This window comes from Dendropsophus ebraccatus, chromosome 2 (assembly GCF_027789765.1).
Source record: "Dendropsophus ebraccatus isolate aDenEbr1 chromosome 2, aDenEbr1.pat, whole genome shotgun sequence".
NCBI lineage: Eukaryota > Metazoa > Chordata > Amphibia > Anura > Hylidae > Dendropsophus > Dendropsophus ebraccatus.
Window position 1 is genome coordinate 139,385,277 of NC_091455.1, and position 124,580 is coordinate 139,509,856.

At 44.1% G+C, this 124,580-nt stretch overlaps 1 protein-coding gene across 1 annotated transcript; it reads left to right on the plus strand.

Annotated features, from left to right (window-relative positions):
* The first annotated feature begins 936 nt into the window (after positions 1-936).
* VOPP1 (VOPP1 WW domain binding protein) lies at positions 937-104,674 on the plus strand. The gene is made up of 5 exons (XM_069958397.1): positions 937-1,416; positions 59,006-59,064; positions 98,694-98,771; positions 100,171-100,307; positions 104,086-104,674. The coding sequence occupies exons 1-5, from the start codon at positions 1,366-1,368 to the stop codon at positions 104,256-104,258; spliced, it is 498 nt and encodes a 165-aa protein (XP_069814498.1). The 5' UTR covers positions 937-1,365; the 3' UTR covers positions 104,259-104,674.
* Positions 104,675-124,580: the final 19,906 nt, after the last annotated feature.

Consider the following 124,580-nt stretch of genomic DNA (forward strand, 5'->3'; position numbering starts at 1 on the left):
ACATAATACTGCTAGCTATCACAGTGTATCTTTTTAGCAAGGCTGTTTACAATACACTACCCTGCTTCCTTGCCACTCGCAGGCACAGTGCGGAACGGCTACTATATATCTTCTATGGGCTGCCCTGACGATCGAGTGATCCGGCTCTTACCAGCTTGCTGCTGGCGCCAGCAGTGAGCGTGGGAACGAGGAGCCAGCGAGCGCTAACAGGGGCTTTACTCTGCACAGTGTAGTAGTACTATACTGCCTTATACTTCTGACAGGATAAGTTGTTCCTTTGGATACCAAGTAGGGACAGTTACATTTAATTTTTCTGTAGCGACTACCGTATTTACTGTTTAGGCCCCCCGAAAACTCCTGTTACCTACAATGAAAGTGACTTTTATATGAAGAGCTTCCTTTCTCTGTTAGTTATCTGCTGTCATTTTTCATGCAACCATTTTACATGTAACCAGTTACAAATCCTGGGCACACAGTTGCCCTTTAGCATATAAAAAATCTTTAATTCTGTTACATCCCAAGAAACAGCTATCACTGTATACATTTGTCACAATAAGAAGATGAATGTAGAGGATGAGTTCTTACTCTGCACAACTTAGTATGATATAGGTAAACTTATTTGCATTATGTTAGCTAAGTGAGTTATACCAGACAGAGTTAAATGACAAATGGAGCAGTGCTACATCTGTAATAAGTGTGCTTTGTATAGACATCTAGCAGATGACAGCTAGCAGAGCCCCCTCCTCATTGTACAGCACAGCCTGTACTGTCACTAGATGCTTCCCAGGCCACTGACACAGCACTGGGGACAATAATAATGTAATATGAAAGATCTCATTACTGCTGTCATAAAGAAGGAGGGAAGGAGGGAGGGAGATGTAAAGGGCCAGGCACCCCCCCCCTCCTCCTCCTAATCCCCTCCTCACTGTGTGATCTCAGTGTTCCCTCTCCATCCATTACCATGAAGGATCAAGCTTAGGATTCCACCCTGCCTTGTTTCCCTGCTGCTATTTCTTCTTTCATTTTCCCATCCCCTCCCTCATTGTTTTCTGTGTTTGCTTTCCCACATGCCCAGCCTTCTGGCCCCCTCCTGAAGCAGCCACCCAGAGCTCTGTCATCTGCTGAGGATGAGCTTGTAGCCAGCACTGGAGTCCCAGGATCAGCCTCCTCTACCCTGCTTCTTCTGAGGAGCCAGGATCCGCTATGTGAGTTCCCAGCAGATGGAGGAGACTCTAAACTGAAGGCTGGAGCAGTGATTTGGGGGGACCCTACATCTGTCATTACTCTCTGTGGAGAGCTGGCCATTGATGCTGGGCGAAGAAAGGCAGTTCACTGGGTTGATGTCTTAAAGGAAGTGTTTGAGACATGAAGAGTTTGCAGTGTGCTGGTTTCTTCTTGCTGTCACTGCTGCTGGAGGTAAGCACAAGTCACAGACAGGACTGCTGGGGGTTGTCCTGGATTATATGTGCCATCCACTCACCATATAGCAACATGATTGAGGCATCCTGATGTAAAATTGTAGATGATCTACATCTGGGTCTATAGCCCACACAGCCGCCCTCCTTTGTTGGACAAACTGCCCTTTTAGCTTTTATATATGGTTGTTCACATCCTCAGGTAAAGCCCCCTGTAACACCCTCTTGCTTTGTCTATACCTGGTGGGGAGAGGGAGTGTTGGGGAGCCTTCCATAGAAATGCTTGTACCAGATGGATGAACTTGCATAATTGATTGTGTATTGAAGTAAGGGTATACAAAATGAGGGGACAAAATCTCTCTTGGCACTAGTTCATGCCAGCACACCCCCACCCTGGCACTTGTCTGCCCAAGGGAAAGAAGGATGTAGCCAGCCTAGGTTGGGTTCCTTTCTCTTATGGGCCACATTTACCTTTGTGCTGATAGGATTGAACTTTCCATTCTACTTGGTAATTGCCAAGTATTAACAGCTGCAGAACATCTTACATCCTCTGGAATAAATTGCTGACCACTTTAAGTGTTCTTACAAGAGGATCTGCAGCAGCTGGAGTCTACATTAGTAGTTTTAATGATAAAGATTCACCTACACAATAAGTGTTGCCAGTTGTCGAGAATTAAGTATAAGGCCATCACAACGTCCTCTTGTCTCTTCCCAGCTATAAAACATTCTTTGTTTCATTCATTATTTACAGCAGAGAAAACAGAAGACTGTACTGGGCATAGTCAGATATGTAAGGCCTTTTCTACTGTACTCTAGCTGCATTTGTGCCTCCATTGTTCTCCCAGAGAGCTGTGATTTCTGCTGGCGGCTTTTAAGAGAAAAGACAATCTTATGTTTATTCTTTTTTCCTCCATCTATTAGCTTTCTCACCCACGCGTTTCACTACCATTAAAGCTACAGCTCATTTGCTTACAAGCCAGTTATGATTATTGGCATGTGAAGCGTGTGGATACATTGTTGTCACTGTTTGTACAGCATAACTTTAAATGTTTTGTTCTTCTTCCCCTGGAAAGCATAAGCGATTTGTTGAGGCTACGGGCTATTAATAAATCCTGTTGTTGTTGTGATCAATATTCTGCTGTTGTACATGTAAATGAGGTCAAAAAGTGAAATTCAAACGGAGCAGCTGTGTATTCGGTACAGCTACAGCAAGTAACCTTATAGACATGCACAATAGCTTGGACAAGTACAAAATGTGCTTGACATTAGACTTAGGGATATCTGAGAATGTGGACTACAAGTTTCTGCAAAGAGGTCCTACCAGGATGACACTTATAATGTCAGCTACAATTGATCAAAGTCTTCTTGAAAAGGCCACTTCAAAAGTAAAATTTTTGTCTGCAAAAGCCCCCCCCCTCCCCCCACACACGCACACGCACACGCACACATACACTATGACCTTATAAATAAACTGCAAAGAAAGAAACTCTGAGCAGTGGCTGAATTTAGGACTTCTTGCTAGATAGGTTTTCATATATATTTCTTGTCAAACAAACTCGGCTACAGGGCTTTTTTAATCGAATAAAATGAAAGATAGCATAAAAAGCTATATAATGTATTTCTACAAGAAGCTGTAAGTTTGTCTTAATTAAAGGGAAATAACACTTTATAAGTATAGACCAGTTTCAGTACAACTGTGGTATATTACATACAAATGTTTAACTGGAAGTTTTAATTTCAATGGGATGCAAAACTATACAAAATGTGGATAGCAAACACCTCCAATTCACCATAAACACTAAGAGGGACATTTATGAAGAGCGGCATGCGAGCACGCTAGTCTTAAATAAAACCCCACCCCCTTTTCCTGGCCAGCCTTACTAAGAGGCATTCAAGTTAATGCCAATTTCCTTCTATATAGTTTCCTTAGATCTGACAGCTTTGCTTCTTTTTAGGTTCTTTCTATTAGACAGATCTGTTACTATAGCTTATCTACAGCACCTACAGGTCTGAGGAGTCTCAGGTAGCCTGAGACACACCTCCTATCTCATCATTGGTTCTGGCTGCTGCCACCATCCTCACCCCTTCCACTCTGCTTTCTGATTGGCTGGTTTGTATGAACTCATATCTTTTACAAGGTCACCCAGAAGTGCATAGAGAGCAGATTTCCAGTACAGTAAGGGGAAAATTATTCTAAAGTACAGATTACTAAGCCACCAGTGAAGAAAAGATTATCCGGTAGCTGTAATACATGTACTGCGAGTAATACGACTTAGGAAGAGGGAACCTGGCAGTTTTATTCTGTCCATCGCTGCCATATTAGGGCTCCTGTACACAGCTGTGTTTTATAGATTGTACATGATTGGACTAGCTTTGAACATCTCCTGTTCAGATACGATCATATAGAGTCTTTTTTAGCGTTTATAATAATATTGAGTGGTAATGGTTCTTCAATATTGTATTAAAAAAGTGAGATCCAGCAAGTGGAGATAGGTGCAAAAACCTTTATTTTTAAAACTATCAGCGTGTGCAGGAAAAACATAAAGGTGGTGCACAGTATTAGAGCATGGCTTTTTTGTGAACAAAGGACATTACTTGTGGTAAGCTGGCCTTTCTTTTTCATTGACTGTCATTCACTCCTGTGTGTGTTCCCATACAGGTTGTGTACACCTCCCTTGTACAAAGGCCCTAAAGGCCCTATTCCACGGAACGAATGTCGTTCGTATTCGGCCGATATCGGCCGCTACGAACGATAATCGTCCCGTGGAATAGAGTGCAACGATCAGCCGACATCGTTCATGTCGGCTGATCGTTGCAGTCGCTTGTTTTTCAACATGTTGAAAAACAAGCGACTGATATAGCAACGATCTGCTGCCGTCGCTCCGTTGAATAGGAGCATCAGCAGGAGACGCTGCTATATCCTATGGGCTGCCCGGACGATCAGCGATCACCCGGGCAGCCCCCCCCGCAGCTCCCCGCCGCCCCTCCCGCACTCACCCGCTCGCTGCAGCCGCGCTGAATAGCGGTGGCAGCGAGCGGGGAAGGAGGAGCAAACGAGCGCTGAGAGCGCTCGTTTGCTCCTCTTAACGACCGGTGGAATAGGGGCATTAGGGCCCTATTCCACCGGACGATTATCGTTCAGATTATCGTTAAATCGTTTGAATCTAAACGATAATCGTTCGGTGGAAATGCAGTTAACGATTAACGGCCGAACAAGAAATCGTTGATCGTTTTATAAGACCTGGACCTATTTTTATCGTTGCTCGTCCGCAAAACGTTCGCAAATCGTTCGCATTGAATAAGACATCGTTTGGTCGTTCGCAATAGATACGAACGCAATAGCGAATAAATAGCGAAGAAAAAACGATCGCAATTACGATCATAAGTAACGATTATCGTTCCATGGAAATGAGTGAACGTTTTCAGCTCTTTCGCAATAGCGGTCGTTTGAGGTCGTTTGAGATCGTTAATCGTGCAAACGATAATCGTCCGGTGGAATAGGGCCCATAGGCTGGGTTCACACACAGCAGTAAGGTGCCACCCAGTCGCCTTGTTACAAGACTGTGTATGGATTTCTGCAAAATGCCACAATTTAGCAATGTGATTAGGTCATTTTCCAAAATGTCAGAAAATGTATGTGGCTGAAACCACACCTTCATTTGTTCACAAATGGCCGCGCTATGTTGCCGATAATCCTTGCACGGCCACAGGTGAATGAATACATGTTTTTTTGCGGTATGCGTTGACTGGCATGTAGGAATGCAGCTATACTGACAGCATGGTGTTATAATGTGTATCACCTGTAAAGACCAAACATCACATGGCTGCAGCATGGTAAGCCATGCTGTGTAGCAAGTAAATCCAGCCTTTGGCCATTTTCCCAGGCATTGTTTTTGTATTTGCATCAGTATTTGTAAGATGCATTTTTTGGTAAAAAAAAAAAGATTGCTCTGGGACTGATAGTACTTCCTTTCCACATAACATGTAAATAATTTTTTTCTGGAGTACTTTTTATATATTTTTTTTTAAAGACCCCTTTCCATAGATAGCCAAAGTGTCACAGTGTACCTAAAAGATTTGACATTGTTGCCAATTGTTCCTGCTATCTGTGTTGTAGTTTAGAGTATGTGTAGGTAAGTTAAACTCTTTGTCATGAGGCTGACATGGTGCAGATGGCCTCCAGACAGAATCAGTAAGTACCATCGCTGTCACTTGGTAATTACATGTTTCCTTGCATTCACCAGCAGATTATACTGCATGGTGATAAGTCCTTGGTGCCCTCATTGTGCTGTTTGGACCTGCTGAGGTATAGCAGACATGGGATCACTGCATAATCCCACATCATTCATCTGCATAAATACTAATATATTCAGACACGATTTACATAAAAATACATTGACATGTATAATGAAAAAAGAAAAAATAATAAGAAATACACCTTTATCAATAACCAAGCTTACCATTTAACTGATATGCTATATGTTAGTAGTCTCCTTGCCTGTCAATCATCCCTGCAGAGTGTGCTGACAGGCAGGGAGCTGTGACTAGTCTCCACCCAGATCACTAGCTAAGGCCCCTCACAGGCTTCACGTGCAGCAAAAAAACCCTCCTTTTTCCCTGATGTAAAGCTACCACTGCAGCTGCACACTGGGGGGAGATTTATGAAAGGGTGTAAATATACACCTGGTGTAAACTGACCACAGCAACCAATCACAGCTCCTCTTATATTTTACCAGAGCTGAAAGCTGAGCTGTGATTGGTTGCTGTGGGCAGTTTACACCAGGTGTATATTTACACCCTTTCATAGGTTTCCCTCATGATCTTTAGGGTGTAGCTGGGAACCATAACAGCACAAACATTCCGTTTAAAGAGGTTTTCTAACTTCTGGCTGCTCTATAGAGAATGAATAGAGCCATGGGTCACATGCCACACGCTAAAGATTGGCAGGGGGTACAGAGGTCAGAGCTCGTTTGCACCTCGTTCCCCGCTCACTTCCGGCACTATTACACGCGTCGGCAGTGAATGGCTGAGTACAGGAAGGGCCACGGGGAGCTGCAGGGGTGGGGGGGAGCTGCCTAGATGATCACTAGATAGCAGCAGGCTATATTAGTTGTTTGTCTTTCAACAATGACTGCAAAGATCAGCTGACATTGTACATGTTCATGTTCGGCTGATCGTTGTCTTCTATTACACAAGACAATTATCTGTCTGTAACGATAATCGTTTCATGTAATAGGGCCTTTAGCTTTAAGTTGGAAAACCCCTTTAAGGAATAAGCCATGACAACATCATGTGACAGAAAGTTTCATAGTCTCACTGCTCTTACAGTAAAGAATCTGCATCTGTGTTGATGGTGAAACCTTCGTTCCTTTAGATGTAGCGGATGCCCCCTTGTCATAGTTACAGGCCTAGGTGTAAAAAGATCACTACAAATATCTCTGTACTGTGTATTTATATATTTGTACATTGTAATCAGATCGCCCCTAATACGTATTTTTTCTAGACGAAATAGTCCCAAGCTTGAAAGGTAACTATAATGTTTCTAGGGCGACAAGATACGCTGTGAAAAAACCTGCCACACTGCTCCCGCCATGATACCGATGAAGGCACATGCCAGGTACGTATTTCTTCCAGCAGTGCTTTTGATTGCTGCAGGAAGAAATCCGCACCTGACATGTGCCTGTATCAGGATCACGGCGGGAGTGATGTGTCAGTTTTTTTTCGCAGCGTATCCTGCCCCCGTGAAACATTATAGTTTTTTTTTAATTTTAAAGTCTTCAACCTCCCATTTAGACTAGCCAGTAAATCTGGTGTCTTTTCGAGGGGGGGTATGGTGGAATTGGTCAGGTCTGGTATGACAATATGCAGACTGCTCTGATCATTGATTAACCCCTTAGCGACCCATGACGTATCTGATACGTCATGGTGCCGCTCGGGGTGTTCAGAGCGGGGTCCCGCCGGGACCGCGCTCTGAACGGCGCTGATCCCGGCTGACACGTGCCGGGGACCCGCGCCGGCTAATTAAGCCTCTAAGTGCAGCTGTCAAACCAGCTGCACTTAGAGGCACTGCGCCGCACGTCCCTGGTGTCTAGTGGGACGGATCTCCCCCCCGCGATGTGATCGCGGCGGGGAGATCCGTTCTTCTGCCCGTGCCGGGCCTCAGCGTCGGAATGACGCTGATCCCGGCTCGGCAATAGATTGCTATAGCCTGCAGCAGGCCATAGTAATCTATGACCGATCTAATCGATCTTTGCTGTGTATATACTCTATGAGAGATCAGTGCTGTCTATATACAAGTCCCCCAGGGGGGCTTCTAGTTACAGTAAAAAAAAAAGTAAAAAAGTGTTTTTATTAATAAAAAATCCCCTCCCCTAGTAAAAGTCCAAATCACCCCCCTTTTCCCATTTTATAAATATAAATTAATAAATAAATAAATAAACATATTTAGTATCGCCGCGCGGGTAATCGCCCGAACTATTAATTAATCACATTCCTGATCTCGCACGGTAAATGGCGTCAGCGCAAAAAAATTCCAAAGTGCAAAATTGCGCATTTTTGGTCGCATCAAATCCAGAAAAAATGTAATAAAAATCGATCAAAAAGTCGTATATGCGCAATCAAGGTACCGATAGAAAGAACACATCATGGCGCAAAAACTGACACCTCACACAGCCCCATAGACCAAAGGATAAAAGCGCTATAAGCCTGGGAATGGAGCGATTTTAAGGAACATATATTTGTTGACAATGGTTTGAACTTTTTACAGGCCATCCGATACAATATAAGTTATACATGTTATATATCATAGTAATCGTAACGACTTGAGGAACATGCATAACAAGTCAGTTTTACCATAGGACGGACGGCGTAAATGCAAAACTCCCCGAAATCAAAACATTCGTTTTTTTTTCAATTTGACAGCGCAAATGATTTTTTTCCGGTTTCGCAGCATATGTTATGGAAAAATAATGCCTGTCATTGCAAAGTACAATTGGTTTCGCAAAAAATAAGCGCTCATATACGTCTCTAGGTGAAAAAATGCAAGCGCTATGGACTTTTAAACTTAAAATGGAATAAGCAAAAGCGCAAAAACGAAAATAGGCTTTGACCTTAAGGGGTTAAAAGTGGAAGTTTGTTTATGTTTTAAGCCTGTTAAAAACCATATATTTCTACATGTAGAGAAATGCATGTGGCCAAAACCACGCTCCCCAAGATTGGGCGTCTTCAGGTTTAGTGCCTAGGACAATAGCAGCTGTTAATACGGCCCTGCCCATGCGGCTACAACGTGATCCGGCTGGCGAATGGCCCGCCGGATCTATGGACTGTTGTATTTATGGTGTCAGCCATTTATAATATTGGATTTCCTCCCACGAGGATACAGTTAATGTAAAAAAATCGAATTGTGAGGTCTTTGGGAATTTTTGGGGTATTGGAGGGTGGGCCTTGGCTCAGGTTCCTTAAGTGTATCCTCTCTATAGCGGACTTAATGAAGTTAAACAGGTTCCATTGTAGTGAAGTTTAACAAGATTTATTCAGGTATATTCTTACAGAAAGAAACATCACTGGTGACAATAAAGAAATGCTTCCTAGCACCCACACAGTCTGACTGCTTCTTACAGGGTGGATAAGTTACAGGTACCTGAGTTTCACAAGTCCCATTCTGTAATTCATCTGATTCCCACTGGGCTGAATTCTCTACCCTTGTGGCAAATCCAGCTCTTGTACTGTGATCTCTGGCTGCTGTTTTCACATATATCTGTCCTTCTCTATCACTGTTTCTACCTCACACACAAAAGGACTTTTTACTTCACAACACAACACAGCTCTTACTGTTAACTTTCCTACTGCTGGACAACTAGCAATGACAGACAAAGGTAATTAATTAACCATTGAAAGTGACAGACAAGCTTACCCGGGGCCACATGTCCATCTACATAGCTAGATTAAAAAGTGAGAGAGGGATGAAACAACTGCTTCCTTTCCCCTATACTACTCAGGAGTCTGTCACTGTTCTGTTGTTTCCCCGCCCCTTGGCCTGGTGCTCACTGATTGGTGTGATGTTAGTGGTGGGCGGGGTCAGAGATAAGGTGTTACCGCTTGCCTAGCAACAGAAGAGACCAAGTTCATGTGACTTTGGTCTCAGAAGGAGGTGGAAAACATAGAAGCCAAGAGCATGTGGACCAGGAGGTGAGGATTTTCAGCATCTTCAGGGTGTCAGGATATGCTGAAGACAAACAGACCAATGTAATGTAATAGAAACCCATTACAAACAAGCTTAGATTATGGGTGGGGATTAAAAAGGGTTACTAAGTGGAGTACCCCTTTAAATACCAATTTTTCTTTTTTTTAAGCATGTTTTATTTGTGGCAAAAGTATATATTTTGAACATACAGAATATTCCTTAGTACAAGTAAGATAACAATAGCTATATCGCACACAGGCAAACAAGAAGCATGCTCTTGTTAAAGTAAAGGATTTCTAACAATGACATTTTAAAAATAAATAAAGGAGGTCATACTACATTGTATCATATAGTATTATTAAATGAAAGGAAACTAGTAAATAGTAGGGAACTAGGAAAATAGTAGAAGACCAGAGCCCAACAGTGCAATAATTACGTAGAAAACAAACAAACAATTTTTCTTATCAATCAATTTTCTATGGCAAAAATGTGTCCATTTACATGCATTTCATTTTCTTAAAAGATGGAATTCCAAACATGCAGATATCCTTGGCTTTTCCTTTGTTAACTTATCCCCATTTTACCTCTGACTCCACTTTACATTTTGATGAAGTGTTTTATAAGGTCCAATAAGCTTAAATTCCAATGTGTCCCTGGGATCCATTATGTTTAACATTCATTCTTTCTTTGATGGAAATCAAGAAGAGGTTGTCAAATACCCAATAATGATATATTTTCAAATACTTACAGTCCTTGAAGCACTGTAAAGTACCCCATGGATTATAGAGATTTTCATAAGAGTCATTCTGCCCACAAGACAACCTAGGTGGATGGTTTTTGGCCTTATATGTTAAGACAAGTATCTGCATGTGGTAAAAACAACGACAACTTTGAATTATACATTCATATAGTTACTAAACAATGACACTATACTGTTACTGTAGAAAACCCAGTGTACCAAGGTCAGTGTTACCAATAATACAACTATGTAAGGGACGAATAATATCATCACATCATGACCACATACAGTATAACCACAGCATAGTGACTAAATAATTTCACCATACTGTTACTCTGTAAAAGGCTGTATAAAGGCTTATATTCCCCTATACAGTGGCAATATAGTAGCCAAACCTAGTCACACAGAGGTGTTGTGCAAATTGTGTCAGTGATTAAAGTACAAGGCCCTATTAGATTGCCTTGGGAGACCCCTCAGCTCTGCGCAGCCCCCCTGCTCTTTCCCGCTCGCTGTCGGCATGTGTAATAGCACCAGCAGGCAGTGGGGAACGAGGTGCAAGTGAGCGCTGACCTGACAGGTTGGTACTCGCTTGCTTCTCCAGATCGGCCTGTGTAATAGGGCCTATAGTTATATCCATTGACTCACAGGTGACACCTTCTTATAGTCATTTACTAAATAACTATAAGAAATCACTGCTTTACTTTCTCCCTATGCAGCCTAGACTGCTATAATGACTTCTTCCAGCCAAGGCTCATCAATGTGTAATCTGCTAAACATAATGAGCTTCTCAACTTCATAGGCCCCCTTTGTGTCCCACTAGGTAACATTGCCTCCTTTGTGCTCTACTAGGTAATAATGTCCAATTTGAGCCCCCTACTAATATGGCTTTTGTGCCCTCACCAGTGATCTGCCTAAGGGCCCTATTCCACCGGACGATTATCGTTCAGATTATTGTTAAATCGTTCGAATCTAAACAATAATCGTTCGGTTGAAATGCAGTTAACGATTAACGACCGAACGAGAAATCGTTGATCGCTTTATAAGACCTGGACCTATTTTTATCGTTGCTCGTTCGCAAAACGTTCGCAAATCGTTCGCATTGAATAAGACATTGTTCGGTCATTCGCAATAGATACGAACGCAATAGCGAATAAATAGCGAAGAAAAACTATCGCAATTACGATCATAAGTAACGATTATCGTTCCATGGAAATGAGTGAATGTTTTCAGGTCTTTCTCAATAGCGGTCGTTTGAGATCGTTAATCGTTAACGATTATGCAAACGATAATCGTCCGGTGGAATAAGTCTGGCTGGGGAGGTTTACTGTAGGGCTGACATGTCAGAGAAAGTGGGAGCAACAGGATCCAGGTGCTGTTGGAACAGCAGCAGTGTGGGATAAGGGCAGGTGAGTATGGTTTATATTTTTTAAAGCGCCTTTAGTTTTAAATTATTTTGCTGTGTTGGAGTAACTCTTTAACAAAATCTAAAAGAATATAGCTACCCTTTTTCCTACAGGATAGGGACTCCCTGCAACTTTAGAAACAAGGGACCTGAGATACTCGTCAGGGAGTTTAGCGTTTAGCTATCTCCTTGGTCCCCATATAGAATATATAGCGTGGCAAATTCCATGCGCACCCCGCTGCTCTATTCTTACAGGAGACTTGAGGTATTCAGATTGTAAAAATTTTCCTTCCAATTACTAATGGGCATCTTTCTCTTTTCCAAATAGGCTGATCACTGGCTGTGTTTTGTCTCTTGGCAGGAATCCACTTGGACATCAATAAGATGCTTTGCACTTCTCACTTTTTTTTTTTTTTTCATTGTAAATATGCAAGTCATGTTTATTAAGAGATGACAACCATTGCTCTGTCTGAGCACAGCAGTATTATGTAGCTATTGCATTGCCCTTGTACAAATGGTAAGAGTAGAAATATTCATGAACTGCTGCTGGTCCATATTTCTGGAATTCCTGGTAATATTGTTCTCTGAAATCTAAAGCGTAAAAAATAGCTGTAAGAATGCCGTTGTCTTATGTTACTGGCTTTTTAAAAATATTTTATACAGTATTAAGCAATATGTATTTTTAAATTAATTTGCTAAATCTCTGCTCCGCATCATGAGGCTTTCATGTACTGTATAGTGCAGGAAGTAGTTGTTTCTGTTCACAATATAGCAGTGGCAACCCGTAAATGCAGCACTCTTTAAAGGAGTTGTCCAGCGAAAATCTTTTTCTTTAAAATCAAATCAGAAAGTTATATAGATTTGTAATTTACTTCTATTAAAAAATCTCAAGTCTTCCCATACTTATTAGCTCCTGTTTGTCCTGCAGAAAGTGTTGTTTTATTTTCAGACTCTCACAGTGCTCTCTGCTGTCATCTCTGGCTAAAACAGGAACTCTGTGAATGCCCATAGAAAACCTCTCCTGCTCTGGACAGTTCCTGTCTCGGCCAGAGATGTCAGCAGAGAGCACTGTCTCAGACTGAAAATAAAACAACATTTCCTGCATGACATTTAGTAGCTAATACGTATGGGAAGACTTGAGATTTTTAATAGAAGTAAATTACAAATCTATATAACTTTCTGACACCAGTTGATTTGAAAGAAAAAGATTTTCGCTGGACAACCCCTTTAAGGGTTCTTAAACCTTTTTTGGGAGGGGATTGAGGCCTGAGTTCTGCTTATATTAAATAGGGTTAACAATAGGGGATGGCATGAAAATCAAGTCTGTAAAGAACAACCATACATTTTACTGGCTGTCCACCAGTGTTTGCTGTCCATGAATAAACAATCTTAAGATCCTTGCTGTACAAAACCTGAACACAGGTTCAACAAGTGCTGCAAATGCCTTTTCCTTTTCCCCTCCTATTATGCGACAAAATGGTTTCTATGTCTTAGTCAGTTGTGTCCTGAGCATTGCTTGGATGCTACTTTGACATTTCAATTATTTGATCGGAGAGCAGAGTTGCATGAGAAATTCCATTGACGCAATGGGACAGGCAGAATTTCAAGCGGAATCTGAGGCGTGGGTTCCATTAGAAATTTCCGCCTATTTTGCTCTGTGTGCATGGACCCTTATCCCTGACAATGTTCTTAGTAATTCATACATTTATATTCACTGTTATTTAATAAATTTCTCTTTATTGCGCTCTGATATTAGAAGACTTTTAAATTAATGAAATATTTCTGTATATGATGTGACATATGGGATTTTCTCTAGCCATATGGTGCTAGCTGTTATATTGCCATGTTTTAATTCCATTGTGGATACATAAGTGAGAAAAATATTCTCCTTGTGAAGATAGTTTTAGCTTTCTCACATATCCAGTGTATAGATAGCTAGTTTAGAAGCATATCAAAGCTACAAGGACATCACTGTTGAAGAGAATGTGTCATCAGTCCATAACCTATTGTTTCAATCAAGTTTTAATGTCAAAATATATATATTTTTTTTTTCTAATTTTCCATATTAGGCCCCCTTCACACTGCCATTTTTTAAGATGAATAAACACTGATCAGGTAGCCTTTCAGGAGGTTTTAGGAAACCATCAGTGACCAAAAACAGAGGAACAAAAAATAAAACAAAGGGGCTGACAGGTTTGGGAGTCATTGGCATACATTTAAAGAGCCAGGAGCGGCACCTGATGGCATGTACATCAGAGTGGGGACTTGTCGTATGTCTTTTTTCTTTTGTACCATAGCTAATGCAGTCTTCCACTTTATCTATAGGCATTTATGGATGGCTTATGTACTTTACTTGTTTACTGAACACCATTGATTATCTTGTCATCTGCCAGCCCATGTCCCAGCTTAGTTGACACCCCTTGTTTTCAGTTACAATTCATCTTGTCTTTTTTGTGACTTTTAAAGTGACTTAGTAAGTTTATTGTTGTAGTGGTTTGGCTTGTTTATTTAGTAGGTGTTGCATTTTGTGCCGAAAGCCCCATTTGGCTAATATGTCCCAATATATTTCCCACCTTACAAAGCTCCACCAATTTCTTCCTGTTTGGTGATACTTTGTATGCTATATCTATCTATTTTATTATTAGTAGTAGTATTTTTAATAGTCCTAAAATCTTGCAGTTTACTTTCTAGTCTCTAGGTCTAAAGCCCCTATTACACAGGGTGACGGAGCTGTCAGCGCTCATTTGCTCCTCGCTCCCCGCTCGCTGCTGGCACTATTACATGCGTCATCAGTGAGCGTGTGAGTGCAGGGGGGCCGCGGGGGGCTGCCCGGGTGATCGCTAGATCGTCCAGGCAGCCCATATCAGACAGCAGCGGACGATAATCATTTTGCGTAATAGGGCCTTTAAGCTACGCTGAGACTTCATGATCGGTATCATTACATAGCAGTTCCCTCCTTATCAACCCAGACAGGAGCACAGTGAGGGGTGACACCAGTGGAAAGATAACAGGTACACACAATAGCTGTTGCTCAAAACTTAGCATCCCCCTTCTTGTAGAATCAACTGACCTTTTTCATTCTAAATAGGAGAAGCCCAGTCTATTGTTGTTCTACATACAATACCTCTAAATACTGATAAAATGGCTCAGGCGAGATGACAGCCCCCATAACAATGTAAAAAATGAAAAAAAAAAAAAAAAAAATAGATTTAGAAAATAGAAACAGATTAGAAAAAAAAGTTGTTTCAGTACCTGGTTCTGATGAGTAAAAAAAAAAACTAAGTCCTTAATGATTTTGGCTTGGGTGGTCAACTATATCCCAAATCCAATATCTATGTTTTCAGTTTTTTTGTTGGAACTCGATGATGATCCTTTGATGATTAACCCTTTCTGTTTTGTAATACTGAAACTCAGCAGTTAAGAATGACATTTATTTTGATGCATACATAAACTGGTCATATACACAATAGACAATGGTTGTCAGATGCCACCAATGTTGATAGAGTTCACCAAAAACCTACTGTATGTATGACAGCCTGATTATCCCCTGCAGCGTTGTGTACACAAGTCAGCCCAGGCTTTGTCCTTCTTCCTCCTCCTGTGCTGCTCCTCTCTTCCTGGAGGCTGATGGAAATGTTCATTGGTCGATGTCTGTGTCCAGGGGACCAGGAGAATGCTCTCCTCTCCATACACTGCATGAAACTTCCAATACAAAGTTATAGATGTCTGCTTACAAAACCAGCCACAAATGTCCCCAGAAACCACACAGTGCTCACATCCTGGACAGGACTTCTCAGACATGCATTGCTCCTACTGGCATGTCAGAAACTGTAACTGAGGTCAGCTGGGACATTAGTTACATCAAAGGGAACAAGACCATTTGGTTGTGGATGTTCTTTCAATCACTGGATAAATAGAAAAAGATTTACGATAGTGATACTATATTCTTTGGTGGTATAGACCAATCACTTCAAGAAGTTATGTACATGTCACTATTTCACTATTGAAGCTGTAATAGAGGCTATAATCTGCAGAGTTATTTTCAAGATTATAGCATATATATATATATATATATATATATATATATAATTCCCCCCCCCCCCCTGTTTTAAAATTGCAGTCTTATTGGTCCAGCCTTTATTTGCATTTTTAGTTTTTGAAATTCTAAAAAGCCTTAAGAACCAAAAGTCTCAAAAGAACATAGCCAATATGAAAACAGAGGGAGCTTTAGCTTTGAAAGTCCTAGCCCTCTGTAGTGCAAAATGATTTCAAGAAACGTTACCTAGCAGCCGATATAAAAAGTAGGTCATAATGATACTGCCGTGTTGGTGTGCCTTGTGTTTATATTAACATCGAAAATGATCATGAGAAACATAGCAGCCCAAACATAAAAAATGTCCTGAGCCCCTTCTCCTTCTGTTCTTAAGCAGATCCCATATGTGTAATTTTGCGTTAAATAGAATGAAATAGAAAGAAAAGGCCTTAGACCTCTAAGCTGTGGTTGTAGGTATATTGTCAACGATTGATGTGATCAGTAAAAATGTTTAATATAACAGTAACAAGATGGATCTACGGTTAAAATTAATTGTGAATTAGTGCTGATACAATAAAATCATCACATACATTAAGACAATAAAAATCAAGGTACAAATAAACCATTCAAGGGCCCTTGAGGTAACAAAATGATGATAACGGTAACTGTGGAAAATCGCTCTAAAAGCATGGATCAAAAGTTAATTTTGGGTGAATTGGTGTTAATCAATATGGTCAGTTCAGTATTGTCCGTGTTGCACAAAGAATCTAGTGCTTTTAGGAGAGCGGCATTCACACCTCGCTTATCAGATACGGCGGACTAGAAGTGTCAGCCAGTCTTTAAACACAAAAATTTCTGTTGCAATGTACATTAGTTGCTGGTTCTACCAGGGGAGATAAAAACACAATGCGGTTTGTGCCAGCCGGCACTTCTCACCACTCCTGACGTCCTCTCCGGGGCTGATGTTTCTAAGTGTAACTTGTCTCCTCTGTCCAGCTGCTCGTCCTCGCGGTCCTCTCGTTCTTCGCACGTCCGTCCGGCCTCGTTGTCATCTAGGTATAGTAGAGGTAACAGCGCTGGGTCTTAGAGCCGATATGCATAAGTATGAGCAGTAGTGCTCGTATTCCGCAATGATTTGAGTAAATGTGATACTTCAGATAGCTGCTTTTAATCCAAGATCTGTCCTGGGGTCCGTTTGGCAGGTGATGCAGTTATTGTCCTAAAAAACAATTAAGGATGAAGAGGGCGGGGAGGAGGGACAGAGAGGTTGTGCCGAATGCATAGTCATTCTAGGCCACGCCAGTTTGACACAGGGCTGCAAGTTTAAAAGTTGTTTTTTTAGGACAATAACTGCATCACCTGCTAAACGGACCCCAGGACAGATCTTGGATTAAAAGCAGCTATCTGAAGTATCACATTTACTCAAAGCATTGCGGAATACGAGCGCTACTGCTACGGGGCCCCGGCATAATACTTATGCATATCTGCACTAAGACCCAGTGCTGTTACCTTTACTATACCTAGTCGACAACGAGGCCGCACGGAGGCGCAAAGAATGAGAGGACCACGAGGACGAGCAGCCGGACAGAGGAGACGAGTGACACTTAGGAACATCAGCCCCGGAGAGGACGTCAGGAGTGGTGAGAAGTGCCGGCTGGCACAAACCGCATTGTGTTTTTATCTCCCCTAGTAGAACCAGCAACTAATGTACATTGCAATAGAAATTTTTGTGTTTAAAGACTGGCTGACACTTCTAGTCCGCCATATCTGATAAGCGAGGTGTGCATGCCGCTCTCCTAAAAGCACTAGATTCTTTGTGCAACACGGACAATACTGAACTGACCATATTGATTAACACCAATTCATCCAAAATGAACTTTTGATCCATGCTTTTAGAGCGATTTTCCACGGTTACCGTTATCATCATTTTTTACCCCAAGGGCCCTTGAATGGTTTATTTGTGCGTTGATTTTTATTGTCTTAATGTATGTGATGATTTTATTGTATCAGCACTAATTCACAATTAATTTTAACCGTAGATCCATCTTGTTACTGTTATATTAAACATTTTTACTGATCACATCAATCGTTGACAATATACCTACAACCACAGCTTAGAGGTCTAAGGCCATTTCATTCAATTTGATGTCTAATGAATTTTGGTATTCACTGCCTATTTTGACCTCAGCCTTAGAGGTTTTAGTGAGCTGCACCCACCCTGTGTCTGTTGTAATTTTGCATTGCCATCTATATGTATAGTGGGGTTTGAATGTAGCAGAACCTATTCCTTTCTTTATTGGGCGCCAACCTATTATTGTGCAGCACTTTATACACATGCAGCACTTGTCATCACTCAGACCGATCCCTGTCCCAATTAGGGTTCACCATTTATTATCCAAACTCACCTGTCTGTATGTTTTGGAGGAAATTGGAGTACCCTGAGGAAACCCAAGCAAGCACAGGGAGGAACTAAGATATTTTCAATAATGCACAGTTTATGGGCAAGTAAATTTAACCTCTTCTTTTCTATGTTTGCCTCACATTTCACAATACCTCCAAAACATTTCATAATCAATATTTGGAGGGGCTTTACATGAACATAGTGCTTATTATTGCTTGCTGGATAGATGCCACATTCGCTGAAGCTTAGCTAGAGCTACAATATTGCTAAGCATTTCTTGGCTCACTGCTTTTAGCTTCTTTACATAAAATATGCCAATGTATGGCGCCCTAGCTGTTCTTCCCTAAAAGCAAATGAAATGAAATAAACATTTATGTAGATGAGGTTTTCTGGTTTTAGGTAAATAATCCTTCATTGTTGTATAGTGGAAAGTTAAGCAACTTTATACTATATTTTCCGTCATTTTCATGATCTTTACTTGCTGTGAGTAAATGGGAATGTTTCTATTTGTTGGAATACTTACAGACTTCTAGAAGATGAGAGTTTTCTTACAGGTGTCCTGACACTCCTTTGTTTGCTTCGTATCATTCAGAATGATTTAGTTGACCTTAACCCCTTAACGACATCGGGCGTAAATTTACGCCCCCGCGCCTTGGTACTTAGCACAAATGGGCGTAAATTTACGCCCGATGTTTCCCCGATCGCTGTGTGTTCACACACCGCGATCGGGGAAGATGGCCTGCTATAATGTATAGCAGGCCATCTCTGCTCGTCAGCACGGGGGGTGGTTAACCCCCCCCCCCCCCGTGCCGACGATCGCTGCTATATGCTGATCAATACAGATCAGCATATAGTAGCTGAATACAGCTTTCCGGGTCATCGGTGACCCGGAAAGCAATGGCAATTGGTGCTGTCCGAGATAGCACCAATCGCCATTCGTGTGCTCCGGGAAGATGGCGCCGATGCCACCCCCACGATCGCCGTGATAGGCCGGCCAGTACCGGCCGGCCCATCACGGCGATCTTACTGTAAAAAACTGTTTTGCTTTGGGTTAAAAAGATTTTTTTTTTTCTCCAATTTTATTTATTTATTTTTTTTTTTGCGCCCTAACGCCGATGGGTGCTGATCAGCATCGCATATATGTGCGCCGCTGATCAGCAACTCCTCCTTTTTGGCGTAGGGGCGTTTTTTCCCCCCTATATCCTACCGTACATAAGTGCGGCATTTATCAGCAGCTCCTTTCTTGGCGTAGGGATATTTACTGTAAAAAAAAACATGTAAAAAACACTACACTTCACCACACTACATGGAATAAAGTTTTACACTACACATTTACATACCCCATATACCAATCCCCGTAAAAAGATTGCCCCCAGGGTGTTTTCGGCTTCGGACGCATACGTTATTGCCTCCGACACCAAAACAGCCAGTGAGGATAAATGGGGGGGATCCTTCTTTCCTCTATTCATCCTCATCATCCAGTGACGTGTCTGGGGGTAGCGTAGCGTACGCTGCCCCCCAAACACGTCTTTTCCGCCAGTTCCGTCCCAATAAGAGATGATGGTATGGCGTGAAATTCTACAAACTCTGTGAGAGTACCTCAGGGTACTCTTACAGATTTAGGGTACGTGCGCACTGCGGAATGGCGAAGGATAACCCTTTCAGCATTCCGCAGCTGGCACCCGCCGGCGGACTGATGTGGGCGCGTTGGTCATAGACTTAATTTTATGCACGGGCGGATTCCGTTGTCCGTCCAAAGAATGAACATGTTTATTCTTTGGACGGAGGGCGGAATCCGCCTGTGCATAGAATGGAGTGTGACACGAGCGGAGACGCGCGCCTGCATCAGTCTGCCGGCGGGTGCCAGCTGCGGAATGCACAAAGGGTTATCCTTCTCCATTCCGCAGTGTGCACGTACCCTTAGAGTGTGTGATGGAAGGGACACCCGAATCCAGCCCCCAGATGCCCCCCCCCAATCCTCGGAGTTAGTGGGAAGATCATTCGGGAACTGATCTTCCCACTGCTGGATAAAGGTTACCACCTGTACGGGGATAACTTTTATACCAGCACCCCCCTCTTCTGGTCCCTCGCTGCCCGAGCTACTGTAGCTTGCGTCACGATCCGAAAATATCAGAAGCAGTAACAGAGCCCTAATATTTAGCAGCCATGGAGCGGACCCAGCGCTTCTGGATATGAGGGACCCCGTATCGCACCAGGGCAACATTTTCCAGGTGACGTCCCGCACAGTGGAGAAAGGGAGACTTCAGAAGAAGTGCAGAGTGTGGCGTAACAGGGGGATCAGGAAGGACACCATTTTCCAGTGTGACGCCTGTCCTGATCACCCCGGCCTCTGCATACTGGATCGCTTCAAGGCGTACCACACGTCATCGGAGTTCTACATTGTCTAAATTCTGTCCCTTATTCCTATTTCAGGGGTCATGCTGATCCAGGGATTATTCTGATCGCCATTATGGAGTCAGGAAGGAATTTTTCCCCTGTGATGAGGCTACTGTCGTCAGCCTTACGAGGGTTTTTTGCCTTCCTCTGGATCAACACAGGTTGAATTTGATGGACACCTGTCATTTTCAACCTTATAAACTAATAATTGGCCTAATACCCCCAAATAAATTAGAATTGTCCCTTTTCCCCAGCTAAATAGGTATGGCCGCCATTCCCATTAGAGGAGGCCATGATGCAATTACAAAGCCTCTGTGCGGCCAGGACAGTAGAAATCCCCCACAAGTGACCCCATTCTGGAAACTACACCCCATAAGGAATCTAACGAGGGGGGCAGCGGGGATATGGCCCCCTGGTGACGGGCACATTTGTGCCGTGAAATTGAAAAAAAAATTATTTTTTATTTTCACGGCACATGTTCTACACATGTGCCCATCATCAGTGGGGTCCATATGCTCACTGCACCCCTTGTTAGATTCCTTATGGGGTGTAGTTGTGGGGGGTTTCTACTGTCCTGGCAGCACAGGAGCTTTGCAATTGCGACATGGCCTCCATCCTTCTTTCCAGCCTCTAAATGGTGCTCTGTCCCTTTGGTGGCTTGCCCTGTGCCCATATATCACATTATGTCCACATGTGGGGTATTTTCGTACTCAGGGAAAATTACCCTACACGTTTTGCGTTCATTTTCTTTTTTAACCCCTTGTGGAAATGGAAAAAATCAAGGCTAGACCAACATTTAGTGTAAAAAATGTTTAATTTTTACACTAAATCATTGATCTTGTCTTGATTTTTTCATTTTCACAAGGGGTTAAAAGATAAGAAAAACTAAAAATGTGTAGAGCAATTTTCCCTGAGTACGGAAATACCCCACATGTGGACATAAAGTGCCATGCGGGTGCAGGGTAAGCCTCCAAAGGGAAGGAACGCCATTTGGCTTTTGGAGGCTGCATTTGACTGGAATGGATTTCGAGGGCCTTGTTGCATTTAAAAGGCCCCTGTGTTGCCAAGACAGTTTAACCCCCCCCACAAGTGAGCCCATTATGGAAATTACACTCCTCAGGGAATGTAACAAGGGGTGTAGTGAGCATATGGACCCCACTGGTGACGGGCACAAATGTGGAACAATGTGGCGTGAAAATGAAATATTACATTTTTTACACTATAATGTTGGTCTAGCCTTAAATTTTTCATTTTCACAAGAGGTTAAAAGAGAAAAAAAGCCACAAAATGTGTAGAGCAATTTCCCCCGAGTCCGTAAATACCCCACATGTGGACATAAAGCGCCATGTGGGTGCAGGGCAAGCCTCCGAAGGGAAGGAGCGCCATTTGGATTTTGGAGGTTGGATTTGGCCAGAATGGATGATGAACGCCATGTCGCATTTTTAGAGCCCCTGTGCTGCCAAAACACTGGAAACCCCCCACAAGTGACCCCATTATGAAAACTACACCCCTCAAGGAATCTAACAAGGGGTGCAGTGAGGATATGGACCCCTGGATGAAGGGCACATATGTGCTGTGAAAGTGAAAAAATGAAAATGTTCACTTTCACGTCACATTTTTCTACATTTGTGCCCATCACCAGTGGGGTCCATATCCTCACTGCACCCCTTGTTAGATTCCTTGAGGGGTGAAGTTTTCATAATGGGGTCACTTGTGGGGGGTTTCCAGTGTTTTGGCAGCACGAGGGCTCTGTAAATGCGACATGGCCCTTGAAATCCATTCCAGTGAAATCCAGCTTCCAAAAGCCAATTGGCGCTCTTTCCCTTTGGAGGCTTGCCCTGCACCCAAATTGCGCTTTATGTCCACATGTTGGGTATTTCTGTACTCAGGAGAAACTGCGCTACATATTTTGTGAAAATGAAAAATTGAAGGCTAGAACAACGTTTTAGTGTAAAAAATAATTTTTTCACGCCATATTGTTAGGAAAATCTGTGAAGCACCTGTGAGGTCAAGATGCTCACCGCACCCCTTGTTATATTCCTTGAGGGGTCTAGTTTTCTAAATGGTGTGCCTTTAGGGGTGTTTTTAACATTTTGGCACCCCAGAACCTCTGCCAAGCTGAAGTGGTACAGTCAGAAATTACCAAATATAACAGAGCCATTGAAATTCACTAGGCGCTCCTTTATATCTGAGGCTTGTGGTTCCGTCAAACAATGCATTAGGGCCACATATGGGGTATTTCTATAAACTGCAGAAATGGGGCAATCCATATTGGGGTGCATTTCTCTGCTAATAGGTTGATCATTATGAAAGATATTGGATTACAATAAAATTTTTGCACAGAAATTTAAAATTTTCTAATTTCTTACACACTTAGCTTTTATTTCTGTGACTCTCCTAAAGGGTTAAAAAACTTTATGGATGTGCTTTTGCAGAGTTTGGGGGGTGCAGTTTCTGAAATGGGGTGCTTTGTGGGGCTTTCTAACATACAAGCCCCTCAAATACACTTTGAACCTGAACAGGTCCCTAAAAATATCTGATTTTGAAATTTTACTGAAAATTTGGAAATTTGCTGCTTATGTTTTAAGCTTTCTATTGTCTAAAAAAAATGAAAGATCGTTTAACCCCTAGACGACCCTGGACGTAGGGTTACGTCATGGAAGTCTGTCCCCAGACGACCCATGACGTAACCTTACGTCCTGGGTGTTTTTCCCGCTATGAAGCGCGCTCCGGAGAGGAGCGCGCTTCATAGCAGGTGGGGGCCAGCTGCAATCAGCAGCCGGGACCTCACCGGTAATGACACGCTGCAGCGATCGCGCTGCCGCGTGTCATTAACCCCTTAAACGCCGCGATCGCGTCGCGACCGCGGCGTTTAAGTGTAAGTGACAGGGGGAGTCCCCTGTCACTTACCGATCGGGACCCCCGCAGTGTGACTGCGGGGGTCCCGATAGTTGAAACGGACTGCCGGAGGTCTCTTACCTGCCTCCGTGCGGTCCGATCGGCGATCTGCTACACTGAGCCTGCACAGGCAGGCTCAATGAGCAGATCGCCGATAACACTGATCAATGCTATGCCTATGGCATAGCATTCATCAGTGTAGAAATCAAAGTACTGTATGTAGAAGTCCCCCAAAGGGACTTCAAAAGTGTAAAAAAAAAAAAGTTCAAAACACTAACACACTACCCCAAAACCCCTCCCCCAATAAAAGTCTAAATCACCCCCCTTTCCCATTATATAAATAAAACATATCAAAATGAATAAATAGATAAACATATATTATACCGTAGCGTGCGTAATTGTCCGATCTATTAAAATATAACAAGCGTCATTGCGACCGGTAAACGGCGTACACGAAAAGAGGGGAAAAAGTGCGCAGATTACCGATTTTATGTTACATTATATATTAAAAAAAATCAATAAAAAGTGATCAAAACGTCTGATCTTCACAAATATGGTATTAGTAAAAACTAGAGATCATGGCGGAAAAAATGACACCCCATACAGCCCTGTAGGTGAAAAAATAAAACCGTTATAAACGTCACAATAGGCCCATTTTATTAATATTTAATTGCCAAAAAAAAGGATTTCATAAAAAAAAATATATATATAACATTAGAGAATCTGTGTAACCTGCATATGGTTGTGTTCGGACTGACCTATAGAATAATAGTGTCATGTCGCTGTTACCATATAGTGCATTACGTAGACACAGGAACCCCCCAAACGTTACCATATCGCATTCTTTCTTACGATTTCACCTATTTATATCTTCATAAATAATATATTTGGAATTCCATCATACATGTTATGGTAAAATGAATGACGCCATTACAAAGTACAACTATTCCTGTAAAAAACAAGCACTTACATGGCTTGTAGATAGAAAACTGAGAGTGCTCTTAGAAGGGGAGGAGGGAAAAACGAAAGCACTAAGATCAAAATTTGCGCGGTCCACTGGGTCATTTTGGGCCTGGTCCTCAAAGGGTTAATAAATGCCGCCAACATAAAGTAGACATGTTGCTAGTGCTATTTAATATATAATTTATGTGGTATAACCATTTTCTGTATAAGCAAAAAAGTTTCAAAGTTGGAAAAATGCATTTTTTCACAATTTTTCACATTATTTGGTTTTTTTTCATAAAGATTCGTTATAATTATTGACTCCAATTTACCAGAAATCTAAAGTACAATATGTCACGAGAAAACTCAGAATCAGCCGGATAGGTAAAAGCATCCCGAAGTTATTAATGAATAAAGTGACACTGGTGATATTCATAAAATTTGTCTCTGTCATTAAGGCCATTTCAGGCTCTGTCTTTAAGGGATTAATGTTACATTTGAGATAGAGGCCCTGATGTTTTAGCTCCCAGAGTACTGAACACTGATGAGAAGTTTAACGAGGCAGTTGCAATAATATTATCTTGTAAGACATCAACAGGGGTTATAATCACAAGCAGTTTCTATGTTTAAATTAATGTTATACATACCGCCAAACTGTGGCCAATGCTCCCTCCATGCCAATATTTGGTCTTTTCTCTTAAAAAAATAAAAGAGAGAGTGAGAGAAAACACAGGAACTCCTAGTCCTTTGCACGCTCATGCATGGAAAGACACTATAATCTCACTGTGTGGTTACAGTGGTTTTGGTGTTGTGTGACAGGAGAGCTGACCATACAATGCAACACCCCCAGTATTCTCTGATACTGAACATGGATGTGCAGCAGCTGTACACATGCGCAATAAAGACTTGTCCCGCTCTATGCACACCCAGGAATGGCTGTCAATCAATACTAAGCCATGTCTGTGAGCACACAAAGTAATGTGAATTCCTGTGTTCACTTTTTTTTTAAAGATAAAAGAGCAAATATAGGCTCAGAGAGAGAGAATGGACTGCAGTTTGACAGATAAGGAGACTTCTAGTTAGGGCTGGGCGGTATACCGCAAAAGTTGCGGTATTTTTGTATTTCTATGTCCCCGCGCCCGTCCTGTCAGAGCGCCCCCCCCGCACACACATGAGTGTCTCGGCACGAGCGCTGCATGTCATGTGCAGGGGCGCCGGTATCGGAGCGGGAGCTGGAGGAGCAGCAGGACCCAGGTGTCAATGCCGCCTGCCCCGCCCCCGTCTAGTCCAAGCGACTCTCCCTGTCCCGTGCGCGCACCTGTCCGCCCTCTCCACCCATCTGGTCCCCATCCTGCCGCACCTGTCCCATTCATGCGCCCACCACCCGTCTGGTCCGGCGTCCCTGCACACTAAGGGGAGTACACTACAGCCGCCCCCACGTGCTGCTGCTCCTCCAGCTCTGACATGCCGGCCTCGCTGCACACACAGGACAACGTGTGCATCACTCGCCGGCCGGGTCATAGCTGGAGGTGTAGGAGCAGCACTTGTGAGCAGCTGACCTGTAGTCCCCTCAGTTACAGTACAGGACTGTAATATAGAAGGAATGAATGGGCTGCAGCAGGCAGGAGAAGTTATTGCTGTGTGTGGTATCCTGCCTGCTGCAGCACATCCATTCCTCCTATGTTACAGCCCTGTACTGTTACTGAGGGGACTACAGTCATACACCCCTGTCCGCCCCCCCTGTACAGTCATACACCCCTGTCCGCCCCCCCCTGTATAGTCATACACCCCTGTCCGCCCCCCCCGTATAGTCATACATCCCTGTCCGCCCCCCCCCTGTACAGTCATACACCCCTGTCCGCCCCCCCCCTGTACAGTCATACACTCCTGTCTGCCCCCCCCCTGTACAGTCATACACCCCTGTCTGCCCCCCCTGTACAGTCATACACCCCTCTCCGCCCCCCCTGTACAGTCATACACCCCTGTCCGCCCCCCCCCTGTATAGTCATATGCCCCTTTCCGCCCCCCCTGTACAGTCATACATCCCTGTCCGCCCCCCCTGTACAGTCATACACCCCTGTCCGCCCCCCCTGTACAGTCATACACCCCTGTCCGCCCCCCTGTATAGTCATACACCCCTGTCCGCCCCTCCCCCCTGTAGTCATACAGCCCTGTCCGCCCCCCCTGTTCAGTCATACATCCCTGTCCGCCACCCCCCCGTATAGTCATACACCCCTGTCCGCCCCCCCCGTATAGTCATACATCCCTGTCTGCCCCCCCTGTACAGTCATAAACCCCTGTCTGCCCCCCCTGTATAGTCATACACCCCTGTCCGCCCCCCCGTACAGTCATTCACCCTTGTCCGCCCCCCGTATAGTCATACACCCCTGTCCGCCCCCCCTGTTCAGTCATTCACCCCTGTCCGCCCCCCATATAGTCATACACCCCTGTCCGCCCCCCCGTATAGTCATACACCCCTGTATAGTAACACACCCCTGTCTGCCCCCCGTATAGTCATACATCCCTGTATAGAAACACACCCCTGTCTGCCCCCCCATATAGTCATACATCCCTGTCTGCCCCCCTGTATAGTCATACACCCCTATCTGCCCCTACCCCTATGTGCCCCCTGTATAGTCATACACCCCTATCCGCCCATACCCCTATGTGCCCCCTGTATAGTCATACACCCCTATGTGCCCCCTGTATAGTCATACACCCCTATCCCTGTGTGCCCCCTGTATAGTCATACACCCCTATCCCTATGTACGCCCATGTATAGTCCTATACCCCCATCCCTATGTACCTCACTATGTACCTCCTGTATAGTAATACACCCCGATCCACCCCCCATATAGTCATACACTTCTATCCCTATGTACCTCCTGTATAGTAATACATCCTAATCCATCCCCCCCATATAGTCATATACACCTATCCACCCCCCCATATAGTTATACACATGTATTCCTATATGACCCCCTGTGTATACACATCCTGTAGAGCAGTGATTTTCAACCAGTGTGCCGTGGCACACTAGTGTGCCGTGACACATGGTCGGGTGTGCCGCGGGGAAAGTTCCCCAAACTATGGTGCCCCTGTAAAACAGGAGAAAACAATGGGAGAGAAACCTGGGGATGGGGGAGAAACAGGGGAGAGAAACATGGGGAAGAGAAGTTTGGTGGAGAGAAGCAGGGGGGAGAGAAGTATGGTGGAGAGAAGCACAGGAGAGAAGCATAGGGGAGAAGTATGGTGGAGAGAAGCAGGGGGGAGAAGCACAGGGGGGAGAAGTATGGTGGAGAGAAGCACAGGAGAGAAACACAGGGGGGAGAAGAAAACAGGCCTAGGTTTCACACTGAGTGAGTATAAATACATTTAGAATCTATATTATTAACTATATGTATAATATGTACTGTTTTAGTGTCATTTTGTGCCATTTTGATTGGTGGTGTGCCCTGGGATTTTTTAAGTATAAAAAGTGTGCCGCGGCTCAAAAAGGTTGAAAATCACTGCTGTAGAGGCTGTATACCTGTATATTCACATCCAGGTCTCTGCTGAGACCCCCTAATAATGACAAATAGTAATAATGATAATAGACTAACCATGGGTTGCTGCTCACTTCTTTTTTACTTTTTGTAATCAAAATATCGCCAGTTTGGCATGGCAAGTGGGTGTGGTTTGAAAAAAGGGGTGTGTCATAATTATTGTTGAATTATCGTTACCGCCGCTACATGTGCGATAAACCACGATATTGATTTAGGCCAATATCGCCCAGCCCTGCTTCTAGTGGCCATATGCATAACATAGATGTAAACATAGAAAACATAAAGAAAATAAAGAGTAAATTGCAAAACTGCAAACGAGTCCTACAAATATACCTATATAAGTTGAAATTAGAATACCCCTTTGAAGTGTCCCTGTCACGTGAAAAAAAATTGAAAAGGTTGTATGGCATGAGACATATCAAAAATTGTGGTTGTGGACCCTGACAGTATCCAATAGAATTCAGGAGAAGCACACAGTTGTACCCTTCACTCCCTGGCTTTCTGTGGTCTCCATCTCAGTGCACAAGATGAGTTCCATTATAACTCTGTGGGGCTCGTCTCTTGCAGTCAGATGGAAAAGGTAGCCAGCAAGGAAGTGAGTAGTATATCCTATCGGTAAACATCTGGCATAGATTTATGGCACAATCTATGTCAATTTCTATTAAATATAAATTATGGTAAATCTGACAATAGGGAAAAAGAGGAAAGTTTTATGATAAATGTGGCTAGTTAAAAAATTGCACACAACCTTTCTACACCAGAACTCTGATGTAAGGGCTTGATCAATTTCCATCTTTTTTTATGTCTAGTTTTTATGTCTATGGACACTGGATGAAATTAACATTAAAATATTATCTAGAGATTGATAATGTATCGTCAATCTGATCTCCAACTGTTGGGATCCCCATTATCACAAAAATGGAGGTCAGGTTTCCGCTGTGAATGTACATGCACAGCAGTTGCTCGATTCATTGTAAATGGGAAATGCCAAAAACATGAAGGCAAAGTGTTGGTGCACACAATATGTTTAGTACAAGGGGTGTATGCGTGTAGTCCGGGTCTGGTGGATATCCAGAGAAAAAGCCACTAAAAATCCCTTATATAATTGTGTCAATAGAAAAAATGAATATGACCACCAATAATTGCAATGGGTTAGTGCACTTGGCTTCCCATGGCTTTTAATGAATCATTAAAGGCAAATATTGTAAGTAGATATGCATATTGCCTGTAGTTTGAGCTAATTGATTTGGTTCTTTATGTTTCCTTGATGTTACATTATTGCAGAAAAATGCAGATAGGATATGAAGGAAACCCTGAGTACACATATCAGAATAAAGTTTAGAATACAAGATTTTTACACATTTCTTTCCTGCTATGTTATTCCATTTCTGTCAATTTTAGCTTGAAATTCATTTTTTTTAACTAATCGATTTTTTGTGCCCACTGAGTCACAGTAACAAAGTACACAAGGAGTATTATTTGCTTCAATAGGAGCTCCATTCACCACAACTTTGCTTCATCATGTTAAAGAGAACTGTGGGGACATTTTGTTTCCTTTTTTTAACCTCTATAACAACCAAATGCGTTCATTTGTGTTTACTACTTCTACAAGTTAGCGTTTCCATATATAACAAAAGGCTGTGCTCTATCCCCATGTGTATACACTGTGTATAGACTCCTGTGTGTATCACTTTAACATGACCCACGGATAGATCGGCGCCGATGAAGGTAAGCTGGTGCTGCGGTTCAATTTTTTTTAACTACGGCCCGGTTTCCAGCGTTCGACGTCATTCTATCCACGGGTACCAGGCCGGGGCTAAAGCACTAGAGGTGGGCCGGGCTGCCCCCAGTGGGAGGAATCCCCTGCCCGTCTATGACATGGCAACGGAGCTGTGTCATAGAAGGGTGAGGGATTCCTCCCATCGGGGCGGCCTGGCCTGCTTCCAGTGCTTCAGCCCCGGCCTGGTACCCATGGATAGAATGGCTCCATACACGGGAACAGGGCCGCGGTTCAAAAATGGACCGCAGCACCGACTTCCCTGCGCCGATATATCCGTGGGTCATGTTAAAGCGAATGTACCTAATGGTGCATTCGCTTTAAACTTGTTATTATGTGGTTAGAGATGTGTGAGCTCACTATAAGGCTATGTTCACGCAACATAAATTTTTAATAAATAATGGCCATTGTAAAACTGTCCACTATTTATTGAAAATTCAAATAAATATTGTACCTTATGTCCTCTGTCTTACACTGTACACTCAACCCAAAGAGAGAATAGTCTAGAGTAGAGATAAGTGAAGCTCCAGCACGCTCTGGCTCATCTAAATCCCAGTTTGTGGCATTTAATTACTAGTTGCTGCAGATGTTGGATGCACCCCTAAGGCTGCCTGGAAAACATGGACAAAGCCATAGGCTGTATTTAGTTTTTCTCTGACTCCCTAGGGTTGCATCCAACTTCTGCAGTCACTGGTAATCATATGCAGCCCACTCAGGTTCAGATATGCTCATCTCTAGTCTGGAACTGACTATATTTCAATGCTGACTCTAGCTGAGCTAACGCTACATAAATGAGCCCATGGCTAGGCCAAATTTAGACCTGCTCATCAGAATTCCAGGCACATCTTTTTACATCTTCATAGTCTTGTTTTCCTGCTGACAGGTTCATTTTGAGTGTAAAAAGAAGTCACAAAAAAATCTACTCAAGGCATTGTATCTATTGTATCTGACTGTGCCCAGAATCCTTACGTGGATATGCTGTACATTATGTAATGTTGGTGCTGTACATATTACATATTTGCTGTTACACATTGTTGATTATTATACTGGCTGTTGGTTGGTTATGTTGATGGAGAATCCCTGCCTTGCTTGCTACACTCCTTCTGTACGTAGGGAGGGTGGCACTGGTTCAGCAGTACTCTCTCAACAAGGAAAGGAGCTAAAGTACTTAAAGGGGTAGCGCGGTGGTAAAGAATTATTCACAGAATAACACACATTACAAAGTTATACAACTTTGTAAAGTATGTTATGTCTGTGAATGGCCCCCTTCCCCGTGTCCCACCACCCCCACCCGTGTACCCGGAAGTGTGGTGCGCTATACATACCTGTCACGTGCCGACTCGTCTCCGATGTCAGTCAGTCAGTGATGTCGTCTTCGGACGGCCGGGCCAATCCCTCCGACCGTCCTGAGTGCCGGACGCCCTCTGCCGCGTCATCGGCTGCTCAGCCGCGATTGGCTGAGCATAACTGTGCTCAGTCAATTGCGGCTGAGCAGCCGATGACGCGGCCGCGTCATCAGCTGCTCAGCCGTGATTGGCTGAGCCAAACTGTGCTCAGCCAATCGCGGCTGAGCATCTGATGACGCTGAAGAGGGCGGCCGGCACTCGGGTACACGGGCGGGGGTGGTGGGACACGGGGAAGGGGGCCATTCACAGACATAACATACATTACAAAGTTGTATAACTTTGTAATGTGTGTTATTCTGTGAATAATTCTTTACCGTCAGAGCAGAGCAAAATAATTTTAAGATATGTTATTGCCCAACAAAAGTTATGAAAATTACTAATAGACACTTATTATGAGGAAATGCACCTATAGTGCATTTTCTCTCCACTCACTACAGCATGGCATGTTTAGATCTCTGTAAAACTGCTGACACCTGCCGTGGGACAGACTGGAGCAGCAGGAGTCGGCAGTTTGTGACTTGACATCATCAACTTTACAGAGACTTGAACGTGCCATGCTGTAGTGAGTGGAGAGAAAATGCACTACAGGTGCGTTTCCCATAATAAGTGTAATTTTCATAACTTTTTTTTGGGCAATAACATATCTTACAATGATTTTGCCCGGACTTCCCCTTCAAAGTGAATGTACCACTGGTACATCACTTTTTTGTTTTTTACATGAATAGTCTGGCGATTGCGAGGGGATGCCAGTGGTCGGTACTTTATTTAAACCACTGCCCGTTTCCCGCGCAGGGTGCCGGTCTTTTACCGAGCACAGCCAGGCAGGAAGCACTGGAGGCGGGCCGAACAGACATGCCAGCGGCAGGATTTTAACAACGTATCCTGCCGCCACCAAGGAATGATAGTTACACTTTAAGGTTATGTTCACACAAAACCTTTTTTTGCCGTTTCAAGACTTTTTTTTTTGGAAGGCTGTCATTTTGACACTAAATGTGACCTTTTTAGGCAAATGACAGTCGTAATTTGCATAAAACGGTTGTGTCTTGGCACCTAAATGACTGTCATCCAAAAAAATAAAAGTTTGCAAAGTGGCGGGAAAAAAAAGAAGACGTTGTGTGAACATATTCTTCTGACAACTTCTGACATTGTTAGATAGGTGTTACATAGATAGGACAAGGAGACACCTGGTACTTTTCATAAATCCACCTGTGCCTCCAGGATGGAGAGAAATGCTTTTATTCCCTGGTGCAAGTCAAAGAGCCTTTTCCAGGCCCCTGAATAGCTGCAAGCTGTAATGCCTCTTCTCTCGCCCTCCCTCCTTGATTGACACCTAAAAGCTGTGTCCCAAACAGAGTCAGGTATTGGAGGGGGAGATAGGGTATGTTCACACTAACCACCCGCCAAAATGTCAATTTTTTGGGTGGACGGCAGATTGAGCGTCAAAATATCATTAAGTCTATAGGACGCCGGAATTTCAAGCAAAGTCCCCTGCGCAGCCTCCTCTTGCAATTTCGGGGCGTGTTCCGTCATGGAAACATACCCTAAGGAGATGTTAGTGCTTATTCCCACGTTCCATGAAACACACGCAGCTGCTTCATTACAGTGCCTTGAATATTTAAACACTTTCCCCACTCCCGGCATGACAATGATACATCATACTGTGTAGGTAAAGACTCCACAACACGTCCGTGCTGTCCCTTTTTTTTTATGGAACTTGGGAATAAGCCCTTACAGCCCGATGCACTTCAGGAGCTCAGAAAAGCCTCTTTGACAAACAATGTCAGGAGCGTGGATGTGAATTTCAGCTGAAAGATTCCCTTTAAATATTGTCACCCCCTTTCCAAGCTTCATATCTTACCGTTTATAGGATTTCTTGGTGATCTCTCTTTTCCCAAAAATGCATGGTACTGTTGATGGACAGTGCCATAGGGGCAGGGCTTAACACCTTTGGTGCCCCATGTCTCCACCTACACCAGTGTCATAGGCCCTGCCCCTCTGCAATGTCATTGTGGTCTAGACCCTGCCCCCTCTGCTGCCATTGGAATAGATCGACCTAGAGATGTTGATGACGTCATGAAGGGGGGGGGCATACAGCACTGATATGGGCGGAGATAAGGGGCACCATGGTTATTAAGCTGTGCCCAAATGGCACTGTCCACCAACAATAACATGCATTTTTGAGGGGAAAGACCACCAAGAAATACCTTATACGGTAAGATATGAAATGTCCATAATATAAGCTTAAGAATGGTGCTGAGAACTTCATACGTGGAAAGAGGGTGACAATATCACTTGTGTGCAACATTAATGGGTAATAAATGCAGGAAACATGCTGAAGAGAACCGCTGTGTGTCCTGTTGGCTTATGCTTAGGAGAGAGGAGACAGTACTGACATGTGCCCAAAGATACCTCCACTATAGAAAAGAGAGGGCCGGAATAGGTCAGAGCTGCTATCAGATTATAAACGGTATAGACAGAGACATAAGGAGTATGATCTGGTAGGTTTGAAGAGTTTTTGTAGCTTACACGGTTATTCCAGGGTGGTCATATTTGCTTGGCCAATCCCATGCAACCTCAATTCTAATGGCTCTTGGTCCTCTTCTGTTAGTGATTAGCTGAGCCACTATTTTCTGCAGGGTTGTCTAGGGGAATTAATACTAATACCATGCAGGTATAAACAGATTTTGCACAGAAATATTCTTTCAACTCACAGGCTGAAAAAATGTATGTTAAGATTGTCTTTACTCAGAGTTTATGTATGATAATGGCTTTATATGATTTTATAGGGTCACACCACCGGCCACAACAGCTCATGATTTATAGCTGCCTGTCACTTATATATCCTGCATCCTATTACATGTAATAATAGGTTATAGTATGGGATGTGGTAGTGACACATCTCCACGAGCTGAACTCATTACAGTAAGGTTAAGAACACTGAGTTAATATTATGTGTTACTATGGATTTAATTGACTTCTCTTCCCTGGATGTTCATTTCACCAGCAGGGATATAATTGCAGACCTCATCTTCTGCCTTTCTGGATTATTCATCTGGTTTTTAGCACTGATGTTTCCGTTGTCTTTTTACTTTTGCCACTTATTATCTTCTTTCTGTATAACTATTTTATAGTACCTTTTTCTATTAATGCTTGCTATTTTTACTTTATTCACTACTTAAAGTGACACTGTCACCCCCTTTGTTCATTTTGACATCTCTACACAGGTGTAAAGGGTAAATTTAGTGTTTTTCATACCTTATTTCATATCATATGTCATGGTGCTTGTTCAAGTAAAAAGTGTCCTTTTATCAACTGCAGATTGTATTAAGTGGGCGTGGCCTCGCGGCATTAGCGCCACATAACCCCGCCCACAACGGCACAGTTGGCCCCGCCCCCTCGCCGGCCATTGGAACAGGCTGGCCGAAAGGTCTAGACCCCACCCCCTTTACGTTGGACAACCAATGGGCGTCAAGGGGGCGGGGCCAACCGGGCCATTGTGGGCGGGGTTAAGTGGCGCTAATGCCGCGAGGCCACGCCCACTTAATACAATCTGCAGTTGATAAAAGGACACTTTTTACTTGAACAAGCACCACGACGTATGATATGAAATAAGGTATGAAAAACACTAAATTTACCCTTTACACCTGTGTAGAGATGTCAGAATGCACAAAGGGGGTGACAGTGTCACTTTAAATCATTGTATTAAAGCTAATATTCTGTCTCAACCTGGAGTTACATAGAACCGAGATCCTATCCCTGTGTGTATCCGTCACACAAAAATACATATATAAAAGTATTTAGGGATGGTTCTCAAGGTACCTGAAATATACTATTGGTGTATATAGGATATAAAGGATGCTATCTAGAGATGAGCGAACCTCGAGCATGCTCGAGTCGATCTGAACCCAAACTTTCGGCATTTGATTAGCGGTGGCTGCTGAACTTGGATAAAGCCCTAAGGCTATGTGGAAAACATGGATATAGTCATTGGCTGTATCCATGTTTTCCAGACAACCTTAGAGCTTTATCCAAGTTCAGCAGCCCCCGCTAATCAAATACCGAACATTCGGGTTCAGATCGGCTCGAACCCAAACCCGGTTCGCTCATCTCTAATGCTATCAAGTATTAATCAAAATTTTATTCAAATAAAACATAGGGATCACATGTGTAGTCGTACATAAAAGGTATATACAGTGGTGCCTTGGATTAGGAGCATAATTCGTTCTAGGACCGTCAAGAAATCATTGAAATGCAAAAAATTAGTTCCACACCTCAAAATAATATTTTTTTTATTCTGAATAACATGTAAAACAAATGAAACAAACATTTAGGAACAGCTGAATATGTTATGTTGTAAGTTACTGTACAGTATAGCAATCAGCATGTGGTGTATAATGTATAGTAACTGCATAAACCAGAAAAAGCAGCAGCAGTTTTAGATAGAGGATGGAGCTGCAGATCCTCATAATGGAGCAGCGTAGTACAACAGGCTTAAATAGATAAGCAGGGCTTCTATCAGAGGTCTGTGTGGTCACATGACGGCAGTGAAAATGTTTTTTTTTTAAATCAAATGGTGTCAGAAAGTTATATAGATTTGTAAATTACATCTATTCATAAAGCTGAAGTCTTCCGGTACTAATCATTTGTTGTATTACCTGCAGGAAGTGGTGTATTTACGTCACTCTCACATGGTGCGCTCTGTTGGTGACAGGAACTGTCCAGAGCAGTAGCAAATCCCCACTGAAAATCTCTCCTCCTTTAGACAGTTCCTGACGTGGACAGGGGTGGCAGCAGAGAGCACGGTGTCAGAATGAAGGAAAAAAGGACCCCTTTAACCCCTTAGTGACCGACGCACGTATTTTAACGGCGGCCACTAATGGGCTTTATTCCGATGCGTACGCCTTTTAACGGCGGACGCATCGGTATAAATTACCGCTCTGGTGGCGGCAGCAGTGCGGGGGATCAGCGGTCAGTGTGACCCTCCCCCCTGTAACTGCCCGGAGCGGAGTATGACAGCGGCATCTAATGGGTCCCGGCCGGCGCCGCGGGTATACTCACGCGATCGCGACGTCCCGTGGCGAAGTCCGGTCCCCCGATGTTGTCATGGTGATCCCGGGGTCCTAATGAAGGCCCCCGGGCTCACCATGCATATGTCATCCTGCTGACAGGGGTGGCTGAGGCTATTGCCTGTCAGCCGGATGGTCCCATTATACAATACACTGTACTGCAGAAGCAGTACAGTGTATTGTATAATGTAATCTAAGTGTTACACTAGTGTACAGTAATGTACACTAGTGTAAAAGTACACCAATCACAATCACCCCCCAGCCCCTCCCCTCCCCCGTAATAAAAATGCATTACATTCCCCTTCACTATAAAACATTACATAAAAGTGATCAAAAACACAAATCCTATACATATTTGGTATTGTTATGTCCGTAACGACCCAATCTATAAAACAATATCAATAATTTTGTCGCACGACACACGCTGTAAAAAAATAAATAAAAAAACAGTACCAGAATAGCTGTATTTTATCAATCTGCTTTAGAAAATACGTCATAAAAGAGATCAAAAAGTAATATACATATAATACTTGGTTCAATCAATAGAAACTACAGATCTTCCCGCAAAAAATAAGCCCAAAACCAGCTCTGTCGCGCAAAAGATAAGAACCTGCGTTACAGATTTTGGGGTGCATTTTCTCTCCCATTCCTTGTAAAGTTGAGAAATTTCAAACTTAGCAAACATATTATTGGAAAAATTCTAGTTTTCCATTTTTACTGTCAAATTTTGAATACTTTCCTCAAATACCTGTGGGGTCAAAATGCTCACTGCACCCCGAGATGACTTCTTTGAGGGATGCACTTTCCAAAGTGGGGTGACTTATGGGGGGGTTTCTCTTCTGCAGACACTACAGGGTCACTGCAAACGCACCTGGCGCTCAGAAACTTCTTCAGCAAAATGAGCACTGAAAATGCTAATTGGCGCTCCTTCCCTTCTGAGCCCTGCTGTGTGCCCATACAGTTGTTTATGCCCACATTTGGGGTACCTTTCTACTCGGGATGAACCTGCGTTACAGATTTTGGGGTGAACTTTCTCTCCTGTTCCTTGTAAAATTGAGAAATATCTAACTAAACGAACATATTATTGGAAAAATTCTAGTTTTTCATTTTTACTTTCTACTTTTGAATATTTTCCTGTAATACCTGTGATGTCAAAATGGTCACCACACACCAAGATGTATTCTTTGAGGGGTGCACTTTCCAAAATGGGGTAACTTTTGGGGGTTTCCCTTCACTGGCACTACAGGGGTACTGCAAATGCACCTGGCGCCTGAAAACTTGTACAGCAAAATCTGCAATGAAAATGCTAATTGGCGCTCCTTCCCCTCTGAGCCCCGCTGTGTGCCCATACAGTGGTTTACGCCCCCATATGGGGTACCATTGTACTCAGGAGAACCTTCATTACAAGTTTTGGGGTGCTTTTTCTCTCCTGTTGCTTGTGAAAATTAGATACTTTAATCTGAACAAACATATTATTTGAAAATTTCTATTTTTCATTTTTTTTCCAGCCTAATTGTGAATACTTTCCTCCAGCCCCTGTAGGGTTAAAATGCTCATTATACCCCTAGATTATTTCTTTAAGGTGTCTAGTTTCCAAAATGGGGTCACTTATGGGGGTTTCCACTATACAAGCCTCCTCAACTTAAAAAAAGAACTGGTCCCTAAAAAAATCAGTTTTGGAAATTTCATGAAAACGTGATAATTTGCTGATACATTTCTATGCCCCGTAACACCCTAACAAGGTAAAATATGTTTCCGAAATGAAGCCAGAATAAAGAGGACATATTGGTAATGTGACCTAGTAACTAATTTATGTCATACGACTTTCTTTTTTTAGAAGTAGAGAATTTCAAAGTTTGTAAAGTGCAAATTTTTAATCTTTTTCATGATATTTTTGTTTTTCACAAAAAACACACAAGATAGTGACCAAATTTTGCCACTAACACAAAGTGCCATATGTGACGAAAAAACAATCTCAGAATCGCTAGCATACGTTAAAGCATCACTGAGCTATAAGAGCATAAAGTGAGACAGGTCAGATTTTGAAAAATGAGCCTGGTAATTAAGGTCCAAATAAGCTTGGTCCCTAAGGGGTTAAAGTGGTTTTCTGTGTATATGTAAACAAAGGTCAGACAGGATATGCGAGATCATGTGAGATATGAAATCAGTGTTTTGGAATTAACATCACTGGAAATGTTGGTAAGGACTATTGATATTGAACTTCTAATTTATGTATTTGGTGGAATTTGACTAAAATCTCACATTATTAGATACATTGATTTGAATGCCTCCATCAATACTATATAAGTTATGCTCATTAAATGTGGTTTTGCTCATGGTACATGGTGGTCTGGTGGCCGTGGTTGCATGGTGTGGAGATTTTATGACCACACTCTTGTCATGTAAATAAAGTCACATGAGTAATTGTTATTTTTTGTTATGGCTTTTCCCTATTGATATCTGACATCCTTATATAAATCCCCACAAGTATCCCCACAATTTAGCATTTAATATTTAAACCTTCTCATTCTGATAAAGAACAGACACAGACTTCTTAAAGCATTGGCTTGGGTTCTGCAAGGCACCACCACTCCATGTACAGTGAATTGGCATATTCTTTGTGCTTTAGCTTTCTGCATGTTGTCTTGACAGTGATGTATTCTCCAAGCACCTACGCTGAGGCTTCATTTGGATGTAGTCTTCCATTCAGTCTCCATGGGCCTTTCCTGGCGTTAGTACAGCTGTGTTGTGACAAGAACTCGTCATTTCCACAGAGAGAGATGGCATCACTTTACCCATGTGATTACTTCAGTCCCAGGAATGGAGAATCATCATGCTGGGCCTGTTCTTTTCTAGAAGCTTTGACACTTGACAGAGAGAGGGTTTTCATTTTATTGTCAATTCTTTTAGCTGTTGTTTTGGATTGATGTAACTTTTAAAATGCTTTTTTATAACAGATGAGTACCGAACTATGGCTGGCATCATGACTGTGTGTTTCTAAAGGATCCATGTCACATGTGACAGATCTATTTGAATGCAGCTGTTACCCTAGAACCTATATTTATGCACTAGTATTGTGTCTGCCCCTTCTATAACCAGGGAAAGATTTGGTTCGTAGAGAAATTCTATGTGCACCTTCGGGCAGGAAAGGCCCAGGGGGTGTGGCAAGCCAGGGAGGAGGTGTGGCCTACTCACACGCCTTATTTATCATGATTTATGCCTACTTGCAGGTGTGAATAATGATTCATATCTACACCTACATCTACAAGTATGCCGCTCTTGATAAATCCCCACCCCCATCGGTCTATTATTTTTGCCTATTATTCCTTGGTGAATGGTGATGCATGACAAAATTGCAGTCCATGCTAGGACCTGTCACTATTTTTTGCAGCACAAATCACAGCCTCATAGTACCAATGGGCATGTGAACTGGGTCATTCAAAGGAATGGGTCTGTAGAAATTACACACCTGTGAATGTGTCTTTAATGATATCAAGACAGAACACTGTGGCTAATTCAGCAAAAGTGATTACAGTGGCCTCCTTTTAGTGCTTACTGGTGCTCAAAGCTAGGTTTACCTGTTAATTATAGTTGATCATTGGTCTACCCTTTGATACAGGAAATAATGGCAGTTAAAGGCTGCCAAACCGCCCATGCCGTTTTGTCCTACTGGGTAGTTCCAGTCAGGTTTGAGCAGAAAATTATTTGAGAGATACTCTTCTTAACATCTGCATACTTTATTATGAGGCTCATTTATAGGGCTGTTCTGACTTGCAGTGTACCAGGGCTGTGAAATAAAAAAAACTAGTGCATGCTCACCTATCTCAATCCAGGGCCAATGCTCCAATCACTCTAGTTCCTCTCTTTAACTCCTTGCCTGCTCAGCCTGTTTTGGCCTTAATGCCCGGGGCCTATTTTTTCAAATATGACCTGTCTCTATGTAGTGATAACTCTGCGGTGCTTTTAACTATCGCGGTTATTCTGAGATTGTTTTTTCGTGACATATTTCTCTTTATGTTTGTGGTATATTTTGGTTGATACACTAAATTTTTTGTAAAAAAAACACATTTGCGCAAAAAATTTAAAAATTTACATTTCTTTATATTCAAAACTCTCTTTTCCTAAGAAAGATAGTCATGCCACATGAACTAATTATTACTGCAACATCTACAACATGTCTACTTTATGGTGACGTCATTTGGTGAACGTTCTTTTACTTGTTAGCATGTTAGAGGGCTTCAAAATTTTGCAGCGAATTTTTAAATTTTCATGAAAATTTCAGCTCTGATTTTATTAGCGACCAGTTCCGTTCTGAAATGGATTTGTGGGCCCTTATGTTAGCTATCCCCATAAATCCCTCCACTGTAAAAACTGCACCGCTCAAAGTATTCAAAGTAACATTTCATAATTTTATTAACCCTTTAGGTGTTTTGCAGAAATTTATTTGTGTGTGTGTACTTTCACTTTTACAGGTCCATCTATAATACATTACAGCACATGATCAGTGCTGTAATGTATTATAGAATGAATGAGCTGTCAGAACCTGACAGCTAATTCATTTGATCAGGTCCCTGTGCAGGGGCCTGATCACTCTCATCTATAGCAGCCCAGACGCAGGAAGCAGCGGCTGGGTTGCTATGGTAACCCCCGGAGCCGCGTGAACACTTGCTTGGCTCGGGGGGGTGAAGGGGGGGGCAGAGGGAGCGAATCTCCCTCCGGCTGCTCCATAGACACTGCGGACGCCAGGACCGCTGTGTCTATGGGGTTAACTGCCCGGAGGGGAGCGCGGCTCCCCTCCGGGCAAAAGCAGTGGGAGGGGGCTGTGTGACACAGCCTCCTCCCACTGCCCGATCGTTGTTAGGGACAGAGGGGGGAGGCAGGGAGAGAATGACGTTCTGGAAACGTCATTTTGCAGCAAGGGGTTAACACTCATAACCCTCCCCTCAGCTCTCCCTGTTCTGTTAATGATGCTCTAGACACAATGTAGCCTCACTGATTGTCTGCACCAGGTTTGGATCAGGGAGAGCAATCAAGTTAGGGAAATATGGTGGACACCAGGAGGTACAGCCGGTCACTTGCCAGATGGTTAAGCGTGACACCACTTCTGTGGTGGTTGGCCGAGATATAGCTTTGCCGGTTGATGTTATTTTGTGACATCAGTGCCACTGGCACACAGGTATGCTTTTATTTTAATGGGCAGAGTATACCTTTTCCCCCTGTGGTCAGTAACCTGCCGGGCTGTTGCTGGGTCCCTTGGGCGATTAACACGGTTGTCCGGAGTGGAGTATTGACCCACCCAGACTATTGGCTCTTCCACCCACAGAAAGGAGAGATGACCCAAGGAAGGTGTATTTGCTGCGTCGGTGCTTAGTAAGGAACCACAGAGTCTCTTTAGCATAAATATAATCTTGTTTACTGTGAATATACTTGATATAGGCAGTAGATAATACAGCTTTGCCTCGACACAATACTTTACACTTGATAAGTTACTTAACACTTCAAAGTTCAGATCTGCACTGAGAAAAGTGATACAGCTGTGCTGACTGAGTTGCATGATGAGAAGTAGAAAAGAGGATCAGAAGAGTAGAGAGGAGGATGTCGAGAGAGTTTCAACCCAATGTAGTACTGTGCTCTGCCGGAACTTCAGAGGTAGAAATAGAAGAATACTTGAGAGTAGAGAGAATACTTGGACTCTTTGGTCTTTGCACCACCTATTGCCCACCAGTGTCAGGTGACCCGTCCTAGAGGGTGACACAAGCCCCAGACTGTCAGGAAGTCCTGGGGTCCAGGAAGATGGCAGTCCCTTCTCTCGACCCGCAACCCCTGTCCCTACCTGCTTGCCCCCTAGACTAAACCCTAGGGCAGCAACTGGGCAACAGTCCCTAGCCTAACTAGGGATACGGGGAGGTAACAGAACACACAGACAGGTATATACAAACAGGTCAGGCAGTCCGAGTCGGCAGCAGGAGGTCACGTCAAAATCCAAATCAGCAAACAAAGGGTAAACAGAGTCCGGTCCAAGGTCAAGCACAAGAGGTAACGGAGTACAGAGGATGAGGCAGGGGCGAAGTCCAAGTCCGAATGTCAAATAACAAGCAGAACAATAAGATATGCTGGTGTAGCTGGAGACCAAACATACACTGGCAATTACAGGGAGTAATTCACCAGCTTAAATGCTACCAGAGCTCCCGCCCCAGCCTCTGATAGGAGCAAGGAGTCTGACAGCAGCATGAGACACCAATAGCAGCCAGGGAGCCCTCCCCTGTACTCAGACAGGAGCAAGCCTCAGGAGAATGCAACACCTGAAGGCTTAACCCCACGAACACCAGAGAGGAGTCAGAAGAAGCATGAAGCCGGGTGTTGGCTCCCTGGCAGCATAGTATGAAGTGTGTGAATCAGGTCAAAGGGATAGGGCGTCGGCTGGTTCTTCCAGCCGAATTCACACACAGGGAACGAACTCTAACACAGACCTTGTTACCTGGGATGAGCAGAGTGGTCAGAGTTCTGTGATGACACCCTCGCTGCATAATAGAGTGCATAGGCTTCTAGCAACTTTGCCTTATCCGGACCAGTTCCCTTACTTTTTATGGATACTGTCCTGCACTGTGTTCCCCTGGTCCACGGTGTGGGTTGGGGTGATCCCTGACCTGTCGTCTCTAGTAGTAGCTTAACACTGCATAGTGTCTAGAAGAGGTTACAAACACACTTGGCGGGTCTGCAGCGAGTCTCCATGCTGCGTTTTTGCAGCGAGACTCGCTGCAGATCCCGGCCCTATACTTTTAATGGCAGACAAACATGCAGCAGGGATGTACATTTGTCTGCAGCCCAACCCATTACTCCCCCGGCCGCCGGAGCTGATACTTCACCTGATCCCGGCTCCGGCGGTTCCCGATGTCTTCAGCAAGCCGGAGCGGGGACCAGGTGAAGTATATGCTCCAGCCAGCCGCCCGCAGCCCCGGCCGCCCGATCGCACGCCCCCCCCCCGCAGCACCGATCGCACGCCCCCCCCCCCCCGCAGCACGATCGCTCGCCCCCCCGCAGCACCGATCGCTCGCACGCCCCCCTGCAGCCCCAGCCGCCCGATCGCCCCCCCCCGATGGGGGCTGCAGGTGGGCGATCGGTGCTGCGGGGGGGCGTGCGATCGGTGCTGCGGGGGGGGGCGATCGGGCGGCCGGGGCTGCGGGCGGCTGGCTGGAGCATATACTTCACCTGGTCCCCGCTCCGGCTTGCTGAAGACATCGGGAACCGCCGGAGCCGGGATCAGGTGAAGTATCAGCTCCCGCGGCCGGGGGGTTAATGGGGTGGGCTGCAAACAAACTCGCAGCAGGGATGTACATCCCTGATGCGTGTTTGTCTGCCATTAAAAGCATAGGGCCGGGATCTGCAGCGAGTCTCGCTGCAAAAACGCAGCATGGAGACTCGCTGCAGACCCGCCAAGTGTGTTTGTAACCTAAAGAGAAATGGGATCTAGATACATGTGCTGTCCATGTAGACCACAACTGAGACTGGGGACCTGGTAGGAACAAGGGCCCAACTTGACTACTGTAGGGAGCATTCTAGCTTGCGTCCTTCCCCTACAGAATCCAAAGGGAAAAAAGACCTTACACTTCCTCCACCCATGTGACTTCCTACCTACAGCATGTGTAAACTGTGCTGTGAGTGGATGAGGAGTGCGTGTTTAACAGTAAAGAGAGAGATGATAGGTGAAGAGAAGAAAGAAATCTCATTGGTGTGCAGATTCATGTGTCACATAAACAAGAACAATAACCCTTTAGGTACTACAGCTGAGCAATATCTGAGTATACATAGTTATCACAATGAAATCTTGTGGCAAAACTCTGGTACTGCTACATTACCACTTACACATAAAAGTACAGGCTTTTGCGAAGGGTGTAACCAATAGCAACACCCGTGGTGGGACACCACAGAGATACAGGTGATGCTGCAGATGAGAGCAAAGTGGAGTGCCTGTCCTGGACCCAGAGATGTGAGTACTTCTAGTTTGTTATTTAACATCCCTGTCATACTGCATTCAGGTTTATAAGTAAATTGAAATACCCCTTTAACATTTTGCTCAAGATTCTTTTGAACTGTAATACTAAATGTAATTAAGTTATATAAGGATTATTAGGCTGGATTTCATATCAGGCTCAGAAGGTCTGGGGTAAACCAGCTGGCAAGGACATCTGCTCCTCTGGGTTAGGGCTGGTTTATTGCTTGTGTAATGGCAGATATTGTAGCAGTTGGTACAATACTAATGTTCATGGGATACATGTCTGTGACGATTAATGGGTGATTATTGCTGGGATGTGGGTGTGTATTCATGAGAAGGTTATAAATTGCTAAGCATTTTGGGGAGATTTACTAAGACCAGCTTCTAAAATGGACCCTAACCGGCTGCAGTGCACCGCCTCTGAAATGAATACTGTGCCTCTGGAGGTCTCACCCTCCTAGGCCTGAGCGGCACAAACTGAAAAAAATTCACAAAAAATTTCAGCAGTCTTCATCTAGTGAGCAGAATAATAGATCCCTTCTTTTGTGCCCATAGGCTTCTGAGAAGGTTTCAGCCCAAGGCCTGTGAAGGAAACCGAAAAGCAAAGAAGCTCTTGTGAAGTTTCTTCGTCCATACTCAGTATTCACAGGTAGCATGTAATCCCTTTATCAGACTGGAAGGTACACTGTAACGCCTGGAGTGGTGGATCCACTGGACCGTCACTAGCGATGGCACTGACCTCACCAGGGAGCGGAGTCTAAGGGGCCGCTGGTTTTCACCAGAGCCCGCCGCAAGGCAGGATGGACTTGCTGCGGCAGGCGACCCCCAGGTCGCTACCCCTGGCTTGGTTGCTAGTGACGGCAGGCGAGGCGTGGCAGGAGCAGTAGGCAGGAGATGGTGCTGGCAGAGGCCTGTAGGCGTAACCGCGGGTGACAGGCGGAACACAGGAGCAATAGTGTAACAGAGGAGCAGGAACCAGGAACAAGGACTAGGGACCAGGTAGCGGACAGGAATCAGGAACAAGGACTAGGGACCAGGTAGCGGACAGGAATCCGGAACAACAGGGAGCTGGGCCAAACGCTATGGGAAGCATGTAGAGGCTCCAACACCTGGAAGGGGGCAGGGCTGGAACTTATAGAGGAGTGAATGACATACAGGCCAATTAGGAGCGCACTGCTCCTTTAAATCTGAGACAGCCGGCGCGCGCGCGCCGGCCGGCAGAACGACGGACAGGAGCGCGGTGAGGTGAGGCGCCCCCCGGGGCCGAAGCAACAGCAGCGTCGGGTCCCTGCCTATGGACACCAGCTGCTGCAGATGCGGGAGAGAGGGTGCGGCGGCGGTCCGGAGCACGGGACGCCGCCGTGGCCCTAACATACACTAAGAGTCCTATGCTGGCACGATAGATACCCATTGTTGTGCCGCCACAGTGAGCTACTGAGACTGTAATTGTAGTTCTCAATCTCAATGGCATTCTGCAATTGGTTACAGTAAGTAGAAAAATAAATTGCGCCATAATTTTTCATCTTGCTATAATCTTTGTATATTTGCTCGCATTATCTGTTTGCTGAGAGTGTATGCCTACACCATAGTGGCTGTTCTCCAGCACCAGATACTCCGTACTCATTGCCAGTCCTGTTTCTGTCATTGCAGATTCTGCAATTGCTATCAGCAACACCTGTGTGGGATACGAGCACTGCTTGTCATCACACGGGAAGGTGCATATTATTATGGAAATATAGACACACAGAGAACATTTAGACGTATGAAGGTAATACATTTATTGAAATGTACATTGAGATTTATATTACAGTGCTCATGGTTCAGTCAGCATTATGGGGCTAACAGATTCACTTCCCGGGTGCGTTCACACATACAGGATCCGTAGCAGATCTGCTGCAGATTTGAAGTTGCTGATTGAAAGCAAATCTGCAGCTTCCAATCTGGGCCATCAAATCTGCTGTGGATCCTGTATGTGTGAACGCACCTTAAAGGAAATTTGTTAGGATGTTTGATTTGGTCAATACTTGAATTTCCTATGAAATTCTGTAATACTCTTTCTTAGAAATCTGCATTGTGCTACAACTGTAGATCCCACAAGAGTATAGCAGTTGCTATAGGCTGTTACTGTTCTCCATTTCAGTGTGATATGCAACTACACAGTCTAAGACTATCCAGTCATTGCTGACATTTGACATACCTTTTCTGCTGTTTCTTGGGAAGGTGTTGCTTTGTGTAGTTGGTGAAGTTAGATTTTCCTCCCATAGAGGCATCACGCAATCCTAGTTACTGCTGCATCAGCTCATCTGTGACTGGGCAATTAGGGTAGAATTCCCTAGAGGAAGATCATTACACTCCTGTCTGTATTATCTAACTTTCTGTTGGTCGGAATATGCGGCAGGTGTGTGCCAGGCTCCTTTCTTAACTATAATTATCTTACTTGTAATACATGTACTGTATATCATCTCCTGCAGCCATGGTGCTTTTAGGTGTATTAGCATTAATACTGTGACACAGTTGACACTAAATGCAAAAGAAAAAGAAAAATTCCTTATGGTATGTTTTGTAATGTGCAAAGTGAGCCCTAATAATTCATTTTATGGAACATTATCACGTTATCTATGTCATGGTTACCTAGATATAGACCCACATACCTTACATTTTACTTACTGCATTTCTGTTTTATTTAGAGAATTTAGTGCATTTACATCACTCAAGAGGTTGCCTCATTGGATCATACACGGCTGGGCCCCTGTTAATGTTCTTGACCTTGGTATTTTCAAGTTGACCAACTGGACTTCACATATGGCTCTTTTGGTTGGATCATGGGTGGGGGTATCAGACTTTTTGGCATAACTAGAGTTTTCAGTCCCTTGTTTAAAGGGACCCATTGTGCCAACTGTATTAGACATTATTAACACTATAATGATTACATGACCCTAAAAAAATTTCTTTTTTTGCTAGGATGCAGGAAAGTGGCACTAACCCCCCAAAAATCAGCATCAACTGTAAATAGAACAATTGCAATTTTTGAATATAGGAAAGAATGTGTCCCTCATTTATGATTGGGCTCAGGAGTGCTACCACAAGCATGTTCTGATGGGTTCTTGATTCTCAGTAAAGTGCACCTCCACTATTTTTTGATAAATTAGTATTGTGCAGCACTGGGCACTACAGTCATTTCTCTAATCTAAATCAGTTTTGAAGTCAGTGCCATAGTATGCTTCCTATCGCTCATTCTGCCTGCTTGCCATGACATATAGATACACCTTATGAGATGGGGCTTGCTGCTGCATCTCATAGCTCCCATCACAATAGACTTACATTCTGCTGGGTCTCTCACTGGAGAAGGGAGCCATGAAGACACAGCCAGAGGCGCGGCTCAAACTTTATGAATCAGTAGAATAGGCTTCAGTAACATAATTGGGCACCAAATTCAAAACTACATTAGAAAAATGACAATCATGCACAGTGCTGACAATGGAGGTACACTTTAAGTAATTCCTGCTGGAACCACTTTTGTGACACTGGCCTGAGTTTAAGCATATCCCACCTTGACAGTTAATTTTCTGCTGAATTCTAACATGGCATGTTCAGTGTTTTTGTGTATTTCCATGCACCATCCAATCCCATAGGAAAACCATATGCTGGTGAGAGATCTCACTTGGTAGTGAAGAGGGGATTAGTATCCATTCTTACCATTTTCAGTTTTATTATGTGCAGTACTGTATGTTATTGTATGTATAGTACCTTTGCATATATTTGGTAATATTCGCTAACCGAATCTTAACGGATTTTAATAAAACAGCCAAACTATAGTAGCTAAAGTACTAGGACTATTACAGAAGGAAGAATTTGTTAAGGCATGTTCTTGTAAAAGTGTCAAAAATTGGAAAATCACAATTTAAAAAAATGTTAATTAGCCAGTCAATCATCCAATCTAATGAAACCCAATTTGTATAACACAGTAGGAGTGGTGGAGTGAGAGCACTGATTTTGTAAGGCGCACATTCAGTTCAGTAAAGCGCACACTTGGTTTACTAATGAAACCAAACTTGTATAACACAGTAGGAGTGGATTTGTGAGCACTGATTTTGTAAGGCTCACATTCAGTTCAGTAATGAAACCCAATTTGTATAACACAGTAGGAGTGGTGGAGTGAGAGCACTTATTTTGTAAGGCACACATTCAGTTCAGTAAAGCGCACACTCAGTTTGCTAATGAAACCAAACTTGTATAACACAGTAGGAGTGGATTTGTGAGCACTGATTTTGTAAGGCGCACATTCAGTTCAGTAATGAAACCCAACTTGTAGGTAGGAGGAGTGCGCCCACGCTCCATTCACTGATCCCTGTAAATTGTTATAGCATAATAGTAGTTTACAGTGCCCAGTGAGTGAATATTATGGATTGCATCTTTATTGGTCCCAGTGAATTTCTATAGGCACCCAGTTACTTAATAAACTGGACACTTGGTTATCAGCTACAACAAACAATCACCCACAATCAGCCCTCCTATCCTACCCTATCCTTTCCTCTCTGTCCTTATATTGCTCTGTTAGTCCTTCTCTGATCTGCTCTATTTGCCTGCTGCGATCTTGCTCTCTCCTCCCTACATAGCCGACTGGCCATCTCCGGAAATGAACCACCTTATATAGAGGGTGAAGGGGAGATGCTTTCATTACATCTGTGCTGATTGGACAGGTGGTACGGAGTATGGTTCATCCCTTTATCCCACCCAGTGACATTCCAAAAAGCATGTGTGGCCACCATTTATTTATTTTTTTCCAATTTCCTTAACGAATTGGCAGGAATAAGCTTTGCAGAACAAAGCAAATTGATGGTTCGATCCGCAGCAAATTTTGATTTGTTGGATTCGCTTAGCTCATCTCTAATTATGTACTGTACTTCGTGAAAATCATGATACTGCGAGATTATTAGGTCAAAAAGCAGAATACATGAAGTCAAGATCTGGCTCACACAGTTGGTGCACTTAGTAGTCACATGTGGCATGCCAATCTGATCTTCTCAGAAGGAGCCCTGTTCAGGTCTACAGTGCATGTCAATAAAATTGGCTTAACACTGGAATGATTTTTTTCCTCTCATGATTCCATTGGTATCTACCTCCAGGGAGAGGCTTTTCAGAATCTGATAGCTCTGGTGTGTATTCAGTCAACTAAGGAAGGGAAGTAAGTTAATAGCTGACCAAACCATCCTATTGTCTGTTGAGAATACGTATGGGAATAGACATCTGCTTTCTGTTCTGTACTGTTATACAAATGTATTTTGTTCACACTGCTTTAAATAGATGCAAGCATCACTTATAGGAAAATGTTTCTGCTTTGTAAATGGTTCCTGATTATAATGCATTACATATAGTGGGTTTCGAAGGCATATGATGCGTTGGAGGTTTCCTAACTAGATTAGTCATACTGAAGTTTTTTTGTTGTTTTTTTTTTACTTTTTATTCCTTGTTCTTTAGCTGCACTGGAGAAAACTTATCATCACCCAGTTGCTTAATTATTTTCAAGGCATTAAAATTGGATTAAATAGATTTCAGTGTCTTTGATCTTCTTTAGTTTTAACAGCCACAGGGCCGTGTGCTATAACACTGGCTAATAAGCACTAGGTTGTCATATAGCTCCAGAGATCTAATTTTGGGGACCACTGTTTTTAAAGAAGATAGTGTATTACATACAATGAGCTTATTCATACAGATGGCTCTGTAATTGCATTATTTACACTCATAGTCCCCGTACCCCCATGGTCATAATCAGGGCCGGGACAAGGAGTTTTGGTGCCCTAGGCAGAGAAGGCAAATGGCGCCCCCCCCCCCCCCCACACACATTAGAATTGGTTCTCCTCGCACAGTATAATGCCCTGAATGTACCCCCACACTGTATTAAGAGCCCCAATACATACAGTAGTTACCTTATAACACTATTTCCACCATACAGTGATTACATATTACATGAAAACTGCACTGAACAGAACAGAAAGATATCCCCAATGATACCATTCCATAATACCGCCACACCATGACCCCTATCACTACAACCCTATAACTGTGCAGTTACATCCAGTGACTCACATGGGCCGTCTTCTCCGATCTGTCACATTTTCTTTTTCCCTCCATCCAGCCTGGGCCACCTAGAAGTCGTCTTCTGGCTGTGAATCTTCTCTCCAGAATCTGTCAGAGAAACATTTTAGGCTCCAACACATACAGTAGTTAGCCCCCTCTGTACCCCTATATAGTAGTTACACTCCTCTGTGCCCCCATAGTTTTAAGGTGTCCCTGTGCCCCAGTATTGTAGTAAAGCCCCTCTGTGCAGCCCCAATATAGTATAGACTGCTGTGTGCTGCCCCCAGAAATATATAGACCCCCTGAGTGCTCCCCCATAAATATATAGATCTCCTGTGTGCTCCCCCAGAAGTATATAGACCCCCTGTGTGCTCCCCAGAAGTATATAGAACCCCTGTGTGCTCTCCCAGAAGTATATAGACCCCGTGTGCTCCCCCAGTTATATATATAAATCCCCTGTGTGCTGCCCCCAGTTATACATAGACCCCCTGTGTGCTGCCCCCAGTTATACATAGACCCCCTGTGTGCTCCTCCAGTTATATATAGACCCCTGTGTGCTCTTCCAGTTATATATAGACCCCTGTGTGCTCTTCCAGTTATATATAGACCCCTGTGTGCTCTTCCAGTTATATATAGACCCCTGTGTGCTCCCTAACCCTTCCCATATAACAGTAATTCTCCAAAACAGACAAAAAAAAAACCCACTTATACTCACCTGGGCCATGCGTCTTCTCTTCACTGCACTCTTGTGGCAGAGTTACCTGCGGTCACAAGAGGCCGCTCTCCCCATCGCATAACAGTGCACCAACACACCCCTGACCCTGCAGAGCATCACATAACAGTCCACCCACACACCCCTGACCCTGCAGAACATCTCATATCTATGCACCCACACACCCCTGACCTGCAGAACATCTCATATATATGCACCCACACACCCCTGACCTGCAGAACATCTCACATCTATGCACCCACACACCCCTGACCTGCAGAACATCCCACATCTATGCCCCCACACACCCCTGACCTGCAGAACATCTCACATCTATGCCCCCACACACCCCTGACCTGCAGAACATCTCATATCTATGCACCCACACACCCCTGACCCTGCAGAACATCTCATATCTATGCACCCACACACCCCTACAGAACATCTCATATCTATGCACCCCCCCCCCCCCTGCAGAACATCTCATATTTATGCACCCACACACCCCTGCAGAACATCTCATATTTATGCACCCACACACCCCTGCAGAACATCTCATATCTATGCACACACACCCCCTGCAGAACATCTAATATCTATGCACACACACACACACACACCTGCAGAACATCTCATATCTATGCACCCACACACCCCTGACCTGCAGAACATCTCACATCTATGCACCCACACACCCCTGACCTGCAGAACATCTCACATCTATGCACCCACACACCCCTGACCTGCAGAACATCTCATATCTATGCACCCACACACCCCTGACCTGCAGAACATCTCATATCTATGCACCCACACACCCCTGACCTGCAGAACATCTCATATCTCGCACCCACACACCCCTACAGAACATCTCATATTTATGCACCCACACACCCCTGCAGAACATCTCATATTTATGCACCCACACACCCCTGCAGAACATCTCATATCTATGCACACACACACTCCTGCAGAACATCTCATATCTATGCACACACACCCCCCCCTACCCCTCCTCCTGCTGACCAGTGCCCTCAGTGTGGCTTACCTCCTGCTGATCTTATACACTGCCCTCACTGCCTCATAAACAGCCTAGGAAACTAGCTGCCTCATAGAGCCTAGCAAAGGAAGATAGCTCCTCCCACACTGGTCACATGGGCATGATGTCATCAAAGGTCCTTTACACCTCCTGGACACTCTATTCCTGCTGCTGTATGTAACAGTTACAGTGCAGGGCGGGCCGGCAGACAGGCAGGGGGGCGAGCGGGGGGTAGGATGGATGGGTAAATAAATTACTTACCCATCCAGATGGCGCCCCCTGACGTTTGGCGCCCTAGGCCATCGCCTACCCCTGCCTACTCTTTGTCCCGGCCCTGGTCATAATCTATGTGTTAATAGGGGTATCTTATATTGATTGGTGACATCTACATAACCAACTTCTTAAAGGAGAAGTCAGGCGAATAAAAGTATTGTAATGCCCTCCAAAAGGTATACAAATCACCAATATACTTTTACTATGGGAAATGCTCATAGTGCTTTTTTCCCTGCACCTACTATTGCGTCAAGGCTTCACTTCCTGGATAAAATGGTGATGTCACGACCCGACTCCCAGAGCTGTGCGGGTTGTGGCTGCTGGAGAGGATGATGGCAGAGGGATGCTTAGTGTCCCTCCAGTGCCCTGTGTCCCTCAGTTGTCCCCCTGCCATCATCCTCTCCAGCAGCCACAGCCCGAACAGCTCTGGGAGTCAGGCTATGACTTGGCAATGAGATCACCATCAACCAGCTGATTTAGGACTTCAAATAGTGTGGTTAACAGTGACCATGGGATCTAAATAATCCTACACACAACATGATTTCATGGCTGCCAGGGGTCTCACAAAGGTCCCTAGGTGTGTATTAGGGACAAGGCCTAATAGGATGTCATTTGTCACAGTACATTGCAGTATAAAGTTATTGCAGTGTATTATATATCCAGTCAAGCAATTGCATGGGGTGAGATATAACTGCAAAAGGAGTCATACACATAAGCCCCCTCTCCTCTTTTCATAAACTTTTATTCGCTGTATAAGCGCCTCTATATCAAAATAGACATGAAAAGTTTTTTCAAAGTAAATAATGAGTTTAGGAGAGAGCCCTTGTTTGTAGAGAGTTTGATATTCTCTTATTGACCTCCAGTTAACATCTGTATGAAGCCTTTTGTCTGGCACAGGCTATGTTCCCACACACTAATTTAAACAGTTTTTTCATAAATGGCTGTTCAAAAGTGATAAACACAGACCACAAACCTGAGGCAACATAGCCTCAAAGGGGTTATACAAGATTAGAAGAAAAGGCCTGACTATTCTCATTGGGCTACGTTTAGTTTTGCAGCTGAGCCCTATTCTATAGGAAGAAGAACAACACTGTGGCTGTGTTCCCAAAAGAAGCACTCTTTTTTTTCTAATTTATTAGAACGATTTCAGGTTGTATTAAATTTTCCCTACTGAAATATAGTGCTTTATAATAATATGCAGCCTGTCTCAGATTCTCATTTAGCTGTCAATGATTTTTGTGAACTGTGACAAGTATTTTTTCAAGGATTCTCTATCACTGAAATCATAAATTGCAACATTATGACATTGTTGTTGAAATTGATATTTGACATGTCACTTAGCTAGTAAAGAGATGGAAAAAGAGGAGTACGTTATTAAAAAAATACCAATTTTAAAATCAAATTATCTAAAATATTCTACGCTAAACAGTAAATTAAAAGTCTGTTTGTAAAAGTTAAAATATTGCTTGTATTTCTTTCATTCAAAATGAAAGAACAAAAATTACATAATAAAAAAACACCAGTCTAGTGTACTCTAGTACATCAATCCAGGCACGTTTAGGGTTGCCCATTTAGCAGCCCCAGAGCGTGACACCACATAGATTACAGTTACAACTTACACCTGCTAATTTGGCATTTGGGCGGACCATGCCCCCTAGCACAAACCCCACCCCCTATCTACCAAAGTTTTGCCCACTTGGTGAACATGGCACAAAATTTTGTGTTTACATAACAGTTTCATAAATTCCCCCATAGTGTTTTTAAACCATTGGCCCTGAATGGTTTAGATTATATAGTTTAGATTGTACTGTAGGTTTCAGGCTCTTTGTGAGTATGCTACCTTTTGTGAATGCATCTGAGGAGTAGATTCTGTAAAATCTCGGCTCTCGTAATGTAATGAAGTGTCAAAAAGGAGTGGTGGTTTGGCATTTGTACTGTACTTTGGCCTCACTCACACCTCACCACTACCTCCTTCTTCCTCTTCCCCATAAATATTTTCTGGTGGCCATGTGCCAGTTCGTGCATGCTCCTCTTATCTCCCAGGCCACGCACTTCCCGTCAACACTGCTCAAACGCCATAAACCACAAAAACGGTACACACATGTCCATGTTGAGGAGGTGCGCATGGTCCTTGCCAGCAGTGATGATGGCGAGAGCAAGCAGGAGGCTGTCCAACAGAAAATATTCATGGAGAAGAGGGAGAATGCCAAACCAGAACCTAGATTGAACAGAATCTACTCCTCAGATGCATTCACAAAAGGTACTATGCTCACAAGGAACCTGACACCTACAGTACGCTGTCAGCACCTCGAGTCAGGTCGGGTTGCTGATAGATTCCCTCTAAAGTCTATAGAAAATGTCATTCCCCCCTTTTTATTTTACAATTTACAGTGTGTGCACAGATGGCTGTTTTTATATAGATTTTAATACAGTACATTATTAGTTTCAAAATAAGTCAGTATTTTTTTTATACCTATTGTACTGTCGTATTTTTATTTTATTGTGTCAACACAGCCTAAGATTGCCTCAACAATTTTAAAAAGTTGCAAACAATTAGAGAAATGTGCCTATAAGAATAGCCATAAATATAAAGGTTTTTTATGCTGTTGCAAATGTTTTTCACTTGGAGGCAAACAATTGCACAAAAAAATGTAAGACTTTTTGACATAAAAACCACAGTGCCACATGATAGCCATAAAAAACCCCTGAACCACAATTCGAGGTAGACTTTAAAGGAGAAGTCCGTCAAAATTTTTTAATTTAAGTATTGTATTGCCCTCCCCCCCCCCAAAGTTATACAAATCACCAACATACACTTATTATGGGAATTGCACATAAAGTGCTTTTTTCCCTGCACTTACTACTACATCAAGGCTTCACTTCCTGGATAACATGGTGATGTCACGACTAGGCTTGATTGAACAGCGGAAAAATCTAGGTTCGATCGAACTCGAACGTAGCCAGACCTTCCGCATTTGATTCCTGATGCCTTCCCGGTCCGTGCGGAAGGAGGAGACATCCTGGGGACCGCCTGGAATTTCTGGATTTAGCCTAGGTAATAGGCTGCATCCCGGAATTCCAGGTGGTCCCAGGGCTGTCTCCTCCTTCCGCAACAATCGGGAAGGCATCAGCAATTAAATGTGGATCGTTTGATCGAACATAGCTTTTTCCGTTGTTCAATCAAGCCTAGTCATGACCCAACTCTCAGAGCTGTGCAGGCTGTGGCTGCTGGAGAGGATGATGGCAGAGGGATGCTCAGTGTCCCTCCAGTGCCCTGTGTCCCTCAGTGTCCCCCTTCCATCATCCTCTCCAGTAGCCACAGCCTGCACAGTTTTGGGAGTCGGTTCGTGACATCACCATGTTATCCAGGAAGTGAAGCCTTGATGCAGTAGTAAGTGCAGGGGAAAAAAACACGTTATGAGCATTTCCCGTAATAAGTATATATTGGTGATTTGTATAACTTTTTTAAAGCAATACAATACTTTAATAAACATTTTTGCCAGAATTCTCCTTTAATGGGAATATGTCACTAGGTTTATGCAGCCTTACATGAGGGCAGCATTAACTAGTGACAGAAATGCTCTCCGCGCACACATTACATTGAGACACTGAGGCAGGCGGAATTGCAAACGGTTGGAGTTCCGCTCAGATTTTCCACCTGTTTTACTCAGTGTGAACAGGCCCTTACAAAGTAAAACAAATGCAAAATAGGACAGTAAAATAAGTATTTTATGATCATTATAAATAATCTGCTTATAAAACATAAATGGGTATTTTTTCCACCTGTTAGGTTTCTGTTTCCTAAACAATCTGGCTCTTGCTAAGCTGATAAAATACTTTCACGTAGGACACCTTTTATTGGCAGCTGTGTATCACTACAGCTGCTACGTCAAAGCTTGACACTGTAGGAATGAAACATGTTAAAAAGGCTGATGTTCTTTCACTTCTGTGCAGGAAAATTATGTTTTAAAGGGTACTCTAGTGAAAAAATGCTCTAAAATCAAATGGTGTCAAAAAATTGTACAGATATGTAAATTACTTATATTTAAAAATCTCAAGCCTTCAAGTACTTCCCAGCTGCTGTATGTCCTGCAGGAAGAGGTGAATTCTTTTCAGTCTGTGAAGGTGCTCTCTGCTGACAACTCTGTCCATGACAGGAACTGTTCAAAGCAGGAGAGGATAATATACATATTTTACATGAAACTAAATGCTGGTTGTGAACTGCATATCAGGGAGTCTGAGAATTAATAACATAAAATTGTAGATTGAGGCTATGTTCCCACATGACATTATCATTAATAGGAAGGCTTACTCCAACTAGGTAGCCATCAGCCCTGCTCCTTCTGCTACAGCTTCTACTGAGTCCCAATACTAGCTCTGCCTACAGAAGCAAGGCCAACATCAATGTGGAATTCCAGCCAGCCCATAGGAGGGCCACCTGCCCGCACCCACCTGGTGACACCACCTATGATCATGTTCAGTGGAAGGAACAGGAAACAGATATTGAACGTGCAAGTAAACACATCACAAGCAGAGTGGTCATGTGACTGAGCCTAAGAACATAAGAGAGGCTAGAAGTAAATAATGAAAGTGTATATAGAACATATAACACCCACAGAAGTCTATGCAATGCTCCAAGACAGCCCCCTAAACCAACCCATGTACCACCTGCAAAGGGTTTTTTGTTGCTTCTACTTGATTATCTTGATAGCCAAATCCAAAGCTTTCGCTCTCCGGTCATGATGGGAATTGTGGTTTTGCAACAGCTGGAAGGCCACAGTTTGGAGACGCATGGCTTAGTGGATGGATTTGGTGCATACTAAGTAATAGTAGATCAAATGTCAAGATGCGTTTAATCTCTGTATACATGGGAGTTTATATACAACTTTATATACAGTTTTTATTAAACTTTATTATACAATGGTGGGGATTTATAAATACCACGCCTGCCGTACAATAGGGGAAAGGTACAGATTCTGCGCTTTTCCTTGACGCATGCCCTGCTCTTCTGATGGATGAGCTGTGGACATGCGGCAAGGTAGGGAGGAGGCGTAAATCATGTAATTTATGGAAAAAACTACACCTGCTCTGGAGCAGGTATAGCTTCGTACACCTGCCATGCGGCAGCTACAGATCCGGGGATCATGGAGGTGATGCTGTGGGGTGTGGTTTCAGATGCATGCGTTCACTTGCTTGTAGGACTGTGGCCCTAGTGTACAATAATCATATGTCCAGTCTGTTAAATGCATAGATTATTTTCTGGCCTGGCACAAGGTTCTCCACTTCTGAGAGCAGCACTATGTAGATTTGCAGCCTCTGTTACAAATGTTTCTTCATTCACTGACAACAAACTAATTAAAGATTCCCTTTAAATTAGTTGCCTTACTGCATACTATGTATGACATAGGATTTATGAATAGATTTGTATGGCAGAAAAATCTGTCACAAAACACATACACACACAAAAATGGCACAACAAGCTTTATATATAAACCCATTTATTTCTTAAATGGGTTGCCCCACAAATAAAATTTAAAATAACTTGTGACCTGGCATATGCCTAATCTGGCATGGTAGTACCAGAACAGAAATGTTGGCTTTTTCATGCAACCATGCCAGAGGAAAACCATGCTGGATCATCCGATGGATCAATGTTGTGTCCTTTTTTTAAATAACTAATCTTGAGCCTTCCAGAACTTATTAGCTGCTGTATGTTGGTGCTCTCTACTGCCACCTCTGTCAGTGACAGGAACTTTTCTCTGGAGTATCCCTTTAACTAAGTCTAAGATTATGATAAAATCCTTTTTTTCATATTCTAGGCAACACAACAACAATAATATGAGATTGTAAGGAAGAATGGTAACACTTCTGCTCATTACAGGGCTGAAAACCAAAGGAAATATATTCCAGTGTCCACCATTAACTTAGTATCAGCCGCTCACAGAGCAGCCCAGCTGTATGACCAGCTCCATAGTAACATCTTGGAAATGGAGATCAATCTGAGTCACAACAGGAGAATAAGATACCCACATACACGACCACACGTATTGTCTGTACCTAGAAATAACACTTTCTCTACAGCTGAACTCTGTTCTGTCTCATTGTATCACCCGCTGCATAGGGTCTAATTAGCATCATATAGCGTGGGAGTCGCTTGTTAAAAGACCTAATACATTCCAGGCTCAGAGAGCGGCCCAAGCTGATACCAGGGACTAGGACAATCACTCTAATTTAGCTAATAAAGCTGAAAGCAGACATAAAAGACAGCGATGATCTCTTAAGAAAGTGTCCAGCATAAAACTCATGACCCATGAAACAAATGTATATTTTTACAGTTATTATATAGCAAAAAGCTTAGGAAATACTGTTTTTCTTTCTTGCTGCCTCTTTGAATTACTCAAGACTCAAAGCGCCAAACTGGCTGAGATCTAAAGGTGCCTATACACCTTTAATACCTGACGGCCTTCAGACAGACATGAACATTTACATGGCAGTGTTCCCTAAACTTCTAATACCATGAAAATGTACATTCATCCTCGGCACCCCAAGCACTAGAGGGCAATATCATGAAGTCAGATTTTAATAACCTGCTGATAGTTTCCCTTTAAGTCATATTCAACCATGAGCATATTAAAAAAGTTAAACTTCTGTACTGTACAGTTTAAGATAACATTATATTCATTAATTTCATCCACTCTGTTTTTCAGTGCACTGAAGCCAAAAAACACTGCTGGTACTTTGAAGGATTATATCCTACATATTACATGTAAGTATTACTGTGTTTCTGCAGTTATACCACTATTATGTTTGACTAACAATTACAAGAGATGTATCATCTAGATTATTTTACAAACAAAAAACAATTACTAAAACATAATCCTTCTATCATTATTTTTCATTCTATTTTTGCTACTTGACTATAAAATGGCCATCCTGTCTAGGTACCTGCCCTACTCTGTTAGCAGCAGTCACAGAGACCATTTGGAATTGGTGCCTGGAGGTGACTCCAGTTTGACTTCCATAGGAGAATTTGCAGGGCATGCTCTGTGACCTGTGTAGAGGTGATTGTACAGGAAGAGGGGAGCTGTGACAATCATTACAGTCCATAGTGGATCCTGTGTTTTTTCACCCAGTTCTAAATTTGGAGATTTGAGCTTATATTGTAATCCTGCCTGTAAGGGTAGTGAGATGACCGTGGAGTAGTGATCTCTACAAAACAAGAAGTGTCATCTTATTAGGAGGCTCAGTGTGAAATCTGTAACATTTCATTTTGAATATAGATAATTAAATGAAAAATGAGAAAAGCTCAAATTTTGAGTATCAATAACTGTTGACATTTCTTCTCCAAACCATACTATTACTGTTACATCATAAGGCTATGTTCACGCAACATATTTTTTGTGAAAAGAACGGCTGCTGTCAGCAATTTAAACAACGCCCGTACTCGTCATAAAACAATGTGTTGCATTGATATCAATCCAGACAGCGGCCATTGTTCGCACAATGTATTGAACAATGCCAGTTGTTCGTTGCAGCCACAGAAATAATTGACTTGTGAATTATTTCTGTACGTAGTGCATTGAAATCAATGCAATTTTCAGTGCGACAACAGCCATTGTTAGTGCATAGTGTGAACATAGCCTAAAGGCCCTATTACATGGAGCGATTATTGGCCAATGATCAGCCAACTCCGTGGGCTGCCTGGACGATCTAGCGATCAACCAGGCAACCCCCCCCCCCCCCCCCCGCACCTCTCCTGCTGCCGCGTGTACGAGCGCTGATAGCACTTGTTTGCTCCTCTAGTTGCCCCGTGTACTAAGGGCTTAAGGGTATACAAAAGCTTCCATTTGCATTCACTAATTTAATCTTGAAAGGAAAGAACTGCATTTTGTTAACTCTGTCTTTCAAAGCTGGTAGGAGCTTACAAATGCCAGATGTCAGGGTTTACAACGTGGCAGCCCTAAAGAGACATGTACAGTATGTGACTGAACTCAGATAACTAGCAGATTTTCTAAGCTACAATTGAAGAAACAGTAAAACCTAGTTGGGTTTTCAGAGGGACAACACACCACAGAGCTATATACAGTCATGGCCAAAAGTTTTGAGAATGATACAAATATTAATTTTTACAAAGTCTACTGCTTCAGTTTTAAAATGGCAATTTGCATATACTCCAGAATGTTATAAAGAGTGATTAGCTTAACAGCAATTACTTGCAAAGTCAATATTTGCCTAGAAACGGAACTTTATCCCCAAAACACATTTCAACATCATTGCAGCCCTGCCTTAAAATGACTAGCTAAAATTGTTTTAGTGATTGCTCTATTAACACAGGTGTGGGTGTTGATGAGGACAGGGCTGGAGATCAAAGTGTCATGATTAAAGAAGGATGACACCACTCGACACTTTAAGAGGAGGCTGGTGCTTGGCATCATTGTTTCTCTTCAGTTAACCATGGTTATCTCTAAAGAAACACGTGCAGTCATCATTGTACTGCACAAAAATGGCCTAACAGGGAAGAGTATCGCAGCTAGAAAGATTGCACCTTAGTCAACAATCTATCGCATCATCAAGAACTTCAAGGAGAGAGGTTCCATTGTTGTCATAAAGGCTCCAGGGTGCCCAAGAAAGACCAGCAAGCGCCAGGACAGTCTCTTAAAAGTGTTTTAGCTGCAGGATCAGGCTACCAGCAGTGCAGAGCTTGCTCAGGAATTGCAGCAGGCAGGTGTGAGTGCATCTGCACGCACTGTGAGGCGGAGACTCTTGGAGCAAGGCCTGGTCTCAAGGAGGGCAGCAAAGAAGCCACTTCTCTCCAGAAAAAAACATCAGGGACAGACTGATATTCTGCAAAAGGTACAGGGAGTGGACTGCTGAGGACTGGGGTAAAGTCATTTTCTCTGATGAATCCCCTTTCCGATTGTTTGGGACATCTGGAAAACAGCTTATACAGAGAAGACTAGGTGAGCACTACCACCAGTCTTGACTCATGCCAGCTGTAAAGCATCCTGAAACCATTCATGTGTGGGGTTACTTCTCAGCTAAGGGAATCGGCTCTCCTACAGTCTTGCCTAAAAACACAGCCATGAATAAAGAATGGGACCAGAATGTCCTCCAAGAACAACTTCTCCCAACCGTCCAAGAGCAGTTTGGTGATCAACAATGCCTTTTCCAGCATGATGGAGCACCTTGCCATAAAGCAAAGGTGATTACTAAATGGCTCAGGGAACAAAACATAGAGATTTGGGGTCCATGGCCTGGAAACTCCCCAGATCTTAATCCCATTGAGAACTTGTGGTCAATCATCAAGAGAAGGGTGGACAAACAAAAACCAATAAATTCTGACAAAATTCAAGCATTGATTGTGCAAGAATGGACTGCTATCAGTCAGGATTTGGTCCAGGAGTTGATTGAGAGCATGCCAGGGAGAATTGCAGAGGACCTGAAGAAGAAGGGTCAACACTGCAAATATTGCCTTGCTGCATTACCTCATTCTAATTGTCAATATAAGCTTTTGTTACTCATAATATGATTGCAATTATATTTCTGTATGTGATAAAAACATGTGAAAAACACACATAAAAACCAGAGGGGAACAGCTCATGTGAAAATATAATATTTGTATTATTCTCAAAACTTTTGGCCATGACTGTAGGCAAAACATGTATTTTCTAAAACAGATAGGCCAGTAGTGATGACAGGTCTTCTTTAATGAGCAATATAAACTAAAGGGAATACATTTTCTACTCCTGCTATTAACCGTTAACCATTAACGCTATTAAGCGTTTTCGTTTTTTCCTCCTTGTGCATCAAAGGCCATAGCACTTGCATTTTTCCACCTAGAAACCCACATGAGCCCTTATTTTTTGCGTCACTAATTGTACTTTGCAATGACAGGCTGGATTTTTGCATAAAGTACACTGCGAAACCAGAAAAAAATTATTTAGGGGAAATGTGTTTTTACGCCATTTGCCCTGGGGTAAATTGACTTGTTATGCACGTTCCTCAAGTCGTTACGATTAAAACGATATATAACATGTATAACTTATACCTACAGGATGGCCTGTAAAAAATTCAAACCATTGTCAACAAATATACGTCAATTAAAACCGCTTCATTCCCAGGCTTATAGCGCTTTTATCCTTTGGTCTATGGGGCTGTGTCAGGTGTCATTCTTTGCGCCATGATGTGTTCTTTCTATCGGTACCTTGATTGCACATATACGACTTTTTGATCGCTTTTTATTACAATTTTTCTGGATTTGATGCGACCAAAAATGCGCAATTTTGAACTTTGGGATTTTTTTGCGCTTACGCCGTTCACCGTACGAGATCAGGAATGTGATTAATTAATAGTTCGGGCGATAACGCACGCGGCGATAGCAAACATGTTTGTTTATTTATTTATTTGTTTACTTTTATTTATAACCTGGGAAAAGGGGGGTGATTCAGACTTTTATTAGGGGAGGGGGCTTTTTATTGACAACAACACTATATATATTTTTTTTTTACACATATAGTAGAAGCCCCCCTAGGGGACTTCTAGTATATACACTTTGATCTCTCATTGAGATCTCTGCAGCATAGATATGCTGCAGAGATCCATGAGATCGGCACTCGTTTGCTTTCGGCTGCTGCAGCCGGAAGTAAACGAGTGCGGAGCCGGGGACGGCGCCATCTTGGAGCGATAACATCCCGGAGGAGCGATCTCCGCCACTAGACACCAGGGAGACGCTGGATCCGGTAATCAGATGCAGCTGTCATGTTTGACAGCTGCATCTGATTACTGTATTAGCGGGCACGGCGATCGGACTGTGCCCGCTAATACCTACGGTCCCGGGCTACAAGCGGCACCCGGGACCGCCGCGGTTCAGAGCGGGGTCGCCGTGCGGCCCCGCTCTGAACGCCCTTACCGGCAATAGGGCGTACCTATACGCCCTTTGTCGTTAAGGGGTTAAAGGAGAAGTCCGGCAAAAATTTGTATTGTATTGCCCTCCAAAAGTTATACAAATTACCAATAAACACTTATTATGAGAAATGCTTATAAAGTGCTTTTTCCCTGCACTTACTACTGCATCAAGGCTTCACTTCCTGGATAACATGGTGATGTCACTTCCTGGATAACATGGTAATGTCACTTCCTGGATAAAATGGTGATGTCACGACCCGACTCCCAGAGCTGTGCGGGCTGTGGCTGCTGGTGAGGATGATGGCAGGGGGATGCTCGGTGTCCTGGGTCCCTCAGTGTCCCTCTGCTATCATCCTCTCCAGCAGCCACAGCCCGCACAGCTCTGGGAGTCGGGTTGTGACATCACCATGTTATCCAGGAAGCCTTGATGCAGTAGTAAGTGCAGGGAAAAAAGCACTTTATAAGCATTTCCCGTAATAAGTGGATATTGGTGATTTGTATAACTTTTGGAGGGCAATACCATACTTTAATAAAAAATGTTGCTGTACTTCTCCTTTAATTGGAAGAATGGTGTCTGAAAGTGTCATCATAAAAAAAGCTTTTGACATGTCATAGAGACATGTCAAAAGTTTTGATCGGCCAGGTCTGAGTGTTCACATCGGTACCAATCATGAGAACAAGCCGCTAAGTGCGGCCCCCCTCAGGGCTCTGTGTCATGTGATGAGTCAGGACCCTTATGTAAGTCTATGAAGTCTTTACTGACACAGAGCTGAGAGTGGACATGCTGCTGCATAGTCCTTTCCCCGCTCGTTCTCCCAATCGGTATGGGTCTGAACACTCCGACCGGACATATTAAAACTTTTGACATGTCTCTATGACATGTCAAAAGTTTTTTATCATCACAGGTACACTTCAAGAAACAGGCACAGACACATACTACTTACCAGATTTACACGTTTTCAAGTATCTACAAATCTGAACCTATTGTGAATCATAAGCTCAAAATATTGATAGGCTTGTCAATAAAGGACAATTTTTGACCTTTTATAGGGGAATTGGGAAATGGGACACCACCATTTGCTCTCTATGAAGACCTCAGAAAGGAAACTGTGCAGGGTGGCGGGGTCAGCGCTGAGGCGCAGGGGGGCATGGCTGTAGGGGCTATCAGCCCCAGGGGCTCAGAGGAGGGGCGGCTAGTTGGGGGGAGGGCAGGAGGGGCCTCCGCAGCGAGGTGAGCATAAGATAAGAAGCTCTCACCCTGCTGCCTGGAATCGGGCGGCAGGCGTGGTAGGACCAGGCAGACGGGGAGGGAGACAGGCAGCAGGATGGGACGGAGGGAGGGGGGACATTACAAGTACTGGGCAGCACAGGGAGGGAGCAGGGGCGTAACTAGGATTCATAGGGCTCCATAGCAAAAAAGTGTATGGGGCCCCCAACATATTACCTGTCCCAGCGATATGGAGCTGTCCCCCCGCCTTCGGCAGCTCTGAGGTGCTGTGCCCTGAGGTGGGGGGGTGAGGGGTAGCAGGCCGCTCGGAGTCCCTGCTGGTTGGGACAACTCTGAGACACCTGCGGGGTGCAAACTGCTTTAAGACAGTGTGTGTGTGAGGGAAGGGTTTAGGGGGTGGGGAGGTGGGTTGACCTTCATTATACTGACTACTATACATGATGCTGGAAAAGCTGGGTGACCTCCATTATACAGGATGCTGGGAAAGCTGAGTGACCCCATTATACAGAATGCTAGGGAGGCTGAGTGATCCCATTATATAGGATGCCAGGGAAGCTGAGTGACCCCATTATACAGGATGCTGGGAAAGCTGAGTGACCCCATTATAGAGAATGCCGGGGAAGTTGAGTGACCCCCATTATACAGGATGCCAGGGAGGCTGAGTGACCCCCATTATACAGGATTCTAGGGAAGCGGTTTGACCCCTATTACACAGGATGCCAGGAAAGCTGAGTGACCCCATTATACAGGATGCTGAGAAAGCTGAGTGACCCCATTATACAAGATGCCAGGGAAGCTAAGTGACCCCATTATACAGGATGCCAGGGAAGCTGAGAGACCCCATTATACAGGATTCCAGGGAAGCTGAGAGACCCCATTATACAGGATGCCAGGGGGGCTGTGTAACCCTATTATACAGGATGCTAGGAAAACTGGGTGACCCCATAATACAGGATGCCAGGGAAGCTGGCTGACCCCATTATACAGGATGCCAGGGATGCTGGTGACTTCCAGCTGGCAGTGATAGTTACCATCCTTCCTGCTGTGTCTCTGCCATGAGCGAATATCCCACCCGCAGTGGGCACTGGGGGCGGGGCTTGTTGCGCTGGGGGCGGAACCTACCCGGGACTGTTGCCACTTGTGGACAGGGGGACACTGGTGCAAGACGCTCTAAGTCTGTGTCAGGAGGAGGTGCAGAGGTGCTTGAGAGGATATTGCAGATGCTCTCTTCTGCGTCTCTGACAGGGTGCTTTACTGTCAGGGGCAGAGCTACCATGAAGACAGGGGAGACAGGCCAGACGGGGCCCGGGCCCCCTGCAGCCGAGGCCCCATAGCAACTGCCTTTCCTGCCTTCATAGTAGCTACGCCACTGGGAGGGAGGGAGAAGGCACTGATTCATCTACATCGACGTCTATTCTAATTCTTTACTTCTACATGTGCCCCCTGCTGGACTCTGACGGAACATACACTTGAGACGTGACTTTTTTTTAGAGGAACTGATCTACTAAATTGAGGGAAATAGCACTCTATGTGCATTTCCCGTAATTAGTGTAAATTTGTCTAACTTTCCTTATGTAATAACATATTTAAAAATTCATTTTGCCCAGAGTACCCTTTTAAAGGGTACCTGTCGTTTTAAAAAACTTTTGACATGTCATAGAGACATCATAGAGACATATCAAAAGTTGATGTTCTGCAGCAGCTGATGTGTATTATGAGGTTCTGCAGCAGTTGAGGTGTGTTATGATGTTTTGCAGCAGATAAGGTGTGTTATGAGGTTCTGCAGCAGCTGATGTGTATTATGAGATTCTGCAGAAGCTGAGGTGTATTATGATGTTCTGCAGCAGCTGAGGTGTATAATATGAAGTTCTGCAGCAGCTAAGGTGCATGATGAGGTTCTGCAGCAGCTGAGGTGTATGATAAGGTTCTGCAGCAGCTGAGGTGTATTATGAAGGTAAGCTGTGCTACACAGACATCATAACACACCCCATCTACTGCAGAACCTCATCATACACCTCAGCTGCTGCAGAACCTCATAATACACTTTATCTGCTGTTGCCCTGCTTCTGTCTACACCTGGGACCCTGCTTGTCACAATGAGCAGGCTGACAGGCAGGAAAGAGCAGTGTGTGTGTGTGTGTGTGTGTGTGTGTGTGTGTTACAGCTGTTAGCTTCAGCAGGCCCCCTGCTAATACTGCCAATACTGCCCTGATTGTCCCCTACATATTACACATATATACAGGGAATGAAACACATGGACACAGGATAAAAGTATATCTGTTTTTTATAAAATTTTTCTAATGCTTCAAAATTCAGTAAGAATGAGATGAGAGCACGGTGATATTGTCTGTGTGATAAAGGGTGGAGGGCGCTTTACCAGATGTGCCAGCTGCTAGTCGTCTTCTGTATCGGGGTCTCTTCACCTGATGAGTCTTCAGGAGGGTCCCAGATGTTATAGAGAATATTGGGAAACTGCAAGGAAATCAGAGAGAGAGAAGGAAGTGTACATTTGATTGATAATGTGTTTTCCCTTAGTCCATCAGCGGCACAATTGGGGTTAATTGCCCCTGTGAGCTTAGGCAGGACAAAAAGAATTTTTAATAGTAAAATAGAAATAGTTTAATAACATAATGGATCTGGCCCCTCCCCTTGGAGTATAAGAGGAAGCCAGCCCCCCACTACTGTGAGTTAAATACAAAAGCAAATATAATACATAATTAGGGTGGGAGTGTTGTGCCGCTGATGGACTAAGGGAAAACACATTATCAATCAAATGTACACTTCCCTTACGTCCACAGCGGCACAATTGGGGATCTAGCAAGTACATTAATCCCCAGGGTTGGGACCTCTAAAGGCCTGACTAACTACCGTAGACGAAAAGTCACTGGTGGAAGAAGAAGATCCTTTTATCCGATAGTGTCGAAAAAAGGTACTCGGTGTAGACCAGGATGCTGACTGGCATATCTGTTCTAGTGGTATGAGGGCTCTCTCGGCCCATGAAGTAGCCATTGCTCGAGTAGAGTGGGCCTTAGTGAATCCTGGTGGGTCCTTGTCATTTAACTGATAACAATAGTTAATGCATTCCGTGATCCACCTGGAGATTGATGGTTTGGATGCCTTTAAACCTTTGCTCTGACCCGAAAATGATATAAATAAATTTTCTGACCTTCTGAAATCTTTGGTTCTGGTAAGATAAATCCTTAGACATTTCACTACGTCTAGGTGTTCAAGTTCCGGGTCTTCAGTTGTAAGTTCTGGAGAAAGGACCGGGATGACTACAAGCTGATTGAGGTTAGAGAAGGTGGGACATTTAGGAGAAAATGTCGGAAGAAATCTTAAGAGGACTTTGTCACTTAGAAAAATAGTGTATGGTTCAACTGAAGAAAGGGCTTGTAGTTCACCCACCCGTTTTGCCGAGGTAATGGCTAGAAGGAAGATTGTCTTTAAAGTTAGAAGCTTCAGAGGGATCTCAGAGAGTGGTTCGAATGGCTGCTTAGCCAGAGTCTTCAGGACTAGAGATAGATCCCAGGGGTCTGCAGGCCTGCATATCCTTGGACGAAGTCTTGCGACTGCCTTTATGAAGTCCTTAATTTCAGGGATCTGAAAAAGTCTCTGATGGAGAAATGCCGACAATGCGGCGAGTTGGACTTTAAGGGTGCTAGGTGAAAGGCCTTTATCAAATCCTTCCTGTATGAATTCAAGGATCTGTGGTACTGATGGAGTATTCGGGTCTACCCTGTGAGAGGAGCACCATGTCTGGAAGATCTTTCTGATCCGGATATAGGATCTATTAGTGGCTTCACTTCTTGAATGGGAAAGCGTATTCATGACCCTGGTAGAGAAACCTTTGGCTCTCAATAGGGACTGGTTAAGTTCCAAGCCGTCAGGTGAAGGGACCCCAGGTTCTGACAGAGCTGCGTGCCCTGAGACACCAGGTTCTGCCGAGGTGGCAACTTCCAGTATCTCCCCTGACTCATTGACATGAGCAGGGAGAACCATGATCTCTTCGGCCAGAACGGAATTATCGCTATTACCGAAGCATTGTCCTGCTTGATCTTGAGTAGGACCTTCGGGATCATGGGTACTGGCGGAAAAATGTATGCTAGGCTGAAGTCCCATCTGATGGACATCGAATCCACTGTTTCCGGGTCGTCTTCCTGATAAAGAGAGCAAAATCTCGGAAGCTTCGCGTTCTGGCGTGTTGCCATAAGATCTATTTCCGGTTTTCCCCACCTGGTGACAATCTGATCGAATATCGTCGGGTTTAGAGACCACTCCCCTGGAATTATCAGATTCCGGCTCAGTTGATCTGCCAAGATGTTCCGAGAGCCCTTGATATGGATGGCTGTGAGGTTGGAAAGGTTTACTTCTGCCCATCGCAGAATCTTCCCCACTTCGTCGAGGAGGGGTCTGGACCGGGTGCCACCTTGTTTCCTCAGGTAATATACAGAAGCAATGTTGTCTGTTCTTACCTTGACCGCTTGACCCTGAAGCAGAGGCGAAAAGTGTTTTAGTGCCTTGAATATGGCCCTTAACTCCAGCTCGTTGGAAGAGAGGGTTCTTTCTTACAATGACCATTTCCCCTGGACCGTCTGCTGAGCTAGATGAGCTCCCCACCCGGTCCCGGAGGCGTCTGTGGTGAGGACTATCCAGTCTGGCTCTTCTATCTCTGTTCCATCCTTTATCTTTGCCCACCAGCGTAGAGACTGTCTTATAGATAGGGGAAGTCTTACCCTCCTGTCCAGGTCCGATGATGACCTGTTCCAACGCCGGAGTACCTCTGTCTGAAGGGCTCTCATATGAAATAATGCTCAAGGCACGGCCTCTGTTGTGGACGTTAAGAGTCCTAGGTATTTCATCAGGGTCCTCAGAGAGACCTGGCGAGGAACTCTCAGAAAGCGGTATCCTTCTAAAATCCTGGTCTTCCTCTCTGGAGAGAGGAATAATTTCATGTCCTGGGTGTTTATTACAAACCCCAGGTAAGTTTTCTGGGTAGAGGGAGTCAAGTCTGATTTCTCCCAATTCACCAGCCAGCCTAGGTCGGAAAGAAGGTCCAAAGTCTGAGAGACATTCTGACTGAGTAGATCCCTGGATTTGGCTATTAATAGCCAGTCGTCTAAGTATGGGACGACCGTTATGCCCTGCAATCTTAGCACCGCTACCACCGAAGCCACCACCTTCGTAAATACGAACGGTGCTGATGATATCCCGAAGGGGAGAACTTTGAATTGGAGATGCAGTATGTGTCCTCCTACATGAACTGCTATGCGTAGGAATCTCCTGTGATGCTGGAAGATTGGTATGTGAAAATATGCGTCCTTTAAATCTAGGGAGGCTAGGAAGTCTCCTCTGCTCAATACCGTCTTCACTGATCTTATGGTTTCCATCCGAAACCTGTTTTTTGGAATATAACGATTGAGAAATCGGAGGTCTATGATGAGTCGGTTCTTGCCTGAAGGCTTCGGGACCAGGAATACTGGGGAGTATACCCCCTGGCCTCTTTCCTCCATTGGTACTGGTTCCAGTGCAGAGATCTTTATGAGATCTAAGATGGAGGTCTCTAGTATCTTTTGCCTTTCTGGAGAAAGCCGCGATGAAATCACGAACCTTTCTGGTGGCAGAGGCTCTAAGGATAGGGCATATCCTCTTTTTATTATATTTAGAACCCAGGAATCCCTGGTGCATCTCTCCCAGGCTGGAAGGAACTGGAAGAGGCGACCTCCGACAGGAAGGCTGGCGTCAGAAGTCTCCCTTATTCTTAGGGGAAGATCTGGAGGGACCTCATCTTTTGGAACCTCCATATCCTCTACCTCTTCCCCTGTATCGGTACCGTCTGTCTCTGGGAGGAGACCTGTCCCGATACCTACGAAAGGAGCTTTTCTTATTGCTAGGCAAAGACTTGCCCTTGCGGTCCGAAAGCTCCTCCATGAGGGAATCTAGCTCTGAGCCAAAGAGTTTGCCCGGAGTGTACTGAAGATTACTGTGTAGCGAGATTCACCTCTTTAAAAGAATCAAGAATTTCATCTCGGGCGACCCCAGCATCTATATCCTCCTGGATCTTTTGTAGCCACTTTCTAAGGGCTAATGAAACCTCGTGATTGGCTATGGCAATAGCACTTTGTCCCGCTGCTGTGGTATAAACTCTTTTAAGAGTTGCCTCTATACGGCGGTCCATGGGGTCTCTTAAGCTTGAACCGTCATCCCCCGGGACCAGAATATTCCTAGATATCTTTGAAATTGCCACATCCACCTTAGGTGGCTCTATCCAGGAACTAGATTGTTCCTCGTTGATAGGAAAAAGAGACCAGAATCTCTTCCCTATGGCCGGAGCCTTGTCAGGCTTCTTCCACTCGGATTTTATGAGATCCGAAATAAACTCATCCATCCTGAATGCTCTGTTCTCGCCTGAAGAAGATTCCTCAGGCTGGTTGGCCATCTTGACATATTTGACCAACTTGGAGATTCTGTCAGGATTGAAGAGAAATTTCTCCTTTTTTCTCTTTTCAGTTTCAGAATCAGAGGAGTACACCTCATCCAGGATCTTGTAGCCTTCTTCTGTAAATGAAGAGGAAGCCTCATCATCTCTCCTGGGTCTCTTCCTAAAAAAAGGAAGGGTATGAGTCTTATAATAAGAGAAAAGGATCTTATCTCAGCAGATGCCGCACTACCTTGTCTGGGTGAGGGAGTCTCTGAGACCATCCACAGAGGACTTAACCAAGTCACTAACCCAGATGACTACGTCCTGGATAGAAGGTTCCTCCTTATCCTGGATCTTGGGTCTGCAGGCTAGACAGGTGGTAAATTCCGAATCATCCGGAAGAGGGATATCTGCAAAAACATTAGTACTTAGTACATATACTGGTATACTGCGGTCAAGATTCAAGTATACACACCACAGCGCCTGCAGGTGAGATGATGCTTTTTAGCAGGTGCCTTGCGTCCTGATTCTTCCATGCTGAAAGCTAAAAAGAACTCAATAGCTTGGCTCAGCAGACAGCAAGAATGTGTCTTTCTGAGCTGCTTATAAACAAGAAATGGCGCCAAAAGTCCGCCCCCTCCCCCCGCAGAGAATCCACGCCCCCTACCTGGCTGATCCTGCCCTCTGATGCTGAGTCCAGACGCCGGGCGGTCCGGAAATGACGTCACACGCGTCACTTCCGGTATTTGCGGCCGTGGAACGCATCTGCGTTCCACCGCCGAACCGGCGTCTCCAGCAGAAGAGGGAGACGGGAGGTAAGAGGAGATAATGCCCAACCTGGTTGAGCCTGCCCTCCAACAACCCGGAGCTCTTTGAGCTCCAGATGCTGAATTCGGATGCCGGTCGGACCGGAAGTGACGTCAGACGCGTCACTTCCGGTAACACGGACCGTTGAACGCAACGCGCTCCCCATCTCCGAACCGGCGTCCTAGGCTGAAAACAAGAGAAAAGGTAAGGGTGGAGGGAGGGAAAGAAAAACGTCCTGCCTATACTCAGGACAAAATAAAACTCACAGTAGTGGGGGGCTGGCTTCCTCTTATACTCCAAGGGGAGGGGCCAGATCCATTATGTTATTAAACTATTTCTATTTTACTATTAAAAATTCTTTTTGTCCTGCCTAAGCTCACAGGGGCAATTAACCCCAATTGTGCCGCTGTGGACGTAAGGGAAATGTATTTTGTCATTTGCAGATTTCTAGAACAGTCTAATAGGAGGACGAGATCATCAGGGTGAAGGTCTTAGCTTTAGATGGTGAAAAGTCCCATGGTGGTATAGATGGTATTGGTGGTATAGATGGTATTGATGGTATAGATTAGTTATGTCAAACTGTGGCCCGCGGGCCAAATCTGGCCCGTGGTGCCATTATTTTTGGCCCGCCAGGCAATTCAGAGTTTGAATTACATCAGGCCCACCATGGCTACTATATGAGACTATTGGGGAGGGCTGGCTACTATAAAAGAGACTATGGGGAGGGCTGGCTACTACATGAGACTATTAAGGAGGGCTGACTACTTTAAGAGACTACTGGGGATGGCTGGCTACTATATAAAAGACTATGGGGGAGGGCTGGCTACTCTATGAGACTACAGGGCAGGGCTGGTTACTATAAAAGACTATGGGCAGGGCTGGCTACTATATGAGACTATGGGGGAGGGCTGGCTACTATATGAGACTATGGGGGAGGGCTGGCTACTATATGAGACTATGGGGAGGGCTGGCTACTATATGAGACTACAGGGCAGGGCTGGTTACTATAAAAGACTATGGGCAGGGCTGGCTACTATATGAGACTATGGGGGAGGGCTGGCTACTATATGAGACTATGGGGGAGGGCTGGCTACTATATGAGACTACAGGGGAGGGCTGGCTACTATATGAGACTACAGGGCAGGGCTGGTTACTATAAAAGACTATGGGCAGGGCTGGCTACTATATGAGACTATGGGGGAGGGTTGGCTACTATATGAGACTATGGGGGAGGGCTGGCTACTATATGAGACTACAGGGGAGGGCTGGCTACTATATGAGACTACAGGGGAGGGCTGGCTACTATATGAGACTATGGGGGAGGGCTGGCTACTATATGAGACTATTGGGGAGGGCTGGCTACTATATGGGACACTTGGGGGGCTGGCTACTATTTGGGCACTTTTGGCAGGGCTGGCTAACATGTGGGGCAATTTTGGGGGGATTGCCTATTACAATTTTAATATTTTTATTAATGATCTTGTAGAGGGGCTACAGAGTAGAATCTCCATTTTTGCAGATGATACTAAACTGGGTAAAGTAATCAGTACAGAGGAGGATAATATCATATTACAGAGGGATTTGGAGAAGCTAGAGGCTTGGGCGGAGAAATGGCAAATGAAGTTTAATGTGGATAAATGTAAGGTTATGCATTTGGGCCATAGAAATAATAAGTACAGTTATGTGCTAAATAATAAAACACTGGGTAAAACTACTTCCGAAAAGGACCTGGGGGTATTGGTGGACAGTAAACTCAACTTTAGTGATCAGTGCCAGGCAGCAGCTGCCAAGGCTAATAAAATAATGTGGTGCATCAAAAGAGGTATAGATGGTAAAGATGAGAACATAGTTTTGCCTCTTTATAAATCACTGGTCAGACCACACATGGAATACTGTGTACAGTTTTGGGCACCGGTATATAAGAAGGACACAGCTGAACTAGAGCGGGTGCAGAGGAGGGCAACAAAGGTCATTAAGGGAATGGGTGGGTTACAGTACCAGGACAGGTTATCAAGCTTGGGGTTATTTACGCTAGAAAAAAGACGTCTTAGGGGCGATCTGATCACAATGTACAAATATATGAATGGACAGTACAGAGATTTTTGTAGTGGTCTTTTTACTCCTAGGTCTGTAACAATGACAAGGGGGCATCCTCTACGTCTAGAGGAAAGAAGATTTCATCATCAGCATCGACGCGGGTTCTTTACTGTACGAACGGTAAGACTGTGGAACTCTCTGCCACATGATGTTGTCATGGCCGATTCATTAAATAAGTTCAAGGGAGGCCTGGATGATTTTCTTGAAAAATATAATATTACAAGTTATGGGCATTAGATTTCTGGTGATACGTTGATCCGGGGATTGTTCTGGTTGCCATTGCAGTCGGGGGAGGGGGGGGGGGGGGAGTTTCTCCCTGTGGTGGGGCGTTTGTCTTCTGCCCCATAGGGGTTTTACGCCTTCCTGGATCAACACAGTAGGATTTTCCTAGGTTGAACCTGATGGACTCTTGTCTTCTTTCAACCTTATTTACTATGTTACATGGGTTGGGGCTTAATCATGTCATAGCAATTTATCATGTCATGTCATTTATCATAGTGCACGGGGCTGGGAGACGCACACCACTGACAATGCCAGGAACACTGCACGCTGCTCTGACAGTGCCAGCATTCGCGCTTCAATAATTATCAAGGTTGGCCTGCAACTTTGTCCAGTTTTTTAAAGGGGTTATCCAGCGCTACAAAAACATGGCCACTTTTCCCCCTACTGTTGTCTCCAGTTTAGGTGTGGTTTACAATTAAGCTCCATTTACTTCAATGAAACTGAGTTTCAAAACCCCACCCAATACAGGAGGTATAATAGTGGAGATGTGTATATTACATTATATACAGGGGGTATAATAGAGGAGATGTGTAAATTATATACAGGGGTATAATAGAGGAGATGTGTATATTACATACAGGGGGTATAATACATTTGCCAAATGTGTATATTATATACAGGGGGTATAATACTGGGGATGTGTATATTATATACAGGGGGTATAATACTGGGGATGTGTATATTATATACAGGGGGTATAATACTGGGGATGTGTATATTATATACAGGGGGTATAATACTGGAGATGTGTATATTATATACAGGGGGTATAATACTGGGGATGTGTATATTATATACAGGGGGTATAATACTGGAGATGTGTATATTACATTATATACAGAGGGTATAATACTGGAGATGTGTATATTGCATTATATACAGGGGGTATAATACAGGAGATGTGTATATTATATACAGGGGTATAATAGAGGAGATGTGTATATTACATACAGGGGGTATAATACATTTGATGTGTATATTATATACAGGGGGTATAATACTGGGGATGTGTATATTATATACAGGGGGTATAATACATTTGATGTGTATATTATATACAGGGGGTATAATACTGGAGATGTGTATATTACATTATATACAGAGGGTATAATACTGGAGATGTGTATATTGCATTATATACAGGGGGTATAATACAGGAGATGTGTATATTATATACAGGGGTATAATAGAGGAGATGTGTATATTATATACAGGGGGTATAATACAGTTGATGTGTATAATATATACAGGGGGTATAATACAGGAGATGTGTATATATTATATACAGGGGGTATAATACTGGAGATGTGTATATTATATACAGGAGGTATAACACTGGAGATGTGCATATTATATACAGAAGGTATAATACAGGTGATGTGTATATCCTATACAGGGGTATGATACAGTTGATGTGTATATTATATACACGGGGTATAATACAGGACATGTGTATATTATATACAAGGGGTATAATACAGGGAATGTATATGTTATCTACAGGAGTATAATCAGGGGCGTAGCTAGAGGTTCAGTCTGGGGGGGGGGCGAGTGAGTCTCAATTGATTATGACTGATAATCTGAATAATAAAGGGAATATTCTACCACATTATTCATAGTGAACAGGGACTGAGAAGAGTGGGAAAATACTTTCTACATTTCACATATATAACCATGTAAAAAATGAAAGGGGTTATCCAGCATTGCAAACACATAGCTGCCTTTTTCCAGAAACAGCGCCACTCTCCTCCAAAGCTTGGATGTGGTATTTCAGCTCAGTTCAACTAAAAGAGACTGGAGCCAAGTTGTAATACCACAAACATCATAGAGAAGCTATGGCGCTGTTTTTGTTTTCTAATTAGCCATCCATCCGTTCTTCTATCTCTTTGTCTCATATCTATCTGTCTAATATCTATTGGGCAGCATGAGGACTACACAGGGGCGTAGCTATGGGTTCAGCCTAGGGGGGGCGAGTGAGTCTCAGTGGGCCCCCAACCATTTACAGTATGTTAACCATAGGGAACCTCAGCAGATGACAATGCTTTCCGAATAATACAGGGTATTTTCTTCCACATTATTCATAGTGAACAGGGACTGAGAACAGTGGAAAACACTTTCTACATCTCACATATATAACCATGTAAAAAATAAAGGGGTTATCCAGCATTGCTAAAACATAGCTGCCTTTTTTCCAGAAACAGCGTCACTCTCCTCCAAAGCTTGGATGTGGTAGTGCAGCTCAGTTCCACTAAAAGAGAATGGAACCAAGTTGTAATACCACAAACAACATAGAGGAAGCTTTGGTGCTGTTTCTGTTTTCTATCTAGCCATCCATCCATTCTTCTATCTCTTTTTTTCATATCTATCTGTGTAATATCTATTGGGCAACATAGCTGATGGCAGGGGCGGAACTACCGCCATAGCAACCGTAGCGGTTGCTATGGGGCCCGCCGCATCAAGGGGCCCGGGCCCGGCCAGCTGGTCATCTCTCCCCGGTTTACCTAACCGGGGAGAAACCGTCTGCAGCCTGCATTCAAACTTAGGATGGGGCCCGGACGCATCTCTAAGTTGCCGCCTCCAATCTCCTGACGGCACAGCTCCCAACTGTCCCGGATCAAGCGGGACAGTCCCGATTTCGGGGTTCTGTCCCGCTGTTTTGGAACAGCCCCAATGTGTCCCGCAATATGCTGCAGGCAAGTTAATATCATTAGACCATCATGGCCCAGTCTCCACCAATCACTGAAGGTGGATGTGCTGGTCATGTGATGGTCAGCAACCAATCAGTACATTGGGTCTCCTGGCGCGGTAAGTTTCAGCAGCCGCCACCAGGACCCCTCAGAGACTGACCCAGATGGACGTTACCCCCAAGAGCAGCTCCAGAAGCCTGTCCGGGACCTCCAGAGTCACCCAGCAGACAGTCCGAGCTGATGGTAAGTAACCCCCTCCTGCCCTGGTAATTAAGGTTCACAGATGACACAAACGCAGGGTCCCGGCTGTCAGACAGGGACCCGCCTCACCTGTCAGCACAGGAGCCGCGCTTCAGTGCTGACAGATAACCCTAAACGCTGTGGCCAGCACGGCTCCAGCATTTATAGGGTTACAGAGAGATGATTCTCTCTGTATCTGGGAGAATCCTCTCTGTTCACTATGGGGGCTGAGAGAGAGAGACAGGGGTCCGGGAGAGGTCACACTGTGTGGTCCCAGCGGCACTCGGGAGCTTACCGGCATCCTGACTCCACTGGGGGGGTCAGCATCACACTGCTGTCTGACTGCTATGGATTCTGTGTAGGTATACAGCAGGGTGTATATATGTCTGCATTCTGTGTAGGTATACAGCAGTGGGTATATATGTCTGCATTCTGTGTAGGTATACAGCAGTGGGTGTATATATATGTCTGCATTCTGTGTAGGTATACAGCAGGGTGTATATATGTCTGCATTCTGTGTAGGTATACAGCAGTGGGTGTATATATATGTCTGCATTCTGTGTAGGTATACAGCAGTGGGTATATATGTCTGCATTCTGTGTAGGTATACAGCAGTGGGTATATATGTCTGCATTCTGTGTAGGTATACAGCAGTGGGTATATATGTCTGCATTCTGTGTAGGTATACAGCAGTGGGTGTATATATATGTCTGCATTCTGTGTAGGTATACAGCAGGGTGTATATATGTCTGCATTCTGTGTAGGTATACAGCAGGGTTTATATATGTCTGCATTCTGTGTAGGTATACAGCAGTGGGTGTATATATATGTCTGCATTCTGTGTAGGTATACAGCAGTGGGTATATATGTCTGCATTCTGTGTAGGTATACAGCAGGGTGTATATATGTCTGCATTCTGTGTAGGTATACAGCAGGGTGTATATATGTCTGCATTCTGTGTAGGTATACAGCAGGGTTTATATATGTCTGCATTCTGTGTAGGTATACAGCAGGGTGTATATATGTCTGCATTCTGTGTAGGTATACAGCAGTGGGTATATATGTCTGCATTCTGTGTAGGTATACAGCAGTGGGTATATATGTCTGCATTCTGTGTAGGTATACAGCAGTGGGTATATATGTCTGCATTCTGTGTAGGTATACAGCAGTGGGTATATATGTCTGCATTCTGTGTAGGTATACAGCAGTGGGTGTATATGTCTGCATTCTGTGTAGGTATACAGCAGTGTATTATATACTTATTATCCTCCTGTATGAGTGTGTATATATCCCCCCATTCTGTGTAGGTATACAGCAGTGTATTATATACTTATTACCACCCTGTATGAGTGTGTATATATCCCCATTCTGTGTAGGTATACAGCAGTGTATTATATACTTATTACCACCCTGTATGAGTGTGTATATATCCCCATTCTGTGTAGGTATACAGCAGTGTATTATATACTTATTATCCTCCTGTATGAGTGTGTATATATCCCCATTCTGTGTAGGTATACAGCAGTGTATTATATACTTATTATCCCTCTCCTGTATGAGTGTGTATATATCTCCCCATTCTGTGTAGGTATACAGCAGTGTATTATATACTTATTATCCTCCTGTATGAGTGTATATATATCCCCATTCTGTGTAGGTATACAGCAGTGTATTATATACTTATTACCACCCTGTATGAGTGTATATATATCCCCATTCTGTGTATGTATACAGCACTGTATTATATACTTATTATACAGTCACGGTATTGTTCAGATCTGGTGTGGCTGTATGCTTTAAATGTGCATTGTCTGAAGCTGTTGCCTACCAATCCTGTGACAAGAATCGCTACAGACAATATGCAGATAGTGTAAGCAGAAAAAAAAATTCAGACACTGCATGTGGCCGAAACCACACGTCCATTTTCCCCCCAGTAGCCGGGAGGGGGGCCCCATTGGAAGGTTTGCTATGGGGCCCCGCCATCTCTAGTTACGCCCCTGGCTGATGGTCAATGACCAAATTAGCAACACCCAAAGGAGATACCCGCAGTACAAATAGAGTAACTGTATAGTACAAATGCTGGGTAATAGTAAATAGTCCCATGCAGTTCAAGGCAACTATTTTAAATAACCTGTATACAAAAAGGCCAGACTACTGCAACATAACTAAAAGGAATAATTACTTTATAAATCCATAGAAACAATCCATGAAAAATGTAGGAGAAATCATCCCAGATAATCATGGTGTACAGGGTATATGAGAGCAGCCAATTTATGCCTCCATGTAGTATTTAGACCCAATTTTAGCCCTCATATAGTTTGCAGGGTCCCTCTATGCTTTTTAAAATTGTAAAAAGCCCACCATCTATACCCTAACATAGTAGATAATCCCCCTTGTTGTTATAGAAGATAGACCTTCTCTGTGCTTCCCCATATAGTATTGAGGTCCCTCTGTAGTCAGGCCTTCTGTGCCCCAATATATTTATTGTTTTCCTCTGTTTCCATGTAGTACTAGTTAGGTCCCTCTGTGCCCTCATATAGAAGTTAGCTACCCCTCTGTGCATCTATCTAGTATTTAGACCTAGTATCCTCCATGTAGGCATCCCCTCCAGCACCATCTCATCTAGGTAATCCCCCTGGTATGTATTCCCCATGTGGCCACCCCCTTCCCCAGCAGTAATCTACCTGGTATTGCTCCTGGTGGTTAGACACCACCACCACCACTACCACTGTAAGTAGACTGTACCTCCAAATTAGGTATCCCCTTTTAAGTTAGCCAGGACATCCCATACCCCAACCCTCATACATGAAATCCTTCCTGGGAGTTAGCCCCACCCACATAGGTCTCCTCCTCTATAACTAAGGGGAAAAAAGCCATACTTACCTGCTGTGTGGTTGCAGTAATGTAGTCTTCTGATGTCAACTCTCTCCCTACTCTGTGAGCACACAAGTGACATCATCTATGTCCCACAGCCGTAAGGGAGGGAACGGCCTCTTGTGGCCACAACAGTGATTGGCAGGGTGGAGAGCCAATGCTCTCCTCTCCTTGTCAATCGCCCTGCTGCATTCAACTGTATCTTCTCCTCGCATACAAGCGTATACAGTTAAATAGTCAAACACAACATTCGGTAGCCGTGTGGGCCTCCCAGGAGCACTAAATGATGGCCAGGGGCCACCTACAGCCAATAAACATTTGTTAAGTCTGTCTGCAAAAGCAATAGCTTTTGCGGTCAGCATTAACTGGCAAAATCTTTAGTGGGCCCCCTGCCTGTGTGGGCCCGGGAGCATCCGCCCCCTCTGCCCCCACCAAATTACGCTACTGGGACTACACCATAGCTGATGGTCAGTGATCAAATAGGCAACACCCAAAGGATATATCCACACTACCAATAGAGTAAATGTATAGTACAAATGCTGGGTAATAACAATAAATAGTCCCATGCAGTTCAAGACAACTATACTAAATAATCTATATACAAAAAAGCCAGACTACTACAACATAACTAAATGGAATAATTACTTTATTAATCCATAGAAACAATACATGACAGTACATTAAAATGTGGAGAAATCAGCACCGATAATCATGGTGTACAGGGTAGATGAGAGCAGCCAATTTATACCTCCATGAAGTAGTTAGACCCTATTTTAGCCCTCATATAGTTTGCAGGGTCCCTTTATGCTCCCATATAGTAAAAAGGCCACCATCTACACCCTAACATAGATTACCCCCCCATTTGTTTCTCCATATAGAAGATAGACCCTCTCTGTGCCCTCTTTTTTCATATTGAAATTCATCTTCTATGTGCATCCGTATAGTAGTTAGGCCTTCTGTGCCCTAATATAGTTATTAATTCCCTCTGTTTCCATGTAGTAGTAGTAGTTAGGGCCCTCTGTGCCCTCATATAGAAGTTAGACTCCCCTCTGTGCATCTATCTAGTATTTAGACCCCCCCCCCCCCCCCGTACAGGAAATCCCCCAGACCCCCCCCCCCCCCCCCCCCCCGAAAAAAAAACAAAAAACAAAAAAAAACAAGTAGTATCCTCCATGTAAACATCCCCTCCAGCACCATCTTGTGTAGGAAATCCCCCTGGCATGTATTCCCCATGCAGCCATCCTCTTCCCCAGCATTAATCTCCCTGGTAATCCTCTTGGTGGGTACCCCCACCACAACTATGATTAGACTGTACCTCCGAATTAGGTACCCCCTTTTCAGTTAACCAGTACATCCCATACCCCAACCCCATAGATAACATCCTTCCCAAGAGTTAGCGCCACCCACCCACATAAGTCTCCTCCTCTATAACTAAGGGAAAAAAAGCCATACTTACCTGCCGTGCGGTTGCAGTACTGTAGTCGTCTGATGTCAACTCTCTCCCTGCTCTGTGAGCGCACGACTGACATTACTCATGTTCCACAGCTCTAAGGGAGGGAACGGCCTCTAGTGGCCACAACAGTGATTGGCAGGGTGGAGAGCCAATGCTTTCCTCGCCTTGTCAATCACCCTGCTGCGTTCAACTGTATGTTCTTCTCGCATACAAGCGCATACAGCTAAATGGGCAGACACAACATTCGGTAGCCGCAAGGCCCCCCATGAGCACTGGTTGACAGATTATATTTACATTCAGGGTATAAACCCACACACCGTATACGCAGCAAATACGCAGCAGATGTGATGGTGAAGATTTGATGCTGTGTTCAGCTATTTAGATTTAATCTGCTGCGTATTTGCTGCGTATTTGCTGCGTATCGCAGTATTAAATACGCTGCATATACAGTGTGTGGGTTTATACCCTCATAGTCACTGGCTTTATAGGCATTTCCTGCAATACAGCATCCGGATGGTTTTCTTGTTTAACTCCTAATCAGACACCAAGACTTGTGTTAGCAGATCTACATATTAGAAATGTAGAAATGCTGTTGTCTCAAGGCATGTGTTACTATCGTAACCTCAATGAGACATTAAATAAAAGATGACTTGCACACATTTCGCACCCACATATAAAATATGCAGCGTTCTTTACCTCTTAATGTGCAAGTCAAGTTTCTGTCACAAGTTCTTAATAATTTATCTCGCTTTTATCCTTGGAATTCCTCCCAGAGCTCAGTTATTTGCATTGCCATTAACAACCATTTTTGTACATTACAGGAAGACTTTGTATTTAAAATTCCCAGGCCGATCGCACTTGTTCATATTTGATTAACCTCCAACCTAACAAGCAGAGATGTGCAGTGTGTCATTTTCCCTATAAAACATTTATACATCAAGAATTAAAGGCATACTGCCAATACAAGATATTCTTTCATTGGATCATTCTGATGATGGCTTTGTTGTATCTGAGATCCTCACCTATAGGTGGTCACCTTCTGTAGCTGTGAAAAAAAAGAATTCTCTCTTTCTCCCCCTCCCCAAACACTTGAATGTTCTGTCAGATAGTGGCTTATCTTTCAGGCCCCCTTCACACGTCCGGAAAAACCATCCGGATTTCCCACCAGGAAATCCGGACGGATTTCCGGACCCATAGACTTTAATTGGTCACGGACACCCTTCCGGATTTCTCCGGAAGGGTTTCCGTTCCGGAAAATATATCCGGAAAAAATAGGACATGTCCTATTTTTGTCCGGAATTCCGGCCCGGACGTCCCCATAGAAGTCTATGGGAGCGCCGGAATCACGGGCACTTTCCTGATGTACATCAGGAAAGTGCCCGTGATCCCGGATGATTGAGAGCCCGCCAGTACTTCTGCAGCCTGTGGCCATCCAGGTTGCAGAAGTACAACTCTCATCATGCCCCTGTTGGCAGGCCATGATGGGAGTTGTAGTTCTGCTGCCTGTGCCCATTCAGGTTGCAGAACTACTATTCTCATCATGCCCCTGTTGGCAGGAAATGATGGGAGTTGTAGTTCTGCTGCCTGTGGCCATTCAGGTAGCAGAACTACTATTCTCATCATGCCCCTGTTGGCAGGCAATGATGGGAGTTGTACTTCTGCAGCCTGTGGCCATCCAGGTTGCAGAAGTACAACTCTCATTATGCTCTGTTGGCAGGCCATGATGGGAGTTGTAGTTCTGCTGCCTGTGGCCGTCCAGGTTGCAGAAGTACAACTCTCATCATGCCCCTGCTGACAGGCCATGATGGGAGTTGTAGTTCTGCTGCCTGTGGACATCCAGGTTGCAGAACTACTATTTTCATCATGCCCCTGTTGGCAGGCAATGATAGGAGTTGTAGGTCTGCTGCCTGTGGCCATCCAGGTTGCATAACTACTATTCTCATCATGCCCCTGTTGGCAGGCAATGATAGGAGTTGTAGTTCTGCTGCCTGTGGCCATCCAGGTTGCAGAACTACTATTCTCATCATGCCCCTGTTGGCAGGCAATGATAGGAGTTGTAGTTCTGCTGCCTGTGGCCATCCAGGTTGCAGAACTACTATTCTCATCATGCCCCTGTTGGCAGGCCATGATGGGAGTTGTACTTCGGCAATGTGGGTGCCTGTTTTTTTTTCTCATCAGGAAATCCTGAAGGTTTTTCCTGATGGTTTCCTGATGGTAAAAACGGATTACTGTCAGGAAATCCTGATACTTTTCTGATGACTTTTGAGGTCTCTTGATCAGGATTTCCTGACAGTAAAAACTGACACGGACATGTGAATGGGGCCTCAGAGAATAAAAGGACCATAGGCAGACTTGGAAGACCCCCATAAACATTACACAACTGGCCAATCTCTCTGAAGTCACTGGGTTCAGCTGACTTTTAACTAAAGTGTATGGGGACCTTATGTCTTTATGATTTGGGCACTCATGTCCCATTGCCCACTTTACAGCGCAGCCTAGTTAGCCAGCCCTAAGCTGCCAAACTGATTAGCACCAATTCCCACTGCAATGTATTTAAAAACATCTGGTTGGTCAATTAGAATTGATAGAGCCAGATCCACTGCATCCCTTACAGAGAATGCCTCTCTTTCATGTAAAACAAGATGACTATACAGTTTTGGGGGGTTTTAGAGTTAAACACACTCAGTCAGGTTGAGTTGCAATTGTATTGAAGTTTGTGGCTACATTTTCACTACGTATTTTTATGTTCACAAGTACGGGATCCGCAGCAGATTTCATCTAAATAACTGAACACAGCATCAAATCTGCACCATCAAATCTGCTGCCGATCTGCTGCGGATCCTGTATGTGTGAAAGCACCCTAAAGGGGTTATCCCCCTCTCTTGTCTCCAGTTCAGGTGTGGTTTGCAATTAAGCTCCATTTACTTCAATAGAACTGAGTTCCAAACCCCACCCAATCTGGACACAAGAGAGGGGGAAAAGTGGCCATGTTTTTGCAGTGCTGGATAACCCCTTTAAACAACGGCCGTTGTTGCAGGTTGTTCAATGACAGTGTACAATTACATTATACTGTATCGAATCACAACTATAGTGCATACACTCTGTATACACTATGGCCGTGGTTCTCCACGACTGCATAAAATAATTGACAGGTCTATTTTGTGCCGCTGCTATTCGGCTCCTGGACATTGTTCTCTATGGCTAATTGGAGTGCGGGCACACCCAAAGGTGCCCGCATTCCAATTAAAATAAAGACATCGGCCGTTGTTTGACACATCAAACACCTGCTGTGTCATACAACAGCCGATGTTCATATAGAATGTGAACATGGCCTGTAATTGCATTACGTTAGTTTCCAATAGTAAGTAAAAGGAGAATTTAATTGCAGTATTGGAAACTGCAACACAACATATTTTGTGTTTTCACCCAAATCAGCTCTTAAAAAAAAACAAAATACAAATGGCTTAGGAAAATTGGAGGGCACCAAATTAGATATGCAAACGCACAAATGAAGTACATTAAATATATATAAATCCATATAAACACATAAATGCAATATATAAACCCAACCAAAAAAAATAAAGCAAACACAATAAAATTACAGGGTAAAAAGACCAAGCGATCAATCAAACCATTATGGCAGTGTCATTGGGACCACGCTCGGTATGCCACTATAGGTTCAGGGATCACTTTTAGTATACTAGTTTTATTTGTGTGGGCTTTGTGAGTTGTACTCTATTTATATAATGCTTATTAATAAGTTAAATTTTTAATGTTTTTTCTAACCGTGATAGAAGATTTATCATTTGCCTAGCACATGAATGGCCCCTTATGGACCCTACTGATGGGATCAATGCAAATGAAAACAGAGCCTAATGTGGTGACCTCCCCGCCGGTGAACAGGAACGGCAGGCCAATCACACGTTAGCTGATGTAGTGGTTGGCCAAGGTATAGCTCTGCCCGTTGGTAATTTGTCGTGACGCCAGTGCTGGTTGGGCACACAGGTATGGTGGCACACCTGCTTTTATTTTAGTAGGCTGGCTACACCTTTTTCCCCCGGTGTGTACAGAGACTAAGGCAAAAAGACCTCACACTTCCTCTACCCATGTGACTTCCTTTGTACAGCATGTGTAAACTGTGCTGAGAGTGGGCGAGGAGTGCATGTTTAAGAAGTAAAGAGAAAGATAATAGGTTAGAAAAGGAAAGAACTCTGATTGGTGTACAGATCCATGTGGTGCATTGAACAAAACAATAACTCTTTCGTTCCTACAGCTGTGCAATATCTGTACATATATAATAGCAACGACATCTAGTGGCGAAATTCTGGTACTGCTACATCACCACTTACACTTACAAGTACAGGCTTTTGCAAAGGGTGTAACCAATAGCAACATCCATGGTGGGACACAATACTTAGAGGTAACAAAAGTCTAAAAAGTGAATAAAGCTGTACCCTAGTAAGTAGTGTACAGAAATGTGGACTCTAAATACTCCATAGGTAAATACTGGCAATGCAACTAATGTTTATACAGGTTTCACTCTAGTTTTAGTCATCTCTTTACATGTCTTATTACGTACTTGTATTCCCAGTGAAATAACAATGTTGGGACATCCTGAAGGCAGGGGCAGGGGGGAATTAAAAAACAAGCTTAACTCACCTCTCCCTATGCCTTTCTAGTGTTGGATTGCCGCTCTGGGACCCCTGCCTCCAGGTCTTCTCACAGCCAGCGTCACAACCCGGTTGGTTGACTGCCTGCTCAGCCAATCAGTGACTGGGGCGGGACACCACTGCAGTCACTGATTGAGTGAGGGGACAATCCATTGGCCGGGAAGGTATTTTCCCCCTTGTCGTGACATCATCAGAACTTGGGGGGAAAATGCCTTCTGTCAGGTGTCCTGGAGCTGGTGTAGTGGCGCAGAAGAGGTAAATAAGCGTTCTGAACTAACTTTCCTCTTCCCCTGCTGGCTGCCAAAAGATAAAAATGGCCAGACTTCTCCTTTAATGGGCTTTCTCCTTGTGAGTAGGGTTTCAGACTGTAGAAGGAAATTGGTTGTCAATTTGTTCATACATTTCCAGGCAGAATAACAGAGGTCAGACACAACTGTTGTTTCATAATTGTTCTTTCTTTCTTTTTCATGGTAAATATGTTGTGCCTTAGCCAAAAAAAAAGAAAAAAAAAATATCTATAAAAAGAACACAGGGAACGGGATGGAAGTGCAGTTTTTCAAATTTAGGCATTTATTGTGATTTTCTCTGGAATTATTAGTTTATTAGTTATTAAATTGAAGCATTAGGTTAATATGTTATTCCTATATGGTGGTTCATTTAACCTAAGGTGGTTGTTCTGTTATACATACATTACCCATACTACTGAGGAGAAACAGATTGTGTGAGAAAAAAGGTGTATGCAGCAAAAATGTGTAGAAAGCCATTTGTGCTTCTGTTTCATTCATGTATATTCATGGAGCGACAGATTATTTATTGCCTTCTGTATTATGGGTGAAAACAGTGAGACCAAATGAAGCCGAGTAGATGAAAGAAACAATAAAATGTGCTAGTAGCAGGATTTTATTAACCTGTTTTACAGGTTTGCCTGTTTAATGGGTTATTTATGACTTATTCACCAGAAACGTGTTACTTATTTGTTGACATGAGCAAATCTGGAGCACGCTTGGGTCTATCCGAACCCGAACATGCAGAATTTTATTAACCGTGGCTGCAGAAATTCGATGCAGCCCTAAGGAGTCATGGAAAACATGGATAAAACCTACCGCTGTATCCATGTTTTCTAGGACTCCCTGATGAACTCCCTAATGAAATGCCGAACGATCAGGCTTCATTTGCATGCTCGATTTGTGCTCATCTCTATTGCCTAATCATTTTTTATATACGATCTGACATATGGGGGGACATTTACGAAGCTCTCGCCCGAGGCATACGCCAGGGAGAAGGCGCAAATAACGGATGAGCAGGGGCTCGGGGGGGGGGGGGGGGGGGTGCGGGGAGATTTGCAGTGTCATGCGTAAAGCAAGATCCAAATCTACACCTGAGGATTTGGTACATTTGGCGCAGCGTCGGGCACCTGGCCGGTTAGATTCACTAAGAGGTGTGCGCCTCTTAGTGAATCTGGCTGTGGAAAAGTGGGCGGGGACTAATTTAAAACGAATACTCTGGTGTTTATAAATCCCCCCCATGGAGTTTAAATAGGTATTCCTGATATATTTTTAATCCCTCAACCCATTAAGGACCAAGGGCGTAACTGTTTGCTAAAGGACGTACATTACTTCCTGGGATGAGCGCGGATTGTGGCAGTTAACACTATAAGTGCTGCATTCAGGCCGATCGCAGTACCTATAGTGTGGAATAGATGGAGAATCTTCCCTCTATTCCCATCAGGGCCGTGCAGAAGTGATCGCATGGCCCGATGGTTGCTATGGCATCAGGAGGCGTCCTCATGGCACTATCTGGACCAGTCCTGAAGGGGTTAAAGACCGAGCCAATTTTCATTTTTGTGCTTTTTTTCTCCTCCTTGTACCTAAAAGGCCAGTAGTGCTTGCATTTGTACCTACATGAGCCCTTATTTTTTTGCAACACCAATTATACTTTGCAATGACAGACTTAATTTTTCCATAAAATATGTTGCAAAACCAGTAAAAAATTATTTGTGCAGTGAAATTAGAAAAAAAAGTGTGTGTGTGTTTTTTTTTACATGTTTATGCTGTTCGCCCTATGGTAAAACTCACATGTTATCTAAATTCCTCAAGTCAATACAATTACAATGATAGTTAACATGTATAACTTTTTGCGCTATTAGGGTACAAACCCACTTGACGTATTTGCTGCGTGAATCAGTCTTAAAAATAAGCAGGCAAAACGCAGGTTGGCTTTATACAATTGTTCTGCGTTAAAATACGCAATTGCGTATTTTTGAAGCGTGAAGCTTGTTGTTAGCAAAGCATCAGTTGTTAACAACCTGTGTGAAAAACGCATGTAGCTTCATGCTTCAAAAATACGCAATTGCGTATTTTAACACAGAACAATTGTATAAAGCCAACCTGCGTTTTGCCTGCTTATTTTTAAGACTGATTCACGCAGCAAATACGTCAAGTGGGTTTGTACCCTTATCTGTACTTTGTATCGGTACCTTTTGTAAATATTTTATCCTTACTTACATCTCAAGGCAAAGAGACCTTATCATAATATCACAGTATATTACATCAAAATTACTTATTCCTTCCCTCATCCCTCCCCCCCCCAACAAAAAAAAAAAAGGCAAAATCCAAACCACAAACGTTTATACATTAACCCCTTAACGACATCGGGCGTACCCATACGCCCCCGTTGCCTGGGCTTTAACGCAAACGGGCGTATGGGTACGCCCGATGTTTCCCCGATCGCTGCGTGTTCACACACAGCGGTCGGGGAAGATGGCCTGCTATAAATCATAGCAGGCCATCATAGCTTCACGGCACGGGGGGTGGTTAACACCCCCCGTGCTTACGATCGCCCCTATAGGCTGATCAATTAAGATCAGCCAATAGCGGCGATCGGAACCTTTCCGGGTCATCGGTGACCCGATGACCCGGAAAAAAATGGCGGTCGGTGCTGTCCGAGAACGGCACCGACCGCCATTACTGTAAAAAGCAATGGTGATCGCCGTGCCACCGGCCCGATCGCCGTGAACGGCCGGCCGGCCGTTCACGGCGATCGGGCCGGTGGCACGGCGATCAGAGTCCCACAATATAGTAAATACCTGCCCTGGACCCCTCAGCTAGGTAGCCGAGGGGTCCAGAGCAGGTATTTGTACATTACTCACCTGTCCCGGGCTCCTGATCGGCGTCTTCCGGGTTCGCGGCGTCCTCCGTCATTCCGTTCGGTCTTCGGGTCTTTCCGGCGGTCCCCGTCGTCTTCTTTCGGCTATTTTCGGCTCCAGCCTCGTCATTTTCCGGATTTTGCGCTCTGCTGCCCCCTAGCGGCTGATATGTGTAATACACGTATCAGCCACTATAGGGATATTCAGAATGTAGAAAAAGGTTTTTTTTTTTTCCAAATTTTTTTTTTTCTATTTTCCGCACCCTATCGCCGCTGAGTGTTGATCAGCATCGCACGAAAGTGCGCTGCTAATCAGCAACTCCTCCTTTTTGGCGTAGGGTGTTTTTTTTCTATATCCTACTGCCACGTTCTGCTTATAAGTGCCGCACATAAGTGCGGCATTTATCAGCAACTCCTTTGTTGGCGTAGGTTTTTTTTTTTATACTTACTGTAAAAAAACACGTAAAAAACACTACATTACACCACACTACATTGAATAAAGTTTGACACTACACCACTACATACCCCATATACCAATCCCCGTATAAAGATGGCCCCCAGGGTGTTTTCGGCGTCAGAGGGATACGTTATTATTGCCTCTGACACCGAAACAGCCAGTGAGGATGAATGGGGGGATCCTTCTTTCCTCCATTCATCCTCATCATCCAGTGACGTGTCTGGGAGTAGCGTAGCGTACGCTGCCCCCCAGACACGTCTTTTCCGCCAGTACCGTCCCAATAAGAGATGACGGTATGGAGTGAAATTCTACAAACTCTGTGAGCGTACCTCAGGGTACTCTTACAGATTTAGGGTACGTGCACACTGCGGAATGGCGAAGGATAACCCTTTGTGCATTCCGCAGCTGGCACCCACCGGAGGACTGATGCGGGCGCATGTCTCTACCCGTGTCATAGACTCCATTCTATGCACGGGCGGAATCCGTCGTCCATCCAAAGAATGAACACGTTGGACGGAGAGCGGAATCCGCCCGTGCATAGAATGGAGTCTATGACACGTGTGGAGACGTGCGTCTGCATCAGTCCGCCGGCGGGTGCCAGCTGTGGAATGCACGAAGGGTTATCTGTCGCGATTCCGCAGTGTGCATGTACCCTTAGAGTGTATGTAGGAAGGGACACCCGAATCCAGCCCCCTCCCCCCCCCCCCCCCCCCATCCTTGGAGTTAGTGGGAAGGTCGTCCGGGAACTGATCTTCCCACTGCTGGATAAAGGTCACCACCTGTACGGGGATAACTTTTATACCAGCGCCCCCTCTTCCGGTCCCTCGCTGCCCTGTAGCTTGCGGCACGATCCGTAAATATCAGAAGTAGTAATAGCGCCCTAATATTTAGCAGCCATGGAGCGGACCCAGCGCTTCTGGATATGAAGGACCCCGTATCGCACCAGGGCAACATTTTCCAGGTGACGTCCCCCACACAGGAGAACGGGAGACCCCAGAAGAAGTGCAGAGTGTGGGGTAACAGGGGGATCAGGAAGGACGCCATTTTCCAGTGTGACACCTGTCCTGATCACCCCGGCCTCTGCATACTGGATCGCTCCAAGGCGCACCACACGTCACTGGGGTTCTACATTATCTAAATTCTGTCCCTTATTCCTATTTCAGGGGTCACGTTGGTCCGGGGATTATTCTGATCGCCATTATGGAGTCGGGAAGGAATTTTTCCCCTGTGATGAGGCTACTGTCATCTGCCTCACGAGGGGTTTTTGCCTTCCTCTGGATCAACACAGGTTGAATTTGATGGACACCTGTCATTTCCAACCTTATAAACTAATAATTGGCCTAATACCCCCAAATAAATTAATAATTGTCCCTTTTCCCCAGCTAAATAGGTATGGCCGCCATTCCCATTAGAGGATGCCATGATGCAATTACAAAGCCTCTGTGCTGCCAGGACAGTAGAAACCCCCCACAAGTGACCCCATTCTGGAAACTACACCCCATAAGGAATCTAACAAGGGGGGCAGCGGGTATATGGCCCCCTGGTGACGGCCACATTTGGGACGTGAAAATGAAAAAAATTGTATTTTTTATTTTCTCGGCACATGTTCTACGTAAGTGCCCGTCACCAGTGGGGTCCATATGCTCACTGCACCCCTTGTTAGATTCCTTATGGGGTGTAGTTTCCAGAATGGGGTCACTTGTCGGGGGTTTCTACTGTCCTGGCAGCACAGGAGCTTTGTAATTGCGACATGGCCTCCATCCTCCATTCCAGCCTCTAAATGGCGCTCTGTCCCTTTGGTGACTTGCCCATATGGCACATTATGCCCACATGTGGGGTATTTTCGTACTCAGGGGACACTACCCTACACGTTTTGTGTTCATTTTCTTTTTTAACCCCTTGTGGAAATGGAAAAAAATCAAGGCTAGACCAACATTTATTGTAATTTTTGTAAAATTTTTACTCTAAATTATTAATCTTGTCATGTTTTTTCATTTTCACAAGGGGTTAAAAGATAAAAAAAAACATTTAATGTGTAGCGCCATTTCCCCTGAGTACGGAAATACCCCACATGTGGACATAAAGCGCCGTGCGGGTGCAGGGTAAGCCTCCGAAGGGAAGAAGCGCCATTTGGTTTTTGAAGGCTGGATTTGGATGGAATGGATTTCGAGGGGCCATGTTGCATTCAAAAGGCCCCTGTGTTGCCAAGACAGTTGAAACCCCCCACAAGTGACCCCATTATGGAAACTGCACCCCTCAAGGAATGTAACAAGGGGTGTAGTGAGCATATGGACCCCACTGGTGACGGACACAAATGTGGAACAATGTGGCGTGAAAATGAAATATTACATTTTTTACACTATAATGTTGGTTTAGCCTTGAATATATCATTTTCACAAGGGGTTAAAAGAGGAGAAAAAAAACTAAATGTGTAGCGCAATTTCCCCCGAGTCCGTAAATACCCCACATGTGGACATAAAGCGCCATGCGGGTGCAGGGTAAGCCTCCGAAGGGAAGGAGCACCATTTCGTTTTTGAAGGCTGGATTTGGATGGAATGGATTTTGTGGGGCCATGTTGCATTCAAAAGGCCTCTGTGTTGCCAAGACAGTTGAAACCCCCCACAAGTGACCCCATTATGGAAACTGCACCCCTCAAGGAATGTAACAAGGGGTGTAGTGAGCATATGGACCCCACTGGTGACGGACACAAATGTGGAACAATGTGGCGTGAAAATGAAATATTACATTTTTTACACTATAATGTTGGTTTAGCCTTGAATTTATCATTTTCACAAGGGGTTAAAAGAGAAAAAAACACGCAATATGTGTAGAGCAATTTCCCCCGAGTCCGTAAATACCCCACATGTGGACATAAAGCGCCATGTGGGCGCAGGGCAAGCCTCCGAAGGGAAGGAGCGCCATTTGGATTTTGGAGGTTGGATTTGGCTAGAATGGATGATGAACGCCATGTCGCATTTACAGAGCCCTCGTGCTGCCAAAACACTGGAAACCCCCCACAAGTGACCCCATTCTGGAAACTGCACCCCTCAAGGAATCTAACAGGGGGGGAAAAGAGGATATGGACCCCTTGATGACGGGCACATTTGTGCCATGAAAGTGAAAAAATGAAATTTTTCCCTTTCACGTCACATTGTTCCACATTTGTGCCCGTCACCAGTGGGGTCCATATGCTCACTGCCCCCCTTGTTAGATTCCTTGAGGGGTGTAGTTTCCAGAATGGAATCACTTGTGGGGGGTTTCCAGTGTCTTGGCAGCACGAGGGCTCTGTAAATGCGACATGGCCCTTGAAATCCTTTTCAGTGAAATTCAGCTTCCAAAAGCCAATTGGCGCTCCTTCCCTTTGGAGGCTCGTCCTGCGCCCCCTTGGCACTTTATCGCCACATGTGGGGTATTTCTGTACTCGGGAGAAACTGCGCTACACATTTTTTGTCTTTTTTTGCCTCTTATCCCTTTAAGAAAATGAAAAATTGAAGGCTAGAACAACGTTTTAGTGTAAAAAATAAATTTTTCTTTTTTCACGCCATATTGTTTGGAAAATCTGTGAAGCACCTGTGGGGTCCAGATGCTCACCGCACCCCTTGTTACATTCCTTGAGGGGTGTAGTTTTCTAAATGGTGTCCCTTTAGGGGTGTTTTTTAGGTTTTGACACCCCAGAGCCTCTGCCAACCTGAAGTGGTACAGTCAAAAATGACCAAATATAACGGAGGCGTTGAAATTCACTAGGCGCTCCCTTATATCTGAGGCTTGTGGTTGCGTCAAATAGCGCAATAGGGCCACATATGGGGTATTTCTATAAACTGCAGAAACGGGGCAATAATTATTGGGGTGCATTTCTCTGGTAATAGGTTTATAATTATGAAAAATATTGGATTACAATAAAATCTCTGCACAGAAAATTAAAATTTTCAAATTCCTTACACACTTAGCTTTTATTTCTGTGACTCCCCTAAAGGGTTAAAACACTTTCTGGATGTGCTTTTGCAGAGTTTGGGGGGTGCAGTTTCTGAAATGGGGTGCTTTGTGGGGCTTTCTAACATACAGGACCCTCAAATACACTTTAAACCTGAACAGGTCCCTAAAAATATCTGATTTTGAAATTTTACTGAAAATTTGGAAATTTGCTGCTAATGTTTTAAGCTCCCTATTGTGTAAAAAAAATGAAAAATAGTTTAATAAATGCCGCCAACATAAAATAGACATGTTGCTAATGCTATTTAATATATAATTTATGTGGTATAACCACTTTCTGTATACGCAAAAAAGTTTCAAAGTTGGAAAAATGCATTTTTTCACATTTTTTCACATTATTTGGGTTTTTTTCATAAAGATTTGTTATGAGTATCGACTCCAATTTACCAGAAATGTAAAGTACAATATGTCACGAGAAAACAATCTCAGAATCAGCCGGATAGGTAAAAGCATCCCGAAGGTATTAATGACTAAAGTGACACTGGTCATATTCATAAAATTTGTCTCTGTCATTAAGGCCATTTCAGGCTCTGTCCTTAAGGGGTTAAGTATCTTCCATCTTTCTTCCTAAACATTGTCCTCTCCGATTCCCTCTCTGCCATTTATTCCTGTTACAAAAACGTTCGGTTGGTCTTTTATTAGTCTACTCCTATACACAATTACCATAACACTTTACTACCGGAGACCGTTTCGGAGGCCCCCCAGTATTTCCCACTAGTTATTTACCCATGATGTAACCTAAACAGCCCCAGAAGAATAACAGAAGAAGCACAGAAGAGAAAAACCCTCCTCTAATGAGAACATCCTATCCCCATGAGTTGGGCCGGAGGACGGAAGGACACGGACCCACAGGGTAGTAAGGCCGAGCCAGGTCACCACTCTTCCGCCAGGTACCCTTAGTCGCTTGAAATATCCATTGTAGAAGCTATTAAACTAAAAAACAACAGATACATATGCACATATATAAGGGATCTTTCACTCCAAGGCAGAAGTACAGATATAATGAACCACTAAACCCCGTTGTTACTCCCCCTTAAATCACACTCCAGTTTGTTATAATAAACCTTAACTAATAACTATAATACTAAACTCACACACACTCAGGGGCATCACTTCAAGCCCAGATCCATATATAATGGAAATTGTACACTACACTGATTCCTCATAGGAATTAAAGGGGTACTCCGGGCTGGGGTTATCTTTAGTGTATGGCTAGAATGGGGGTGGATTTAGAGTCCGCCGGTCACTTACCTCCCTGTTTCAAGCCCCGGGTCCCGGATCTCGCTGTCCCGTTCTCCCGTACCGTTACCGCTTCCTGGTCGGAGCTGCGGCTTGAGATGTGACGTCTCAAGGCAGCACAGCCATTCAGCAGCCGAGGGGGGACCCCACAGTCGTTATTTTCGGAACAGTCGTTCCTTATGGAAACATAGTGCAGATCTCCCCCAATGTGTTTCTCTGTACAGAACCTAGGCATATGGCTTGTAGGATGGCATTGACTATATTAAATATTTTGTAGTGGTAAACCTTAGCATGCCAGCATAAAAGTCATAGGACCAAGAAACCCTGGGCAACAAAATGATTGTGTTACTGAAATATCTACATTGTGGCACATATCTGGACATGGTTTACAGTAGTAGGATCAGAGCTGTATTTTTTTACTCACTGAAGTGCTGCTCCCTCTTAACGCTGCTGCCTTAAGTACAGGAACGCGAGTGCCTAATGGCAAATACAGCCCTGGGAAAGATGTGCGTAGTAGTAGTAAATTATTTACGGCCCTAGATACTATATCATCTCATACAGTTTAATACCATGCAGACACATCCTCATGTATGAATATAGATAGATAGATAGATAGATAGATAGATAGATAGATAGATAGATTTTTTTTCCTCTTGAGCCATGTAGGTAACATATTGGGTTGCTATGTATTCAGTTCCTAGATCGCACAACATTATGCATAATTTTTGATACTAACTGTATTATAAATGACCAATTGTATTAACAATTTAGCTACTAGATGCAATTGAATCCTTCTTTTTTAGGTTTTACGCCTGTGAGACTTGTTACCTTGGTAACCCCAGATGTAAGGCTTATAACAGTTTTTCGGAATCACAGCAATAAAAGGCAGACAAAGAAACAACCCAATGTGCAATACTTAAATAAGTTGTACTTATGTCTATCCTAGATTAAAATATGTTAAACTGTAAGAAATTTGATGTTTCATCTGGCGGATGCTTATATGGATGTAATTGCTGCCTATGGGGAAAAAAAGGACTGCCTAATCCTAAAGTGATATTCCATCATGTGTGGGATTTTGAGTTTTCTCTTCGGTTTTGTGGGATGTCTCATCATCTGAGGAGACTTCCAGCTGATTTGTCTTGGGAACCTGCAATCAATGCGGCATAGAGAGAGAATGTAATATTACAGGGCTTCTATTAAATCAATGCCTGTATAATACAAGAGTACCAATCAAGATCTTAGGGCACATAGACAGGAGTGGTCCTGTAACAGCTTCCCAAATATGGCCTGATTACTATTTTTTTTTTTTTACAGATTAATTGGGCATGATAAAAGGAATTATATTATGCAACCCTTTCCATACAGAGGGCATTGGAAGCTTGTTAACTTGTTAAAAGATAAAGTTTTTCGCTCCAGTGTTGCCATTATAGCCAGCTCCAGTGTTGACATATAAGTGATTGCAACAGTGCACCCATAAGGGTGACCCCTACAGTGCTCCTATAACAACAGTAAACATTGAACTTTCTAACATCATTAGTCTGGGATTCTTTAAAGACTGAGTGTAACTTACCCTCCATTCTTCTCCCGGTCTTCAGCCAATCAGCGTCTCACACTGCACACTACACAATCAACGGCTGTAGCAATGTCCTAGCTGAGCCACTGATGACAGATTTGAAGAGCCAGAGCCTGGAATACTTCAAGCTCGGTGTGCCGGGCTCTGGGGAAGAGAGAAGACGTCGAAGTATGGACACTCCCCCCTCCCTCCCCCCACATTGCATCCATCCCAGCAAGGAAGGGGTGCACTTAAGCCCCTTTCTTGCTGGTTTGGGTACAGTGTGAGATCGGTCTGGCCCCCAGGGGGTTAAGTGTGGATGCAATGCATCCTCACTTAAACCCTTGGGGGCCACGTTGTTTCGTACGGCACCCAAAGAGTTAAGTGTGAATGTGATACATCCTCACTTAACCTCTTGTGTGCCAGATTGTAAGCAGCATCTGGCAAGATGCTGCATACTGTAAGGCACAGAACACCTGTCAAATTGATGGGTGGTCTGCTCCTGCCTTTTATTTGTCTCCCCTTTTGTTTCTCAAATATCGGTATCCAGAGGATTGCGTCGGATTTGGTGGACTAATCAGTGGATAATTGTCCCGTATAATAGGGCTAGTCGATGACCAGCATTTTTAAATTTAGTTTACCATTTGATAGATAGTATCCAGTACTAAGTCAGGGCTTAGTGTTAGTAGGTATAAAATGGCTAAAACTAACCCCCACATTATTACCCCAGAACCCACCACACCAGGGGTACTGGGAAGAGCTGGGTACCAGTAGTTCAAAATTGGCGCTCCTCAACTGGGCTGGTATTATTAGGCTGGGGAGGGCCAAAATAAATGGCCCTTCCCATCCTGGTACTGCTAGGCTGCTGCTGTTTGGTCTGTTATGAAAATAGTTTGCAGTTTGGTTTGGTTATGAAAATAGGGGGAAACCTTTGCGCTTTAAAATGTTTTGTAATAATTTTTAAAAAGCTGGCGTAAATCATGGTAAATCAATCAGGCACAGGAGGAGGCAATGCTTCCTCCCTGCTTTGCCACACCCCTCTTTCCTACCATCCAGCAAGTGGGGGATACGGCTGGCGTATGACGGAAAAGTGTCAAAATGCCAACCCGAAAAACTTCAATAACACGCAACACATTATTCACATCAAAGATTGGTTAGTACAAAAAGTTGCAACTTTTTCAAATTTGCTTGATAGAAAGGCAGGGGGGAAAGCAAGGCGTGGAGGTGGTGTGGCCCCTTCTTACACCCAATTTACAATGATTTATGCCATAAATCATGTTGAGGATCTATGCCAGCTCAGTTGCTGCAGCCTCAGATTTGCCAAATGTGTGTGCCTCTCAATAAATCTGCCATGGGACATTGGGGTAAGGGGGAGTTTTTTGAACCATTGTAACTTGAAACCATACTGACACAAAACAACAGATGCAATATGCGTTCCAATGGAGGGACAATTCGATTAATCAGATTCGCAATTTCACTGGTATAATCTGTGTAGTACTGAAGTGCATGCACTGATTGGCTGTCTAGTGGCGCATCTCTACAGTAAAGTACAACACCACATGTTCTGTACTACTGTTTATCTGTGCTGTGCTGTGACCAGCTGCCCCTTTGGACACCAGATAAGGGCAGCACCATTTATGTTTATGGTACATTGAAGAAACTTTGGACTTTAGTATATTAAGTGATTTATAGCTTCCAGCAGCTCTTTCTGACTTTTATATGCAGAACCTGTCATATTAGCTATCTGCTTATTTTTCTTCAATCCTCATTTTTTTCGTAAAGTTTTCCATAGACAAACCCAATCGTGCTCAAGGTTTGCTCTCCTCTAGTTACACTATTAGGGCCGGTTCACACTGAGCAAACACGGTGCAATTCCGCGGCGGAGAGCTCCCGCCGTGCTCAGTGTGCTGCTTTGAGCGAATGGGAGAGCGGAGAGCGGCGGCAGCGGACAGGCGCGCGCTTGCCCATTCGCTCAAAGCAGCACACTGAGCACGGCGCTCTCCGCCGCGGAATTGCGCCGTGTTTGCTCAGTGTGAACCGGGCCTTACTGGTTCCATGATGACCATCGTAAGTTGAAAATATCATATCTTGAGACCAAAACTCTATGGAAAACTCTATAAGAAAATAAGAAAAAAATTAAGAAAAATTAAATGCAAAGCATTTGGGTTCGGACCCCTATATAAAAAAAGTGTCATGACTGCTATTTTTTGTGCAGACAGTTTTATCTCTCCACTGTCTTTCTATCCTAGGCATGCGTATCTTATGACTTCAGCACGATGCCAACTCTCTATATTAGTTCAATATCTGTTATTACATTGTCTTGCTGACAACATGTTATGTTATTATTTGTAGATGTCGAGCATATGAGGACTGCTGTGGATCAAGATGCTGTGTACGGGCACTTTCCATCCAGAGGCTGTGGTATTTCTGGTAGGTTACATTATGCCTTGAAGTACTACCGATGGACATAGATCAGTGATTATAAGCAGATAATGTTCATACAGCTAAGGCTTTATTCACATTTCATGTCTACTTCAAGTTAGGCTATGTTCACATCACGTTTTCAGCCCCACAACGGGCTACACGTCGGGAATCAATAAAAAAGGGAAGCTGATGTGCAGCATGGCGTGCGGCCAACGGCCCCATTGATTTGAATGGGCAGGACGGAGTCATTTTGTGACTATGTTCTGTGCATTTGCCGGACGTATACTGCACTGGAGTTTCCCTTTTAGCTGAAGCACCTTGGAGTTGCTAAATTAAATGGACTCTGTCACCTCCAACCCACCCTCCCTAAAACCCTAAAGTCATCTGTAAGTAGGGTAAAGGATGCCAATTCCAAATCTGTAATTTGTAGCTGTTATATGTCACCGTTGTAAGCCTACAACTTGGCATATTGATGCATAGAAAGGACTACTTAGCTCTAGAATATAATGGAGAGGACTACTTAGACTCCTTCATTTGTGGGCTTACAGCATAGGAAAGCAAGAACATAGAAAGATAAAAATTTTCAGATATAGAATCAGTGTTGTGTAATCTACTATAATATACTGGTGTTTTGGAGGTGACAGAGTCTCTTAAATGACTTACATACATGTTCATAGTATGTAAATACTAGAGATGAGCGAACCTCGAGCATGCTCGAGTCGATGTGAGCCCGAACCTTCGGCATTTGATTAGCGGTGGCTGCTGAAGTTGGATAAAGCCCTAGGGCTATGTGGAAAACATGGATATAGTCATTAGCTGTATCCATGTTTTCCAGACAACCTTAGAGCTTTATCCATGTTCTGCAGCCCCAGCTAATCAAATACCGAACGTTCGGGTTCGGATGGACTCGAACCCGAACCCGGTTCGCTCATCTCTAGTAAGTACCTATCATTAGTAATCCCAGTGTACATCACATAAGGCTTACTTGTATGTAAGGGACTAATGCAGTATCATTCTAATCTTATATGGCTCTCTGTGATAAATAACCATATGGTGTACCTAACCTCACAATGGCAGTGGTTATAGATATAGACAGGTGACTGTTTCTTTTCCTGAGAAAGGTACACAGAGCAAGAACACGCAAGTGAGGTAGACTGCCCTTGCCTGCATTAGTGTGTTCCCATCATGCCTGTATACCTCTCTCATCTGGTGCCCCCTTAGGTGCCATTTCTTCTTCCTTCTTATTGTTGGCAGTGGCAAAGAAGAAGGAACGTCCCTCCACTTCTGCCAATTTGCTCACTGGAGAGGAGGGACGTTCCTTGCTCCCACTCTTCCCTGTAGCAACTGGAAATTCCTAAGGTCATGCTTCTATTAGACAATAACATATTCTGGTCTCATTTTCTAGGTTTCTACTGATGATGGGAGTTCTGTTCTGTTGCGGAGCAGGGTTCTTCATTAGAAGACGAATGTATCCACCATTGCTTGTTGAAGAACCAACATTTAATGTATCTTATACAAGACAAACACCGGGGCCTCCGCCAGGTCTGATCAACATTACACATGTTTTAAAGATATTGTGGGAAGATTACACACATACAGGAGTATGCATTTGTGGAATTACACAAGTTGTCTGCAGTAATGGTTAAGAAGATACCCTCTCACTGCTGCTACAAAACATACAAAATCTTAGATTTTCTCTAAAGGCCCTTTTACATGGGCTGATCATCATCAAGGAGCAGCGCAGCGTGATTGATCATGCATTCAGAAGGCACTGCGAATGACCCCCGATCTCGCTGATCGGTACTTGTTTGCTTACATATCAGGCCATTTAAAAGGACCTTAAGAAAGGGATTGGGGCTTTCAATGTTAACTGTGTGCAATTGATTTACAAAAGTTTTCTGCCACCTCTGATATATGGTCTGTGTGCTGACCACTTATCACAGACTGAACACTTATGTATTCATAATTCATTATGATGCAGTGTGCTACTCAATTGTTAAAAAAGCTTTCAATATGTAATGATTAGAGATGAGAGAATCACTGATCTCAACAAAGCGAAGCGCTTCATGTGATCAGAGCTCGGCTCATCAAGCCCCCAGCCTTTAAGTGATGCTCTGCTCCCTGCCACTCCTCCCAGGATGTCGGGAAAAGCTGGATACAATCCTGGGAAACTTCTCCAAGTTTCCCAGGATTGGATCCATCTCTTCCCCGGCACCTGGGGTGGCGTGGAGCAGTGCTGAAAAGCTGCAGGCTTGATGAGCCAAGCTCTGATCAAATGAAGCGCTTTCCTTTGTTGAGATCAGTAATTCGATCATCTTTAGTTATGATACAGAGAGGCCTGTTACAGATAAGTGTACAGTCTATAGGTTGTCTAAAGGCCTTATTACACAAAGTGATTATTAGCCGTATTCAGCTGATACCGACCGTTACGGTCGATAATCGTTTCGTGTAATAGAAGACAATGATCAGCCGAAATGCATGAAGTCGGTTGATTGTTGTCTTTCAACAGGCTGAAAAACCATCACTTGCTAAAGATCTGCTGCCGATGCTCCGTGTAATAGGAGCGGTGGCAGCATACCTCCGCTGTCTCCTTTGGGCTGCCCAGACAATCTGACGATCAACCGGGCAGCCCCCCGGCTCTTACCCGCTCCTCCTCGCTCGCTGTCAGTGCGTGTAATATTGCTGGCAGCGGGCGGGGGAACGAGGAGCAAGCGAGCGCTGACCTGACCCTTGCTCTCCACATTGCCCTGTGTAATAGGGGCTTAATATGTCCCTAATGCAAATAATGATTGTAATCATTATCAAAGAGCATTGTCTCCCGGTAAACATGCATAGTTAGACCGTACATCACAGACTGCACAGGGATGTATGGACGAGGCCTTATGCTTACATAACTATTACTGACACACCTGCCATCACTGATGATGCCCTCTTTTTTCAGTCATGTGCAGAGGTATGTATTTACCTCTGCAGTAATTTGAGGGGCCAGAGTTTTTTGGTTAACATTTCAGGGATAGATCTCAGCATACCCATCAACTTAGCAACTTGGGTGATAGATGTCCCTGCCAGGTAAGCACCAACAATTATTCCCCTTTGGAACTCTGTCATGTCTGACATATTGTGTCCCTATAACAAACAAATAGCTATTTTACTGCATCATTTGGCAGTAATTAAAGGGGTAGTGCGGCGTTTAACATTAATTCACAAAATAACACACATTACAAAGTTATACAACGGGGCTCTATTACATGGGGTAATGATCAGCCCAACAGGCTGTGATTACCCCCCATAAGATAGAGCTAGTGATCAGCTGACCAACAAGCATGTGCTTGTTTGTCAGCTGATCCAGCCATTCTGACCTGCTGAAAAATCATTGGCTGCCAGCAGCATGTCTTCTATTGCACGGGAAGATATGTGGCTAATGGCAGTAAAGGGCTGCAAGAACAATCTAGCAACTGATTGTGCCTTGTCTAATATGTCCCTCATGCAAATCATGACCGTTATTGGCAGACGTCCTTATCAACAGATGGCTGGCTTTTGCTATTAAATGACAGCACATTCCCATAGTGGGAGCATAGCCTAATAGTTATATTACAAATATTTTTTTTGCCAGAATACCCATTTGAAAAGGCAGTGCCACAAAAATTGTTAAGAAATCAACAGGGGTTGTGAGTAGAGATGAGCGAACCTCGGGCATGCTCGAATCCATCCGAACCCGAAATTTCGGCATTTGATTAGCCGTGGCTGCTGAACTTGGATAAAGCCCTAAGGCTATGTGGAAAACATGGATATAGTCATTGGCTGTATCCATGTTTTCCAGACAACCTTAGAGCTTTATCCAACTTCAGCAGCCCCCGCTAATCAGATGCCGATCATTCGGGTTTGGATGGACTCAAACATGAACCCGGTTTGCTCATCTCTAGGTGTGAGCATAAGAAGTTTTGCAATATACTCTTTTCCTATGTTTAAATCAATGTTATACATATGGTCATTAGGTGTCTCTCTTGACTGTGCATGTGTACAACTGCTGCAAGTCCACATTCATTAGCAGAGAATCCTGGGAGTACTCGCATTGTATGGTCAGCTCTCCTGTCCCAGCAGCAAAACCTTTGTAACCACAGTGACATTATACTGACTGAATTGTTGCATAACAAAGAGAATTGTCTCCTGGTATATATGTATAGTTGATATAACTAGCAAAAGTAAGTAATATAATTAGCCCAAGCTAATTCCCCTTAGATAAACAGGTATCTTTCCTTGCCTGAGCATGAAAAAAAGGACTGGGACTTCCTGTGTTTAATTTCTTTCTTTTTTTTTTTTGAACAGAGCAATAAACAAATAACAGCACAGAGGACGCATGGACCACAGTTTGGCATATGTATAACATTTATTTAAACATAGAAAACTTTTTGGGCTGTGTTCACACGTAGGGGGAGATTTATGAAAGGGTGTAAATATACACCTGGTGAAAACTGCCCACTGAAACCAATCACAGCTTCACTTTTGTTCTACCAGAGCTGAAAGCTGAGCTGTGATTGGTTGCTGTGGGCATTTTACACCAGGTGTATATTGACACCCTTTCATAATTCTCCCCCATAGTATTTGTATCAGTCTTTTGGTCAGTAATTTTTTAACCAAAATCAGGAGTGGAACTGACAGGGCAAAATTTATAATGGAAAGATATGCACAGTTTCTGTTTTTTTAACCCACTCCTGGTTTTGGTTAAAAAAAGAATGACCAAAAGCCTGATGGAAATACTGTATGAACATAGCCGTAAAAAATTAAGCGCGTTTACTGCGAAACTTCTAGCTATTACAACCCCTGTTTAATTTTTATTTTATTTTTTTACGACAGTTTAATTTTTTTGATTGCTGTTCACTAGTGTTGAACAAGCATGCTCGGATGCTACTCGAATAACTGACAGATGCATTCAATCAGCAAAGAGTTGCAGTTGACGTTAATGACATAGGCAAGCCAGGCCAGGGAGCATGCCAGAGGCTGCGGCTGCTGTCATTGCGGCAGAGACAGTACTCGGTACACAGCCGCATACTTCTCTGTATGTGGCCACGTGTCAGCCAATATGGCTACGCATGTCAGTGCTGGCACATGTGTCATAGGTTCACCATCACAGTCCTAGATGGACAGAACTCCCATCTTGGCACCAACCACATAAATAAAATGAAGGAGGGATTGAAGATTTTTTTTAACTCAAGGTAAACACTAAGGTTTATAAGAATAATTTTTCACGCCATACATGTTCATAGCCTGGGTGTAAATTACAACTGGGCTGTCCTCTAACTTGTGTTATTTTATATTTCAGGACCTCAGCAGCCAGGAATGCCATATTATTCTGATCCAGGGGGAAACCCAGTTACACCTTCATTTCATATGCAGCCAAACTCCCCGCAAGGAAATCCAGCATTCCCACCTCCCCCATCCTATTACAACACACCTCCACCACCTTACGAGCAAGTGGTGAAATCTTGCAAATGAAGCAATTTTGCACTTGGCAATTCTTTTCTTATATCTGACTTTTTAGAACTTCAACATTTGGAGGACTCTCTCTAGACATGACAATTGATCTCTTGGTATGAATCACTGGAAGACCAGGTCCGTTCAGAGAGGCAACATGGTTTGCTGGGATATGATTGCAGATGTGACAGTTTTTCAGAATTACAGTTTATATTACTTTCTTGGCACTAGCATGGGGTTTGATGGATACATGCGCTCCTTCATTGCTAAAAAGGCAGTTTAATTTATTTTTTTCTACACATTCCTAGTATGTAGCTCTTTCCTTGTATCTATGCTGGTGGTGTACAGTACATATCGTTGCCTAGTTTGCCTAATATTATTGAGAGTGCTAGCATATTATGCAGTATCTACAATTAAAGGCATGTTCTTCTTGGAAACTCTGTTGGGTAAGTTGTATTTTTCATTAAAATCTAAGAGCAAAAAACCTAAAAGATTACAAGTGACCAGCAGATTTGACCACAGACGATGGTCACTAAATTATTAACTGATGGACATGAAGAGGCTAATTCCCTTAAGTAGGACATATTACCTAAACTAAAACTCTTACAAAAATGTTACTTTCATTAATCTCTTATTAATGTGATTGGGAGACATCTTCAGGGTAAGGTCACACATAACTGCTGCAAACTGTGCCAGCATGCAATTGTTACTGCACCAGGCATCAGCCACTGGGTGGCTTTATTCTTAAAGGGAAACTAACAGCAGGTTAAAAATATCTAATCTGCCTTGATATTCTCATAGGGCAGGTGACGCTGCGGAAGAAGGTAGTTTTATTAGATTCATCCTTAATGCTATTTTGTTGTAACTTTGAGCTTTATTACTATGCTAATTTGGTAGTTTGGTGCACTAGGGCAGTAATACAGCCCTTGGTGCACCGATTCACTATCCTGCCCACTTCTCTTCATGAATATTTATCCAGCATTCTCCAGTGATGACCGGCCAGAGGGACGTCACTGCAGAGTGACGTCTCAATATTCATGAGGAAGGATGGGATGGATCACTGCAACAAGGGCTGTAGTACTGCTCCCCAGTGCAGCAAACCACCTAATTAGTATAATAAAATGGAGAACTGTGGGAAAATGGTGCCAAGGATGAATGTAAGAAACTGTCCTTTTCAGCATCTCCTGCCCTTTGTGAATGTAACCACAGGCTAGATTCTTCTAACCTGCAGTTTTTTTCCCTTTTCTGTATGAATCAGACCTGTTGCTTGTGCACATCAGTACATTATTAGAGTTAAAAGAGAATTATGATAATTTTTTCTATTTAATAGGTCAGAGTTTCAATGATAATTTATTTCCCAATATATCAAGAGTTGCAGCCTAATTTTTCTGATACAGAACTCTAAATCCTTGGTTCTACTTCACAAAACCAGTACATTTTTTACATTCATGCCACTAGAGATGAGCAAATTTACAGTAATAACAAAGCGAATCGATCTGTTATCTGGGAAATTAGCCTACTGCCTTATAACTCACTGCTGCTCCTCCCCTGGAAAATCTGGATCCAGTCCTGGAAAACTTCTCCCAGTCTCCCAGCACCCTAGGAGGAGCAGTATGGAGCAGCAGTCATTTAAAAGGAAGCAGGCCAGCATCCGAATTCCCAGCTGTTCACAATGGAGCATGGGGCTGGAGCCGTTTGCTCCGTTTTGTGCCCTGACAGGTTTTCTGCGGCCTCTATTCAATGAATAGCGGCCACAGAAAACTGACTATGTGTATACACTACAGCTGGGATTCCCTCAGATGCAGCACTACGCAAGTACAGTTGTAATCATGGCCGTCGTTGCAAATCGGCAACAACGGCCGTGATTACTACGGTACTTTCGTAGTGTGAACATAGCCTAAAACTGTACTGTATATTTTGTTACAGCTATAACTGGATAATGGGGATTTAGAACTCTGTAAACAGAAAACAGACGGTACTCAAAAATGACATAAGAATAAAAGCCATAGAAATGTAATAAAAATAAGAGTAGCATTTCACATTGATGGACTACATAGTGATATATTATCATAGCAGACAGAAGCGATGAATGTCAAGAAACTCATCTGGTACATCCACAGCAATCAAACACTGGTCAAGGTAAAGATGGTGCTCTGTGTCACAGATACGAGTCCATAAATAAAGAGAAATAGCACAGCACTCAACAATAATTTCCCAAATATCTTATTTATTGGTTAGGTCATTGATGCAGCTAGGATGGCAACAGCTGTTTTGTTCCCTCCCTGCATGAAAGTGGCCTTAATGAAACGCAGGTGCGCAAAATGGCTGTTGCCTCCATAGCTTCATCAATGACCTAACCAATAAAGAAGATATTTGGGAAATTACAGCCTTTCCCTGCATGGCATGATGTATCAATGCAAAAAAATTATAGAACAAGGTCAGCTCACCATGTTAATATGTCCCAATATTGACGGCAACCCTCTTGGTAAGGAGCAGGTGATAAGAAATGGGCTGTTCACCCAGGTATGCAGTCCATAAAAGTAGAAGGAAATCACAGCTCCAAAACAACGTGAAGGAGTTAAAATGTCCAAAAATCTTTATTCCAAAGCATATTAAAAAACAACAACCATGTTAAAAACAGCACGTCTACACGTTTCGGGGACAAGCCCCATTATCATGATTATGGGGCTTGTCCCCGAAACGCGTAGACATGCTGTTTTTAACATGGTTGTTGTTTTTTAATATGCTTTGGAATAAAGATTTTTGGACATTTTAACTCCTTCACATTTTTTTGGAGCTGTGATTTCCTTCTACTTTTATGATGTATCAATATAATGCCGGGGGCGGGGAAAGTGTTTGAATATTTGCAGCACTGTAATGACAGTCGCTACATTCATTACTTTGTATGGATCCATAATGGGGCTTCCATAGAAATGCATTACGTCTCTCCTGTACTTTCATATACTATCAAATTGATATGGAGGCACATACAGTTTTTTTTCTTCATATGCACCATTCAGTTCTGTGTCTACAAAAGTATTCTCTGTACACACAGAATCCAGCACAGTCTCTAGTCTTCATTCTTGTGTGCATGAGACCTTATAGTGAATGTGGAAAAAAATGAGGCAAGTATAGGGTTAATTGTACAATCACATTTATAAGGGGAGGGGGGGGGCTATACCCAGTTTATATGTTTTCATTCCAAGTATACTCTATGATTTATTACTAATTGGAGACAGTGTCTAATATGTGAAATCTGTGTAATGTGAAATGTGATCTGGAATGACAAGAATATATTGGGGCAATTTCTTGCGTGAAACACAAAAAGTTTAGTATTGCAAAAAATGTATTTCTACAACTAATAAAGATCTATTAACAGCAACCAGATTTTTTTTAATCATTATTATTATTATTTTGAGTGTCCTCTTTTCCACTCATCACCCAACAGGGTACATAAAGCTGTGCATTTGAAGTAAATCTCTAAATCTGCAATTCATGTTTCAAACTGCTGACAGCTGTTAAGTCAAGGAGACACATGGTACCTTTGATGTATCCGTCGTACTTCCATAACATAGTAAAATGCTTTTATTTTCCTGTGCAAACTGGCAAATAGGTGTTCGCAAACCTCTGAATTGCTACAAACTGGAATGCCTTCTATCTCCCCCTCCCATCCCTATCCTTAAATGATTGATTGACAGTCAGTTGGAAGCTAAGCCCCAATCAGGGATAGGTATAGGAGAGGGTAGAGGAGGCATTTCAGCTTGCAACAATTTGCAGGCTTGGAAATGTCTTCTTCAAACTTTGCATAAGAGAACAGAAGCATTTTTTTAAATGCACAGACATTATATATATATATATACAGTATATATATATGGTATTGTGTATCGTCAACCTAACAGCTGTCCAGGGGCGTATCTAAAGGCTGATGGGCCCTGGTGCAAAATTTTAGCCTGGGGCCCCCCTATGCCGTCTGATGAGGGCGCAGTCAGAGGCCAAAAAACTTTATATCAAATCAATCTAAGGTGAAACCCCCTAATATGGCACCGTGTCCTAATGGACTGTCACTATTTCCTCATGTACTGCGCCACTGCCTCCACCTCTTGTATTGTGTCACTGTGTCTCCTAATGTACTGTACCACTGCCTCCCCCTCATGTACTGTACCACTGCCCCTATAATGAATGGACTGTACTGTTTCATTCTCTAATCATTGTGTACCAATCTTTGACAGCCAAAAAACTACAACTCCCATCATAACCTGTCAGCAGGACATGATGGGGGGTGTAGTCCTGCAACTTGGAAAGCCACATGCTGCAACCTACAACTCCTATCATGACTGTTAGCAGGGCGTGATGGGGGTTGTAGTTCTAGGGATAATAATCTCACCTGTCCAGGTTCCTGCCCTTTTCTGGGGTTCTGTCCTCCTCTGGTCAGGTCTGGCTTCTGTGTATGGTGGCGGAGCTAATCACTCGGCCTGTATTACACAGAACAGGAGTCCCGGAGGCAGGAGACTGAGCAGAGGGCTCCTGCCAAAAGTCTATTCAGTTGTATCAGCAATTGCGGATACAACTGAACAGAGAGGGAGACAGGGCCGGACTGGCACTAAAAAGCAGGCCTGGCATACAAAACCCCCTACCAGCCCCCATAAAATATCATAATTCTCCCCCACCACATAAATGTGCACTGCAGGGAATTATGTTGTTTTGGCTCACATAGTCACATACTGTATAGCCCATATACACATACGGACATAAACATACATAGAGATATGTACAGTTACATATACACAGGCACATATATAACCATTCAGAGACACAGAGGCTATATAACAGGCACTTACATAGTCTTATGTACAAAAACAGTCAGGCATACCCATACAGGGACACACACTGTACACAGAGGCATACACATACAGCCAGCCACATATATACTCATACAGGGACATACACACGCTGTACACAGAGGCATACACATACAGCCAGCCACATATATACTCATACAGGGACACACACATGCTGAACAGATGCATACACATACAGCCAGCCACATATATACTCATACAGGGACACACACATGCTGAACAGATGCATACACATACAGCCAGCCACATATATACTCATACAGTGTCACGGCCGCGGCGGCGTCTCGCGTTCCGGGCCGCCGCCGCGACCGCCTCCTGCCCCATGCAGCAGCCGGTGTCCATAGTCAGGGACCCGGCGCTGCTGTTACTTCGGCCCCGGGGGCGCCTCACCTCTCCACGTTCCTGTCTGTCGCTGTGCCGGCCGGCGCGCGCGTCCCCGCCTCCTAGGGCGCGCGCGCGCCGGCTGTCTCAGATTTAAAGGGCCAGTCCGCCCTTAATTGGTTAGTTGCACCAATCACTCCCCTATAAATCCCAGCATGCCCTGTCCCTTGTGTTGGAGCCTCTACATGCTTCCCATAGCGTTTGGCCCAGCTCCCTGTTGTTCCTGATTCCTGTCCACTACCTGGTCCCTAGTCCTTGTTCCTGGTTCCTGCTTCCCCGTTACTCTATTGCTCCTGTCTTCAGCCTGTCTCCTGCGGTCACGACTACAGACCTCTGCCACTACCATCTCCTGCCTACTGCTCCTGCCACGCCTCGCCTGCCATCACCAGCAACCAAGCCAGGGGTAGCGACCTGGGGGTCGCCTGCCGCAGCAAGTCCATCCCGCCTTGCGGCGGGCTCTGGTGAAAACCAGCGGCCCCTTAGACTCCGCTCCCTGGTGAGGTTAGTGCCATCGCTGGTGACGGTCCAGTGGATCCACTACTCCAGGCGTTACAGTAGGCTCCAACCATGGATCCCGGCGAGGTGCCTGATCTCCGTGACGTCGCCAGAGTGGTCGCTCAACAGGCGCAACAAATCCAGAAACAGTCGCAGCAGATCCAGCAACTCACTGCCGCCTTACAGCGCACACCACCTCCTGACGCTGTTTCTACACTCCGACTTGCTCTTCCAAGCAAATACTCTGGTGACTCCAAGTTGTGCAGAGGATTCCTGACTCAGTGCACCATGCATATTGAACTTTTAAGTAGTCAGTTTTCCACCGAGCGCTCTAAAGTGGCTTTCATCATCAGCCTATTGGAGGGTAGAGCCCTGGCCTGGGCCACGCCACTGTGGGACCGTGATGATCCTGTTGCTGCCAATCTCCGGGCCTTCCTATTCGAGTTTCGCTCCGTCTTTGAGGAACCTGCCCGTGCTTCTTCAGCCGAGACTGCTCTTCTCAACCTCTCTCAAGGGAGCTCTTCTGTTGGCGATTACGCCATCCAGTTCCGTACCCTGGCGGCCGAATTGGACTGGAATGAAGCCGCTCTAACAGCCACCTTCAAGAAGGGCTTATCCAGTCAAGTGAAAGACGTGCTTTCCGCCCGAGACCTACCTACCTCCCTGAACGAACTCATCCTACTGGCCGCCAGAGTTGATACCCGTTTTTCGGAGAGGGAGGAGGAGGTTCGGCATGAACATCTACTGAGCCGTTCCCGTCGCCATCCCCAGCTGGCGCCGGTTTTCCAGAATCCTGACTTTCCGATGTCCCAGCCCTCTCCTGAGATTCCCATGCAGGTGGAACGGGCTCACCTGACGCCTGATGAAAGAGTCCGTCGTCTGGAGCTGAATCTCTGCCTCTACTGCGGTGGTTCGGATCACTTTCGGCTGAGATGTCCCCTACGTCCCCAAACGTCCGGGAAATGCTCGCACCTGGGTCCGGTGGGACAGGTGTCCCTAGGCGTGAACGCTACCTTTCCAAATTTGTCTATGCCAGTTTCCATCCAGTCACCCTCAGGACAAAATCACCAGACTACTGCCTTTCTCGATTCTGGGTCAGCAGGCAGTTTTATTGCGGCAACGTTGGTCCAAAGATGGCGGCTACCCGTGATCCAACTAGCCAGGCCCTTGACTATCTCCTCGGTCACGGGCGAGATTCTTACCGACCAGATATATTTCCAGACCGCACCTCTAGTCCTCCAGGTGGGTCCTTTACATCAGGAAAAGATATCCTTCTACGTCCTGCCCCATTCATCCCCCGCCATCCTCCTGGGACTCCCTTGGCTGCAATTACATGCTCCTAAGCTGGACTGGAGAACCGGGGAGATCATCAGTTGGGGTCAGGACTGTTCCAACCAGTGTCTCAAGTCACCTCAGACCAAGTACTCGGTGTCGTCACCTGACCCCGCCAAGCCTCTATCCGGCCTACTGGCAGAAGACCAAGACTTGGCGGATGCCTTCTCTGCCGAGAAGGATCTCATCCACAAACCCACATCCCCTCGCCACAGTATACCTCCTGATCGCCTAGTACCAGTCGTCACCTCTACTCTTCAGAGAATACCCCCCGGAAAGACCCATGTTCACCCTGCGCTTCGAAGAGGTATTTTGAAGTGGGGACATTCCTCATTGGAGGCCGGGCACTCTGGAGTCCGTAAGACCGGCCAACGGATCTCCCGTCACTACTGGTGGTCCAGTCTGTTCCAAGATGTCAAAGACTTTGTGGCTTCCTGTACCATCTGCAGGCAAGAAAGAGGGGGAGGCCAAAGGGGGGGGGGTACTGTCACGGCCGCCGCCGCGACCGCCTCCTGCCCCATGCAGCAGCCGGTGTCCATAGTCAGGGACCCGGCGCTGCTGTTACTTCGGCCCCGGGGGGCGCCTCACCTCTCCACGTTCCTGTCTGTCGCTGTGCCGGCCGGCGCGCGCGTCCCCGCCTCCTAGGGCGCGCGCGCGCCGGCTGTCTCAGATTTAACCTCTTAAGGACATATGACGTACCGGTACGTCATATGTCCGCACTTGCACTTCAAAGCGGGGCCAAGCGGCGGGTGCCGCGAGTAGCCCGGGACCGCTGCTATTAGCGGGCACGGTCTGATCGCCGTGCCCGCTAATTAGCTAATCGGAGGCAGCTGTCAAAGTTGACAGCTGCCTCCGATTACCGGAGGCAACGTTTCCCTGGGGTCTAGTGGGGGAGATCGCTCCTCCGGGACCTTGTCCCGGAGGAGCGATCTCCGTTACTGATGCCGGCCGGGGACGCGTCCAAGATGGCGCCGTCCTCGGCTCGGCACTCGTTCGTTTTCGGCTGCAGCAGCCGAAAGCAAACGAGTGCCGATCTCATGGATCTCTGCAGCATATCTATGCTGCAGAGATCTCAATGAGAGATCCAAGTGTATATACTAGAAGTCCCCCAGGGGGGCTTCTAGTATATGTGTAAAAAAAAAAAATAAAGTGTTGTTAATAGTAAAAAGCCCCCTCCCCTAATAAAAGTCTGAATCACCCCCCTTTTCCCAGGTTTTAAATAAAAGTAAACAAATAAATAAATAAATAAACATGTTTGGTATCGCCGCGTGCGTAATCGCCCGAACTATTAATTAATCACATTCCTGATCTCGTACGGTAAACGGCGTCAGCGCAAAAAAATCCCAAAGTGCAAAATTGCGCATTTTTGGTCGCATCAAATCCAGAAAAAATGTAATAAAAAGCGATCAAAAAGACGTATATGGGCAATCAAGGTACTGATAGAAAGATCACATCATGGCGCAAAAAATGACACCTCGCACAGCCCCATAGACCAAAGGATAAAAGCGCTATAAGCATGGGAATGGAGCGATTTTAAGGAACGTATATTGGTTAACAACGGTTTGAATTTTTTACAGGCCATCCGATACAATATAAGTTATACATGTTATATATCGTTTTAATCGTAACAACTTGAGGAACATGCATAACAAGTCAGTTTTACCCCAGGACGAATGGCGTAAAAACACATTTCCCCCAAATAAAAGAAATGCGTTTTTTTTTTTCAATTTCACCACACTTTGAATTTTTTTCTGGTTTCGCAGTGTACTTTATGCAAAAATTCAGCCTGTAATTGCAAAGTACAATTAGTGACGCAAAAAATAAGGGGTCATGTGGGTTTCTAGGTGGAAAAATGCAAGTGCTATGACCTTTTAAACACAAGGAGGAAAAACCGAAAACGTAAAAACGAAAATGGGCCACGTCCTTAAAGGGTTAAAGGGCCAGTCCGCCCTTAATTGGTTAGTTGCACCAATCACTCCCCTATAAATCCCAGCATGCCCTGTCCCTTGTGTTGGAGCCTCTACATGCTTCCCATAGCGTTTGGCCCAGCTCCCTGTTGTTCCTGATTCCTGTCCACTACCTGGTCCCTAGTCCTTGTTCCTGGTTCCTGCTTCCCCGTTACTCTATTGCTCCTGTCTTCAGCCTGTCTCCTGCGGTCACGACTACAGACCTCTGCCACTACCATCTCCTGCCTACTGCTCCTGCCACGCCTCGCCTGCCATCACCAGCAACCAAGCCAGGGGTAGCGACCTGGGGGTCCCTGCCGCAGCAAGTCCATCCCGCCTTGCGGCGGGCTCTGGTGAAAACCAGCGGCCCCTTAGACTCCGCTCCCTGGTGAGGTTAGTGCCATCGCTGGTGACGGTCCAGTGGATCCACTACTCCAGGCGTTACATACAGGGACACACACACTCTGTACACAGAGGCATACACATACAGCCAGCCACATATATACTCATACAGGGACACACGCTGTACACAGAGGCACACACATACAGCCAGCCACATATATACTCATACAAGGACACACGCTGTACACAGAGGCATACACATACAGCCACACATACACTCATACAGGGACATACACACACACACACACACACACACACACACACACACTGTACACAGAGGCATACACATACAGCCACACATACACTCATACAGGGACATACACACACACACACACACACACACACACACTGTACACAGAGGCATACACATACAGCCAGCCAGCCACATATATACTCATACAGCGACACACACACACACACTGTACACAGAGGCATACACATACAGCCAGCCAGCCACATATATACTCATACAGCGACACACACACACACACACACACACACACACACACACTGTACACAGAGGCATACACATACAGCCAGCCACATATATACTCATACAGGGACATACACACGCTGTACACAGAGGCATACACATACAGCCAGCCACATATATACTCATACAGGGACACACGCTGTACACAGACACACACATACAGCCAGCCACATATATACTCATACAGGGACACACGCTGTACACAGGCATACACATACAGCCACACATACACTCATACAGGGACACACGCTGTACACAGGCATACACATACAGCCACACATACACTCATACAGGGACATACACACACACTGTACACAGAGGCATACACATACAGCCAGCCAGCCACATATATACTCATACAGCGACACACACACACACAGCCAGCCACATATATACTCATACAGGGACATACACACGCTGTACACAGAGGCATACACATACAGCCAGCCACATATATACTCATACAGGGACACACGCTGTACACAGGCATACACATACAGCCACACATACACTCATACAGGGACATACACACACACTGTACACAGAGGCATACACATACAGCCAGCCACATATACACTCATACAGGGACACACACACACACACACACACACTGTACAGAGGCATACACATACAGCCACATATATACTCATACAGGGACACACACATGCTGTACACAGAGGTACACACATACAGCCAGCCACATATATACTCATACAGGGACACACACATGCTGTACACAGAGGTACACACATACAGCCAGCCACATATATACTCATCAAGGACATACACACACAGTACACACAGGCACACACATACATACATACATACATACATACATACATACATACATACAGCCAGCCACATATACACTCATACAGGGACACACGCTGTACACAGGCATACACATACAGCCACATATACACTCATACAGGGACACACGCTGTACACAGGCATACACATACAGCCACATATGCACTCATACAGGGACACACACACACAGTTCTGTACACTGAGGCACTTACATAGTCCTCCTCTCTCTTGGATTTGAGTGGGCGGAGCTTCCTCTGCAGGGGACGGGACTGCCCTGTAACCCCCTCTATGCTGTTTCTTGTCATCTCCCTCCTCCTCCTCCTGGAGCATGGAATAGGGTCGGGCCGTCAGCACTGAGAGAGGCCTGCTGCTGCTGCTGCACACAGTGAGTGGAAGTGACTGTCAGGGCCCTCAGCATTTGCTTTAGAAAGCGGGGGCCTGGGAGGGAGGGTGCCCGCTGCACTGCCTGTGCCTTTTGTAATATGCTGCCTGCTTAATGCAGTTCACCCGGTGCTGTCAATATTACAGCCGATTGGAGTGAACTGCAGTGACAGAAAGTGGTGAGAGAGGGGGCAGGAGTCGGTGGGCCCCCCCTAGCTTGGGGCCCGGTCGCCATGGCGACCCCTGCGACCCCGGTAGCTACGCCACTGCAGCTGTCTAAGGCAGGGTTTACACTATGATTTTTCCTTCTGAGGCATGAATACATCAACACTGTGTCAAAATCGGATACCGATGTATCTGTGCACAAACTGGCACAGACCTCATTTCTTTGGCTCAAACATAGTCAACTAGTGACTATGTTCAGGACCTTTCCCACACGTAAACGGTTTGTCAGTCCATTCACAGACACGTCAGCATGCGATTTTCACAGGGTGACGACGTATCTGTGCTTTGGAAGTTGCAACTGTGGTTTAAATGCACCCTAAGAGTCTGGAACATGAATTGCAGCGGACAGATTCACTTTTAGCTTGATTTTTCATAAAGAGCAAAGCTATAGATTAAGACTAAGGGGGAAATGTAGGGCTCCGTTGGTGGATCTATTCTGTGCAGGAGGTCATACAATTTTAGGCTATGGACCTTTAGTGTTACTTTAGCTGTTATACTGTGACTTTATGTCTCTTTAAAAGAGGGAAGGTAAAAACCTGAAATGCCAGAGGGCAGACTTTGCAGATCGGTTGCTACAGGTATTACTGTACTGTTGTTTTACCCTGTAACAGTCTCATTTTTTTTCTCAATCATTAAATTCTTTTACATTGTAGAACTGCTTTGTGGTTATTCATTTTATATGACTTGAAAATTTTCTCTTAAGTTACATTTACATAACTTATTTGGGGTTTTATTCTGACAGTACACTACAGGATAACATCAAAAATGTATTCAGACATATACCATGGCCATAAGACTCAATAAACCAACCACAGTCTACTACTAATGATAGGAAAAATAAATATATATATATATACACTACCGTTCAAAAGTTTGGGGTCACCCAAACAATTTTGTGTTTTCCATAAAAAGTCACACTTATTCACCACCATACGTTGTGAAATGAATAGAAAATAGAGTCAAGACATTGACAAGGTTAGAAATAATGATTTGTATTTGAAATAACATTGTTTTTACATCAAACTTTGCTTTCGTCAAAGAATTCTCCTTTTGCAGCATATACAGCATTGCACACCTTTGGCATTCTAGCTATTAATCTGTTGAGGTAAGCTGAATAAATTGCACCCCACGCTTCTAGAAGCAGCTCCCACAAGTTGGATTGGTTGGATGGGCACTTCTGGCGTACCATACGGTCAAGCTGCTCCCACAACAGCTCAATGGGGTTCAGATCTGGTGACTGCGCTGGCCACTCCATTACCGATAGAATACCAGCTGCCTGCTTCTGCTGTAAATAGTTCTTGCACAATTTGGAGGTGTGTTTAGGGTCATTCTCCTGTTGTAGGATGAAATTGGCTCCAATCAAGCGCTGTCCACTGGGTATGGCATGGCGTTGCAAAATTGAGTGATGGCCTTCCTTATTCAGAATCCCTTTTACCCTGTACAAATCTCCCACCTTACCAGCACCAAAGCAACCCCAGACCATCACATCACCTCCACCATGCTTAACAGATGGCGTCAGGCATTCTTCTAGCATCTTTTCATTTGTTCTGCGTCTCACAAACGTTCTTCTTTGTGATCCTAACACCTCAAACTTGGATTCATCCGTCCACAACACTTTTTTCCAGTCTTCCTTTGTCCAATGTCTGTGTTCTTTTGCCCATCTTAATCTTTTTCTTTTATTGGCCAGTCTCAGATATGGCTTTTTCTTTGCCACTCTGCCCTGAAGCCCAAAATCCTGCAGCCGCCTCTTCACTGTAGATGTTGACACTGGTGATTTGCGGGTACTATTTAATGAAGATGCCAGTTGGGGACCTGTGAGGTGTCTGTTTCTCAAACTAGAGACTCTAATGTGCTTAGCTTCTTGCTTAGTTGTGCAACGCGGCCTCCCACTTCTTTTTCTACTCTGGTTAGAGCCTGTTTGTGCTGTCCTCTGAAGGGAGTAGTACACACCGTTGTAGGAAATCTTCAATTTCTTAGCAATTTCTCGCATGGAATAGCCTTCATTTCTAAGAACAAGAATAGACTGTCGAGTTTCAGATGAAAGTTCTCTTTTTCTGGCCATTTTGAGCGTTTAATTGACCCCACAAATGTGATGCTCCAGAAACACAATCTGCTCAAAGGAAAGTCAGTTTTGTAGCTTCTGTAACAAGCTAGACTGTTTTCAGATGTGTGAACATGATTGCACAAGGGTTTTCTAATCATCAATTAGCCTTCTGAGCCAATGAGCAAACCCATTGTACCATTAGAACACTGGAGTGATAGTTGCTGGAAATGGGCCTCTATACACCTAGGTAGATATTGCACCAAAAACCAGACATTTGCAGCTAGAATAGTCATTTACCACATTAGCAATGTATAGAGTGTATTTGTTTAAAGTTAGAACTAGTTTAAAGTTATCTTCATTGAAAAGTACAGTGCTTTTCCTTCAAAAATAAGGACATTTCAATGTGACCCCAAACTTTTGAACGGTAGTGTATATATATTTTTTTAGAATAATTGCAGATTAAACATTCCGTAGTTACTAAAAGATGATGGTTAAGCCGCATTCACACATTCCGTGTTCTGAACTTCCATGGAATGCCTGTAACGGACTCCCCTTCTGCTCGGGCAGCATCTGTAATTAGATGCTGGGAGCGGGGAACCTGTACAGATATGTGCCGCGCTGTAATGACAGAGCTGTGCAGCTGCTTAATTATAGCGCGGCGCATATCTGTACAGTTGCCCCGCTCCCAGCATCTTGTCACAGATGCTGCCTGGGCGGAGGGGGGGTCCATTACAGGCATTCCACGGACGTGCAGAACACGGAACGTGTGAATGTGACCTTAGTCTATAAAAACGTATAGATATGCCATAGACATGCTGGTGTATAAATTGGAACACTTCTTTGACAATGTGTTGATATATACAGGCAGTGACCTGAAATATGTTGTAAATAGCATTAAAGTAGCATGTAGTAGTAAAATGTTATTGGAAACCTAAACCTGTTGTAGTTCTGTTAGTTACATTTGAGACCAGATGGTTGCTGAATCACCAGCTATTCTGTGTAATCAGACTGAATGAAGATTATATTAAAATAAACCTGTCTGCCAGAATGATATTATTTGACCATTATAATTTTTCAAACTCAAGCTTGTATGTCTTTTAGTATGTATTAAAGAGGTTATCCAGTGCTACAAAAACATGGCCACTTTTTCCCCCTCTCTGGTCTCCAGTTCAGGTGTGGTTTGCAATTAAAGTGAATCTGTCAGCTCCTGGGCCCTACCTGAGGTGCTGTCAGTGTGCTGTAGCTGGCAGCCCCCAGTGAGCATGGTGCCTTTTTGGTAATTATCCGTGCAGCGGATTATGTACAATCTTATGTCTCCTACTGTGCTAAAGAGTCACAGAGCAGTTGTTCGTGCCACACTCTGGCATTAATCCTCCTCCCTCCTCATGAAAAATCAATGCTGCCCGGCCTCCTGCTCGCTCAGCTGTCAGATTGTAATCAATGCTACCCGGCCTCCTGCTCGCTCAGATGTCAGATTGCAGATCAGTCCTCTGTAGCCAGATTATGTCTGAAAGAAACACTCAGGTATAATTAAATCTCTTCTCCCTAATGTGTTGGAGCTGTGGTCTAGGGGTAACTCACCTATGTAGAGACCTGCCAGCAGTTCATTCTCTGGTTCGAATCCGAATTGATGGAAATTAAATAGATGTCTTTTTTTTCTAATTATTGTATCATTTTTTAAGGCTATGTTCACACACAGTATTTTTCCTCAGCATTTTGAAACCAAAACCAGAAGTGGATTGAAAACACAGAAAGGCTATGTTTACACACTGTTGAAATTGAGTGGATGGCTGCCATTTAATAGCAAATAATTACTGCTATTTTAAAACAACGTCCAATATTTGCCATTAAATGACGGTCATCCGCTCAATTTCAACAGTGTGAGAACATAGCCTTTCTGTGTTCTTAATCCACGTGCTCTCAATCCACTCCTGGTTTTGGTTGCAAAACACTGACCAAAAATACTGGGTGTGAACATAGCCTTAAAGGACAAGTGCCATGAAAAACTTTTTCCCAGTAATTGAAGCACATTACAAAGTTATATAACTGTGTAATATGCTTCAATCACCTATCTGCCTCCCTTCCCTGTCTTTTCCCCACTCCACCCCCCACCAGGAAGTGTCCTAACTCACACAGACCTAATGACTGCCATCACCGTCACCAGGCAGCTCCTTCTTGTGAGGATGAGTCATCAGCAGGAGGGCTGCTCTAGCTCCTGTTACAGCAGCCCCCCCCCCCCCCCAGTCCAAGTGATGGCTTGCAGTTGTTCAGCCAATGGGAGCTGAGCAAGCCTGTCACCTGACAAGGCAGGGGAGGGGTAGGCTAGTGTAACAGGAGAAGGAGCTGAGAGAAGAGCTTGGTGATGGTGACGACAGTCATTAGGTCTGTGTGAGTTAGGACACTTCCTGGTGGGGGGTGGAGGGGGAAAAGACAGGGAAGGGAGGCAGATAGGTGATTGAAGCATATTACACAGTTATATAACTTTGTAATGTGCTTCAATTACTGGGAAAAAGTTTTTCATGGCACTTGTCCTTTAAAAATTATACAATAATGAGAAAAAAAAAGACATCTATTTAATTTCCATCAGGGGATTTGAACCAGAGAATGAAGTGCTGGCAGGTCTCTAGACAGGTGAGTTACCCCTAGACCACAGCTCCAACAGGGAGAAGAGATTCAATTATACCCAAGTGTTTCTTTTAGACATAAACTGCCTACAGAGAACTGATCTGCAATCTGACAGCTGAGCGAGCAGGGGGTCGGGCGGCATTGATTATTCATGAAAAGGGAGGAGGCATACCAGAGTGTGGCACGAACAACTGCTCTGTGACTCTTTAGTACAGTAAGAGATTGTACATAATCCGCTGCACGGAAAATGACTTAAACGGCACCATGCTCACTGGGGGCTGCAAGCTACAGCACACTGTCAGCACCTTAGGTAGGGACCAGAAGCTGACAGATTCCCTTTAAGCTCCACTTACCTCAATGGAACTGAGTTCCAAACCCCACCCAAACTGGAGATAAGACAGGGGGAAAAGTGGCCATGTTTTTGTAGCGCTGGATAACCCCTTTAAGTGCTAAATGATACATTTTGTCAGAAAAAAATATTAAGATTACACTAAGATCCCCATCAGTTTCTAACAAGGTCCATGAATGTAATAATGGCATATTTGTTTATTACGCCCATTATTTTCACCATTATGCCCATGACAGCACCATTTAGAGTTCATCTCCTGTTCTACCATAGGTACAAAAGTCTGAACTGAACAATATATATTGTTAGGCACATGCATGTGCCTTTCTTATGTTATCATCTCTCAGGGGGTATCTGGACCATCACATTTCCCAAAGGAAAAATGTGCTTTCTGTCTAGGGCCATATTTGTGTATTAATCAATGCCGTTGTTGCCAATTTGCAACAACAGCCGTGATAAATACAAATGTGACGTTGCATAGAAGTCTGAGGGACTCCCTGCCAGAGTGTACACACATAGTACTAACATGTCAATGAATAGCGGTCACACAAGCCTGACAGGTCACTTAATGGACTGTGGCTTTGGCACTCTCCATTGTCGGCTATGGTAAATTCAGCACAAATGAAGATCATCCGGCCCGTACTGCAGTACCAGCTGGGATGATCTTCACAGACAATGACCGTTCTGTGACCTGGCCGGGTCCCAGAATGGCCAGTGTTTCACGTACTGTGAACCTGGCCTAACACTTTCAAAACTACACGTAGTACTAAATAAAAGGCCTCTTAATAATATACTGTTTGAGCAGTGTCCAAAACTTTAAATTAAAAACTAGATATGCATTTCCAGGATGAAATACATAGTGCTGCAGTTCCCCTTTAACAGTGACTTCCAGAGAACCATGTCGTGTATTTTCGTCATGGGTCCATTAAGGGTGTATAAGGCAGCTGGTTTCAGAAGTTTGGGGACACAGGTAATAATGTGCAGGGTACGATTGCCATATGCATTATTTATCCCTTCTTTCAAACTTAAAGCTGGCATTTTAACATTTCGGGTCGGATCATCCCCCCTGCAGACATATGGCGGGGATCTCGTCCATTGCTATGGCAGCCACAATATTACTCTGTAAAATCTCCTGTCAGCTCTTGCTATGAGCAGATGGTGACAGATCAATGAGAAATCCATTCACTGCATTGCTGTTACAACGGCTTTTTAAGAGCGACTTTGGTACCAACCCTTTAGAAGCGGGTTCAGTACCGGCCTTTTTACAGTGACATTCACAGCAGCCTTATAATAGGAAAGAATTGCTTAGTTACCATGACAATCCTGTGGAATCTAGTTAGTGCTGTGCGATATTTGAATTTTTGAATGTTCCGCCATTCATTTCTAAAGGGGAATTTTTGGTTTTTAAATGTAAACAAATCTGATATATAACAAACTAACTAATCAAACAAATTAAATTTGTTATGTTTGTATGCTTTAATAACGCCTTTAAGGTCTTTGATTTTAATCTTTGCTTTTAAGGATAAAAAAATCCTGTTTTCAAAATTATGAAGTTGAGATTCAATTGAATTAATCTTTTCTGCACTTTCTGTATTGTGTGTTGCAGGTTCTAAAGGTTCAGAGATTAATACAGTTCAACTTAACAAATTTTGTGGTGCTAAACATGAAAATGATGCTTAAATTTGCTAATTGGCTGTAAGTTTCAAGATCCAGAGAAGGTTCCTCCAGAGAGGCAAAAGTGACTCCTCCACAAACCTGCATTCACTGCATTAACCACTAGATGACCCTGGACGTATCGGTACGCCAGGGCACCTGTCACCAGACGACCCTGAGCTTACGTCTAGACTGCATATACCGCTATAAAGTGGAGCTCACTTCATAGCAAGTGTGGGCTAGCTGCTATAAGCAGCCTGGCCCTCACTGATAATGACAGGCAGGCAGGCTCTATGTGCAGGTTAGGTTAAAAAAATGAAACTTCTGCAGAAGCATATAGTATTACTTACCTGTCTATCCCAGTTTTGAAACTACCAAAAATCCATTTGTTTGGGGTGTTTTTGTTCTGTTTTGTGTTTCTTGGTTCAGCAATTCCCAGAATGCAATGCTTTCCCTCAGCTGACCATAACAGTCCCCACCCATCCCAATCAGTAAAATTATGCTGCACCTGCTTCTGGCCAGACAGAGATGGTGAATCACTCAGGGGATTGGGGGATCCAGCCAAGCCTCCTGTGACATCACACCCTGCCCCCTGTCTACATCATCAGCCTGTGCCTAGGAAACACACACAATGTGAGACAGAGGCATGGAAGATTTGTCTCCTAGGGGGGATAGCAGCAGGAGCAGGAGACAATGTGAATTGGCACGGGGCCATTTTTTGTATAGACACATCTATGGAACTTTTAATGTACTTTTAATAGAAAACAAGTTATTTTTATCCGAAGTTCCCCTTTAACGATAACACTGATCAATGCTATGCTATGGCATAGCAATGATCAGTGTATGTAATCTAAGTAGTGCCGTAATAGTCCTCCAGGGGGACTTAAAAAATGTCAAAAATAAAAATGATCTTAGAAATGAGCCTTCTGGAAAAGGCACTGTGGCAATTCTTAATTGCGCCTTTAAACCTAGGATATAGCCGCAAAGATGAAGAGTTATAAGGAGGACCTTAAGAGCATCTTACATTGTAGGCCAGCTCCACCATGTACAAAAACAGTGCTTGACCCATCTGCACAATGGGCCAGGAAGTGGGACACAGCCATGTAAATAGGACTAGGAAGGTGCAATCAGTCTTGCCAGCTTCTCCGTATAAAGGCTTAGGCTGGCCAGGTATCACACACCAAAAGTTAACAGTAAAGGATGACTTTACAGCATTCATAATAAGGGATATTTGTTTTTTTTCAACTGAAAACTCTTTTTTCTTCTTTCTGATCCATAGGAACAGTGGAGGATGGGAAGGTTCAAATTTTAAAGTGATCAATGGAGGTTACTGTTTCCTGTCAATAGCTGGAGGCAGTCTCTCATTGTTGCTGTCTTACATGACGGTAACTAAATGTGGTATATATAAGCCAGGGCCTACCATAGGTGCTGACAGTGTGCTGTAGTTGGCAGTCGCCTAGTGAGCATGCTACCTTTTGGCAATTTGCCTGTGGAGAGGACAATGCACAATCTTGGGTCGCCTTCTGTAATAAAGTTACAAAAAGGATAGATTTCCTTTTTTTCATCATTGTATAAAAATACATAATTTTAAAATGAATTTAAACCAGATTGGGAATTCTTTGGAATAAAGAAAATATATATATATTTCATTTATATTAGGGGAATCAAACCCAAGAAAAACTGTTGTTGGTCTCTAGCCAGGTGATTTACCCCAACACCCCAGCTCCAACAGTTAGGGTGCATTTACACAGAAAGATTATCTGACAGATTATTTGCCAAAGATTTGAAGCCAAAGCCAGAAACAGACTATAAACAGAGATCATGTCATAAAGGAAAGCCTGAGATTTCTACTCTTTTCAAATCCATTCCTGGCTTTGGCATTTAATCTGTCAGATAATCTTTCTGTGTAAATGGACCCTAATGGTGCGTTTACACAGGCAGATTTATCTGACAGATTTTGGAAGCCAAAGCCAGGAATGGATTTGAAAATAGGAGAAATCTCAGTCTTTCCTTTATGACCCGTTCCCTGTTTATGGTCTGTTCCTGGCTTTGGCTTAAAAAATCTGTCAAATAAATCTGCCAGTGTAAACGCACCATTAGACTTGGAGATTTACCTATATCTGATTGCAAATCAGTCCACTGTAGGCAGTTTATGTCTAATATAAACACTCAGACACTGGCTGACAGAATGAGCTAGGAGGAGGTAAGGCATGAGACTATTGATGAAGAGGGAGGAGGAAGAAGTGGTGAGTCAAGGCAGAGTGTAGCACAAATGCTGAGCCACAACTCAAAACAAGATTGTGCGTAATCCACTCCACGGACCAATTACCAAAAGGTAACATGTTCACTAG

Bases quoted from the DNA above. Each gene is read 5' to 3' on its own strand.
- VOPP1 (XM_069958397.1), top strand. From the start codon at position 1,366: ATGAAGAGTTTGCAGTGTGCTGGTTTCTTCTTGCTGTCACTGCTGCTG. The intron at 1,417-59,005 runs GTAAGCACAAGT...TCTGTTTTTCAG, and splicing joins TGCTGTCACTGCTGCTGGAG to TGCACTGAAGCCAAAAAACA. The intron at 98,772-100,170 runs GTAGGTTACATT...CTCATTTTCTAG, and splicing joins CAGAGGCTGTGGTATTTCTG to GTTTCTACTGATGATGGGAG.